Source organism: Pelodiscus sinensis, chromosome 23 (genome assembly GCF_049634645.1).
Source record: "Pelodiscus sinensis isolate JC-2024 chromosome 23, ASM4963464v1, whole genome shotgun sequence".
Lineage (NCBI taxonomy): Eukaryota > Metazoa > Chordata > Testudines > Trionychidae > Pelodiscus > Pelodiscus sinensis.
In genome coordinates this window covers 17665224-17805675 of record NC_134733.1, presented here as the reverse complement: position 1 = coordinate 17805675, position 140452 = coordinate 17665224, and the positions used below count along the sequence as shown (strand labels likewise).

General features: G+C 50.7%; 2 protein-coding genes across 5 annotated transcripts; both read left to right on the top strand.

Annotated features, from left to right (window-relative positions):
* The first annotated feature begins 19510 nt into the window (after positions 1-19510).
* On the top strand, positions 19511-104714 carry LOC102450495 (uncharacterized). Of its 4 annotated transcripts, none has more exons than XM_006124659.4 (14): positions 19515-20079; positions 40022-40096; positions 43853-43902; positions 48914-48967; positions 57223-57373; positions 64032-64114; positions 69963-70118; positions 70284-70583; positions 73802-73959; positions 81639-81847; positions 88443-88510; positions 90980-91147; positions 96844-96928; positions 103873-104714. In XM_006124659.4, exons 1-13 carry the CDS (start codon positions 19893-19895, stop codon positions 96919-96921), a joined length of 1737 nt encoding a protein of 578 aa, XP_006124721.2. In that variant the 5' UTR covers positions 19515-19892; the 3' UTR covers positions 96922-96928; positions 103873-104714. The 4 variants fall into 4 exon arrangements, with proteins under 4 accessions (XP_075762830.1, XP_075762829.1, XP_006124721.2 ...); XM_006124658.2 differs by having other exon boundaries at positions 19517-20079; positions 96844-96915; XM_075906715.1 differs by lacking the exon at positions 90980-91147 and having other exon boundaries at positions 19511-20079.
* Positions 104715-117190: 12476 nt separating this feature from the next.
* FNDC10 (fibronectin type III domain containing 10) lies at positions 117191-120715 on the top strand. The gene has a single exon (XM_075906351.1). It carries the CDS (start codon positions 117679-117681, stop codon positions 118420-118422), a length of 744 nt encoding a protein of 247 aa, XP_075762466.1. The 5' UTR covers positions 117191-117678; the 3' UTR covers positions 118423-120715.
* Positions 120716-140452: the final 19737 nt, after the last annotated feature.

Genomic DNA, 140452 nt, shown 5'->3' with positions numbered 1-140452 from the left:
TGGCACCTCTGCCCCTCCATACTCCAGCTCCCCATCCAAACCCTCTGCACCCCCCTGTCCCCGGTCACACCCCCCTCCCAGACCCTGCACCCCCCTGCCACACCCCTCCCCCAGGTCAGAATCCTCTCCTGTACCCAAAACCCCTCCCAGACCCTGCACCTCAATCCCCTGACCCAGATCACAGCCCCTTTCTTCACCTCAACTCCCTCTCAGACCTCACCCTGTCTCCTGTACCCCAGTCCCTTATCCCATGTGCCCTTCTGTACACAACCTCCATCCTCGACCCCATATCTCCTCCACAGAAAAGTGCAGTCCTTGACCACTTTCCAAAATCTTGGAGTGCCCCCCTTCCCAGAAATTATTGCCCACCCCTGCCTTAGGGATTAGCCCCATTACAAGCAGCCTTACTAACTGGCAGCATCAAATAGGGATGTTAGATGGCGATTAAATTGAATTGTCATGTAACTGCACAAAATAGTATCAGTTACAGGACTATTTGATAGACCCCAGGGAGGGCAACCAGTGCATTCCCAGCCCCGCTCCCGAGGAGCTCCATGCTACCCTGCTCTGCTGCCTTTGTACCAGAGGTCACAGTGTGGCGTGGCAGGCGGGAGCCAGTCCGTGAGGGAAGCTGGTTTAAACACCGGCTCCCTGCGCAGACTGGCTCCCGCATGTGGCCCCCAGCACGGGGCAGCAGTAGCCTCTGTCCATCAGAGGCCCACGTTCCCCATGGACAGAAGTTGCTTTACCATCCCACTAGGCAGCCTCTGTCCATGGCAAGCCAGGGTCTGCTGTGCACAGAGGCTGCTCCGTGGCAGCAGCCCCTATTCGCAGGAGGTCCGAGCTCACCAGACAGGGGCTGCTCCGGCATCACATGGAACCAGCTCCTGTTCCCCTCCTTGCAACCTCTGATAAGAGGCAAAAAGGGGGGAGTGCGTGTAGTCTATAAGATTAAACAATAAGCCTAGACTTCTCAGTAAATCATGTACTTGACTAGATGTTGACATCCCTAGTGTCAAACCAGCCTCACCCATAATATAATATGGATGGAACTATAGGTGTTCAGGGTTATATTTTTTCAAAAGCAGTCAGGCATATAACCCCATGACCATAATTAATTAGCTGCATACAGAAATATTTGCATAGCTTTAGGAGAAAGTTGCTAAATCAATGACATTTGACATTTGTTTTGCATGCTGAGTAGCTATTATGCTCCACTCTTCCTGTCATATTCCCGTCCTGTGCAGCCCTAAAACATGTCTAAATGATGTATTTGGCTGGAGTGCTTTCTTCCAGATGAAATAGCCTGGAAGAATTGGATGATCCAAATCCACACTTCCTCGTTGGACCTCATCAACATATTTGTTTTGTCTACTGCCATGTGTAAAATATCAACTGTACTTGGCAGAAACTGCTCAAGACCATTAAAGAGGGAAAACCGACACAGAGATTTTTTTTTAAAAGTATGTAAACATCAAGTATGTCTGCCCCAATCGCCAATGAATTAGCTTGAATGAGAAGCTAGACATGCCAACATGTCCTACAAGTGGAGAAAAGGCATTGCATGATAAAAAAGGTATAAAATAGAAGCAAGAAAGGTTAATTGCTGGATATTTCATACCATATAAAACACAAGGCTAGACACCACTCTGGCAAGATAGTGCAAGACATACTGGCAGCAGAATTAGCATAGGGGGAATATATACCAGCAGCGTACATACTGTGACAGACCCAGGGCAGCTGGCTACTATACTTTGATGGAGGGCAGACATACCAGGAGCTGGGTGAATGGTTTTCTGTTTCTGAAGTGAACTATCAAAGACTGCTGCCATGTAATCAAGGCAGGCAGGCACCTGAAGCTAATTAAGAGCTTGTCTGAAGCAGCTGCCTAATGAGGCAACTGCAGCCATCTAAGGCCTGTTGCTACTTTAAAGGGGGGGAAGGAGAAGAGTGAAGGACTGAGAGGAGGAAGTGTGTTGCTGGGGACTGCAAAGAGGAGAGTGTTTGTGCTGAAGCAGGAAAGATTCGCTCAGGTACCAGGGAGAAGGTATGAGTGGAGCAGGGAAAAGGCTGCTGTATTGGGGCTAGGGAAAAATCCCTGACAGTTGCTGCTACCTCAATGTTCCTGGGCCAGAACCCAGAGTAGTGGGCGGGGCCAGGTTCCCCCTAGCCCTCCCCACACCACTAAAAAGTCTGTTCCTGGAAAGAGAGGCCTGTGTTATGGAGGGGTTTTGCCCCAACCCTTTGACTTTGCCAATGATGAGCTTGGCTCAATAAGCTGTGACCCTGGCTGTATGGAGGGTCACAGCGAGCCTCTGAGGCATGTAATAACCACCCGGGAGTGTGGGAGTCACGGGGCATGGATGGAGCTTTGCCAAAATACACAGACACACTAGTACCAGAACACTAGCTAATTCTGCCCACTTTAGGATTATTTACTGGATGTTTGCAAGCACCAGGGAGTTCACCAAGTATTTAGGCCATGACAGTGACAACCACAGGAATAATAACAAATGATTCACCCTTCAAAACCCCTAGGCTGCTTTTGCGGAAAAACTTGCCAGTTGTCTACACTGGCTACTTGAATTTCCGCAAGAACACTGACTTCCTACTGTCTGAAATCGGTGCTTCTTGCGGAAATGCTATGCTGCTCCTGTTCGGGCAAAAGCCCTCTGGTGCAAATGCTTTTGCACAAGAGGGCCAGTGTAGACAATGCGGTATTGTTTTGCGCAAAAAAAGCGTCCATTCCAATCTAGACACTCTTTTCCGCAAATGCTTTTAATGGAAAACTTTTCCGTTAAAAGCATTTGCAGAAAATCATGCCAGTCTAGACATAGCTCTACTGTTTCCAAAGCGATGCTCCCTGGAATTAGCGTAACCCTAACACTAAATAACAAGGAACAAGCTGCATGTATGTTATGCATGGAATACCAATCCGCACTGCAAAGCGGTTTAGAGAGGTGGGGGATGTGATCGCCCCTAGCTTACAGATAAGGAAACTCAGCACAGAGTGGTTCGGGTGAATGCTTTCTAACTGGGTGCCCAACGTTAAAGCACCCGTCTCCATATTTCAGCACCGAAATAAGTGGCCTGTTTTGGTTCAGAGCCAGCACACACAGCACCTCTCCTACCATCAGCCCTGCCCTAACTTCCCCCGGCACAGAGGTCAGGTGGCCAACACATGCTGAACTGCAGCTATTCCCAGCTGGCGTACGATCCCTTGGAGGCCGTGGCTCAGGACTAAGGTACCCTGTAAGCTGCACAGTAGCAGGGCCCCGCGGCTGCTTAATGAACCCTGCCCAGCTAGGAGCTCAGGACTCCACATGGTACAGGGTGGGAGACAAAGCCGGTCTTAAAGGCAGGCAAGCCAGGCGGTTGCCCAGGGCTGCCATTTTCAAGGGGCGGCCGACAGAGCCTGAACATGTGGCAATTAAAGGGGCTGCAACTGCATTTTGGCCTTTTTTTTTTTTTTTTTTTGCTCAACAAATTTATCCTGGTGATCGTGGCCCTGCTGGGAGAGACTTGCTGCTCTGCTCTCAGCAGGGAGCTGCTGCTGCTGCTGTTGAGGGAGAAGTGTCCCTCCCCCCAGCCAGGTAGCTTTGTATGCGGAGCCCTGAGCCCTTGGCTGGGCAGGGCTCATTAAGCAGCTGTGGGACTGTGCTTAGAGGGAACCTTACCCAGGAGACATTAAAGAAGCTCCTAGGATGTGCTAGTCTGCACTGAGGTAGGTGCAGATTCACTTTCTCAGCACAACTGCCGAGCAATAGGAGCTGGAATGCTTGGCCAGGGTGTCTTGTTCGTCAGCTTGGAAGGGACTGAAGTTTGCCCAATAAGAACACATTCCTGATGACCAATGAATGGTTAGATCTGATCGCCAGCATTCCACAGAAACGCTGCTGGAATCTGGAAAACGGAAAAGATAAGGAAGAAACATTACGTAATTATGTGAAAGCTTTCTAGTAGCAGAGGTTATGTGTAGGAGGACTTGCGAGAAGTGGCCTCCCAGTCTTTTCCTTTGACATATTTTATCAAGGTAAATGAGTATTGCGCATGAAAATCTGCCAGGGAACTGTGTCCGCACTGGTGTAATTAGTGAGCGGGGCGTACAGCAAGCTGGCTGCTTATTATCGTGGGAGTCTAGTTGCTGTGTAATGCCATGAGGCTGCACTGCTTCCAAATGCTAATGCTTGGGAGACCCTGCAAAATGCAGCACCCGGTTGCACTGCTCTGACCTTTGAAATGCTCGGGACCCAACTCATCCCGGCTGTGACTGCAATGAATTCAGGGGGGTTACACCAGGTGTGATTCTGGCCTTTCTGTCTCTTGATAGGCAAGGGTTCCCACCTTTCTCATGTACGGGAACAGCCAACATGGCCTTGCAGCACCCAAGAGGTCATTTTAATAGGCGCTTCTGGGGACCGATTGAGCTCTGCTGTACACAGGTGCGAGTTGCACCAGCTTACATTGAATTTGACCCTCCCCACCTCTTTGACACCTTTCTCGAAGTGGTTTGATGGATGCACATGCTCCATGGGAAGCAACCCCTGTCCTTTGCTCTCGCTGCACTGGACACCTTTGACACCTTTGATTACAACACGTATAACACCAGGTTAATCCAGGAACCCCCGCTCCTTTGCCCAGTCACACACATGTGACAAGAGCTGCCAACATAGAGCAGGGGTGGTGTCACGGGGTGCACTCCCCGCCATGGTATCAACCCCCCCATTTAGTATCCCTTGCTTAGGGGAGGTACGGCCCACAGGCCTCTTGCAAAGGGTTCAGTGCCCCTGCCTTAGGGGAAATATGGCCCATAGGCCTAGTCCAAGGTTCAATGTCTCTGACTCAGGGGAAATACGGCCCACCAGCCTCATCCAAAAAGGTCTGTGGTCTGAAAGGCTTTCTTACCTGGAGGCCTATGCCTCTGCTAAATCTCCCCTGGAAATCAGGGAAGCGAATTTTGCGGGGCAGGAGGGTAGGAGGACCCGAGCCCTCCTGCTCCTCCGGGTCCCAACCCAGGGCCCTGTTGGCCGCGGACGCTTCCACTGCCTGCTCAGTGGGGCATCCCGCCGAAACATGCTGAGCTCCTGGAGGGACAAACCTCCGCCCTGGGCCGCTTCCTACCGTCCCTAGTGTTGGGGCTGTCTCTGGGGCTGCGGTGGCTGCTGCCAGGGCTGCGGCTCCTGGGGTTGCTCAAGAGCTCTGGCCTGAGCTCCTGCCCTGCTGGCAGTCTGCCCAGACTGAGCTGCTCCCCGGCTTTTATACAGCTCCAGTAGTTGGAGCATGCCCAGTCCGGGAAGAAGGGCGGGACTTCCTCTGCCCACAGATTCTTAGCCCCCTCCCCTTCAGTGACGGCCATATCTGCCATGTCACAGGTGGGCGATAAAAAAATGGCAGCCCACCATGGTTAGTCCCTGGCGGGCCACCGCCGCTAGGTTCTCCTGCACCTCCTCAGGCATCAGACGATCGCAGCTCTCATTGGCCACGGATCGCAGCTCTCATTGGCCGCAGACCAGGATGCTGCTTCCCACCGTTGGCATTGGCCGTGAATCCCAATCCATGGCCAACGAGAGCTGTGATCGACCAACACCTGCAGAGCCTCCAGTAAACATAGTGGTGGGGGCTCACCAGGGACTAACCCTGTGGACCAGATCTGGCCTGTGGGCTTGAAATTGCCCACCCTTGACATAGAGGGTAAAACCCTGGCCCCATTAAAGCCAAGGGGAGTTTTGTTGTTGACTTCTGTGGGTCCAGGATTTCATGTTCCACGGTGGCCCTCCCAAACTCACACAGCTGGGGGTACAACATGCCCTGGCTCTATTGGACCAGTGCAGGGAGGAAGGTCCAAAGCAAATGGGATACCCCTGTCAGCCCCCTTCTCTTTGTGTACCATTCAAGTGCCCTTGCTGATCTCCTGTAGCCTGGGAAGGAGTTCTAGTAAAATTTGAATGGGTAAGGCTCACCAATCTGACCAGAAAATCTAAGTTCATCCTCTATCCCAGGTTACTATGTAGTGGAACCATAAGATCCCCGCTCCTGTGGGTGGCAGGGGAATGACAGCAATCCCACCTTAAGTCAGGAAATGAAATAGAAAACAATTGTATTGCTAAAGGGAAGACAATGATGATCACCACAACAAATACAGAGGCAAGAACACGCATCACTTGGATTTCTTCCTCAGATGTCATTAACACAATCAAATTAAACCTATCTAAGTATACAAAGAGTAATTATACAACAATATTCCCTACCCACAAGATCTTAATACCCCCAAGGCTAGACGGAGAAGGGTGGCCTCCCTTTCCCTGGAAGGTCTTGGAGCAGCTGGGAGTGAAATTCCTGAAAGCAAACTTAAGCAAAATTAAAGAAGCAAGAAGGTAGTGAAGAGATAGAATAGATATAAGTAGTGCTTTAAAAAAAAAGAAAAAAAGGTGCTGGTACCAGGTGCCAGGGGAAAAGTTGCTGAGGAAAAGAAAAAGGAGGGGGGGCAGCATTGCCCTTTTAAGAGATGCAGCCCCTTTAAGACACATGGCCCAGCTGACTGTCGGATATTTGCGTACAGTTCTTTCCAGGTAAGCTCTGACTGAAGGTGCCAGTACTACATTCCGGGCAGTACCATCACAAAAAAAGCACTGGGTATAAGTACAGTACATGGTTTCTGAGCTGAAAAGATAAAAACACTCCAGAGTGGGCTGTGTCAACAACTGAAGCAGCAGCCCCGACTTCCTACATTCTTAAGCCTAAATACCCCTTTTGGTGCCAAAATGTCCTGGATGTTAACCCCTTGTCCACAGTTGGGCCTAGTACCCTAAGATTTCTGAGGGTACTATTTCTAATCAGAGAAAATATTTGGGGAACTCATAAATATTCATTAGACCTGACTGACGCTTTCTTGGATGACCTCCCAGAAACACCAAGAAAAGGCGGAGGCTGGGTTTTGGGCTTGAACATCTGGTGTGGACTGCATAGGAAATTTGACCTGACCGTTATCACCAAATTAGCAGATTTCTTTGCAAATTCCAGGCAGAATAAAAAAAATAGACTATTAGCCAACCACAAATTCTTGATTCACATCTCTTCTGGAAAATTACAAGAAAAATACCAAATGCTAACTCCATATTTCTGCTACAAGAAATCTTGCAGAAAATTAATTCTGCAGGCACCTTGCATTACCAGCCTATTTAAATCTATATAAAAAGAAAGATAAAATATAACAACTATCAATTAGTAGGCGGATAGAGCGGATATCATTTAGTAGGCTACACTCTGTCGTGGCAGCATGTGAACAGGCAGAAGTTGCTTACATGGAAGCTGGTTCTGCTCACATTATTCACCTGTTCTGGCCAGCAGCTGCCACATGCCAGACAAGAAGCCTGCTATGGGGGGTGGGAACATCATAAGAACATAAGAACGGCCGTACTGGGTCAGACCAAAGGTCCATCTAGCCCAGTATCCTGTCTACCGAAAGTGGCCAGCACCAGGTGTCCCAGAGAGGGTGGATCGAAGACAACGATCTGTGACAACGATTTGTTTCCTGCCATCCCTCTCCAGTCTCTGACAGATAGAGGCCAAGGACACCATTTTATCCCCTGGCTAATAGCCTTTTATGGACCTAACCTCCGTGAAATTATCTAGCTTCTCTTTAAACTCTATTATAGTCCTAGCCTTCACAGCCTCCTCTGCCAAGGAGTTCCACAGGTTGACTACATGCTGTATGAAGAAGAACTTTCTTTTATTAGTTTTAAACCTGCTCCCCATTAATTTCATTTGGTGTCCTCTAGTTCTTCTATTTAGGGAACTAATAAATAACTTTTCTTTATCGGCCCTCTCCACACCACTCATGATTTTATAAACCTCTATCATATCCCCCCTCAGTCTCCTCTTTTCTAAACTGAAAAGTCCCAGTCGTTTTAACCTCTCCTCATACGGGACCCGTTCCAAACCCCTAATCATTTTAGTTGCCCTTTTCTGAACCCTTTCCAAGGCCAAAATATCTTTTTTGAGGTGAGGAGACCACATCTGTACACAGTATTCAAGATGTGGGCGTATCATAGTTTTATACAGGGGCAGTAAGATATTCTGGGTCTTATTTTCTATCCCTTTCCTAATAATTCCTAGCATGCTATTTGCCTTTTTGACCGCCGCTGCACACTGTGTGGAAGTTTTCGGAGAACTGTCCACGATAACTCCAAGATCTCTTTCCTGATTTGTCGTAGCCAAATTAGCCCCCATCACACTGTACGTATAGTTGGGGTTATTTTTCCCGATGTGCATTACTTTACATTTATCCACATTAAATTTCATTTGCCATTTTGTTGCCCAATCACTCAGTTTGGTGAGATCTTTCTGGAGTCCCTCACAGTCTGCTTCTGTCTTGACTATCCTAAACAGTTTGGTATCATCCGCAAACTTTACTACCTCACTGCTTACCCCTTTCTCCAGATCATTAATGAATAAGTTGAAAAGGATTGGTCCAAGGACTGACCCTTGGGGTACACCACTAGTTACCCCTCTCCAATCTGAAAATTTACCATTTATTCCTACCCTTTGTTTCCTGTCTTTTAACCAGTTCTCAATCCAAGAAAGGACCTTCCCCCTTATCCCATGGCCAAGTAATTGACATAAGAGCCTTTGGTGAGGGACCTTGTCAAAGGCTTTCTGAAAATCTAAGTATACTATATCTATTGGATCCCCCTTGTCCGCATGTTTGTTAACCCCTTCAAAGAACTCAAAGGGTATGTCTACACTACCACCCTAGTTCGAACTAGGGTGGTAATGTAGGCAACCGGAGTTGCAAATGAAGCCCGGGATTTGAATTTCCCGGGCTTCATTTGCATAAAGCCGGGAGCCGCCATTTTTAAGTAGAAGTAAGAAGTAGGAATAAGAGATCCTCCGGAAAAGGCTTATTTTCCGGAGAATCACGTCTAGACTGGCGCTTTTCTCCGGCTTTTCCGCAAGCCGGAAAAAAGCAGCAGCCATATTAATGCAAATGCCGCGGGGGATATTTAAATCCCCCACGGATTTGCCTATTCCAACGTGCTACATTAGCATCCCTTTTCCGGAAGGGATGCCAGTGTAGACACAGCCTAAGAGCTAGGACCATCAATTTGGTATTCAGGTTCCTCTTACCATAATTTAAAGCAAGGAAATCGTTTGGGTATGTCAGGGCAATGGGATGTGCCTGGAATTTTATTGTTTCTCATGAAATGAAAAGGGAGGGGTCTGCTAGCAGGGACAGTTATACTGTAAACTGACCACAGGAGGCAGCAAGGGGCCAGAGGAGGGGACAGGACAGTTATAACCCCATTGAGGGCAGCAGTGGACAGGGGTGGAGAAAGGGACAGAAAGCTACTATATATTTCAGAGAGATTGTCTGTCTGTGTGTCTGTCCCCCAGACAGGGGCCCAGCTGTGCCTGCTGTAGCTGCAGCAGCCATGGAGAGGCGCTTCTCACCTGGCCCCAAGCTGCTGTGGTGAGAGATGGATGGGGCTATCCTCTCGTCCTGCGGCAGCCTGCAGCCTGAACCCCTCCTCCCCAGCCCCACCCCAGAACAACGATATAACTGAAGAAAAACAAAAAATATTTCAGTTAAGAATGTGAGCAATGCTGGGTAAATCCGTGTGTGTGTGTGTGTGTGTAAATAATCTTGTGGAAATACGTAGTAGCCTCAAGTTTTGCAGCATTTGGAAAAAAAATTCCTCAGCCTGAGATTTCCATTGTTTTCCTGCTAAATGTTTTAATTACTACTGGGAGTTGGAATGTTCCCGGGCTCTAATAAAAATGCATGCTGTCTGCAGCTTGGTAGAGCAGTTCAGACTGTGCATATTTTACAGGGAAGTAAATTACTTCTCCTGCTTTGCAGGCATTGTACAGAAGCAGGCAAGGGAGGTACAGAGCTCTAATTGCACCATGATCCGTTTTCTATGCTCTTTGCCTCTTTCTCTTTGCTGCTTGTTGCTTCAAAGCCAACCCTCATTTCCTTTCATTGAAAAGGTACCGGACTTCCACAAAAGCACCCAACTCACCGGTAATAGCTTCTTGCCATGTATGGCCAGGTTCAGCCATTGCGCTGTATTGCGGACTCAAACAAGCAAAGATAGGATTTAAAAAATCAACCCAGGTTATTTTTTTTAAATAATAAATGTGGAGTTCTCTTTATTGGTATTCTGGTTTCTGAGCTTTAAGGTGAAGTCAGTTCCTGTCTTCAAGCTTTTCAAGGCCACCATGATGGCTAGAAGTTTCCTCGTTTTTAAATGAAAACTGAGATTCTCATGTAATCTGTTGACTCCATGAGCAGAGGCTTTGAGAAAAAACACCACCAGCTCTCACGATAAAATATCCAAACTCCAAATATCATGGGAGAAAGCTGGGAGAGTTGGCAACATAACACAGTGCCTCAGAGTAAGGATAGCTGAGTCTTATTGGAAACTGTGATTCAGAGGACACAGGCTTGGCTCTGGCTGTTTAGTTTGTTCTTTGAGAGGTGGATGGCAGGAATTGGTCTGGGAGTTTCTGCCAGTTATGATGGAGATCTGGTGAGGTTGGATCTCCTTGAGATCTCAGCCACTCACTAACTGAAACAAAAAACAGGACTATGTAGCACTTTAAAGACTAACAAGATGGTTTATTAGGTGATGAGCTTTCGTGGGCCAGACCCACTTCCTCAGATCAAATAGTGGAAGAAAATTGTCACAACCATATATTGACAATTTTCTTCCACTATTTGATCTGAGGAAGTGGGTCTGGCCCATGAAAGCTCATCACCTAATAAACCATCTTGTTAGTCTTTAAAGTGCTACATAGTCCTGTTTTTTGTTTCAGCTACACCAGACTAACACGGCTCCATTTCTATCACTCTCTAACTGGAGTTTCAGAACGAGTCCCTTCCCATTTTGGAACCAACCCAGGATCAAAACCATCGAGGTGGACTTGAATTGGGGGACTCGCGTAATGAGGGCAATCTGAGTTAGGTTCCAACATAAGTCCATCTCTATTTTTTTTTTCTTGTTTGCTACTTTGCCTCCTGTGCCTTCCACTGGCTCCCTGTCTGGCCTTGGAAGTCAGATAACTCCTCTGTGCCTCGGTTTCCCCATAAGTAAAATCGATCTAATCATAATCCCGTTTATTGATGTGGGGTCTGGGAGGGTTAATTTGTAAAGTGCTCTGAGGATGAAAAGTGCTCTGAACCGTTGAGGCTGGGGAAAGCTAAAAATCAGACTGTTTCTATAAATCATAATGGGAGAGGCCCGCATAGTATTTTGTCTCCCTCGACAAGAGTCTACCTCTGCTGCTGCTTAGCTAGGTCATCCATTTGCTCAAGCCCTCCCCTCCTTGCCCAGGGGCCCAGCAAGTCTGTCAGCCCCACCCCTCCCTCTGCTGGGGCTGGCAATGTAATGTGCAGGAGGTGAGACTATGTGATCATGATGGTCCCTTCTTGTTTTGGAGTCTGGGAGCTGAAAGCATTTTGACTTGTGTGAGAAAGAAGGAGGAATCTCTCTACGAAGCCAGCATGCACATGGGTGGCAAATTCTTGTGGTAGACCGTATGCAACATGAAAACTCGCGTGCGGTTGTGTGCACAGATGCACGTATGGAGATGGGATCCCTTCCAAAGATTATGAGCTGATATCCGAAGAGCATTAAATGCAACTAAGAGCAACTGCTGTGAAATTCTTTAACTAAACCGCTCTGGAGTAGAGCCCATTAACTGACTGATCTGGGAGAAAAGTTTTGGGATCCATGCCCAGGAGCCATTACCTTCTCAAAAGTACCCACGAGCAGCTTTAAAAATAAAGGTTGGTGTGAAAAATGCAAAATTACTGCAATCATTACTGCGGAATTCCCAATGAGAACTGGTGAAGACTTTGTTGACTAAATGCTTTTTTTAATTAGAAAGTTCTGATTCATCAAAAACTAAACTTTTTGAGGGAATGAATGGGTTGACTGAGACATTTCCAACACAATACAATTTTTTAACAGTAATCAAGTTTTGATACTGTCATTGTTTTGTTTCGCCATTTTCAAAATGAAACAATCGTGGGATTTTTTTTTCAATCTGAAAGGACTTTTAGTTTTGACCGTTTACTTTTATTTATTACAATGGGCTCCAATTTCAAAACTGAAACAAAACAGTTCAAAATGAAGTGGATCAACTGGCCTGAAATGATTTTCCTTTCTGCATTTTTGCTTCGTGAAAATATTCAAGATTTTGACTTTTCCTCTCAATTCACGGTAGGAAAATTGTCAGTATCTTGGAAACTTTAAATGGGGAAAGCAAATCATTTCCTGCCCAGCTCTGTTTCAGACACTAGTGCAGAATACTGTAAAATGTGCCACTCCTGACCTACTGTGCCCACTTCGCCCTTTGCTCATCTTTTCCCTTGCACCCTAATCCCACCAAGACAAGTGTTAACAAAATGTAAGAAAGAGACAAGCTCCCAGTGGTATCTGTCAGGGGCAGGTATGGCCCATCCAGGGCTATACACTGTTTGGGACATTCAGCAGTGCTCTCTGTTATTATAGTAACAGAAATGTAGCCCTGTTAGTCTGGTGTAGCTGAAGCAAAATACAGGACTATGTAGCACTTTAAAGACTAACAAGATGGTTTATTAGATGATGAGCTTTCGTGGGCCAGACCCACTTCCTCAGATCAGTCTGTAACATTCTTTGAGTTCCTTGATGGCTGTTAAAGAGCAAAAGTGGTACATCCTGGCAAATCATGTCCCTTTGATCTAGGGGCAGGGCAATGTTTCCCTTTAATTCAGGCTTTGAAACCATTCCTGAAACCTGTGCACTCTAGCCTCAGGCCAGGTCGACGTTAGCGGAGAAAGTTGACCTAAGATACGCAACTCCAGCTACATGAATAGAATAGCTGGAATCTATGTACCTGAGGTTGAATTTCTGTGGCATCTCCACGGTGGGAGGTTGACGAGAGAAACTCTCCCCTCAACTTCCCTTACCCCTCATGACCCAGTGGAATACCAGCATTGACAAGGACATGATCAGTGGTTGATTTAGTGGGTCTTTGCTAGACCCACTAAATCGAACCCTGGGAGATTGATCTCCACAGAGTCAATCTCCTAGTAAGTGGAGACCAGCGCCTGAGGAAGGAATTAACAAGTGCAGCAAAGAGAAGGAATGTGCTGCGTAAGATCAAACTGAGGGCTTTAAATCCAGGTCTAATTGCTCCTTCCCTCCTCTCTATCCACCTCACCCCACCCTCAGGATAGAGATATCCCAGCTACTGTACTATGGCTTGGAAAGACACATACCTCAAGGCCTACATTATTCATGAATGGTGCTGTAGGAACAAAAGGGTCTCTTCTATAGGCAGTGCTATTCATCTGTTTCATATGGAATGTCACTGGGAGCTAAGGACTTGACTGCCACCCCTATCTTCAGCTGGGTCCAGGTGTAGATGGTACAAGATGTTCTGTGTTTGTACGGTATCTAGCACAAAGGAGTCATCGTCCATGACTGGATCTCCCAGACACTACCGTCCTATACTGAGAATGTTGCACAGTTAACCTGTGGAACTGCCTGCCAGTGGATCTTGTGGAGGCCAAAACTATAACTGGGCTCGAAAAAGAATTAAATGCATTCATGGAGAATAAATCCTTCTATGGCTATTAGATAAGATGGTCAAGAATGGGACTTGATGCTCTGGGTGGCCCTAGCCTGTACCTACCAGAAGCAGGCAGCAGCTGACAGGAGAGGGATCACTTGATAATTGCTCTGCTCGTTCCCTCTCAGGTATCTGGCCACTGTTGTAAGACAGGATATGCGCCTTGATGTGCCATTGGTCTGAGCCAGTGTGGCCGTTCTGAAGTTCTTACCATGGCCATGTGTGTTGGATCTGAATACACTGGCCCCATTGCAACAAGATGATTGTCATGAAAAGGCAGAGGCGAGTGCATGGAAGAAGCTTTCAGTTTAAAAGGTGATTTGCAGCTGAACATAAAGGATCAGCCACTTAGATCTGAGCCAGTGATGTTTCCAAAGGTGAATTGACTTCTCGGCCACAGCCTGCTGTGGAGCCACACAGAAGGAGCTGAATCCTTGTTGCAAGGACCGCATCTCTGGAAAGCACCTTTAAAATGATCTGCTCAAGGCAGAGATGCTGCTCAGGTTAGAGGGCAGCTTCCCAGGCTTTAGACACTATTGGGCCCAGACGCCTTTCATGAACTGGCATGTTGCTAAAATTAAATTGACAATACAGGCAGTCCCCGACTTACGCGGATCCAACTTATGTCGGATCCGCACTTACGAACGGGGCTTTTCTCGCCCCGGAGCTCACGGGTGGCGGGTCGCCACCCGTGTCCTCCAGGGCGAGAAAAGCTTCTCCCGGTCCCCCTGGTCTGCTGGGGGGGTCCAGTGGCTTTGCTGGACCCCCCCAGCAGACCAGGGAGACAGGAGCAAAGCCACACAGGCGGCATCCCACCGCCTGTGCGGCTTTGCTCGGGGGCAAAGGAGCAAAGCCACACGGGCGGCGGGGTCCCTCCGCCTGTGTGGCTTTGCTTGGGTCTCCCTGGTCTGCTGGGGGGGAGGGGGCGCAGCTAGTGCACCCCCCCCCCAGCAGACCAGGCTTTTGTTGCGGGACGCCTCGGGTAGAGCAGCTGGGGTGCTGCCGTGTTGGTCCTGTGGGAACCTACCGGGCAGCGCCCCAGCTGTTCTGTCCCAGGCTCCAGATTCAGCAGCTGTTGAAACTGATCAGGCTGATTCCAGGAAGCTGGGGGCAGAGCAACTCTGCCTCTGGCTTCCTGTAGTCAGCCCCTGGTCAGTTTCAGTGGCAGCAGCTAAATCTGGAGCCAGTTCCGACTTACATACAAATTCAACTTAAGAACAAACCTATAGTCCCTATCTTGTACGTAACCCGGGGACTGCCTGTACATCATAAACCAGGTATTTCAAAAAGTGATCAAAGAAAGCCAAACACCCAGACAGCACTGACTTTATTGAATTCAGTTTAATACAAATACTCCCACTCCTCATGCGGAAGGCAACCAACCATTTTGATGTACGATCCTAGAGCTCCCCTTTCACTCATTTAGATGATGAGAGCATATAAGATGCAATCTTGACCTTACTGATGTCAATGGAAGTTGTGCCATTAACTTTACGGTGGCCAGTTCATCCCTGGACTCTCTGCTTGTTGTTGGATCTTTTCAGATGTTTCTGACATGCCATCTCTGAAGCTAAGCTAGGCAGCATTAAAAAGAGCCTGACTTCTTTTTGCAAGGTCCATCTGCTCCATCTCTAAATGAGTAGTAACTGGCAAACCTCCAAAGGACTAAGGTTTGGGTCAGCTCCAATCCTAGAAGGTAGTGGGATAAGCATCTAGAAAAGTGCTGCTCAAAATGTGGCTCACAATTGTTTTCCTGGTGGTCTGTAGAATGACCCGCTGCCACGTCACTTGGCAAGGGACTGGGAGAGATGGGTCAATGGAAGATTCTTTCTCTTGCGGCTCTGTGAGCGAAAGAGCTGGACAGCAACAGCAATCTACTCTTTCCAGGCCTCTTAGGTCTACCAACTAGAGAGGGAAACATCAACCCTTACTTCCTTGCAAGCCATCGAGATGTTCCTGAACAAGGTCAATTATTTGCTTTTTAGGTTACAATGACCATAAAGGACTCTCTAGGCTACGTCTGTACTGTGCATTGTTGTGCAAGAAGATATGCAAATGAGGCACGGGGATGAATATCGCCACACCTCCTTTGCATACCTAATGAGCTGCCATTTTTGCGGTAGGGAGTTTTGCGCAAGAAGGAGCTGTCTACACTGCTCCTTCTTGTGCATAAAACCCCTCTTGCGCAGGAGCCATTCTTCCTGAAAATAAGAGGCAGAACGGCTCCTACGCAGGAGGGGTTTTTTGTGCAAGAAGGAGCTGTGTAGACAGCTTGCGCAAAACCCCCTTCTTGCGCAAAACCCTCTTCGCAAAATGGCGTCTCATTAGGTATGCAAATGAGGCACAGCGATATTCATCCCTGCGCCTCATTTGCATATCTTCTTGCGTAACAATGCGCAGTATAGACGTAGCCCTATTGTTTTGGCAGAACCAGAGGTCTAAGAGTGGGTGGCAGGAAAAGAAAGAATAAAATAAGAAAAAAGATATCCATGTGGCTTTGAACAGACGTTTGATTGAAAGGAGCAGGATCATTCAGCTGTGGGGAATTTTTTTAAAGGGGGAGGAAAGGAGGCACAGACAATCAATTCAGTCCTGTTCTGGGCTCCACATTTCAGGAAAGATGTGGAGAAATTGGAAAAGGTCCAAAACAACAAAAACGATTAAAGGTCTAGAAAGTACGATCTCTGAAGGAAGACTGGAAGAATTGGATTTGTTTAGTTTGGAAAAGACTGAGATGGGACTTAACAGCTTTCAAGTACCTAAATGGGTGTTACAAGAAGGGAGAAAAATTATTCTCCTTAACCTCTGATGATAGGACAAGAAGCAATGGACTCAAATTGTAGTATGGGAGGTTTAGGTTGGACATTAGGAAAAACTTCCAGTCACTGTGATTAAGCATTGGAATAAATTGCCTAGGGAAGCTGTGGAATCTCCATCATTGGAAATATTTAAGAGCAGGTTAAATAGGCATCGATCAGGGATGATCTAGGGATGGTGCTTGGTTGTGCCATGAGTGCCATGACTTGATGACCTCTCCATGTTCTTTCTAGTATTTTATGAAAACCAGGATTTAAGAGAAGCACACAATTATGTTTGTACAGCTATGCAGTCCTATTGAATGCTCAGTGCCTGTTTCCCAGTCGCCCTGTATCTTGTGCAGTTATGTACACCCATGCAGGTGGATGTCATATGCTACCAGAATTGTCCTCTGTGACAATCCATGCACCAACTGAGCTCAGAGGAAGCAAGCAGAACGCCCAATAAAACTTCTATTGCTTGTGAGCGAGAAACCCAAATGCTGAAGTTCTTACACAGGCAAAACTCATTAAAAAATTTCCTTTACATGGCTTAGCTCAAGCAATGAAACGGGAAAAGTGGTGGTTTCTTGTCTGCTGCAACATCACGCAATCCTGCACTAGCCCAGCACTGCAAAATTGGGTGAGAGCGGCAGGGCAACACTCCATCAACCAGGTTCCATTGGATTTTAAAAAACAAAACATCTCTAGTGGCCTGAGGTGTCAGGGACACTTGTGTGAGATGGGGAACAAATCACACCCATGTCAGTTTGGAACCAAATGTGGCCTGACAATGACAAATGTTTAATTCTCAGCCAGCTCCACACCAGGCGGAGGCAGCAGAGTGAGAGAGAGGTCCCCCTTGCTTCCTTTATGATACTAATGGGATGCTGAGCATCCTCTGGACAAGTGGTCCCTGCCATGGCGCCCGCTGGGGCATTTATGAGCGCCCGCCGAAACATCTGGGCTGGCCCCGCCCCCAGCGCACAGCACATGCGTGATGCCCGCCCTGCGCTCAGGGCGCGTGGGTGGCCCCTTCCCCTGGTGCGCTGCACATGCGTAGTGCTGGCCCTGAGCGCAGGGCGCATGAGCGGCCCTGCCCCCGGAAGTGTGGCGCATGAGTGGTCCCGCCCCCGGACACCTGGCAGCCACGAAAGGTTGGGGACCACTGCGTCTGGTCCATCACTGGAACTGCAGGCCTTCCTCCACTGCAGACATGGAGCCATTACTTTTGTTTCATGCCAAACCCTCCAGCTGGAGCTTGGGAAAAAACAGCCTGGGTATAAATATGCATCCTCATAACAACAGTGACTTATTGATCCTTCTGCTGGGCCTTGCTTCCCCGCCATGCTGCCTCTAGCACCGCCCCTTTGCCCTATCAACCTCAGCTGGGACCACATGGTTTTCACACAATCTGGGAAGCGGGGAACGGTGCAAGAGGCAGAGCCAGACCCCTACTATTCACAACACCTCTGGCATCTTCCCAGCACCACTTCTCCCCCTCCCCCATCCCAAACACTCCATCCCTCATCCTACTTCCATCACCACACTCTCACCCCAGCTGCCACCCTCCACGATGCATTATCCCCAGCACTGCTTCCAGCCTGTAGACCCAGGCCCCGCAGGTCCCTACTATGTGCGTGGCCATTTCAGACCACTCCCCAAGTGCATCCCCCTCCCTTGTCCACCCCACATTCTCCCCATGCTGCAGCCCTGCTTGCCCCCTCCCCCGCAATACCCACCCCCAGCTGCAGCCCTGCTTGCCCCCTCCCCCGCAATACCCACCCCCAGCTGCAGCCCTGCTTGCCCCCTCCCCCGCAATACCCACCCCCATGCTGCAGCCCTGCTTGTCCCCTCCCCCGCAATACCCACCCCCATGCTGCAGCCCTGCTTGCCCCCTCCTCCGCAATACCCACCCCCATGCTGCAGCCCTGCTTGCCCCCTCCCCCGCAATACCCACCCCCAGCTGCAGCCCTGCTTGCCCCCTCCCCCGCAATACCCACCCCCAGCTGCAGCCCTGCTTGCTCCTTCCCCCGCAATACCCACCCCCATGCTGCAGCCCTGCTTGCTCCTTCCCCCGCAATACCCACCCCCATGCTGCAGCCCTGCTTGCCCCCTCCCCCGCAATACCCACCCCCAGCTGCAGCCCTGCTTGCCCCCTCCCCCGCAATACCCACCCCCAGCTGCAGCCCTGCTTGCCCCCTCCCCCGCAATACCCACCCCCATGCTGCAGCCCTGCTTGCCCCCTCCCCCGCAATACCCACCCCCAAGCTGCAGCCCTGCTTGCCCCCCCCCCGCAATACCCACCCCCATGCTGCAGCCCTGCTTGCCCCCCCCCCGCAATACCCACCCCCATGCTGCAGCCCTGCTTGCCCTCTCCCCCGCAATACCCACCCCCATGCTGCAGCCCTGCTTGCCCTCTCCCCCGCAATACCCACCCCCAAGCTGCAGCCCTGCTTGCCCCCCCCGCAATACCCACCCCCAAGCTGCAGCCCTGCTTGCCCCCCCCCCGCAATACCCACCCCCAGCTGCACCCTGCTTGCCCCCCCCCGCAATACCCACCCCCAAGCTGCAGCCCTGCTTGCCCCCCCCCGCAATACCCACCCCCAGCTGCACCCTGCTTGCCCCCCCCCGCAATACCCACCCCCAAGCTGCAGCCCTGCTTGCCCCCCCGCAATACCCACCCCCAAGCTGCAGCCCTGCTTGCCCCCCCGCAATACCCACCCCCAGCTGCAGCTCGGCCTGCCCCCCGTTCAGATCCCCTCCCGCCCCGCACGCTACCCCATCCCTCCTCTTCCTCCCCAAAACAGCCCCAAGCCCCGCCCCCGGCTCATGCGTGACACCGCCCCCACCCCCTGTCCCTGGCTCCCAGCTCCTCCCCATCCCACACCCCTCCGCCCGCTCCCCGCCCCGCCTCCCAGGGCGGGCTCTGCAGCAGCTGCTCGGGGCCATTGGTCCCTTTCCGTGCCAGTTTCCACCCCCCCGCCCCATCCCCCGGGGGCGGGGCTTTCTCCTTGAAACTGTTGCAAGTTTGCAGGGCGGGGGAGGGGCGAGCCCGGAGAGTCCCGCGGGGGAGGGGCTGGGAGGCGGGGCCAGCCCGCGCCCCTCGGACGGATTTTTTTTTTTTTTTTGGCTGCACATGGGAAGCAAAAGTTGTCCTGGCCCCGCTCCCCCGCAGCGCGTGCGGGTTGCAGCAGCCTCGCGCTGGGGGGGTCGCCTTCCCGCTGCTCCTCCTCGGCTACTGGGGTGTCCCCCCCCGGGCTATGAGGAATAAAAGGCGGTCGGGCCCCTCCCCGCAAGTCTAAGGGCTGCAAGGAAGCAGAGAAACAGGCTCGCCCCGCAAGACTTTTTTTTTTGGGGGGGGGGGTCTAGGGAAGGGCAGAACTTCGGGGATGGGTCGCTGGGGGGGGCTGCGCTGCCGCCTCGGCCGGGGGCTGTAGGGGAAGCCGGGGGGCGCCCGCCTGCTGCCGTCTCATCATGGGGACGGGCATGTGCTCGAGGAGGCAGAAGGGGCTCTTGCAAACCGGCTTCTGCCTTCTGGCGGTGGCGTGTCTGGGCTCCGGAGTTTTCCTCTACAGCCACTTGCAGCAGCAGGCGAAGAACGCCGAAGCCCTGGCTGTGAAATACAAGCAGCAGCAGGAAGCTCTGTCCGCCCAGCTGCAAGGTGAGTGAGTGTGTGTGTGTGTGTCTGTGACTCCCTTGGAGGTGGCCGGTTGTGTCATTCCTCCAGAGACACCCCTCCCCAGCTGCTTTGGGGGAACAGGCTCTGCTGCTTGATTTCAGGGGCCTTAAAAATACCTCGCTCCTGTCTCCTCTTTTTAACCTCCCTGCCTGGCAGTAGACTAACTATGCACCTCTCTCTGCCAACAGTCCTCGGGGTGTGCTTGGTTGTTGAGCTCAATTGCGTCTGATCTGCCCTGGATTATGGCCCTGTAATTTCATCAGCATAGGCTTTATGTAACTTTATTTTTTTAATGATCTCCGCTCTTATTTCGCTAGGCAGAATCAGAACTAGAACCACCACAGCCAATTCCTCTGGGTGCCGAAAGCTAGGGGCTGGGAGAGGGAATGGTGGAAGGGAAGGTGTGTGTAAGTTATCCTAGCATTTAGCACTGCTGTTTTGAGCAAGGAAGCCCTCTCCATTTAGTGAGAAATTTGATCTGCAGTCCCCCTTGCCTTCCTGCCTGTCGATTTTGTTGTTGATGGATGCTAATACAATGCCACAGCACTGAGGTGTGCTTAGAGGGGAATTGACTATGCAGGGACCTTCCCTGGAAGCCAAAGGGAAATAGCTTTTGCGGAGGTGGGTGAGTGTGTGTGATTTTTTTCCAGTAGGACCACCCACTTTGACAGTTTCTGCACAGATACTGCTAGCAGCAAACTTTTAAAAACAATTGTTTCCCCCTTCAAAAAACCTCCAAACTTGGGGGTATTTAATTTTAGCTCCTAGGGAGATTTCCCCCAGGGGCTGGGTGGAAGACCCATGTTGTTCTTTTTTGAACTCTCTTCCTTTTCTAGACTGTGCATTCTAGACTTCTTGTCTCTCTGCTAGAGCTAGAACTCCCACTTTTAACACCAGCATTCTCCCGAGGCTTATGTCTTTGTTGGGGTTAAGTAGAGGGATTTATTCCTTGGAGTCCAATCCATCTGCAGGATGGGCTCTGCTCTGGAATGAATGCCCACAGAACATATTTCATATGGCTACTTGCCAGTCGGCATCTGGTTTCTCAAGGATAAGAGAATCGCTTAAACATATTTCTTGTCATAAATAATAGACTAGATTCTAGCATGTAAAGCCAAGATTGTTCCTCAGGCTAAGAACAATTATGACCTCCATCAGATATAAAATTATATTTTAAGGACGTTAGCCTGCATTGCTAAGAAGGTCTATTGGTTCCAGCCCTGTCATTGCTTCAGCATACTCCTGCACGGTCAGATCTTTGCAGGGTCAGATCTTCCAAAGTGCGTGCATGTCACATTGGATCCACAGCGGTGCCAGCTAGGGTTGTTAAATTGTGTGTAATCAGCTAACCGAGTAGTCGATGGAATTTCAACTTGATTAGTTGATAAGGGGGTAAACTGCCCCCCACCAGCTTCTGTTCTGCCCTGCCCTGCCCTTCTCCCCCTCCCTCCCCCCGCTGCCTTTCTAATAGAGGCAGCAAGGGGGGGGGGGGGCGATGAGTTGAGTCACTACTTGATTACAACCCAATAAGCATATTCTGACTAGTTGCTTACATCCCTAGTGCCAGCGTGAATGTGCTGTGCAGAAGTTTGCATGTGTAAACCGCACACCTACTGGGCTTATGTCTATATTGGCAAGATTTTGCGCAACAGTTTTTGCCTTAGAGTATTTGAGTAAGAGAGCGTCTACACTGGCATGTGCCTTTGCGCAAAAGATGTGCTTTTGCGCAAGAGCATCTGTGCCAGTGTAGACGCTCTCTTGCGCAAGAAAGCTCCGATGTTTAAAATGACCATCGGGCTTCCTTGCGCAAGAAATTGATGTTGCCTGTCGACACTGGCCTCTTGCGCAAGAACAGTTGTGCAAGAGGGCTTATCCCTGAGCGGGAGCATCAGAGTATTTGTGCAAGAAGCACTGATTTTATACATTAGAACGTCAGTGTTCTTGCGCAAGCATTCGTGGCCAGTGTAGACAGGTGGCAAAATCTTGCCAATATAGACATAGCCTGGGTGTGGTGCACTGACCCATGTAGTGGCCCTGAGATCACTTACAGAGAGAGTGAGTTTGCTCTGCAGCCTTAGCTGTGAGCCAGCTGGCTTTTAGCTCAAGCTGCAGAGGCTCCTGCACTAAGCTCCAGAGGTCCCAGGTTTGGTTTTGCCTGCCGGTGTTGTGTGCGCAACCCAGCACATGCTCTTCTTGCAATTGGGACTCTGTGTCCCTCTCTGTAAAATGGGTAGGGTGACTTTTCACCTGCCTCACAGGAGTGTAGCAAAGTGTAACTCTGCAGCATGTTGTGCCACACAGTTTGCTTCCATTTTTTTCTGCTAATCACTTGCGATATTAAGGCAGCAGCTACAATTAGTGCCTTTGTCACCACCCCACAAGGGGCCTCCCACATGGACCTCACATCAGAGGCAGCTGGGTCCAAATCAGAGGATCAGCAGTGCAGATATGCAGCCTCCATTTCTTACTCTCGTGTGACCTGCTGATGCTCACCGTTGGAGTGCGGGGATTGATGTTAAAAGAGTAAGTTGAGGCCACCAGTCTCTGGGACTTGGTTCTGGGAGCAGGACAGAGCGAGTACCGAAGTCAGGTTCATAATGATATTCCACTCAGAGAAAGTTTATATTTCGATGCGTGGTCAGGGAGCAAGTAGTCTGGTCGCTTTCAACCCTATCGCTAGCAATTACAGACATTGCCATGGAAACCCTTCATATTTGGGGAACATTTGTCCAGTTATTTTAAGAAAGATGGAAGTTGGAGTGAAATTTTCCTGGCAGGAGAGGCAGAACAGGCTAGCAGCTGCAAAGCTGTTAGCACGGTTCATAAGTATCTCCAGGTACATTGATAGCAGCACATCTTGCTGTATATCTCACGCCATCTTGCCATGCCTCCTCCAGCAGCAATGGTTTGATGCCTACAGCTGAGGAGCAGGCTCAGGGCTTCTGGGAGTTTGTCACCGAGGTTGTGGGGAGCCACTGGGCCTTGCACCTCCCCCCCATCTGCAGTCAGATATGCCTTCCACCAGCAGGTAGAACAGAAGGTTTATTCATTCGCAGGGATACAGTGTAGAACAGACTTGTCAGCACAGGCACCAGAAGCAGTCAGTACAAACCATCTTGGGTAAAGGGGGCTCAGAGCCAACGGTCCGCCCCCCCCCCCCCCAGCCAGCAAGACTCACTCGCACACTCAGACATGTCTTCCCCTTCAGCCAGCCCTGCTTCTAGCCTTTTTCCAGCTTCCTGGCCAAAGGTGTCACCTGGTCATGCTCCCCCTCCCAGGGTAGGGTTATAGTAAGCGCTAGGCACTGTGTACGTGAGAGTGACTGTCACACTGAATGTCCCAACACCACCTTGTTATTGGTGCAGTGCCCAAGGAAACTGACAGTAGAAATCAGGCGCGACATAATGAAGCAAACAAAGGGCATACAGTCCCCACTTTGTCACAGGGCTCTGCAGCTGCCTTGCTCTAAGACTTCGAGCCTGTCGCTTTACCCGCTCTGTGCCTCAGTTTCCCCAGTCTCTGTGTGTAAACCAAGGACAGCATTTCACAGGGGTAGTACGAAGCTGACTCAGGCACTATTGACTCAGGACTCTTCCTAGTTCTTCACATCTTTCAGGTGCTTCCTGTTCCCTTCACCGCTGGCACAGCAAGTGCCCCTCCCCCCTTCTGGCTGTCCTGTAAATAAAGTTTTCAAGGGGAATGCCTGGCCACAAATTATTGCAAGGGGAAAGGAAAGTGAGGGGCAGCAGTGAGCCTGTTCTCTTTGCGGGGCTACCCTGGAGCCAGTGATGTATCCTCTTGTTGGCATAAGGAAATGTATCTTCCCTGCTCTGCTGTCAAACGAGCCAAGTGGCTGGTCATATCCAAACGGCCAGGCTCCAGACTCAGCTGCTTGTATCAGAAACATGAGAGGCAGAGAGGGAGGGTTCCTAAGTGTGTGGGTGCCTCCTGTATCCCCCATCATGCTTTTTGCCGTGAAGCAGGGGGCCCGGCGGCTGCTGCTGCCCCGGATCCATCCGATACGCCTCTGATGCGTGGGGGTGGGGCACGAGAGGGAAACGGCAAGGCCTTCTGGTCCTTGGCTGGGCTCAGCTTTGTTTTGAGGGATGAGAGTGGGGGACCTGTGGCCGTTCAGTGCGAGGTGGTTGCATGGAAGCGTTCCGTCAGGTTGCAGCCTGGCTAAGATCCCATGGCTGCTGCGGCGCCAGGTTCCCCCACCTTAAACTAAATCAGAGCCCTGAAGTTTTGTGGCAAGTGGCTTTTAAAAAAAAATACCTTCTCGGTGTGTGTGTGGGGGGGGGGGGGGCGCGGTATTTACCACTGCTCTTTGCCACTCACAAACTGATGACTGCTGTGATCTTAGTTCAGCAAATGGTGCTGTCAGAGCATTGGAGCAGAGGGCTGGAAAGGATGCAATTACAGCCCCATCCGGTTCTCCCTGACCTCTGCCCGGTGGCCTGGCACACACTCACCAGACTTCTGTTCCAGAAGCATTTTTCAGCTCTTAAAGAGCCCCGGTCATACATGGGCGACCATAACAGTCTCCCACTCCTACCCCACTGGGCATCTGCCACGTGTTTTGTTTCCTTTATCACCCCCCGCGATTAGAAGGGGCTGCCTGGTAATGCTTGGTTCTCATTCTGATTTGTAGTCTGCTCCCTTCCTCCCCTCCATCATGTGTGATATTTTTTGAAAGCGGCTGCAGTTTGGCGTTTGGGGAGACAGAGGTTTGCTGCCGGAGATGGCACCAGTTTCATGGGCAGCGGGTTGTGATGTGATTGAAGCAATCTGGCGTGATCTCTGTAGAGGGGAAAGCGGCAGAGACACAAGCTGCCTGGGTGGTTAGCATTGGGCGGGGGACTTGGTGTGCTGTGAAATTGCCTGGGGCTTGCATACCTCTTCAGTGTCCTGTGGCTGCAGTTGCTTTGCTTGGAGGAGCGAGTGGGTTTCCAGCATGAGCCCTGCCTGGTCATTCTAGCAAATCCCGGGCTACCTTGGAAATTCATGGATGTCACTGTGCTGCGCTTGGAACATCTCTGCTGACACTCCTGCCCCCAAACCACTGGGCTTCCGACCCATACGTGGGTGGATGGGTAGGTGTGAAAGCACCCCCCACCCCATGATCCCCCAAGTAAGCATGGTCTTGCAGGCCAGGGGAAGGCAGGAGCAGCGCTGCCTGAGCCTCCCCCATGCTCTGAACAGCTGGGGGAAGGTTGGGGCTGATTTCTCCGCTTACATGGGGGACTATGGGGGGTGCTTTTACATCCTTGCATTCCACAGCTACACCCCCCCTGAAATTCCTGCGTATGGGTCAGGGCTTCTTACCCCAAACTCCATTAGCTGTTCATGGTTGGACCGTGATGTCCAACCAGTTTGCTATAGCACTAGCCACTATAGTCCCCTATAGTGGCTACTGCTCCAGAACACCTGTGGCTAGTGGCTAGTGTTTTGGACAGCACGGCTGTAGGACATGGGGGACACAATTGACTTCCTAATCCCTTCTAGTAGAGGTCAGTGGCAGATGAACTTTGCCTGGTCACCCCATAATGCAGGGGTGGGGAAGCTAAGGCTCAGGGGTCAGATGTGGCCCCCAGCTTGCCTGGATCCAGACCCTGGTGTTCAGGCTCCCTCTTCCCCTCCAGCATTGGGGAGCTGGTGGGGCTGGAACTTGTGCCCCCGGCTCTTGTGTGCGAGGGGATTGTGGGGAGTGTCTTTCTTCTTTTCAGTTGGCCACATCAGGTTGTGTGGGGCCCCTGATTTTTCTGTGGGTCAGCAAGCAGCCCCCGACCCAAAAAAGGTGCCCCACCTCCGCCGTAACGTTTTACGTCTTTAAATTGTAGGTTTTTATTAAGGACAAAGCGATTTGTGTCCTCAGCTAGCTGGGGACACGAAACAACTTGTCATGGGAAACGATACACCAGGATTAACAGCAGAGTCAGTCAGGCTGCTAAGGGAGTTCAGAGCTTTCCCCATCCACGCAGTTTCTGTATGTTAGCATTTTTAAGAGGTCCCAGCAAATACTCCAGCTCCAGGGACTGCGTGTATAATGGCAGGAAACGACCGACTGGGAAGATTAGCTTTTTTTTTTTTTTTTTTAAGTCGATTCTTTTCAGCAGTTCAGGGCTTTGCGTTTTAGATTGCTTGGCAGCATGTGATGCTGCTTTAGCCCTGGAATTCTGGCTCACCTCCAGCTCTGTTAATTACACTCTGGCCTCCCTAAATATCCTCCTGTCATTTCAACTGGCTACCGAGTTCTTCTCTCCCTACCCTATGCTGCTAAGTAAAACTACTCCGCTCTGTTAAACAGCTGCTGTATTTATTCCGTCTCAGAGGGGGCACAGTGATCCTTCTGTAGAGCGCTTACTGCCCGTTTGCAAGGTTCCGATAGCTTTGGACGAAAGGTGGCGTGGAAGCAAAAGTGTAACGTTCGCCTTGGATGCAAGGAAAGCTTACCAAGCTTTTAAAGTACCTGGCCCAGAGTTGGGAGATATGGGGTTTGTGTTTGGCTCTGCCACAGTGTTCTTATGTGAACTGGAGCATGTCCCTTACCTAGAGATGGCCCTAACCTGTGAAGTGTGGATTAGAATCTTTGGCTTGGGTTTCAGTTCAAGTTTGTCACTGTGTGTAGCTGCTTGAGGCCTCAGTTTCCCCATGTGCGCCCTGGAGATACTAGCACCTGATACCTTCTGGGGCTGTCAGAGCAGATCTGTGATTTCAGGTTTTAAGCAATTAAACACCAATAAAATACCCTTGATTTAAAAAAACAATCCAATAAACACCAGAAATGGTTACTTGTATCTAAGGGCTTGTCTACATGGAGCAGTAATACGGACTTTGAGGGTGTGATTTTTAAAGTGCACTAACATGTGCATTGATTGGTCCGTGTAGACCTTCCTGGAGAGTATCTTTTGTGTGTTTTAATGCGCTGTTTGAAAGAGTAGTATGTTAAAGTACACAAAGGATCATTATGGGAGATTACTTGTTGTCCTATATATTACTGTAATAAGCAATTAGTATAATAGTCATGACTATGCAACGAGAGAGCCTCAAAACCCCCTAATTTTTGTACATCTACATAAATCTCAAAACTTGCTAAACATAACCCCCAAATGATGAAATGAATAACCCCTAAAAAACAGAAGCTGCCCATATAAACATGCCCATGCGGCAGGGGTCTGTAATGATTGTCCAATATTAACCTCACGGATCAATGCACCTGGATGATTTCTTGCTTATGCCTTGAAACGATCTGTGTTCTTGGAAACTAGCATGGCTGACTGAAATACCCTCATGTGAAGTACAAGGGGGGACGTCCCTTCTAGGGCACAGGAAATGCAGTCAACTTGAATGTGAAATTGTGTCTCGGAGGAGCCGTCAAAACTACCGGTGCCATCGCTTGCCCGTCTTTTAGGCATTTCTGTTGCTAGCCAAGGCAGTCTCACCTTCTTACTGCTGGATCGCCGGGTCTAATCTGCCTTACATCCCAACTTTGCAACTAGTCGCTTCCCGCCTCTTTTCTCTCCCTCCCTCCCCCCGCTGCCTCTTGTTGCTGGTGCTCTAGGGAGCTGGTTTAAAAGCTGGTTCCCCCAAGCAACATCTCCAAAGGGGGTAGGGGAGATGGCGCGAGCAGGGACTGACGCTTCGGCTGCGATTCTGCTTTTGACGTGTGTGTACATTTCAAAAGCAGAAGGCCCCAGGCTCCCTGCTGGGTTTCCTTTTGAAACGTACAAGAGCCCCGGTGGGGTGCAGGCCGTCCCCTGCTGATCCCCGCTCACTGCAGGGCTTCCGCTTTTGAACTGTAGCAAGAGCCTGGCCGAGCTCTTCCGACAGTTCAAAGGCAGAGGTGCCCTTCTAGATTAATTGAATAGTCGATGGAAATCCCATTAGTTCGATTAGTTCCTTCATCTAAATTTAACATCCCTACACCAAAGTGTGTTGCCGTCCCTGGCCGTGTCCTGGCTTTACGTGGACTTGGAAGCTCCTTGTGGCATGTGAGACACTCACAAAGGCGGCCAGTGCAGGGCGACTGAGCTGTTTCAGGTGGCAGAGACTCCCGTGTGTGTCTGTGTGCTGACCTTGGCTTGTAGCGAGCAGGGCAGGGAAAATTCCCCAGGGTGACCACTCCTGGAGCAAACGGCTGGCTAAGTGCTTCTAAAAATACAGTTGTCATTGAAGACTCGCGAGTGCTGTGCCCGTGTTCCTGTTGGCTGAGCCCCTCCAGCAGAGGGGGGGCCCGCGTCAGAGGATGGAAAGGGTGAAAAGTTAAACAGCAGTTTCTGGCCTGAGTTAAGAAGAGCCGGTTAAAAACAGAAAGGATCGCTCCCTTCTTCCCCTTCCCCCTCAAATGGACAGGGTGTCAGGCACCAAACTGAGCAGCAAGCAGTTGGGACTGCACAGAACTTTAATCCTTCCTCACCCCAGTACTGATGACTTCAGGGGTTCAAGCATCATGAGACAGGCCCCCAGAACTCACAGGATTGTCTAGAAAATCAAGACGGGTTTTACACTGATTGTCTTTGGGTTTCCGAGCCTTGAGGGTGCACTCAGGTCAGGCTTGTAAGTTTTCCCCTGTAGCCATGGGAGCTGGACGTCATGGAGGACTGGGGAGCTACCAGGGAGCTGATCCACAGCCACAGGGAGAAGAGAAGGTTTATTGGTTGACTGGGACACAGCGCAGAACAGACTTGTTGTTAGAGGGGCGAGGAGCAGTCAGTACAATCCAACTTGGGGAGAAGGGGTCCTGGGCCTGGTTTCCCCCCTCCTGCCCCCTGTCCCATCCTAAACCATGGAGACTGACCCATCCCCTCAGGCCCTAGTCCCCAACCTGCAATCAGCCCCACCTACTCCTTTGTTCCCCTTCCTGGGCCAAAGGTGTTTCTGCTGTCCTGTGGCCCTCAGAACCTGAGAGATTGACATTCTTCCTCAGTGAGTCATGCTCAGCCTCCCCCTCCAGATAGTGTTGCTGTGCCACAGGAAACTGAGGCACACACACATACACAGAGTTATTACAGAACAGCACAGGGCAGTAGAATCACATACAACACCACAACACAAACACAGAGTGACTACAGTCCCCATTAAGTCACATGAGGAACTTTAAAAAGGCATTTCAGAGGGGCCAGTCATGTTAGTCTATTTCAGCAAAAACAAGAAGTCCTGTATCTCCTTAAAGACTAACACATTTATTAGAGCATAAGCTTTTGTGAGTTGCAACTCACTTCCTCAGATGCATGAAGTGAAAGAATCACATGGCAGGGAAATACACATCCCTAGCCAGATGGGAGTGTTAATGAGGCTAATATCATCAGGGTGGATGTGGATAAGGTGAGAATACCTAAAGGGGAAAATGACTTCTTGTGATGAGAGAGCCAGTTGCAGTCCCTTTGCAGATTCATTCTGACAGTGTCAAACTTGCATGTGAATCCCTGCTGCACAGTTTCACATTGCAGTCTGTTTTTTGAAGCTTTTTTTAGTAACTTTCAAGCTTGTAAGTGAGTTGAGATTCTTACCACACCATCTGACTCCAGGAAGTGGAGCTTTAAAAAACCCCAAAACCCACCAGATAAAGAATCTTAAAAATATCAGGCTGGGAGGGACTTTGAGAAGTTATCAGCTGCAGCTCCCTGCCACCAACGCAGGACAAAAATAATCCTAGACGATCCTGACAAGTATCTGTCCAACCTGTTCTTAAATATCTCCAGTGATGAGGATTCCACAACCTCCCTTATGATTCTGTTTCAGAACTTAACTTAAGAGTTATCTTAGATATTAGGAAAAACTTTCTAAAACTCCTTTGCAGTAGATGAAACCCATTACCGCTTGTCCTACCTTCAGTGGTCTTGGAGAACAATTGATCATTGACAGCGTTGGTGTTCCCTCTAATCTTTTCCATCCATGTGCTGAATAAATTTTATGTGCACCTGAGGTATGTGTGAATATGCACCACCAGTAGAGACCTAGCTGTGGGTCCTCTGCTAATCAGCTGTCCTCAGACTTCCCTGAGGGTGTATAAAATAACATACCCAGGCACGTAGGTAACCCTAGTTTGATGCTTAGCATAACTGAGTGGCTGCACAATACTAGTTTAGATGCAGTCAAAGCAGTCTTTGCCTTTCCTCTGGTTCTGAGTCTGTGCTGCCACGCGTCCTGCATCCGTGGCATCCTGGCACCAAGCTTGCTGTGTACATGGGAGGCTTTTGGAGGAGTGTGTGTGTGTGTGGGGGGGGGGGTGGTAACAGTTTTTGCTTGCTGCTGAGTGATTCAGCAGATGATGTGACAGTCTTTCAAGACTGGTTATAGACATCTGGGGTTATTGGCTGCAGCCTGCGCAGTGTGTGGCAAGGTTTCAGCGAGACAAGGTTGAGCATTTTTAGGCAGCGGGATGGGGAATGCATGCAGAAGGCCCTGGCTGTGAAAGGGTTTTCTTTCTCCCCTCTGTTCCCCAGTAACAGCACAGCCCCATGCCCTAGCCTGGCCAAGTCTTCTCCCTAGAAGCAAGGGATATTAGCGAACCAGGGAGAGCTCTTGGGTCACTTTCAGATTTCAAAGTGGATTAAAATCCTCATCCATCAGGAGGTTTCTTTGGCACTTTATCTGTCATGTGGCTGATGCACAAAACAATCCATCGCTTTTCCCCCGGGTTGCCTCTGTGCCCAGCATAGTTGTTCTTTTGTGCATGTAATGGGAGAGCTGGCTGGCTGGCCTGTTGAATTTCAATGGCTTGTGTCCACTTTAGGGCCAATTAATGGGTCGGGGAGGGGGTTGGAGGGGAGGAAGCATTTGTCTGGCTGTCTCCTGCCTGCTGCTGACACAGTTTCGGAGCTACTGACTTGAGAGGCAGCTTGAATCGCAAAGTGGAATTAAGCCAAAGAAAAACAAACTCACCAGGCTTCCCCGCTCAGACACCAAAGCAGGCCTCCCTTGGGATAGAGGAGAGTCCCTTTGCAAACCTCCAAGCCAAGCAGCGAGTCTGCTGATGCTACAGCACAGGGCCTGGCATAAGAACCTGGTGGGAGAGTTTGGGAGCCCAAAATTGGACAAGCTATTCCAGATGTGGCCTCACCAGTGCGGAATAGAGGGGAATAATCACTCCCCTCAATCTGCTGGAAACGCTCCTACCGGTGCAGCCTGATATGCCCTTAGACAAATGCTCTTGTTGCCGATTGGCTGATTGTATCTGGCTCTTGTCCACTGTGATCCCCAGGTCCTTTTCTGCAGAGCTCCTGCGTAGCCAGTCGGCCCGTAGCTTGGGAGTCTGTGATCCCATTCGGTTACCGTGGGATACAGTGGGCCCACAGTAGCTTGACTGAGCGGCGTGACTTGTCTGCTGGACCAGAGATATTTCCCTCCATCCTGTTCCCCTGTATCTGGATGCACTTACACCTGTTCCCCCTGTATCTGGAGAGCACTTGCGGGCTCTCTCTCCCGCGTTAGTCATGCTACGCCTTCCTCTCTAGGAATGGCTTTTCCCGCTCGTATTTTTGTCAAAATCAACACTTTTAAAAAATGGTTGAGGACAGACTGTGGTGCAAACAGCCTCTTCTGTTGCAAAAGGGTTTTGGCAATCCCTGTCTGACTAGCTCTAGTCATACCTCTGGCCATGGGGCTGGTGGTCCAGCTGGTGGGGGAGCATTTTAACCTGCCTGAGCACCTTGTTTTGGACTTGCAAGTTGTCATTCTCAGACAGAAAAAACAGACTGCAGAAAGAAACTGCTGAGCTGGATTCATATGCAAATTTGACACCATGAACCAAGGTCTAAACCAGGGCTGGGGAACCTTTTTTGGGTCGCACAGGAAAATCAGTCGTGGGAAGGGCGCACAAGTGAAAAGCCAACCCCCCGCCCCCAAACCCACACAACTCTGACTGACGTGGCACTCCCTACATTCCCCTCCTATGCCAGAGCCTAGAGGGGCCTAGTAGATCTAGTAGATTTTGTGTGCTCCAGCCCTGTAGTGGGGCAGCGAGGGCGGGGGGGGGGGGGAAGTGCGGGCAGCTGGAGCATGAGAGCAGGGTCCCTAATGCTGAGGGAGGGGGGCTTGAGCCTCAGGGGTTAGATCCAGGGCCGCATCCATCCCCTGGTCTAAACAAACCCATGGCGTGGCTGTTGCCTTACAACAGGCACTCCCCTTCTCACCACGGCTGGAGGTGAGCCACGTCCGTTCTGGTTTGGTTAGCACTGATGTCACACTCCCATCTCTGCGACTTCCTCATCTGAGGAAGTGAGCTATAGCTCACGACAGCTTATGCTCTAATAACCTAATAGGTCAGTCATTAAAGTGCAACCGGACTCCTTGTGTTTGCTGCAACAGACTAATGTAGCTCCCGCTCTGAAACCCGCCCCACCCTGGATTCTCCTCCAGTCTCGCTCGGGGCCACTTTCAGAAGTGTTCAGCAGTGGCCTACGTCGCTCCCTTTGCAGTGCAAAGCTCCCGTTCACTCCTGCCGGAGCAGGATTAGGCCAGCGCAGAGTGCTTCTGAAAAGTCCAGCTGGGATTTGCCTTGGCTCTTATGGACGTGCCACTACTGCTAACAGCCACGGTTTGTTCTCCCCAGCCTGTCGTGGCTGCGTGGGCTTTCACCAGCGTCCTTGCTGTGCTGGGGGGTGAAAGGAGTCTTGCTCCCTCTAGCTTGTGGCCGGATGCCCTGATTCAGTCCCAGGAGGCCAGAGTGCAGTAGGTTGCCGCTTTTCTATTTGTTTGGTCACTGGACGCTGAAGTCCTGCCCTGCCCCACCTCTTCCCACAGGGACCTATTCTCCACCTCTTCTTGGAAGGCTCCACCCCCACCTGGTGCAGGTGGAAGGCAGCCCAGCTGAGCGGCGGCTGGTGTGGGTTCATGACCTGTCACCTCCCCCCTGCCCTGCAATAACCAGACATTTGGTTTGGGTGACATTTAGGATCTCTACTTACCAGATCCTGTTTTCGAAAGCTGGACACCCCAAAATGGTATCTGGACATGAGCCAAAAACTGGAGACTCTAGGGTTACCCTCCTTCTGAGTTTCACCTAGAGTGCAGGGAAGTTTTGCTTCTGAAGTACCAGCGACTGTGATTCGGATTGTGACAGGCTCCTTAGTACCAGAGTTCCCCAAATACATGTGCGGAAGCCCAGAGGGTGCTTCAGGGTCTCGGGGAACCATTGACTGGCTGACAAACAGCATGTGACTTACGTACTCAATCCATGGTGTCCTTAGTTCAGAGAGTGATGGCTGTATGGGCGGGGCTGTCAAACCAGCCAGTCCTCATACATCCCTTGTGGGCACTGGCTAGCAGGCGTTTCACTCATTGGCAGGGTGGGGCCCTGCTTGCACAGGTTGAACCTCTCTAGTCTGGCACTCTTTGGTCCAGCAACCTCTGTGGTCCGGCATGATTTTAGTTTGCCGGATGTCCACTTATCGTGGGTGTGGCCAAATTTCCTGTGGTCCCATAAAGTTTGTTTACAGCCCACCAGTCCTGGCTCTGTGTCCTGTGCTGTTGTTTAGCTGTAATTTACCCCTAAATGTCTTTAAGGTTATGTCTACACTAGCCCCCTAGTTCAAACTGGGGGGGGGGGGCTAATGAGGGCGACTGAAATTGCTTGTAAATTGAAGTAAAGTCTTTAATTCGAATTAGCTGTTAAACCTCATTCCAGGAGGAATAACAGCTAATTCGAGTTAGGGCTTTACTTTGAACTCCCGTTTCACGGCCGCGTGTAGACGTGGGCAGTTATTCCAGGCTAGTCAATTTCCAAAATGGCGACTGCCCAGGAACATGCTAATGAAGTGCGGGATATTTAAATCCCACGCTTCATTTGCAATTTCGGTTGCCCTCATTAGCCTCCCTAGTTCGAACTAGGGGGCTAGTGTAGACATACCCTAAGATCCCAGGAAGCAGTGGAGGTGTTGGCCGTGCTGCTGGACAATATTGACTTCCCATGGTCTGGCAAATTCTCAGGTTCGGCACCGGTCAGGTCCTGAGGGTGCTGGATTTGAAAGGTCCAACCTGTGCCAAGGGCTGCTCTTGCCCGTATGCTCAGACTCTTGTTTTAGTACTGACGCCCACGCGCTGGTTGCCTGTAGGTGAGTGTCTCTGACTTTGAAACCTCGCTTGGCTAATGGGACACCCTCCAGCCTGTCTTAGAACAGAAAGGGCTAAGTGGAGAGAAATCTTCTCTGCGTCCTAAAATGCCCATGGGGCTCTTTCTGCTCTACTGGCTAATGGGTTAGCCAGCTGGGAGCCTTAATGAAGGGCGAGGTCTTTATTCCTTCAGTTCCAGGGGGATTTTAACAGGCATTTTTGTAAATGCTAGTGCAGCATTGGTCAGCTGGGCTCTTCGCACACCAGTTCATGTGGCTGTCCTGCAGGGCCCCTTGTCCCTACCTCTTAGAATCCAGCGGTAAAACTAATTCTCCTCCTGCTTTTGCCTCCACTTCTAAATAATTATAGAACTAACTGGCCCAGTTTCTTTTTAACAAGGTAAGTTGTATCCAGCTTTCCCCAGTACCTTCAATTCCCCATCTATACCTAGGGTTGATGTCTCTTCAGGTTTTCCCAGGATCGTCTTTTTTTGTTTGTTTTGTTTTTTGGTTTGCCCAAGATTGTGATTTCAAATCTGTCAGGGTGCTTAGCACATACTGCCAGCTGTCCGGTTTTATGGGCTCAGTTTCGTCCTTTTTTTTTTTTTTTTTTAATGTACATCAGAGATGGCAACCCCGTTGACATCCTAGGGAGAATACTGTTATGATTTGCTTTTGTGGGTGTGCACCACTGCCCTGTAGCCACAGCATATGGAACAGGAGCTGCTTACATGTGGCATACACCCTATACTGCCCAAGAAGATTTTCCATTCGCTGAGGCAGTAGGCTTCGAGAGCAGGATGATTGTTCTAACCACACACCGGGGCTATGACTTTCTCAATGGTCGCGATAACAATCAAGATGTTTCTAAGTGACCATGATTTGTTATACCACTAACTGCATCACAAGGGTGGTGTTTGGTGAATTAGCTAAGGGGCCACCATGAACTTATTTTTTTCTTCTGAGTGAATACAGATTTTTCTAAGCTGGAAGTTGTTGGAAATTTTCTTGAAAATAATCAGTGAAAATTTTAAAACCCACGCGGAAAAGTTCATTAGTGTTTAACTAGGGGGTGGTACCCCCTACTCACTCTGCTCGCCAACCCCCCCTCTGTGGGGATAGGCAGGCCCAGCTCTCCCCCTGGCTGTAGTTGCGCCAACCCCAGCCTCTTCCTCCCCCCAGCTGCTGGGGCTGCACCACCCCGGATCTCTCCCCCTGGCCTCCAGGGGAGCCTGCTCCAAGGCCTCACCAACCCCCACACTCTTCTTCTCCCTCCCGCCCCCTGCCGCCAGCAGAGATGGCTGGGCTGCAACCGCGCCAGCCTAGGCCCCCTCCATCTCCCCCTCTCCCCATAGCCACATCACCCCGGACCCTTTTTCTCCTCCCCCTCCCCCCTCCTGCAGCCTAACCTTAATCCTCCGTCTCTCAGCCAAGGCTGCGTCAGGCCCTGCTCTCCTGACCATCGGCAGGTGGGGTGCCCCGAGGCCTCCCATGCCCTGCACTCTCCTCCCGGCTGCCAAGCACACAGGAGGAGGGAGGTGTGGCATGGCAGCCAACATGGGGAAAGGGAAGGGAGTGACTGCGGGACGCCAGAGTGACGTGGTGACGTTACTCTGTCATCCTGCAGGAAAAGCTTTTTTCTCGGTATAGTAAGATAAGGATGGAACCAATAAGGTTTTATAGAACTTTGGCTAAAAATCCCCTATGGAGTTAAGACCCTTTATAGAGAACTTCTTAAACCATCTAACAGAATTACATGGAAAATTCGACTCCTGCTTCAGAACTTGATCAATCAGTCTGAAAAGTCTATAGGAAGATGATCCTCCTTGCTTGAATTCTCAAGAAGTTCTCCATAATTCACGGACTGGCTATGATTTGGAAGGATCCTTCACAAGTTGAAACAGATGGAGATGGGTCCTGAGTTGCGTCTTAGGTCCAGGTCTAAGTGAGATGAGTTGCACCCATGAAGTAGCGAACTGTGGGAGGAGGAGGGAGCCTTTGTGGTGTGACGAGCCCCCCTTGTGTTTGTGGTATGTTAAAATTCACACACCAGGTTTGCCTCCTAACAGCTGAACAAGAGACTCTACGTGTGCCCATGCGGCATCAGCCAGGTATAAAGAAGAATCTGTTGGTACCTTAAAGACCAACAGATTGATTTGGGCATCAGCTTTTGTGGGCGAAGACCCATTTCCTCCGATGCAGGGAGTGAAAGGACAGAGGCAGCGTAACTGTAGTAACTCCCTTCTTTTCATGTGCTATCTTAGCAAGTGGAGGGCCGGTACTAAGGGGACCAATTCAGACAGGGTGGATATGGCCCACTCCCAACAGCTGATGTGAGTCCCAAGAGAGGGAAAGTTGCTTCTGTAGTGAGCCAGCCATTCCCAGGCCCTGACCAGCCCCAAATTAATAGTGTCAGGTTTGCGAGCGGATTGCAGCTCCGCAGTTCCCCTTTGAAGTCTGTTTTGAAGTGGTTGTGTTGAAGGGTGGCCACTGTCAAATCTCTTCTGAGTGACCAGGGAGACGGAAGTGCTCTCCTACTGGTTCTTGTACGTCACCGTTCTTGATGTCTGATCTGTGTCCCATTTATTCTTGTGTAGAGACCGTCCAGTCTGGCCAACGTACATGGCAAAGGGGCAGTGCCGGCACATGAGGGCATAGATCACATGAGCAGATGTGCAGGTGAACGAGCCCTTGACGGTGTGGCTGATGTGGTTCGGTCCTATGAAGTGCCCTACAAATGGGCAAAACGAGGTAGGGTTGAGTCAAGAGACTGGCTCGGCCTCGGACAACACGACTTTGATGAAGCTGGGAATAGTATCCCAGAGTTGTGACTGTTACTGTTGGGTCTTTACTCCTTCCCTTTCGCCATGTCAGAAAAGCGACTGAAATTGGTTTCAAGTAGCAGTGAGTGTCGGAGTGAAATTAACGTGAGTCAGTCCAGTAAGTGAATGCTCTTACTTTGCAGAGTAAAGCATTTTTCTGACCCTTTTTCTGACCCTTCCCACGCTTGGCGTGCGTCTTGTCCCACTTGAAGTCCGTTCAAATTGCCCCAGTTTTTGGAGGGTTCCCTGGTTTGCTGCAGAGCTGGCTTTGCTGCAGTGCTGGGGGACGTGACCACCGCCTCCCGTGTTTGAAAGGCTCCTTGGGACGGTCCAGATGGGCGGACTGAAGATGTGCACATTAAGATGTGGAGCGGAGCATTCTTGGCTTCCTGAAGAGTGGCCTTGGTAACTAGTTACAAAGCGGAACTTTATTCCGGCCCCCTCGGTGGGACAGAAGGGTCGTAGAGCGCCTCGAAATCGAATCCTGCTTTAAGGGATAAAGGAATCCCTTTTTAAACCTAATTAAAAGCCGCTGCGAGCTTTGCAGCATTCTTGTTAATACAAGGGGTGAGCAATGGAGTGTGGATAATGGTGTTTCTGGTGCATTTCAATCAGAGCCACGCAAATTTGATTTTTTTTCCCCCAGGGCCAGATTCTCGGCTGGCTTTCTGACTTCAGAGGAGCCGCTCTGATCTACGCCAGCGAGGGATCTGGCTCCTCGACCTAGGGGTAGCCTAGAGTTTGCACCACTCTGGCCTCCACAGTGCGATTCATTTCCAAGCCTCCAATTCTCCATGCAGCAAAGGAGTAGCAGTGGGCTCGGCCGTGGGGTGCTGTCAGCCTGTACAAGGAGAGCCTGGAGAAGGGGGAAGCATTGCCTGGCTGACAGCCCATATTAGGGATATGAAGGTTTAACTGGTTAACCAGTGGGGGATGGAGCAGCCCCTGCCTGCGGCAAGGGGGGCCGCTCCAGCCCGGCGGGGGCAGAGTGGCCTCCCCGCTACCCCCCCTTTTAATCAGTTAGCAGGTCTAACCAGTTCGCTAATTAAACGGGATTTTACATCCCTAGCCCATCCCTCCTGTAGGGGCCCTCAGCAGCGGATGTGGTGCTCCCAGGAGATGAGGTTGCCTTCTGTGGAGCGGGTTGGGAATGTGATGAAACATTAGAGTTGGAAAATGCCCATTTGTCCCACCAGAAATGTTCAGTGGAAATGTATCCATTTAGCTGTCACTGCCCCAAGTCTGGGGCGGAATTTCAGGGGGAGAGGAGAAAAGTGCAGCATTCCCTGCAAGCTGAGCACTTAGGCAGCCACCCAGGAGAGATTCAAATGCACCCCAGCTGATTAGCAGAGCGCCCACAGCTGGCAGCGTGTGTTTCGACTGGTGGTGCACATGCATACGTACCTTGGTGCACAAAATTAATTTTATTCCACACACAAGTAAACAAGTTAGAGGGGCCATTGTCCAGAAGCCAATAGGGTAGGCTCAAATCACTGCTCTCCTGGTTTCTGAGCAGAGTCTGGGGCTTCCACACCCCAGGTACACCATGTAACCACTGGAGAATTGACCTCTCAGGTGGGCCGGGGTCTCTGTCTTTTTTCTGTGTTGATGGCAAACTTCAAAGGTCTCCTTTGCCTTGTGAAGGGAGACGACACAAATGCCGAGACCTCGGCCCTTCTCGTGAGATGGGGAACAGTCTGGCTGGCTGCCTGCTTTGCTGCTCGCTCTGGGCTTTTCTCAAGGGAGCTTTGTATGCTTCCTGCGTGAGCTGCTTCCCAGCTCAATCCTCTTGGGAAGGATTTTCTGTCTCCCTGGCATTCCCCCAGCAGAATCCTCTCCGGGGCCGTACCGCAAGGCTCCCTCGTGGGTAGAGCATCTCAGAAGGGCTCCTCGGTGTGCCTCTCTCTCCCTGTCTGTCAGTAACCTTCCCCACCAGCTTCACCTCCACAGAGTGGCCCATGCCTGGTGCCGACATCCAGGGGTTCGTGCTTTAAGGGCTTTCTCAGCTGGTGAGTTTGTCCTCTCCAGGCCCTTATTTTTAGGACTGTGTCAATGAGCGTTTGAGTCAGGCAGGGTTGAGTCTCGCGCTGTCCCAAACATGGAAGCATGGCTTTCCCCGGTGGTGAGGGCAGGAACCCACAATCCTTCTCGTCCCTTATTCATCCACTGACTTGCCCTGCGGCCTTAGGTCTGGTTGCTTCCACTCTCTGTGCCTCCACCTTCCCTTCTGTAAAATGGGGCTAGCAATGCTTCGCCAACTCCATAAGATGCTCTGAAATCCTGGATTTGCAGGGCTACTCGAGGGCAAAGACCTTCTATAGCCTCCAGGACGTCCTAGCTGTTAGTGCAACATCGACTCCCTCTGCCACTGAACCCTTGGCTAATGCTCATCTTGGGGCAGTTTGAGAGCGGGTCATGTGTATGAGAGAGTGCATCGGTATTGTACGGAGTCTCTCTTTCAGGCTTCAGGCTGAATTTCTGCTCCATCCCTCCCCTCCTGTGAAGTACAGTGGAAAATACCGGTGGCAAAGACCCAATCGGAGGAGTTAGCTGCCGGAAGGCATCTTCCAGTTCTGTGCCTTGCTTTTCTGCCTTTCCTGCTCTTGGAAAAGTGCCCAAGCCTGTCTCCATAAATCCTTTTCCCTGCCCGCCGGAGTGCAGCCATGCTGAGCAGCCCCATTAGTAAGAATTGGCCCTGGCCAGACATGCGGCTCAGCAATCTGTACTGAGCTGGTTAGCTAAGGGCTGCTGCATAACCAGCTTTGACTTCCCTTCGGATTCATCTTTCACCAGGACGTTGGCGTCCCAGCCCTTAATGGAGCATCGAGCCTGGTTTTTGCTCCCGGGGGCCTTTCTTCTTGGTTCTGAAATGTTGACTCAAGTCTGCTCCCCCGGGATCCTCTCTGTGTGATGCTCTGTCTCCTTGGGGAGGAACTTGGGATGGGCCCCCTCCACACGTGTCGTCCACGGCTGTGGGGAGCAAAGGCAGGGGAGCGTGAAGTTGTTCGGCTGGTTTATTTCATGCTTCCCCTTTTCTCTTCCCGTCCTTAGTTGTGTACGAGCACAGAGCGCGGCTCGAACGATCCCTGCAGAAAGAGCGAGGGGAGCACAAGAAGACCAAGGAAGGTGAGTCTCTTGCGCAGCTCACCGGGTATCTGTAGGGAGTGATGCACCTGGAGGTGTTTCCACTCTGCAAGTGAATCCTCCCAAAGTCCTCGTGAGGCGGTCGGTGGGAATGATCCTGGCTTGACACCTGGAGAAACTGAGGCAGGGTGGCTAGTGACTCACCTGAGGCCACTGAGGGAGCGGGTGGTGTGAGAGCTGGGACTGGAATTCTGGAGTTAATGGCTCCAACTTGTGTAGTTCGTCCTTGTCAAATCAACTGTCTGTCCAGGGCAGGGATGGGCAACCTGCAGCCGGTGGGCCTCGTGGTCCCCTGTGGTTCCACCAGCAGCCTGTGCACCCCAGTCTGTCCCCCTCCCCCACACGCCTCTCGCACACTGTGGCACAGGAAGTCCCGGGATCCAATGCCTCCCTGTCCCTCCCAGCACGTTCAGAGCACTGCGGGAAAACCATTCAGGGCTGTGCCTGCTCTGGGAGGGAGAAGGAGGAGCACCAATCAGTGGAGCTGATGCCCTCCGAAAATGCTGGGAGGGGGGAGTAGGAGGCGTGGGGACCCCAGTGTGCGAGAGGTGGGTGGGGGAGAGGGCAGAGAGGGGGTGCAGGTGGAACTCCAATAGGCTGCATGTTGCCCACTGCTGGTCAGGCCTGGCCCACTGAGACAAAGGAGGGCCACTTGTGCGGCCCACTTGCTAGTTTTGGTTGCCCATCACTGGTCCAGGCTCTTGCTTTAACCCCTGTGACATATCCACGTTTTTCAGACCCATTAATAAACCCTGCGCTAGACCTTGCCTTTTCCTTTTAAACGGGTCAACTTTTAATTGCGAGGTGACTCAGCTAGTTCACCAAAATCAGGGCTGCTCTTCCAGGTGCGCTGCTCTGACGAGGTGCCGCCCATCGATTCTGCTTCGTAATAATCGCATTCTTGCCAGCTCTTTGTTGGTGACATGGGCTACAGTTGTACAATCTCCCATTGGCTGGAATCCAGAGGGGTTTTTTAAGACGGTGAAATTGAATAGGCCTTAAGAAGCAAAAGAGCTGGGGCCTGTGTCTCATAGTAGCCCTGCCTGCTGGATGGCGGCTCGCTTTAGCCCTGCATGTGGCAATTTAACAGCTTGGGTTGTATCTTCAAAGCTGCTCGGTGGAGCAACGCATCTCCCCCACTTGGCCTCCTTCCTAAGCTCCCTGCGCTTCTGGAAAGGTTGACGTGCAGCATCTGAGCGTGTTACGAGTCTGTGGATAAATAGTTGACGCAGCCGTTGGATGTCTGTCTTCTGAGATGTAGATTTTTCATAGTTTGTCAGTGGCGCTCTAGGAACGGAGGTGGTGCCTGCCAGATGGATGGCTGCAGGGCGTGCGTGGACTCTGAGCGGCTCAGGGCTGCGTGCGTGGCGGCTCTAAGAATGCTGACGGGCATTTCTCCGTGGCTGGATCCTGAGAGCTATTTATTGCAAGCAAGCTTAGCATCTGATGTGCATAAAAGAGAGGCTGAGAAGTGCTGTCTTCAGTTAGCTTTCACCGCACGCTCCCCATTGTCCTGACCAGCTGTGTGCACTGCAATTACTCGTGTAGCTTCCTCTCGAAGAGCCGTAAATAGAAAACTATGTTGTGGTTTTAAGACCAAGGCACAAAGAAGCTGGCATAGTTACTCCACCGACCCAGGCTCTGAGAGGCCGCTGCATTAACTCTCTCCACATGGACCCATCTCTGCCCAAGGGGGTTTTGTTTCCCATTAGCTATTTCTCATTATTTGGGTTTTGGTAGCACCTGGGAGTTCTGTTCTTGGGCCAGAACCCTCTTGTGCCAGGCGCTGTACAGACATAGATAAAACAGACAGTCCTTGGCTCAGAGTGTGGACAAAGCATTGGCGCTTGTAACAGTTTGAGCAATCACCAGTCTAGCGCCTCCTGCTGGTTGATCCAGGATTAGCTCCTCCAGCCCTGAAGTATTGACCGGTGTCTCATCCTCAGTTACTTGTCTTCTGGGCTATTTCAGGCCCCATGTCCCTCCCGGCTCATGGTGCCGTTTCCTGCTCTACACTCTGGGGGGGGGTCTCTTCTCCCAGGGAACCCTGATCCATTGCCTGTCGTCATCTAGCCCTTGTCTCCGGGGCCAACTGCTGTCTGCAATGGCCATTCAGCATTGGCAAAGGGGGATGGACCTGCTACCTCCCTGCAACCCTAGTATCCTCAGGCCCCTGTATCAGGCCTGCAGCCTGGGAACTGGATCAGGCCAGAGCTCCTCAGCTCTGCCTGCCCTTTCCTCAGCACAGCTCAGTGTCACGAACCCTCTACAGCTTCAGGCAGCCAAGACCTTCATGCTCCACAGCTGGAACAAGAATGTGTGAGTTCCTCCTCTCCAGCAGCCCTTCTTATAGGCCCCAGCCAGGCCCTGATTGGCTGTTTCTAGCCCTTTTCTGATTGGCCCATGGTCCAAGCCCTCTCCTAGGCCTGGGTTTGACCCTTCTTTCACTGAAGCAGAGTGACTGCCCTGATCTAGAACAATTGGTGCTGTGCTGGTTTGTGCAAACCCATGACTGTTATGGGATCCAAAGTCTGTATCAGCGCTGGCTGCACTGGCATGGTTCCTTCCGGAATGAGGGCTGGATCCTGATTGGTTAGGGGAGTTATCTCTTCCCCGAGTGACTATCCCTGGGAGAATACAGGGGAGCCCTGGTAGGAATTGGGGAGATGCTCGAGAGCACTAATGCCGCATTCTTCATAGAAAGGCCCTTATTTGTGTGTTTGATTCAGTGGGAGGAGCATACAGGCAGACCTAAACAATTAACCCTCCTTCCCAATTCTAATGGCAGACGCCACGGTGCTGCGATGGGATCCTGTCCGTACCATTTTCCCATGGGGTGGGAAATTCGCCTCGCCTGCCGTTGTAAGAAGAGGACACAGTGTAGCAGACAAACGATGCACCTCCCTGAGCCTCGCAGAGCAGTGCTCCCCTGAGTGCAGTGCTGTTTGTGCTGCCTGCTGGAGTTGGGTGGCACGTGGAAATGTGTCCATGTAACTTGGCTGGATGCTTTTTATGTCAAAGTATCAACCGGGTGGCTCAGAGGCCCGAGCACTGGACTGTCAGGAGGTGCTGCAAAGCAGGACAGTGGGGAGGTGCACTGGCTACCAGCAGCAGGTGGGGATCTGCTCCAGCACCACTGGTTAACCTTAACCGGTAACCTCACTCGTGAAGATGAGGTTTACTGGCTAAACTTCACATCCCTAGTTTGGACTCCTGGAGCCAGCTGTGGCTAGTGCTTACCAGCCAGCTCTTGAGTACATCTGTGTGGTGATAAATCGGTTTGCTACAAAATGCACTGCCTCTCCCCCATGTGTATCATGCAGCTGGGCTGCTGCTCATCTCCTTCTAGCCCACTGCCCTGCTGGGAGAGATGGCACTGTCACCTTAAAATAGGGTTTCTCACTAGCTTCTGTCATCTCAGAGGACCTCCAAGAAAGGCTCCGACTTTGCACTGCTGAAATGCAGCCATCCCTGGGGTGCAGAGTGGCAGCCATGTAGAACACTGTACTGTAGCGGGAAAGAGGGAAATTTTGGCCAGGACACCAGACAGGTGTAATGGGAATTGCTACCGGATCTCCGATGGCACAGAGCAGGCAGGACCTTTAAGTCTCTTAAAAGCCATAGCCCATCTGGCTGGATTGCAGCCTTTTGCCCAGTTAGGAGTTTTTCTCCTTCTGAAAATAGAAAACAGATCTTTGGAAATTCCATCGAACTAAACTCTTCTTTCTTCCTTTCTAGATTTTTTGGTGTATAAACTAGAAGCTCAAGAGGCGCTCAACAAAGAGAAGGTAGTTAAGTATGTTCCCGCGTGTGCGTGAGAGAAAGGGAGAGAAGTCCCGTCAGTATTTCCACAGCTCCACGTCAATACGCGAAGGAAGTGAGACACACGTTGGGGATGATGCTGGCATTAGTGTGTTAGGCCAGGATGTATCCCCAAAGAAAGCCTCCGGGGTCACGTCATCATTCATGGCTTGAGAGCTTCTCCGTGTGACTGTTTAGTTTCTGGTTGGGGTATGAATCTGTCCCGCACTAGGCTACTTTGGACTGTGTCCGTGCGGATCCTGCTGCAGCATGTTAACAGTTTGGGTTTGTCTACATGGGGACATCCAGAAAAATTCATCCAAATAAATTACAGGTGTGAGTTTGAACCTCATGAACTCCTCTGTGAACACCCTCATTCAGAAATTAATGTGGCCTTAACTCAGTTTATCTGAATTCCTTTCCAAAGTGAATTACACTAAGAACATAAGGTAAGAACATAACGGCCACACTGGGTCAGACCAAACAAAGGTCCATCTAGCCCAGTATCCTGTCTGCCGACAGTGGCCAATGCCAGGTGCCCCAGAGGGAGTGAACACAACAGGTAATGGGTGAACTAGAGCTTTGTGAACAGGAGCAGCTAACAGGGAGTTTCGTGAGGGAGTTCTCCAGGTGAAGGAGGAGGGATTACGGGGCCCTTGGGGTATGTGGCTATCTGTAGTGTGTGTGTTTGTGTTTGGAGGCTACTTGCTGGTTGCCTGAAAGATACTGTATACCGAGCTTGCGTTTGTTTGTTTGGAGATTCATGTGCTGAGCTGAACTAAACTGAACCAAGGCCGCTTTAATTCAGAATAAAGGCGTTCACACTGGGATTCAATGTGGTTTAACTAATTCACTTCACATTCACGTTTAGTTCTTTCAGATTTAGCTTTCTGGATGTCGCTGTGCAGACGAGCCCAAACTGTTAACGCGCATCAGCAGGGTCCATGTGGACAGTTAGTCTGCAGAGGGCCAGTGCGTGGTAGATGTCCACCCCAGCTTGCCATGAACTTATCTACACAAACAATTAGCCCTTATGTGTGAGGGTCTATTTTAGGGATGTTAAATTTAGTTTAATCAACTAATCACCTAGTCGATGGAATTTCCATTGACTAGTCGATAAGCAGGGGAGCTGCAGTGGGGTTAGCTCCCAGCCCCAGCACTAACCCTGCTGCAGCTCTACCTTGTAAATCTATACATTTAAAAGGCTGATGTGTGGTGGTGGGGACCCAATGCGAGCTGGGACAGCTGATTCCCAGCTTGCGCCAGGTCCCCCCAGCTGCGCACCAGCCTTTTAAACGTATTAAGAGCCAGCAGGTTCTTAATACATTTAGAAAGCAGAGGCGCAACATGTGGAACTGGGTGCCAGCTGGGAATCAGCTGATCCCCAGCTCATGCCTGGTCCCTGTTACCCCCTGCAGAGATGGTTCTGTGGGGAACCATCTTTTAAGCTGGTTCCCCCCAGCACTGGCTCCTGCTCCCCTCCTCCTCCTCGCTGTCTCTCTAGTCGAGGGACTAGCTGACAGTCTGATAAGCTTTTGCTTATTGGATAGTTGACATTTCAATTAATTTGGGAATTGTCTCTCTCTCTCGCTCTCTCTCAATCTGGGGATGTTGCTAGCCCAAGTCCTTATTGTTTGTCCAGATCTGTAAATAGCAAACTGGATGCCCGGACTTCTCGCCTTCATAGCGCCATGGAGGCCTGTGCGGTTTCCTGTTGCCAAACTTAGGCCAGTTGTCTTTGGAATGGACAGAATTCCACGCACCTGAGCACCAAGGAGCTGGGACGGCACAGAAGAGAGTGGTGCCTTCCTGCAGGGAAGCTGTAAACACTGTCACCCGGTTTTCCTGGTCCTTTGGGGTGCATGGCAACAGAGCTGAGATGGGAGGAGATCAGGAGGAGCATCCTCCCCTCCCCGCATAGCCCTGTCCCAAGGGGAGCTGGGTATGTGTCACTAACAAGCTGCATGTTAAATCACCCATTCCCTGGTGCTCAGAGCCAGAGCAAAACCGCCATTGTTCTAAACGCTGCGTGTCTGGCAGGCAGTTGGCTCTGCTCGTTATTCAGTCCATGGCAGTGGAGCTGATAGGTTTCACTGCCAACCCCCGTCTGCCTGAAAAGAGGAGCGGGCAGTTTAGGGGCATCTTTCAGTGGAGGTGGGAGTCCTTTGTCCTCTTCTTCAGTAGCCCCGGCCCTTTGCAAAACAGGGAGCATGGAGTAACAGACACCGGTGCACATGCTGCTGTGTGACCAGCAGCAGCGAAAACTTCCATGCTGCTGAATTCAGGCAGAACTTTATTACCAGAGCCCCTAGGAGCACAGATAGCTCAGGGTTTGTATCTGATTTTCACAGGCTTCCTTGGTCTCTGTGTATGGGGCTGAAATAATGCAAAAGTGGTCCCGTCCCAGGATTTTCAGCCCCATAGCTGCTGTTTGTGGTGTTAAAGCCCCTGGCAGCTGGACATGCAAATGTCAGAGCCTCCCCCCCCCACACACGCGCGCGCACCCTTCCCCATTTATATCCTCACTGCAGTTTGCAAAGTGCCATGAATACAGCAGCACAGAAAGCAAGGGGGAACTTTTATGGTCAAACAGTATATTTCCTTTTGATGCAGACATTAATAGGGTGTACTGGTGAGACACTCCTGTGGATGTGGAGAGCAGCTGCAGTTGTACTAACTCGGAAAGAATAACAAGTGCTCTTGATCCTTATGCTTCAGAGCTGGGGTCAGGAAGAAATGTATCTCTAGGGTAACCCCCACACTTTAGATTATAGAACTTCTTGTTCCTTCCCTGGAGCATCTGAGCTGAGTCGCTGCTGGAGACGGGGCGAGGTAGACTAGCTTGAACGTTTAGTAAGTTGCACTGTGACTGCTCAATACCACGCAGTTACAGCATTAGCCTAGTGGACACGCTGGCTAAACAGACTGATGGCTCTGCAGCTCCATGGCAATTGCGTGTCCCTGAAACCCATTGGGTGGTAATATTTTATGCCCTGTTGAATATACAGCTGAGCTGTGGGTTAGAGGATGGAAATAACAGTGCACTATGCAATTCCGTGTGATCTGTGCCAAGCTGCCCAAATATAGATCTGAGCAGAGACCTTGGTGAGAAGAGCACAATTCTGTACTCGCTAGCACCACCTGCGCCCGGCAAGCTCTGAATTTCCACAGGACAACACCGAATCTGGACCCTGCATTCTACCCTGGCAACAAGAAGACTAGTAGAGAAGAGTCTAAGAGCTAGGGGGTGGTAGGTGTGGGGGGGCCAATGGAAGGCAGCAGGAGGAAAGAGAAGTGCATGAAAAGAGGGAGAAGGGATCATGCTTGAGGGAACAGATCGGAGTTTGGATCAATGGCATGAAATCCTGTCTGGTAACTTGAGAGCCAGATGGTGCCACTGGACTGTACATATTGGAGAGACCATGTTGCCTTCTGCTGCTACCCCAGCAACAAAAGTGGTGGAGCTGCAGGCAGATGAAAACCTAAATTGGTCTTGGGCCTTGACTGCCCTGGTTTGATTAAAACGGAGTTGATTTAAAGTAGTGCAAACCGTTCTCTGGGCATGTAGTTTATATCTGGTACCTGGGACCATATCCAGGGATTTTAAACGGAGGCGGTAAAGTCAGTTCAAATATTGGCTTTTAGTTAAATTGGTGTAACTTTCATATGTAGGCAAGGGCTTAGGGTTTGTGTTGTCTGCCTCTTGCTACACCATCCCAGTTCCCAGGGAATTCTGTCCGTTACAAAGTTCATCCGGCTGATTGTGCGTGAGACTCACAGGCTGCGAGACTTACTCTACATTGACACCCTGCCCCTTAATTGTAATTAACTTCCTTGTGTGCATCTCGGTACATGTGCCAGATTCTGATCTCACTTACGTTGCTGTAATTCCACTGGGGAAAAAAAATCCTCCACATAAAAAAACCCCTTGGAGTAGGCTGGAATGTGCAGGTTTGATGAAACATCTGCAGTGAAAAACTTTTGGTTGAAAAAAAGTTTCAAGGTTGTTGAAATGTCTCATTTCAACAGTGTCAAACCAGAAAGTTTTGAGGATTTTTCTGTCTCGAAACAACTTTTTACTTAGAAATGTTAATACATTTTACACTAAAAAAATTAGTCAAAATCAAAATGACATGTTTCAAAATTATCAGATTTTGATTAACCCAAACCAAAGGGCGTATTTGGTGGTTTTGTTTTTTTTTTCTTAATTTTTGGCTCACCAAATTTTCAAGTTTTCAAGTTGTTGTCCAATTTTTTATTTTGATTGGCTACGTCTAGACTGGCCCCTTCTCCGGAAGAGGCATGCAAAGCAGGCAAGTCAGAATAGGGAAATCCGCGGGGGATTTAAATATCCCCCGCGGGATTTAAATAAACATGGCCGCCGCTTTTTTTCCGGCTTGGGGAAAAGCCGGAAAAGAGCGTCTAGACTGGCGCGATCCTCCGGAATAAAGCCCTTTTCCGGAGGATCTCCTATTCCTACTTGCAAGTAGGAATAAGAGATCCTCCGGAAAAGGGCTTTATTCCGGAGGATCGCGCCAGTCTAGACGCTCTTTTCTGGCTTTTCCCCAAGCCGGAAAAAAAGCGGCGGCCATGTTTATTTAAATCCCGCGGGGGATATTTAAATCCCCCGCGGATTTCCCTATTCTGACTTGCCTGCTTTGCATGCCTCTTCCGGAGAAGGGGCCAGTCTAGATGTAGCCATTTTGTTTTTAGAAATGTCAAACAGCAGGATGGGTCAAGAAAACTGTTTTCTGCCCAGACTAAATTAGTAATTCGATCATTTTAAACTAATCCATTCTAGCCGCGCTCACTGAGAAGTGACCCTTCTGACATTAAATGGCTATAACTCTTGATCTTATCCAGGAGACCAAACATCCCATGCTCTGACTTGCACTTGCTTTTAAGGGTGTGATTATGTAGCCACGCTGATGTCTGTGTGTGGTTTTTGTCTGCCTCTGTAGCTTCTGCATTCTAATGCTTTTATGGTATTTGTTACAGCAAGACTCTATGAACAGATACGGGGCCCTCAGTTCACAGCATAAGATACTGAAGGTGAGTGCATGTGATTGCCCCTCTTTGGTGAAAACACACCCCTCTCTGCAGTGAAGACATGGCCAAATAGATTCATGCCAAGCCCTTTTAAACCTCCCTAATTGTGCTCTCCTGTCGGGGAGCTGACAGGATTGCTGGGCCCCTGAGCAATGTGTGTATGGGGCAGGGCCTTGAGCGGAAGGGGCAGGGATCAGGCTCCTAGTGCTTCCCGGATGGCGCAGCACCCTCATACCCTCCCCAGCCCTTGGAGTAGGCCGGAGTGAGCGGAGCGGGGCTCTGGCATATACCACCTGGCGCTCCAGCGGTGATTCTAAAGGGCCCAGGGCTCTGGCAGTGGCGGCCGGAAACACTTGGCCCTTTAGAATCTCTGGGCCCTGGGGCAATTGTCCCCTTTGTGCCCTCCGCCCTCTCCATCAGTGGGCCTGCCCCCTGCTGTGATCCAGGTGGGGATGGTGTAAACGGTCTTTTACCGTCCTCCCCCCTCCCACTTGGAATCCCTTCCCCAAAACTCAGCACGCAGGTGCTGGGAAGACTGTGCAGTCCAGTGGTTAGAGCAGCAGAGCTGGGGTTGGGGTCCAGTGACTTGCTATGTGATCTTGGGAAGCCATTCACGCCTGTCGCGCTGCGTGACGGACCGAGTGTGAGGAGGTGTCACGGCTGTGCGAAAAGGTGTGTTGGAGGGAGGGCGCCGTGTGACTGGTGCCAAGGCTGGGGGCTGTACTAGATCCCCTGTTTTACAGGATGCTAACGGCCTGAGGCTCAGGCAGGGAGGCGGACCCAGCACCCCGGAGACCTGGCAGTGAAGCCATGGGTGCAAAGGCTCTGCCTTAGCTTGCTCATTAGTGGCAACAAGACTTTATTGTCCATGAGCCTGCCATAAGGATAGATGCTGATTGGGCCTGACGTGACATTGTACCCCTGGGGGAGAGCTGAATACCCCAGTGATTGTGGGATTAAATTGAGCCTTGATGTGGGTGAAGGAGAGGCTTCCCTGTCACACTGTCAGGAGGGTGCTGCATGTGTACAGTCAGATAGGGCTGAAAACAGAGCACGGTCAGCAGGGCCTACCCTGTCTGGAGTTTGCTCGCTGCCTGCAGACCTGGTGTTAGCTTTCTGTGTTCGAGCCGGATTGGGCTGCGCTTGTCTGTCGTACTGAGGGAGGGGGGCGTGGGCTGTGGGGGGAGAGGAGGGACGTGACCCCATAATGTCTAGAAACGTCTTCATGGGAAGTGCCCAGTCAGGTTCTCACTGAACTGGACCCCTGTTACTTAGGAAGAGTTCCTCCCTCACGCCTGTGTGCGACCTGCCCAGGAGCTCACCCAACCTGTGTGGGAAGTTCAGCAGAAGGAGTCCTGCTGAGCCAGGGCCTGAGCAGAAGCACAAGGCAGGCTTCGCTCGTAAGGGCTGGTCAGAGCGGAACGCCCCGCTACCTGGGAACAGGGCTGTGTGTGACCAGGGCTCTCCCGGGGGGGGGAGGGGGAGAGTTCTGTTTCCCCTTCCCGTCCTCTAAATCCAGCACTTGCCTGCACCCCAAGCTCCTCATCCCTGGGCCCAGCCTAGAGCCCACACCCCCATCTGGAGCCCTCACCCTCTGATGCACCCTATCCCCTTAATTTCATGCGTGCTCATGGCCTGCCATACTGTTTCCAAGCAAAAATGTGCCCTGGCCAACCAGTTTGCCCACCTCTGTTTCAAAAGATATACACTTGCTCAGTTTTATGTTTTATGATCCATAACACTGTCTTCGGTACTGTATGGTTTCCATTTCCACCATATCTGAACACCTCACCACACCTCTCTGAGGCAGGGAAAGATTAGCGGCTTTTTTTTTTTTTTACAGGTAGGGAAACTGAGGCACGGAGCTTAAGTGACTTGTCCCAAGTCACACAGGAAGTCTGAGACAGAGCTGAGAATTGAATCCTGGCTTTCAGCTAGTGCTCTGACCTATGGGAAGGATGGTCCCAGGGGTTAGAACTTTAAAATCAGTCTCCGGTTTGCCACCGTTACGTTTAAAATAAATAAATAAGAAAAATTGATCCCAGGCTAATGAAACCTCGGTGTAATTTAATCCAAGATGCATCATTTCATAAATTCCTTTTTAAATTCAACAAAAATGAATCATAAAATGTTTTGTTTTAAGTCAATGAATTATTGTATGCTCAAAATAATCTAGGACTATATTTGGCTGAAATCACATTAAACAGGGCATGTGTCATGTTACAGAAGTCCGCTGGGGAATGTATTGGGAAAGAATGGCAGCTAACGGTGCTAATTAATGATCGTTCGTCGCTTTCTCTGCTCGGTGCATTGCACCATGCAGCGTGCCGTCTCCCGGCATGTGACCATTGCACGGAAGAGAGGAGTCTGTTTACAGTTCTCAGTTTCTGGACTTAGGCTCAAACTGGAGAGCAGGGCTAGGGAACCTGTTTTGGGTTGGGGGCCACTGACACACAGAAAAATCAGTCGGGGGCCGCACACAAGTGAGGAGCCCTGCCTGAGAAGGAAAAAGACGCTCCTCATAGTCCCCTCGCACACCAGAGCCTTGCGGTATCCAGGCTAGTAGATTCTGTGTGCTCCAGCCCTGCAAATGGGGGCCGGGGGGCTAAAGGGCCAGCGCTGACTCCCTAATGCAGGGAGATCCCTGAGCCTTGGGAGCCGGATCTAGGCAAGCCGGGGGCCGCATCCGTCCCCTGGGCCTGAGGTTCCTGATCCCTGATGTGGAGGGTTATGGCTCGCTCCCTGCTCGCTACCAGGACAGGAGTGATCCTGCTTCTGCAGCATGTGGGTCTTGGGTCATTGTCCAGATTTAAATGTGTTCCTCTTTTTGGTCGATGGGAGTTGGGGGAGCATGAAGCCGAAAGCAGCAGACGTACCTTCTGGCTCCAGATCTGCCGCTGGCCCCCCCTCTCTCTCTCTCGCTCTTCCTGCATCTGTGCTTGACGCCTTTGCCACAGGCTGCAGCACGCCTCGCTCGCTCATGCAGTGTGGGTACCTGGGCACTGCACCCTGCTTGGAGCCGGGGAGGGACCCACTGCCAGCCAGCTCCTGTGGCTTGAGCAGTCCTCCTGTGGATAATCTGCCTTTAGAAACTGGAGATGCCAGGCAAGCCAGACTTCTGGCTTGGTACCTTGTGGTGGGTGACTCCTCCATGTGCTGTGAAGGGTAGAGTGATGACCAAGGCTCATGGCTTCTCCCCTCAACGTTGACGGAGGTCTCGGGCAAGGTATTTAAACCCACTGCCTGGCTTTCCCTCTTTGTTCCTGGTATTTTCCACTTCTGAGTTACAAGCCTTTGCAAGCTATGGCATTTGCACTAAGCAGAATTTTTCCTGAGGCAGATTTGTAGCTGACCACTCCCCCGGAGAAGGTAAATTTAAATGATTTCAGGCCCCTCGTAAGGGCTTTTCACAAGCCGTTAAAGGCAGGCAGGGAAAGATGCGCTGGGGGGAGGGGGGAAGGAGCTGGCCAGTGGGTCTGTCTACACTGCAGAAAACAGAGTGTTGTGCAGGCAGGTGAGCTACCTTGAATTAAACCAGCAGTGAGGACACAACAACTCTGCTAGCAGCTCGGGTTGAAGCCAGTAGAGCAGCCCAGGGTTCAATATGAGCAGCAAACGCCAGTTAAATGCCAAGTTGCCATCTCTTCACTGCTGTTTTATCTTCAGTCACTAACCCAAGTGAGGGTGTGTCTAGACTAGACTACAGGGTTTTGTCGACAAAACAATACCTGCGTCTACACTGCTGCTGCATTCTGTCGACATAACGTCGACAGAACTCGGCAGATTTGTCGATGGCTGTAAACCTCATTCTACGAGGAATAACGCCTTCTGTCAACAGAACTCTGTCAGCAGAAGGCGTTATTGCATCTACGCTGTCCTTTGCGTCTACACTGTCGTGTCAACAAAGTGTCTTGCTTTGTCGACAGAACTGGATGTAGTCTAGACGCTCTTTGTCGACAGTATCTGTCGATAAAACTTCTGTCGACAAAAGCCTGTAGTCTAGATGTACCCTGAAGGTCCCGCTTCTTTGGCAGTGTAGAGAAACCCTTAGAAATCTGGATTCATTTCCTGACTCTGCCACAGTCCACCTGGGTGACCTGGGCAAGTCAGCTAGGGAACAGCAAAGAGAGATCTCCTCTGTTCAGTACAGGAGCAGTCTCTTCTCTATGCCGTGTCTACATTTCAACTGGTGCCTCCCAATGCTACTGCCATACACTTGAACCTCTTTAATCCAGCAATTTTGGGAAATATATATTTCTGGACCATGACTATTCACCATAATGAAGGGTGCTGGGGGTGGGGGTGCAGGGTCTGGAAGGGAGGGAGGGTTCAGGAGCGTGCTAGGGATGGAGGTGCGGGGTCTGGGCGGGCCTCCAGAGGGGAGGGGGGGCTGCCCGCCCCCAGAGCCGCTTCCTCCTCTGCCATGGTCCAAACCACGGATGTTCCCAAATCCTGGGAACCCACATTATGGAGGTTCAAGTCAAATCCTAAATTAGCATTGGGGTGACTCTGTGGAAAGTGGGACGCTATTTTCATGAGCTGATTTATTACACTGGGGCCCTCTTCTGACTTATTCCAAAAGTTGATTTCTATGGACCAAATGTTTCATGTCAAACCGTTCTCCGGGGTCTTTATCTCTCAGAGGTGCCGGCTGCCTGCGACCTTTTCCTCTGTACTGAACGTCTGTGAGGGCCTCCGTGACTTCTCTCTCTTTACCGCATTGCTCTGCGGATGATTGCTTTCTGCTATGGTACGTCCCATTGTTTTCTCCAGCCGGCAGGACGACCCTAGGCACTGATGGCATTTTTAGAAAGTTATTGAAGGGAAACAGATTGGAATGACTGCTCTAGGCCTGCAGAGTAATTGTCTTGATGGGCCTGGAGTTCCCCCTGCGAGCTGGTTGATTTGTGTGTGTAATTGGTGCTGGCAAACTAAGTGTGGAAGGACTCCGTGGGTTACTATGGGAACCCCAAAGGAGGTGAATTCTGGTTCACTGGGTTTGAGCAAAAGGATGTCACAACTTGTGGTGTTCTCTTGTGTGTGTGCGTGGGGGGGGGGGGGGGAGACGGTGTTCAAATTATTTCACCCTGCGGCTTTGAAACCCTACCCCCTCCGAACCCAGCCCACGAGTCTCCTCAGGGCCCCCTTGTCCCAGTGCCCTCCCCTTTGGCTGGAGCAGACCTGTTGTGTGGCCCGAAGGCCACATATGTCACTGAGGCAGACAATATGGGGGGGGGGGTGTAGCCAGACGTGAACCCCCATTTTAACATCCATCTTTGTCTGCTTGAAACCATGCAGGGCACATAAGAGCAGGAAAACAGCATATTCTTTGAAAACCTTGGAGCAGGGGGTTTACATATGCTGGCTCAGTGACCGTGACCAACTGTAAGCAGAGATAGGAGGGTGGTCAAACTAATTGTTGACCAAGAGGCTGTACATCGTGCCCTTGACTTAACCCGTATTGATACGCACACATAACTGTCCGCGGGGGGAGGAATCTCTCGCCCAACAAGAACATCCGGCAGTCCTAATTTAGCTATCTTCCTCTCTTACAAGTGTAAATTAACTTGAAACTTGCTTGTAAGAACTGGCGCCACAAAACGGACCAGTAAAATTTGGCCTCTTAAGATAAGAAAGAGAATACGGGCCCCCAGGGGTATAAAGATGGGTACAGCAGCACACTTGCTTTGTGTGTCAATCTACCACCTATCCGCTGGTTGGGTTTGGTGTTTGACCTCCCGAGGTTCCAGAGGGGACGCCCACCTCGTATTCGTCTTTCCGAGGAATTGAGAGACCGGCCCTGGCCTGACACGCTGGAGTCGAGAGGCACAGAAGGGGGTAAAAATTGTATCTGGATGTGGTCCTTTGTTTAAGTATATATACATAGTGTTAGAGCTCTTTAAAGATTAAGCTGTCATTTGGTACCATTATTTCTATTTTCTATCTTTACCTTTTTCCTGTAACCATTTTAAGATCTATCTTTTGCTAATAATTATGAAATAGAGCAATAGCCATTGTAACCATATGATTTATAAGTTCCTTTAATAAACCTGTAACTGTTTAAGCTTTAACCTGATTCCTTCAGTTGCTGTAATAGAACCAAGCACAATTTAAAAGAACTTCAGCCGGTCATAAAGGGACAGACATACGGAGAGCTTGGGCGTTTGGATCTGTGTCACTCCCAGGTGACAAGATCCGTTGGGGCACCTTTCCAGCCTTTCCCAGGCTGCCCGCTGCGAAGGAACTTTGTGTTCTAGCAGTTAAAATCTAAGGTGTAATAAGCTCTTCCTACACACTGGGGCGTCTGTTAGCCTGTTTGGCTACCCTCTGCGAAGGGACTGTGGTCCTAGCAGTAAAGTCACGGACGTTAAAAACTTTCGGGGCTCCTTTCAGCCTTCTGGGCTGCCCGCTGCGACGAGACTTCGTGTCTTAGCAGTCAAAGACTTAGGAGACATACCCACACACACTGCCCTGACCGTCGGCTGACAGGGGGACTCGCCAACTCCAAGCTGACGGAACTAGGGGAGAGGGGAGCCCCTCTAGCAGTTCAGTGCAGTGGAGGAAAGAGCAGCTAGCAGATCTGGGGGTAAACCCAAAGGAGACAACCAAAGTCAATTCCCCACGCAAGAGCTGTGTGCGTGCTGGGCAGGCAGCATCAGGCAGGGGGACTTTGTCCCTGTTTCAAGGCACGGGACTTGGGAAACGTGGCTTTGTAGATCAAACACCCACCATGGAAACCTAGAATGTCCCGTAAGAGCTCTGGAAAGGACGTCTGGGTTGGTGCAGGGTGCTGCATGTGTCTGGCCCAAAGTGAGGGAAGGCCGTGATCTGTGCTGCTCATTTCCCTGGGATGGAGCATTGCGTAGGGTTGCCAGGTATCTGGTATTGACCCGGACAGTCCGCTATTTTCTCCTGTCCGTTATTTTTGGTTAAACCATTTGGCAACCCTAACATCGGGTGAAATCCATAAAACAGACCTTAGTGCAGCAGGCGGTTGGACGGGGGGCAGGAGTATCTCCAAGAAAACACTTGTTAAATCCATCGGCTGGTGGGAGACTAGGGACAAGAACTGGTCCCCCTCCCTCTGACCAGAGTGCACCATGCGCTGCGCTAAACTTGATGGCCTCCATGGCCAGTTCTGCAGTTAGTTCTTCCCTCTACTTTTACTTGGAATGAGGAAGTTATGTGCCTTGGCTTCTCCTGCTCTTCCTCCATCAAGTCCCTCCCTCAGCAGGGGCTAGCAGCTCTCTCCTTGATGTGTCTGGCATTACTGGCACCTCACTGCAGGAGCCAGCTTCATGAGAAACCCTCCCTTCTCCACCCCTGGGGGAAAAGAAAGCAGAGAAGGCCTGAAAGCACATCTCCCTCTTCCCCTCTTTCAGCCTCCAGCAAGTCAGCAGGAGGTGTCTGCCAACCAAAGCAGGCCCTGTGGAGATTTCTGGGCTTAAAGGGCCAGGCGATTTTGGGGCTTGCTGCTGGTATTTATAATGGGTGTGAGCCAAGAGCCTGGATGCAAATCCACTCATGAGTTCCTAGTCCCATATGGGAGCTTTGTGGCCCCAGATTATGCCCTGGGGCGGTGCTGTTTAGCGGTTGGAACACATTGGAGGTCCGAGTGAAACAAGCCGGCGTGTCAGCCCTGAATCCTGTGGGACAAGCTTCGACCGCCCAGAAGCCATCATTGAAAGCGGCCTTCACAGCCTCAGCCTGGAAGCTGGGATTGCGTGGAGACTGAACCCTCTCACCTGGGCAGCTGTCTCTCCAGCTCTAGGGCACGTAGACTGTGTGGATGGTCCTTGTGTCCCTGGGCAGAACAGATGCCCCCAGCCTCCTGGGTTCCGGTCCAGTGCCATGCAGCACTGTGAGATCTGCCCTACAATCGTAACTGGGCCTGGAGGGTCCACAGTGGAAACTGGTCACGACGTGCCACTGCTGTGGTGAGGGCGTTTCAGCATCCAGTGTAGCTACAGCGGAGCAGGGGCTGTTACTCTGTAGGGGGGTATAGCATGTGCTGAATGGGGGAGCAGGCCAGGAAAAATACCAGCGCTGGATGGACTTTTGACTTTAACTCTGTTCCTGGGTGTCTGGGGGCTTCGGAGCTGGGCTGCAGGGAGGGTCCTGTACTGGGTAGATGCTCCAGAGCGGGAACTGCAAATGCCAGCCCCACCAGTGCTTTGGAAAAGCCCCAGCGGAGGGGATCCGTCCCGGTGGCGGTTCACTTGCACCGAGCCTGAGTGTTGCTTTTCTTTCCCCTTCAGAACCAGCACGAAGACATGAAGAAACAGCTGCTCGACCTGCAGCTGCTGCACAACGGCTTGAAACTGGAGCATCGCAAGGCGCTGGAGACCCACAGCCAGAAATACTCGCAGCTGCAGCAGGAGAAGGAGAGCGAAGTCACGGGCTTGCAGGGTGAGCAGGGAGGGAGCTGGGCTCCAAAGGCACGGTGAGGAGGGGGTGCTGCTGATGGCCTGCCTTGGAGGAGCGGGGGGCTATTCCTCCTCCAGCTCCCTTCCACGAATGCTCAAAGGATTCTGAACACAGTACAGGCTAGTTGGGGGTGGCTGGAGGGAGGGAGGCCGGGTCAGTGGAGATGGAAAGCTGTTTGATGGCTTGTACCAGTGATGGATCACATGTGCCCCATCGGGGGGGGGGGCAGTATGTGCGGCATGGGAGACATCTGTGTTTACGGCTACTCGTGCAGGGTTGCCAGATTCTGCTGGTTTCCATCAGTGTCGCTTTTTTTTTTTTTTTTTTTTTTTTTTTTTTTTTTTTTTTTACCATTGTTACTAAAGGGACACTGAAGTGAGGTGGATGCTGATTACACACAACACTGACTGAGAGCGCCGGGCTCTCCCTCTGCAGCCAATCAGAGTGCTGCTATGATTCATTTGGCACAGTCCGCCAATTCTAGGTACACAAGCAGAGTCAGCAAAACTACCCTGTTGTGGGAGACAGTCTTGGATACGATGATCTTGCAGGCCACGGAGACGAAGGAGGCCCCTCATGCGGCCCGCTCGTTAGCCTAGATTGCCCGTCACTGGTGTATACTGAGTGTATTTGGGTCTGCCTGGTTCCCAGTGCATGCACCCTCCCGCGCTACAGCTGGTTGGCTGTCTCTGCCAGGAGGCCAAGGAGAAAAGGGTTCAGGCTCTGCGAATGGCATCTCCCCCCCAGGAGGATCGGGTTGACCCTGTTGGCATGGGACAATAGGGAAGCTTGCTTGCGTGTCACCCATGTAGAAATTGCACTGTGGATAAACTGAAGCTGTTGGGCCGAGCGGTCTCGCCTGCAGAGCTGGGTGAATAATGGTGGGTTTGGGTCACCGGCAATTCCAAAAAACACAAGAACATTGTTTTGGGGTTGAACACAATGTCTCTCGTGACCCAAAACGAAACACCAGGGCTTGATGGGTTTTTTTGAGTGGTTTTATACACTTTTGGATTTTTAAAACGAATGGAATTGGGAGTGTCACACTTAAAGCGAGTTTAGGCTTTTTCTTCGTTTGGGGTGTAGTCTGGCCTGATGTGAACCCGCTGGCAAAACTCACAATCAAAAAGGGTTTTGATGTTGCCGCTCTGCATTTTTCACTACGCAGGGGAAAGGGTTTAGCTACAAAATTTCACCCAGCATTACCCAGGAGCACTAACTAAGCTTCAAGTGTGTCACAGGGGAGCTCAGTGAGGAGCCTGATAGGTAAAATTTGTCCCTGCTAATTAAATGATGGACATTTTAAGTTGGCTCTAGTTGCATGGGAGGCGCGTGGCCCCTGCGGCAGCCAAGTCTACAGATAGCCTGGAACAGGCAGGACGGTACTGAAATTATAAATTAATGGAGATTGCCTAATTCCTAGAGCTGGAAGGGACCTTGAAAGGTCATTGAGTCCAGTCCCCTGCCTTCACAGCAGGACCAAGTACCATCCCTGACAAATTTTTGCCCCAAATCCCTAAATGGCCTCCGCAAGGATTGAACTCACAACCCTGGGTTTAGCAGGCCACTGCTCAAACCACTGAGCTAGCCCTCCCCTCTTCTATCCCTTCCTCATTGTGGCTTGGTATTGCTACTATGCCCCTCACCATGATATTAGCCAGAGTCCCCCTGATGCTGCGTGGTGTGATGCGGACACAGTGGAGGGGAATGGCTTGCTCCGAAGAATTGGCTGAATCCAAACTCAGAGGCATTGCAGTGCTGTGGTGCTAGTCAGTGTGTTGCCTTTGCGGTGTGAAAAGAGGAGGGCTGGCAATGCTGTGAGAGTGGTCTGGCTGGGAGTCGCTGCCTGTGTCCCCCTTTCTCTGTGTATTAGCATCTGAATTCTCACTTCACTGTTGTTCTCTGAAGAGCTGAAGGCCCCCCCACTCCTCCCGTTCTCTCTTCTGTCTCCTGTTTCCCATCTCTTGCTTCACAAGTGGGGGTTTGATTAACTGCAGGTGCTGAGTTGGGTTTTGGGATGTTGAACACAGAGCGACGCTCCTCGCCTTGGGAAGGGGCGCCCTTGGTCCTCGGCGTTCTTTCACTCTCTAAAGAGTCTGTGAGATCTTTTTGTGGGGGGTGCTGCCGCTGCAGCTTTCATCACCTTTGTCTTACTAGCATTCACTCCGTGTCACTGGGTTGCTGCAGTTCGGAGATGGTTTGCAGGGTTGCCGTGCATATCACGCAGCCACCAGTGACCGGTTGACTCCAAAGTGGTTCCCTTCACATATTCACACGTACCACATCTGACACAAGTACAAACAAGCACTCAACCGGGTCCCCCATGCAGGCCAAATTCTCTGCGGTAGCCCTGTGTGGTTTTGTGTGGGGTAGTCACCCCATCGTGTATCTCGTGGATAAGGAGGATGGATCCTGCTGGCACACTTCTCTATCACAAACTCCACCAAACCGATTCTCTCGGTACACAGCGTCTACACAGACCTGTGTTGCCATCTCTTTTCTCCATAAGGGTTTGTAGAACAAATACGGCTTCCATTGTACCCCTTCCCAGCGTGAATCCGCCCTGATCCTTCCAAGTGTCCACTCTTCCATGCAAATATTTTTCATTCATCAACTCCCATACTTTCATGCCATGTGGTATCCCCTTCACTTGGAGATAATTTGCACACAGTGTCGTATCTCCTTAAAGTTTTAAAAATGCGCATCAGCAGCTTTTATACCATTCACTCGCGTTTTCTCTTCCTTAGAGTATCATTGAATTGGGGATACCAGTGGTTAACCGGTTATCCAGTAAGTGTCACCCTTACCAGGTGATGCTTACTAATTAACTGGTGGTCGGGCTTGACCTGAGCCGGGCGGGAGGTTGCCCTAGCCTGGTGGGGCTGCCGTTTAACCGGAAACCAGTGAGTTTCACCTGGTAAGGTTAACTGCTGACATCCCTAGTTCAGGGACACGCTCCAGCTCAGTTGGAGCTGCCTGTGGCGTGGCCAGCCAGTTCGGGCTGGAGCAGCCCTCCTTCCCACAAGGTCCCATTTAAATGGTTAACCAGTTAAATGATTAAATAGGATTTTACATCCCTACATTGAAGTAACTTGTAAATTGCTTAATATCGTCTCTTCCCACTGACTTTAGTGCATCCACATCAGCTCTGACCCAGGGACTTTCTCCTCTTTCCTTCTCCTACATTCCTCTGTGTCTTCCTCCTCCTGCGTGCAGTCTGTTTGGTTCCAGTGTTCTTAGATCTTCCCTTGGGTTCTCCTCATTCTTCCCTCTCTTTTTTTTTTTTTTTTTAAATAATCATTGCAGGTGTTATTGATTTGAGTCACCATTTCTTTGCAATGTGCCATGGTCGTTTCTAATACATTTTCATCCTGTCACTTTCTCTCTGGCCCAAGCGCCTTTGTATCTTACTGCATCTGACTTTAATAAAACCCCGGGGAGTGTCGCCAAAGGGTCGTCAAGTCAGGAGCATTCCCCGTGCATGGGTACAGTGTAGTGACAACACCCAATGGGACTCTGAGGCCATGTTGATTCTTCACCATTCCACGTGCAGTTGGCATGTAACAGGGTAGAGAAAGGATGGCCTAGTGGTTAGGCCCTATTGTAGTTCTTGGAGGACCTGGGTTGAATTCTCTGATCTGCCACTGGCTTCCTGGTGTGACCTTGGTCAAATCACTTGGCCTCAGTTCTCTTTCTATAAAATAGGCCTGCTAGGACAGTGCTATCTCACAGGCATGCAAAGGATAAATATGGAAGGAGCGTGATGTGCTTAGGTTGTATGATGGGGAAACAGTGAAAGACCCTTGTGTAGAGTGGACCATCACGAAATTACCTGATCTGAATGGACTGAGCAAAGAGACCTGGGCCTCAGGCTCTGAACTGCATCAGGGGTTTCTCCCACTTCTAGAACGTTTCTCCATTTAGCATTTGCGGGTGGTCCAGGCAGTGGCCCAAAAGCTGGTTCTGCCCAGCCCCGAATGACTGGAGAGCAGAGGAGGAGCCGTACCGTGCACCCCACACACTGAAGGAAAGCCCCTTCAATTTGCATTTGAGCCCCCGTCAAGATAAGCATGGTGGATGAGTGAAGGGGTTTAACTAACCAGTTGCTCCCATCTGTGGATTTTGGGTGTTCCTGGGATTTGAGCTTAAGCGGCGGAGCCCCCTAAGTAACGCAGCGGTGGAGCCACAGGGCAACAGAGTTGCATTTACTACAGTCCTGGGGGTATCAATTAACCTCTGGTTAAGCTGGAGCTCAGAAAATCCAGACCATGCTGTTTTAATATTTTTAAACATTCTTGGCCTAAATCACTAAAAGCTGCGATGATTTGGAAAATGTAACTAACTTACGCTCGCTGTTTCTTGTATTCCCTCAGAGCCCAGAGGTCCCCAGTCAAGATCTGGGCCTCATTGTGTTCACTCTTTACCCTGAAGAGCTTACAGTCTGAATAGACAAAGAGTAGGAGGGGAAACTGAGGCACAGAGCTAGGAAGTGACTTGCCTAAGATTGCACAGCAGGTGGGTGACAGAGCTGGGAATAGCATCAGCTATTTCTAAATCCTAGGCCTCTGCTTTACCCACTGAACCACACTGCCTCTCCCTTTCATTTCATTCAGCAAGGAGAGTGAAGCTAAATTAGCCAGAGTCACTTCCAGTTGTACTAGTCTAGCATTGCAGCATCTGGGTGTCCTGTGTTATAGGAGAATATTTAAATGGAATCTTCTCACCCCTCTGTAAACTACTTTTTCATTAACCTGTTTTTGTTTGGATATTAGGCCTCATAAATTCTAACACCAAAATTTTGGAGTAAATTAAACCTTCCCTTTTTAATTAGTGGTGCGTGTATCTAAACTGCTTCTCATGGTAAAATTGCTGCGGGGAATGCTGATGCCTTTAATTCCTGCCAAGTGTTTCTATTTAGTTCAGTTTTTAATTAGGCATGAGGTTTTTGAGGTTCATTTCTTGCCCCTGAATTGGATCAGAGAAAGCAAAAACTGCTGATGTTTTTTTTTTTCCCAGGGTGGAAAGAGAAACCCTACATGCAAGCTAAATAGATAACCCAAATGTTTAATTCCATATCCCTCTTAGAAAAACTAAGCGAGGAAAACGATCCTCTATCAAAGCAAAGGGGGAATAAAGATCAGGAAAAAACACTTAGGGGTGGGGAAAAAAACCTACTCAAGGAGTCTGACTTCAGCCTGTGATATTGATATTCAATGCCCATCTTCCAGGCAGCTCGTTCATTTGGTACAATATCATTCCTGTATTAACTCTAAGCTCGCTGGTAAATCTTTCCTTTGTGGGAGGCTGGTGTTGGAAACCCTGGTCTCTGAAAAAGCAATGGGCTACGTCTAGACTGGCATGATTTTCCGCAAATGCTTTTAACGGAAAAGTTTTCCATTAAAAGCATTTGCAGAAAAGAGCATCTAGATTGGCACGGACACTTTTCTGCAAAAGCACTTTTTGCGGAAAAGCATCCGTGCCAATCTAGACGCGCTTTTGCGCAAAAAAGTCCCAGTCGCCATTTTCGCTATCGGGGCTTTTTTGCGTAAAACAAATCTGAGCTGTCTCCACTGGCCCTTTTGCGCAAAAGGGACTTTTGCCCGAACGGGAGCAGCATAGTATTTCCGCAAGAAGCACTGATTTCTTACATGAGATGGTCAGTGTTCTTGCAGAAATTTAAGCGGCCAAGTTTTTTGCAGCTGCTTTTGCGGAAAAACTTGCCAGTCTAGACAAAGCCATGCAGTTTAATGGGGGGAAGCAGGGGAAGAGGCTGAAGGCTAATGGCACAACAACCATCTTACTTCCTTCACACTGCACCAAGGTGCGTGTGTGTGTGTGTGTGTGTGTGTGTGTGTAGAATGTTTCCCACAGCCAGGTTAATACAGAACTGACTCCTCCTGGCTTTCTTGCACCCTCCTTTGAAGCAGCTGGTTGGCAGAGAGATTGGAGGCAGGCAGATGTACTGGATTGGCCCCCTGGTTGGATGCGCTCTGCAGTTGCTTACATTCTTGACAAGCGGTGGATGAGCAATAAAACGGCCGTGGTTCACCAGGGTTAGCACCTGATAGGCTGCGGCTGCTATTTTTACCTGCACTTTCTGTAATCACAGCTCCCAATAACTGGGAACAGCCAGCAGGAGCTGTGATGCCCCCATACCTGCAGGCACACAAGTAAATACGGTGGCGTCGGGGCCTCCCAGGGGCTAATCAAGCAGACTGGATCCAGCCCACAAGCCGGTATTTGCCCACCCTGGTGCTTGAGAGTTGACTGTACTCTGTCACAGATACCTGGCCTGAGGTGTCTTCCTTCCAGAGAAGAGACTCTGGTGTTGCTACCAGCCTGTCAATAAATGGCAGAACAGCTGAGCTGCTAGTGAAGGGAATCCTCCTATTCTGACCTAGCAAAGGGCGTAAAAGGGCTGTTGTGTGGTGCTTCATCTGTGTCCAGAGGAGGGAGTTACTTGGGGCGACAGGAGGGGCTGGTGGCTTGTATCGCACAGGACATTCCGGTGGTGCCACTTGCTCTTCTTCCTCATGCTTGGAGAGCCCCGGCGTTTCCATCTGGGAGAGCGGGATGTGAGCGAGAAGCGGCGCTTAGCCGAGCTGTCGTGTTCACCCGCGTCCTCTCTCTCCCCTTGCAGATACCGTCTCCAAACTCCGAGAGGAGAGCAAGCTCCTCCGGCAGGCCCACCAGGATGTCCACTCTCAGCTCCTTGATGCTCAGGTAATGGAGGCTGGGCTGTCGCTGGGGTCGTGGGACGGTAGTCGGAATGCACAGGCCTGATCCTGAAGTCAGGTGTCTCTAACCTGCCAACTGGAGAAGGCTTCCCAGCGGGATTGCTGGCCACAGGATTGTGCTTGGGAAGCTGGTTTGGTCTAGTGACTCAGCGGGCAAACACCCTCACTCGGACACTGTGCTTTGCTGCCAGCTGAGAGGCGCTAAGGGCTGGAATCTCCTGAGCTTTGGGTTTCCCTGAGCTCTTGACCGGCACTAGTGGCCTTTTAAAGTGATGCGCTTGCAGCGTGCTTTGCGATGGTGCCATCTTGGCAGCTGCTCTCCAGTGGTCTGCAGTCTCCAGGGCTAATCCTCGCTCATGTGGCAAGCGGCTCTTCAGGGATTGGCTTTCATTGGGCGTTCGTGTGAAGGGCCCAGCTCCCTAACTGAGATGCGGCGTCAGGGCCGCAATGCAAACACCAAATGGAAAATGCAGGCGGTGGCGGCTGAGGGGGAAATCTCGCTCCCCTGGGGTACAGAGCCCCCAGAAGGGTCCGAGGCCGGAGGTCAAATCAGTGAGGCAGGAGAGAAACCTAGAAGAGAAAACTTTATGATGCATGCATGCAGGCTGTCACTTCCAAGAGTGAAGCAGCAGCCCTGACAGACAGATTCAGGTATCCTATATACAGAATGCTTAGACAGTTCAGTTGTGGATTGTTCTTCTTTAACATATCAAAGTCTCAGCAGAAGTACTCTGAGACTTCTGTTCACCCCAGGAGCGCTAGAAGTAAGTTTTACAAAACAAAGGCACATGAGAATGTGGAGTGAGTGGTCTTACAAGGCAAACTGCGACAAAGATAAGAGTTTACATGATAATTTGTGACAGACTAGGAGTATCCATGAATTTGAGAGAGTCATTCGTAAGGGTCTTTGATTAGAGTTAATTTGATTTCACTCTGATACAGGGAGAGATCTGGAAAACTTTTTAACCCTTACAGCAGTTTTCTTTCAGAGAGTTTTGATTTCTGCACAGTCCCCCCTTTAGACACAATTGGAGTTATTGGATTTTCCCCACACGGCAAAGGTGATTTGGTTGGTGGAGCAGGACAGCGGCTTTCAGGACCAGGAAACCTCTCTGTGCACTGGGCCTGGCCAAGCCGTTGGAGTCACAAGGATCCCTGCTGTGTGGCTGAGTCAGAAGAAAGCATTAACTCATCTCTGTGTGGGCAGACGTCCTCCCGCCATAACCAGCGCGGGTCATTAAACCCAGATCTCAGGAACGTTTCCATCCCGCGTGGCGTTCGGTCACCTTCTGCCAGCGGCTACTGAATTAACTGCAGGGAGCAATAGCAGGGCAGGGCAGTCCTGCCCAGGGGGACTTTCTAGGAAATACAAATAGGAATTCAGCTATGGTAGAAATGGCTCTCTCGCTGCTTCGTGCGCTGGCACCTTTGCAAAGGGGGAGGCCTTGTACACACCAGTTGCCATTGCCCACTGTCAAGGGAGGGTGGAAGTTTTGAGGCCAGCGGGGCCGCGAGGGAAGCCTGAGCAGCAAGGAGGATAGAACGCAGGCAGTTTTCCTGGAGAGGTGCGTGCTGTCACGCTCCGGCCTCCACGCGGCTCCCGCCGCTCCACAAGGGAGGCGGGGGAGGATGCCGACCCCTTTCGGGCAGGTAACCAAAGGAAAGAAGGGACCCAGGGGGAGATCAGTGTCTTTCTGAGGCCCTCAAAATGGGCCAGGCTCTCCAGCGGCTTTGTCGATATTTCTGAAGTCCTGTCACTGGCTGAATTAGCATTTTCTGTTGCTAATTAACAGCCTGTTGTCAACCGCTCTCCTGGGCCGGGGGCTAAGCTCAGAAGCACAGGGCTGGCTGTGCTTGCATGCGGCTGACAGCGGATCCTTCCCCTGTGCCAAGTGCTGTGCATGCGAAGGCCTGGAGGGCAGGGGATTTTTCTTCCCTGAGTTTTCAGGATTGTTCTTGTTTCCTGGCCTGCTCTGCTCTGGATGGCTCCAGGAAGCACCATCTTTGAGAAGAGGTTCATCACATCAGGCTCATTACCTGAACCCAGCCCCGGTTGTTGGCTCTTATCCAGGTCGCTGGGATCTGAAAGCAGCCACTTTTGGAGCAGCTGTTTGCTGGCCCAGTTGGCAATTTAATTGGATGGCTGAGGAGCACCTCAGTAGGTTTTCCCTGTGGGCAGGTGCCCATGTTCCCACCACCACTAACATGCTCCGGCACTAGCCCGGTAGCTGAACTGCCTCCTCCACATGACTGAGGCAGCTTGCGCAGGCCTGGTCTGTGATGTGTCCAGTCTGAGGAGGAATGAAGGACGCCAGTCAATCCAACGCCCTCCTCTGAGGCCTGTTTCTGTCCCTCATGAATCCGGGCAGAGTTCCAGCAGCATCTGCTCCTTCCACCAGGGAGCGGTGGGCATTGTCCGGAGTCCTCCACTTGGTGTCTCCACCCGGCACCTTTGTTTTGCGCCTTTGCCCCTCACTCCTGTGTCTGTTGTCCCGAGAAATCAGCCGGGTGCTGGTGCCTCTCCCTCATTTGTGGGGGCAGGTCTTTTGTTTGGGGTAGGCCTGCCACCTGCCTCCTAGGATTCAGATAGGCCAGCACTGTTAACCAGCCCCACAAACGGCAGGTAATGCCAGCTTCTCCAGACGTGTTGACCACCCAACAGCCTCTGGCTGCTGCTCAACCTTTGCATGCGTTCGTCATTCTGGCTTCTTTACCAAAGCTCTCAGAAATAGCTTCCAATGTGGATTGGGCGATGGAATTTCCATCGATTAGTCGATAAGCAGGGGAGCTGCACCGGGGTTAGCTCCTGGCTCCGGGAACTAACCCCTCTGCAACTCCGCCTTTTAAAAATATAAATAGCCAGTAGGCTCTTAATACATTTAAAAGGCTGGTGTATAGCGTGAGGGACCCGTCATGAGCTGGGAATTGGCTGTCCTGGTTTGTGCCAGGTCTTCCCTGCTACGCGTCTGCTTTTTAAATGTATTAATAGCTAGCAGGCTCTTTAATATATTTACAAAGCAGAGGTGCAGCACCCAGTCCCCGCTACCCCCCTGCCCTCTGTGGAGACGGTGCTGGGTGGAACCAGCTTTTAAGCTGGCTCCCCCCAGCACCGGCACCAGCAACCCCCCTGATAGAGGCAGCAAGGGTGGGAGGGGGAGCGACTAGTTGAGGGACTAGTCACTTATATCCCTATGATGTGGGCACCTGTCCCCTACAAAATAGGTTGAGACAAGCCACCTCATGTAGACCATTGAAGAGCAGTTTGGAGGGTGACAGCTTTTCAGGAGCTGCCTGGGTCAAAAGCTGAGGCGCTACAGGTGAGAGTCACCTTTGTGGCTAACATATTCTTGTCTGGGTCACTCAGGGCTGAGAGCGTTTGCACCGTGGCAGAGAATGCAGGATCAAGGGTGAATTATTCTTCAGCTAAGCAGCTCTCAAATGCTCTTTCATGGGTTCTGTTGTGGGTACATAACAGCAAAACAGTCAGACAATGTAGTGTATTTTGTGTGTGTGTGTGTGTGTGTACAGAACATACATGCACGCATACACAGATGTTTTAAAAAATAGGTTAAGACTGTTAAGGGTTCAAAGTCAAGTAGTCAGAAATTAGGAAATGCCAAAGCTGAGTTTTGCCGGTGTTACCTTATTTCACTGCCTGATGCTGTGCCCTGTGGAAAACAAGTGTGTGATCATGTGGTTAGACCAGCAATGGGCAACTTGGGTTAGTGGGTGGGCCGCATGAGTCGCCTCCTTTGTCTCAATGGGCTGCAAGATTCTCATAACCAAGACAGTCTCCCAGGATAGGGGAGTTTTGCTCACGGTACTTGTGTATGTAGAATTTGTGGGGGGTGCAGATTGAACAGTCGCAGCACTTTGGCTGTGGAGCGGCTCTGAGACAGTGCTGTGTGCAATCAGCTTTACGTATATGTCCCGTTAGTAATACCAGGAGAGGAAAAAGCAACACAGATGGAAACCAGCAGAATCTGGCAACCTTGCATGTGGGCACCGGTAAACACAACGTCTCATGGGCAGAGGTGAAAGTAAGCGGGTGCGCCCAGTGCTCAGCTCCGGCAAGAGCCTGCGGTGGGCTATTTAAAGAGCTGGCAAAGACCCGGTTTGCAATAGGACAGTTCCTGTAAGAGATGTTAAGTTACTGTCACTGCTGCTCCTCACGGGCCACGCACAGAGCCCTGTGGGTTGTCCACCACAGGGTTAGACTATCATCAGATCTTTATGCACAGAGGGGTTGAAGTTAGATGCCATTGACTTTGTTGGTCCCAGGATTTCACTCTTGGTAGCTAAGCAAGTGGGTGACGTACCAGGTTCCTGGCAGCAGCCAGCAGTTCTTTCTATTGCTGCAGTGTTGGTTTGTACCAGCCCTGCCTTCGTGCTGCAGGCGACGGGAACGTGTCTACAAAGGGAACGTGCATAGCATGTTGGTTACCCAGGGCTGCAGAGCACTTGGCATGCCGTTGTGACTCAATAGGGGCATTGAGTAGCTGGTGTTCTGATAATATAGGCAGGTGAAATGAAGCAGAAGGGCTAGTTGACTTGCCCAAGGCCTTGCAGAGTGAGTCAGTGGTGGAGCTGGAGAAGAACCCAGGAGTTCATATGTGCAGTCTTCTGGGCTAGACTCGAAATACACTGTGCTCTACGAGAAGCTATTTAAAACCACCTCCCTGCATGCCGGGTTTGCTAAGATGCCATCTCTCTGCTTTATCAGTTAGCCAATCTTCCCCACCCTGCTGGGTTGATCATGTACCTCACAAGCCCTTCTCCACTTCCTTTCCTGTGCTGTCTGGTGGGCTGTTCTTTTAAAACACACACACACACACACACACACACACACACACACACACACACACACACACACACACACACACACACACACACACACACACACACACACACACACACACACACACACACACACACACACCACTACCCGTGAGGTGAAAGCAAAATACAGTTGCAAAGGTGAGACTTGAAATCCGCGGCTGCTCAGGGAAGTTTCCTCCCAAACTTTCCTCTCTGCTTGGAAGACTCCTCCCAGTTGGGCAACCAGATGAATTCCCTTCCCCCCCCCCCCCCCCCCCACACACTTCCCCATCAATAAAACGGGCAGGAGTGTCAAGCCCTTTCTGAAAGCCTTTTTCAAACCCTTTCACCTTCCAGGGTGGGGAGGAAGGAAGTGAGCTGATGAGCCGCAGCAAAGAGGAAAGTGTGTTATGTTGCCTGTGGAGTCCAGGGGAATCCATTTTCATTCCTGTGATGAAGTGAATTGAACTGTCAAGTAGAGTTAAGCCAATTACACTGTGTCAACCCCTTTGCAATGAACACGTCCCCTGAGGAATGGCTCCATGGAAAAGAGCATTGACCCGAACGGATGCATGTATGTGTGTCCCAGAACGAAAGGGACCAGAAAACCAGGGAGGAGTAAAGGCAGGAAGACGCCACTCTGCGAGGTGGGCAGTGAAGAGCCCTGTCTGTAAAGGCGTTTTCGCGGGTCGGCATTTCCGATGTAAAACATGGATGAGAGAAGCAGGGCACCATCAGGTTTGAAACGAAGGCCAGATGTGTGGTCAGGGGACAGCTGGGAGAAGGACTGTGGCAGAGACCAGATGGCTGCGTTCCTCGGCGAGGTGGTGCGGGACAATAGATGAATGGTCTCTCCAGCCCCTTGCACGCTCCTACAACTGCACGTCCAGCCCCAGCGGGGGGGGGGGCGGGGCAGGGGGGAAGAGGAGCAGGCCTCTGTAGTAATGTTTTTTCCCAGCAGGGAAATATTAACCCTGTGTCACCTGAGTGTTGGTTTGTCCTTCTCATTGCCCCAGACCCAGATGGAGGAGTTCAGGCAGCTCAAGGAAGCTTTGCAGAAGATGCCAAGTTTCAAGGACGTGGGCCCTGTGAAGGGACAGCAGCAGCTCCAGGCATTGAAGGAACAGCCCCCAGCTCCCGGCGGCAACCGTTTATCGTTTTCTAGGCAGAAGGTAAAGTACCCCGGCATTGGGCCTTTCTGGGTTCAAACCAGGGGCATTCTGGGCAAAGGAATGCTGCTTGGCGGGGTGGGCGAGTCCCTGGGGTTAATTCTCGCCCCCCTGCCCCTGTTCCACTCTCCACAAGGAATACAGCACTGTCCTCTCTCCTCCTGCCAGGCGTCTGCAGCCAAAATGCCTCTGAGCCCTTTGGCTCAGGAGAAGCCCCCTGGTGGGAGCCTAATGAGGCCACAGATCTCTGGGGTCAGGAGCCAGGGAGAAGAGACTTTGCCTCACGGCCAGACCTCACATAACAGCGATGGCCCCAGATCCCAGGGCGATGTCCTGTTTGTCCATCCGGCCCCGCTGCAAGAAGGTAACCCACCTCCAGTAGCCCTGCCTGCCTGGCCGCAGGGGCACGGGAACGGCGCTGTGATCCGATTCGCACGGACAGTGAACAGCGTGCAGAATGGGAACACGGTAAGTGGAGTGCAGTCAGCTGTGTAATCCAGGCTGGGACGAAGGGGGAGCTAGTGACACTAGACAGCCCAGGCTGTCAGGCCGGGAGCCAGGGACTCCGAGAGACCCACAGCATCTGTCTGAGTCCAGCAGCCTTTTTTAACATTTGGAAGTGAAACCAGTGTGCCTGGAAACCAGCTCCCTGTCCTGGAAAGTAGGCGTTTTTATTTAGTGCTAGCTGGTATACGTGGCGGCATTACTCGGGTCCTTAGCTCCATTCGTTTTTGTTTTTGGAAAATAAAATGAAAATGTCCAGGCTTCACTGAAATCATTGTGCTGGGGAGGAGGGGTTCAGCATGCAGGCTTCACTGGGGAGAGAAGGCAACCCCAGCTCTCTCTGCCTGTGGCAACTTGGGGCCAGGTGAGAAGCACCTCTCCATGGCCACAGCAGCTCCAGCAAGAACAGCCAGGGGAGGGGTGCATGTCCCTCAGCTGCCCCCTGCGCTCCCAAGCCAGAGTGAGGAATGTATAAAACTGCACTTTCCCTTCGCTCCCTGACTGAGGGGAGCAGCCAGCAATGTCCCTGTATGAATTGGGGGGGGGATTGTCCCCCCCCGCCCTCCCTAGAGAGAGCCTGAGCAGTTGGAGGCTCTAGATAGGAGAGGGCGACCCCAGCCAGCCCCTTCCACCTGCCTGGTGATTCGGTCTCTTTTCTGTAGGGTCTTCTGAGAAGCAATCCCATTCCAGGCACATCCCACTGTCCTGGCCCAACCAAACCCTGCCCTTGCTTTAAGTTGTGGTAAAAGGAAGCTGCAAACCGAATTTGGTGGCCTAGCCCTTGCCGTTTAGGAGGAGTTTTTGAACACACAGACAGACCAACAGACTCTCTCAAATATATAGCCGATAAAAATTAGTCGGTTCCCTGCAGGCTGCAATGACGCAGCGGTGCCTGCAGCCATAGGCGCGTTCCGCACCCTGCACACCCTCGGCGGGGGCGTGGACGCCCGGGGAGGAGGAGTTTGTCCCAGGCTCTCGTTTGAGGGGCCCCCTAAACTGAGTGGCACTGTGACCCGTCCTGCAGTGCCTCAGCCCTGCCGTGCCCTCGTTATGACACGTCGGGTCAAATTGTGGTGAGTGAAATCGGTGGCACTGTGATCTTGCGTACTGGGTCATGGCAACGAGTGTGGGGAGCCAGGCCCAGCCCTACTGCGGGGACGAGTGCGCTCCCATTGACAAACGTCCGGGGGTGTCCCTGCCATGGAGCGTGGCAGATCTTGAATTCTGAGCAGGGTTGCATTAGAATCTGACCATTTCCATCAGTATTAACGTGCATCTCCTCTTCCTCCCCCTCCCCGTTCAGTCCCTGGAATGCTGGGGCAGGATTGAGCGTGCCAGCCTGCAGCGAGAGCTGCCCCTAGGTTTGTTGCGAGCCAGCAGGGTGTTTTTATTGTGGCTGGTGAGGAGTGAGGACTCTCTTCCTCCCCCCGGCGTCTGCCAGCTTTTGGTTTCCAGCTTTCATTTTCATTTGGCGATTTCTTCCCTCTGAGCGAAGGGAAAGGGTGACTCTCTGGCTGGTCTGCAGGGAACAATCCTTGGGAGACGTTTGCGTTTCCTCATCCCTGGACGTCCTCTGGGAGGAGAGTGCTGACTGCTGGCCTGAGGCGCAGCCAGGCACTTTGTAACGAAGTGTTCGGATGGTTTCCGCTGCTCCTTTCCCCAGTTCTCGCTAGACTTTGGTTTGCTCCCTTTGTAAACTGCTAGACTGTGGTTCAGAGAGGGCTGGAGCCTGCACTCCCATAGCTGCAGGGATTCCTGCTCCTTGGAGGATGCTTGTTTGGCAAATAACTCACCCCGGGTGTCTTCATCGACCCTCGTCCCTTCTACCCTCTTTACCATCTAGCTACAGCCCAGAGCTGGACCTGGGGTCTCCTCCGCAGAGCAGGGGGAGCCTGTTCATTTGCTCCAATGGCTTTTGGATCAGGGCCATAAAATTAACTACAGGCTGAGTAGAACTGACTCCACTGTCAGCCAAGGAACAGAGAATAAGGGGATGACCAGCCCGGTCCTCTGCTTCCTTTATAGTGCTGCTCATCCATATTTATTCTAGTTATTTACGGCTTTTTCTGTGGTGCTCTTCAGCATGCCATTGGCGCTCTTTGGGGCTGTCACGAATTTATCTGCCCAAGGGGGGGGTCCTCCCCTAAGGTGGGGGGCGTGTTGTCATCCCTGTGTTCCAGCTGCTGCAGACATTTCAAGGACCTTTGTTCCAGAGGTCTGAGCACTCACCGCTCCCGCTGACTCCCGCTGGATAGTGACTTGCCTAGGTCCACACAGCGAGTCTGCAGCACAGCCAGGAACCCCCAGCTGAAGGGTCTCTGTGTCTGGCAGATAAACCGAACATGTTTCCTTGGCCAGGTGTAGGGATACGAGAAATGGAGCTGGGCATCGGTGAATGCGGGAAGATCGGAGAGCGGGAGAATTAATTCTAGAGCGCGGGTGGGGGAAAGACACCCGAAACCTCAGATGTTTGCCATGCTGGTCCCTGATCGGTCAGTGCCTATTTCTCTGCATCACTATAGTCGTCTTTTATGCAGTCTTTGGTTTGGGGACCACCCCCCCAACTATATTATCTTCCAAATCCCATGTGGATTTACATGCTGGCCTGGTCCAGAAACACTCTTGTCCTCAGCCTTTGAGTAAGGACATTTTGTACGTACTCAGCAGGATAGTTCAGTGACTGGGGTACCCGGGATGCAGAAGAAAGGTTCAACTCCCTACTCTGCCACAGACTTCCTGTGTGACCGTGGACAAGCCACCTGATGCCTCGGTTCTTCCATTGTAAAATGGGGTTGTTAATATCACAGGCATGTCTCTACAGATGTTGTGAAGATGAGTACGTGTTAATTGCGCCCTGGCAAACCAAACAACACTATAACCACTCTAACTGCATTGTAGTTACATGGTAATTACTATGCCCTTATGTTAAGGACCCTTTTGTTCCATGGACACTGGCTTGCTGAGGACAGGCAATCACAGATCACTTAGCCCACCCAACAGAAGTTTTTTTTTCTTTTTTTTTTTTTTAACTCAGAAAATGGTAGCATGGCTGGCAGCGAATGCATTCCCCCCGCAGAGCAATTCCTATCCGAATGTTCCCTGCTGAAAGATGTGATCCAAACGTGAGGGGCAGTGAGTCCAAGAGGCCGGGTAGATTGTACCGTTCTTCACTCTCTCTGCAGGCTGACAAAGTGGTGGGGAGCATTCCGGGGAGAACCAGTGAGGAAAACCACGCTCCCAGAGGGGAAGTGCCACATCCGAAACACCCATCTACGTCGGAGAAGGAGGCAGCTCTGGCCAACCATCCCTCAGCAGGCAACAAACAGGCCCAACTGCAAAGGTTTGTACAGCTGGGCTCTCCTCTACTTGCGCATTCAGGGGGAAGAAGGCTAAAGAAAGTCATGAAAGCCCACTGAACCTTTCTCTTTGCTGGGGGAGAGGGGACTGTTCCATGTCCTCTTCCATATGTAGAGGCACAAATGGAGACTCCAGGTCCCAGCAAGCTCTGCTCCTTCTTGATTTGCCCATGCAATGCTCCAGCATGCTTCCGGCTGCAGGCCACTCATGTCACGATGCAGCATTGCATGCTGGGATGCATGGCCTGGTGGGTTCTATTTCCATGTGGAAGATGAGGGCAACATGGTGCCATGGTGCAGAACTCTGCACGGGCTGCATTTAGCCAGTGAGGTGGGCTGTGGCTGCCACTCCTGTAGGCATTGTGCAGTAGGAAGAGACTGCGGGGAAGCGGGGGCTTCTGTTGGGGAAGGTGCAGGGCATGGATTGAGCCATAGCTGGCAGAAATGGCAGTGCACGATTTCGAGTTGATTCTGCCAACCTCTCTGCAGCGGGGAAGTTAGAAATGAAAATGGTGTTTAGCAGGCTGACAAAATACAGCACAGCGGAGCCCGTGCGTCTTCAGCAGCAGGGCCGTTAAGCAATCCCATCAGCTCCTCTAATTAAGAGGCATTAAGCAGAAGTTCCGTCGTGTTTTCCACTAATTAATCAGTAACCCATCAAGCTCTGTGGGAACGACCAGAGCAAGAGCTGAAGGCTTGTCATCTTCGAGGTTCTATGGTAATTGAGAGGTGGCAGGCAACTGGGATGCGCCTGTCTCTTGGCCTTGCATCTGGGTTTGAGGGGAAGCTTCTGCACTTTTCTCTCTTGTGGATTTCTTTCCATCTCGTGGGTGGAGCTGCTGCTTGGATCCATGTCTCTGTCATACCAGCGGGGGAAGCTGCTTGGAAGAGCCTTGTGTGATTGTAAGGTGGACACCTAGGCCTTGTCTACATACATAGGTTGCACTGATTTAAGAGGTTTGTTAACTCTCCAGTAAAACTCAGGTGCGCCGTCCTGAGTAGATGCACTTGAATTATTTTACAATTGGCTTATCTTGACTTTAGCTTAATGCGGTAAATGTAAACCCATTTCATTGTGGCCAGACAGCGGCTTGCACAGGTTTAACTGAAGAGATTGAAAACAGGCACAATTTTTCTTTTAGGTGAAGCCTTACTATGGAAATTTCCCAGCTTCTTTGGGGCTGTAGTTTTTATTAGACAAATGCAGAAGGCCTCTTTGTACAGCAACCTGTATTACTCGGCCTTCGTTCCATGGTATATGGGAGAAGAGACGAATGCTCTTTGGGTAATCTACGATACATTTGAGAGCGTTTGTGTCTCTGTCCGTCTGTCTGTCGGTTTGTTCAAGAGCTTCTCCTAAACAGTAAGAGCAAGGAGCACCAAATTCGGTTTGCAGCCGCCTCTTATCACAACTTAAAGCAAGTGCAGGGTTTGGTTGTGCCAGGACAATGGGATGTGCCTGGAATGGGGTTGCTACTCATAAAACCCTACAGAAAAGAGACCGAATCACCAGTCGGGTAAAAGGGGCTGTCTGGGAGTATGCCCCCAAGCCTCCCGCACTTCAGGCAACCATTAGGGAGGACAAGGGAGGGGGGGCTGAAGTCCCCCCTCCTCCTCCAATTTATACAGGAACATTGCTGGCTGTTCCCCTTCATCAGGGAGTGAGAGGAAAGCGCATAGTTCTCTGCATTCCTCACTCTGGTTGGGCAGTGCAGAGGGCAGGCTAACCTGGACCTTCCCCAGTCAGGGGACATGCACCTCTCCCCCATCTGTGCTCGCTGCAGCAGCCATGGAGAGGCGCTTCTCACCTGGCCCCAAGCTGCTGCGGTGAGAGAGGGCTGGAGTTGTCCTCTCTCCCCAGAGCACCCTGCAAAGTGAACCCCTCCTCCCCAGCCTCACCCCACAGCAATGATTTAAATGAAACAGTTTACAAATAAAGGTGGATTCAGAAGTAGGGGGTGACTGTTACACTCAGATCAGGAAATGTAGACTCATTGTTTGTATTGCATTCATGCTTAGCAGCCCCAGTCATAGCCCACGACCCATTCTGCCAGGTGCTGTATAAACACAACAAAAATACTCCCCAAAACCCCCCAAAGACCTGACAATCTAAGAGAAGGTCTCTGCTGTCCAGCTGGCAGAATGAGCAGTCTGCGTGTGAAAACACTTTGACACTGCAGTTGTTCCAAGTGTGGCTCCAATCCAACATTCTCAGGTGATCTGTTCCCTCCGTGTCTCCAGGTTGCATCCACTTATTTTACTGAAACAAACAGGATGATGCTCCTATTAGATCTGCAGATCCAGTCACGCTGGGGGAGAGACAACTTCGGAATGGTCGACTGAGTTGTGATGGGGACAATCACCCTTCATTTCCTTCCCCCTCTCCGTCGTGTTCTCTCAGCTTGCCAGCTCCTCAGGACAGGCGCTGCCTCATGTTGTTAGGGATCTAAAATCCTGTTTAATCACTTAATTGATTAAAAGGGGGCAGGTGGGCTGGAGCTGTGTGTCCCCCCCCCCTCCCCATATGGCAGGCAGGGAGCTGCTCCAAACCCTACTGATTAACTGCAACCGGCAAGTCTCACCTGTTAAGAGCAAGGTCTACCAGTTAACCATTCACATCCCTAATTGTTTTGTATCTGTACAGTCCCTAGAACCATAAGTAGCTTCCCAGTGGCTTTAAGGAAACATACTAGATGGATGAGGTTAGCTTGATGAGCCATGGAAATTGGACATGGGTGTCATTAAATGCAGCCTTTGGCCTCGACTGACTATTTCATTGCTGTGAGTTGTTGCATATAACACAGAGGGGAGCTCGTCACCAGTAAATAAGTCAGAGCATTCAAGCAATGAGCCATTTGGCATGAGGAGACAGAGTCCTGCAAATCCACGGATATCCGCTATGTATCGATGGGTATCCGCATCCACGGATGTCAGTGCAGGTATCCTCGGCTCAGTTTTGCAGATATGGATACAATTTGTGTATCTGCACAGGGCTCTAGAGATGGAGGCTGCAGCAGGGCACTGACAGGGCATTCTCCCTGAATGGATCAAACTGCAAGAAGTCGTCAGAGCGGCTAGGGACTGTCATGTTACTGGATAGTGTGTGTGGAGGGGCGGGGGCATCAAAGTGACATTCTCTTGGAGAGGTCAATGCCAAAAATACACTCAGAGGCAAAGAAGCCATTTGTCCCATGTGAGGCATTATTGCCGGGTGGATTAGATCAGCAGCAGATTCCAAAGGAGCTCTTGAGGGTTGATTTACATTTTGATTGTTTCTCCGATGGGGTGATCCGGGGTGACATTCCAGCTACAAGTTCCTTTCTAACAGCTTGCGCGGGGGCAGCATGCTGGCTTTAAATGCAAGATACGCAGCAAGAAAAGCAAATATGGTAGGTGACCAGATTGGCTTACCGGGGACATCCGTGGTGAGCTTAAACACACAAAGGAAGCTTACAAGAAGTGGACAGATGACTAGGGAGGAGTATAAATATATTGCTCAAGAATGCAGAGGACTTATCAGGAAGACAAAAGCGCAACTGGAATTGCAGCTGGCAAGGGATGTGAAGGGTAACAAGAAAGGTTTCTACAGGCATGTTAGCAATAAGAGGGTGATCGGAGAGGGTGTGGGGCCCTTACTGGATGAGGGAGGTAACCTAGCGACAGATAATGTGGGAAAAGCTGATGGACTCAATGCTTTCTTTGCCTCTGTCTTCACGGACAAGGTCAGCTCCCAGACAAATGCACTAGGCAACGCAGTGTGGGAAGTAGCTGGACAGCCCTTGGTGGGGAAAGAACAGGTTAGGAACTATTTAGAAAAACTAAACACACACAAATCCATGGGCCCTGATTTAATGCATCCGCGGGTACTGAGGGAGTTGGCAAATGTCATTGCGGAGCCTTTGGCCATTATCTTTGAAAACTCGTGGAGATTGGGAGAGATCCCGGATGACTGGAAAAAGGCAAATATAGTGCCCATCTTTAAAAAAGGGAAGAAGGACAATCCAGGGAACTACAGATGTGTCAGCCTTACCTCGGTCCCTGGAAAAATCATGGAGGGGATCCTCAAGGAATCCATTTTGAAGCACTTGGAAGAGGGGAAAGTGATCAGGAATAGTCAACATGGATTCACAAAGGGATAGTCGTGCCTGACCAATCTGATTAGCTTCTATGATGTGGTAACTGGCTCTGTGGATATGGGAAAGTCAGTGAATGTGATATACCTTGACTTTAGCAAAGCTTTTGATACAGTCTCCCACGATATTCTTGCCAGCAAGTTAAGGGAGTATGAATTGGATAAATGGACTGTAAGATGGATAGAAAGCTGGCTAGACTGTTGGGCCCAACGGGTAGTGATCAACGGCTCGATGTCAGGTTGGCAGTCGGTTTCTAGCAGAGTGCCCCAAGGATCAGTTCTTGGACCAGTTTTTTCAACATCTTTATTAATGACCTGGGTGAGGGGATGGATTTCACCCTCAGCAAGTTTGCAGATGACACTAAGCTAGGGGGAGAGGTAGATACGCTGGAGGGCAGGGACAGGGTCCAGAGTGACCTGGACAGATTAGAGGACTGGACCAAAAGAAATGTGATGAGGTTCAACAAGGACAAGTGCAGCGACCTGCACTTGGGATGGAAGAATCCCAACACTGTTACAGGCTGGGAACTGAATGGCTAAGTAGTAGTTCTGCAGAAAAGGACCTGGGGGTTACAGTGGATGAGAAGCTGGATATGAGTCAACAGTGTGCCCTTGTAGCCAAGAAGGCTAATGGCGTATTAGGGTGCATTAGGAGCAGCATTGCCAGCAGATCCAAAGAAATGATTATTCCCCTTTATTCGGCTCTGATGAGGCCACATCTTGAATATTGTGTCCAGTTCTGCCGCACCTCCCCCTTTCCCCCCGCCACACACACACACATTATAGAAAGGATGTGGACGCATTGGAGAGGATCCAGCGGAGGGCGACCAAAATGATTAGGAGGCTGGAGAGCATGACCTATGAGGAGAGGCTGAGGGATTTTGGTTTGTTTAGTCTGCAGAAGAGAAGAGTGAGGGGGGATTGGATAGCAGCCTGCAACTTCCTGAAGGGAGGTTCCAAAGAGGATGGAAAGAGGCTATTCTCAGTAGTGACGGATGGCAGAACAAGGAGCAATGGTCTCAGGTTACAGTTAGGGAGGTCTAGGTTGGATATTAGGAAAAGCTATTTCTCTAGGAGGGTGGTAAAGCACTGGGATGGGTTACCTAGGGAAGTAGTGGAGTCTCCATCCCTAAAGGTGTTAAAGTCTCAGCTTCACAAAGCCCTGTCTGGATTGATTTAGTTGGGGTTGGTCCTGCCTTGGTTAGGGGGCTGGACTGGACTGTACCTCCTGAGGTCTCTTCCAGCTCTAGGATTCTGTGATGCTCTATGAGCTGAGCCTGGCTGGAACAGGCAGAGCGGAGGAGTGTACTGAGCTGAAGCCTCTTCCACACACTGGTCTGGAGAAGACAGACCAGTTCTGTCAAGAGCCCAATCCTTGAGAGGCTCCCATTGGCTTGGTACCAAGAACTCGGGGATACGCTCCCAGAAATCTTTGTGCCTGATGCAGGTAGCTGCAGCTCTGAATCTGACACAGATATACAGAGTATAGGGAACGAATGCCGGAGCAATGGGGACTCTCCGAGGAAGGCTTAAACTAACACGTGTTTGTGTGTATGAGCCTAGGATAAGCCTACAAAGTAAATATGTGCCCTAAGGGAGTTGGAAGCACCAGTCCCACTAATGTTAATGGCACCTGAGTGTCCAAATCTCTTAGGCAGGTTTGAAAATCTTGACTGGCATGTGCCTCTGAATCGGGGATTTCAGGCTGCATAAAGCAGAAGTCTGAACTTAAACGGAGCCATTTTTCGAGGCTTTACGTTCTGGTACTTCCGCCTCGTTTGCCACTCCTGAAAGTCTCTGCCTCCAGCATTGGTGGAATGTTGCTGTTCTGGAGAAGCAAACTGGTCTTTGGGAGGCTGTACCCAGATGTTGAACCTTCAAGGTTCAGCCACCAAAAACGTGAAGGCGTTCCTCAGAAATCAAGGCTGAGTTCAGGCTTGGTGCAGGCAGGTGCCACTCGAGTGAATCTCAAGGTCTGGGTTTGGCTCTGGTGGTGGTAGAGATCTTCAGAAGTGCTCGGGGGATTGAATTTTGCCCCTCCTAGTGCGTTTTTGCAGGAGCGGGGTGGAGAGCAGTTCCCTTGTTGGAGAAGGCTGGGCCATCTTTGTACCTGGCATAAAAGATGCTTCCTTTCTGGCACTTGTGGAAAATGTCTTCATGGATGTTCTACGTTCTGCACTCCTGTATGCCCCGCTCCATTCCTGTGCACGTTTATAGGCAGGCCTCTGGATGGCCACGCAGAGATGGGCTTCTGAGCCCTGTGACAAGTAGAACTCCTGCACAGAATTGGCAGCATTGAGGCGAAGGATGGCTGTCTTGCCACCAACCGTCATTAAAAAACCTTTGTCGTGCAAAGAGGGAAGTGGGCAGACAGAGCAGGTCCAGGGAGCAACAGGAGCAGGTTGGCATATCATTCATGGGGAAGGATCAAACTCCCCGCCTACCTGGCCAGGTGCTGCCCATCATTCCACAGAGCTCGGAGGCAGGCAGGTCACAGAGGTCAAGTTCTAAAAGAGAGAGCCCCACTGCCCAAAGTAGACAAAGGGACCTTCACCACAACATTGGTCACAATTACTACAGGTTGAACCTCTCGAATCTAGCACTCTCTGGTCCGGCAACATCTGTGGTCCAGTATGTATTTAGTTTGCTGGATGTCCACTGGTGTGGCATAATTTCCTTCGGTCCCATAAAGTTTGTTTACAGCCACCAGTCCTGTCTCTCGCTGTTCTGTGCTGCTATTTAGCTCTAATTTACCCCTAAATGTCTCAATAAGAGCCCAGTAAGCAGTGGAAGTGTGGGTAACGCTGCTAGACCATACTGACCTCCTGTAGTCTGGCAAATTTTCTAGTTTGGCACCGGTCAGGTTGGGCTAGAGAGGTTCAACCTGTACAACCAATTTATATGAAAGATTTTATTGAAGTAGATCTGTAGGAGGCTATCTGAAGGGTTGCTTTGCAACAAGTTCCTTAAAGCCTTATTTATCTTAAGAAGGCATTCTACACTTCACGGTTCTCCATAATGGTTCTTCAAAGTTTGGCCCAATTATTTTAGAAGTCTGTGGTACAAGCAGCATTATTACTTACTGAGACATAAAAAGGATGTTTGGTCTGGTATTTTTCCAGGAAGGCAAATTTATGCCTTCTAATATGTGGGAAGCATGAGAATGTATTCATTTGGAGTGAGAGGAAATATCACCACTGCAGTATAGATAATTTATCACCGTGCATGAATAAGAGATTAAAGCTTTCTAATAATAATACATTCAATTTATAAAGTATTTTATCTTGCACTTATGTAGCATATTAATTCTTCTGTGGTTTTTCCATGTAGCTTGCAGGGCTAACTAATGCAATCTGCTCCTTTCCCAAGATGTATAATTAGGCAGTTTTGCATGTGTTGGATGTGAGTTTGGTTTTGGGTGGGTTTTTTTTTTCCTGTTTGCATTTAGAATATGAAACCTCACTTTGAAATGTCTCTTGCGCTTACTGCTGTGTGGCTTGTTCTGAGTTTTGTTTTTTATTTTTGTTGCAGCTGGCAAGACATTGTAAACAAAGTGAATGCTCAAATGGATGAGGAACACGTGCACAGTTCCGCAAAGCGCCTTCACCTAGACACCAGACCTGAGCAGGAGATACAGAATGGCAATCTATTGGTGGCCAATCAACAGAGAGAGGCAGAGCCTCAGATAGCCAATCAGGAAGGAGACAAGGAAGGGACAGATGATGAGGAGCTCGAGATGGGTATGGTTCCCTGATGCAGTGAAGTACAATAATGACTGATGCTTTCCAAGGGGGAAGGTTACTAATATAAGAAGTCTCTCCAAAACTGCAAGAGAAATTTTAATTTGAAATTTTTGTCAAGATAACTTTTTTTTTTTTTTTTTAGAAAAAATCCAAACTGGGCCATTTTTGCCCACATCTCTAATCCCTTTCATTTCCTCTGTCTCATGCCCTAGCTCAGTCCTGTTTGGATTCTCAGCACTGCAGGAGACTGCTTCTTGCAGCTGCTACTGTCTCCAGTATGAATTCATGCACTCCACTGGTGTGCTGGAAGGGCTCCCATTCAAGTACTGGCCAAGCCTGGTTTAGGGTTAGTGCCAATAGGCCCAGAACGCAGGTACAACCAAGGCGTGTTTTGCTGTGAACAAAGTCCAGTTGCGAGGAGCTTTAAAAACTCGTCTCTTTCCTGCCTTGCCACGTGCAGAAATGGAGACTGGTTCTGGGAATCCCCTGACACCCATGCCGCTGCGCCCAGGAAGAAGCATGCTTAACATCTGGCATCCGGCAGGGAACCTCAGGCAAGGGGCTGGATGTGGCCCTTGGTTTGCCTGGATCCGGCCCCCAAGACTCGGGGCCACCCCCAGGATTGGGGCGCCTGTGCCAGTGTTCCAGCCCTCCTGCTGCTCCCCCAGGGCTTGGCGCGTACCCCCAGGCTCTGGAGTGCAAGGGGACTGTGAGGACTGTCTTTCGCCTTCTCAGTCAGCCAGTGACGATTTTTTTCTGCTTCTCACTTGTGTGTGGGCCCCGACTGATTTTTCTGTGGGTCAGTGGCCCCTGACCCAAAAAAGGTTCCCCACCTCCTGCCCTTATAAATGACTAAGGAGTCTGTTTCCCTAGGGATGGAAGGTGAAAGGGGCTGCGTCTAGTAATTTACAGGGGAGGCTGTTGCCCTTATTCTCCTCTGTCATCTGGGAAGTCCATTTCATCACCTGGATATTGGGGGTGGGGCAGCCCTTTCGTCCAGCCTTGACCTGTCCCCTTTCTCCAGGGCACATGCTTATAAACAGAAGCAGTGTGCCGGGAATTCACGCAGGCTGAGGCAGTTTGTCTCCTGTCTATAAGAGAGAAATGGAGACTCCCGTTCCACTGTTTCTGGCAAGAGACTTGAGTTCAGTCTCCCACGTCATTTTTCTTTTCGGAAGAGGGATTCCAAGCTCCAACCTGGCAGTGAATTTCCCAGCATCCTTTGAGGGCAAAGAGTAAGCCAATACAAAGGCCAATGAATTGCATTAGTCCATCAGACAACTGCAACGGCCTTGGAAGGTTCAGTCTGGGCAGCTGGAGGAAACCGGTCCTGGTACATGCTAGGTGTGGACCCTCTGCTGTTCCAGCTGCATTGAGACTGCCCAGATAGGTTCAGCCACCTAATCCTGCATTTGCAAGGAGAAGCCATTCAAAGGTGGAGAGGGAGGGAGGACCATTTGATCGGATGCTACAGTTCATCATCAGGCAAGGAAATGGTTCATGAGTAATTCACAAGGGGTATGTCTACACTACCACCCTAGTTCGAACTAGGGTGGTTAATGTAGGCAACCGGAGTTGCAAATGAAGCCTGTGGAAGGAGTCGTACCGGTAGTTCGGAATAGGAAGCCTAATCCGAACTACCTAGTTTGTGCCGCGTATAGCCGCGGGCACGGAGTCCGAACTAGCGGACATTTAAAAATGGCGGCGCCCGGCAAGATGCAAATGAAGCCCGGGAAATTCAAATCCCGGGCTTCATTTGCAACTTCGGTTGCCTACATTAACCACCCTAGTTCAAACTAGGGTGGTAGTGTAGACATACCCTAGCTGAGGCTTGAGAGGGGGAAGAGCCTTTATCTTTGCGTCACTTCACAGGGTTTGACCAGAGGGAGGCCCAAACCACCTCAGGTCAGGGTGTAAATCAGGCCTGCACAACATATAGCCCGAGGGCCGCATGCGACCCACAGGGGCTCACTGTGCGGCCCGTGACAACTACGGGTGGCGCGGCCCCATCCGATCTGCCGGCTAGGCGGAGGAGTGGAGTGCCTCCAAGGAGGGGGAAGTGCAGCGATTCTCGCCGCTGGGCTGCCTGCGTGCAGCTCCGGCGCGAGGAGACGGGGCGTGAGCCAGAGGGTGGGACATTGGTAGACGCCAGGAAGGGGAAGACACCAAGACACCAGGCAGGGTGAAGGAGAGATAAATGCAAGGGGGCCAAGTGGAGACATGCGGTGTGGTGTTTTTTTCATTTTTGTTTGTTTTGCTCAACAAAAATTTTTAGCTGGGTGTTCGGTATTTTTGGGGAGAGCATCCCTACTTGCGGCCCGCAGCTGTTTTCTTTGGAGTAATATGGCCCTCGCCACTTTCCGAGTTGTGCAGGCATGGTGTTAATATTGTCAAACTGAGGGTGGGACAATCACACCATCTCATTGTTGTCATGCTGGACAGGGGAACTGAGGGAACCATGCCCCTTTGTTTAGTGATAGCTGAAACAATTGAAGGCCGCTGCCCAAGGACTAGACTGTTTTCAAGCCTGGGTTGTCGATGGGTCATGCGGCCCAAGGGGTTTCTTAGGGATCTGATAAATAATGCAAAGATGAGGGATTGTAGCAGTGCATCTGTGTGCAGGGGAGAAGCAGCAGAAACATCTCAAATAGTGAAGACAGCAAGGAAGCCACCGAGAGCCAGAGAAAGGTGTGACTTTGAGCAGGGAGAGCTTTTGGGCTGAGTGCTGGTTGGAAAAGGGCTTAGAACTGTGAAGAGAAAAACTATCTCCCTGCTGTTTGTTTCTTAGGGCGTTCAGGGAAACAGGACTTTATGTACATTCTTTGTAAATAAACAGGATTGCATCAAAGTAAAACCTGACTCCATCATCAATTTCTGTCCCTTACCGAAACAATCCACAAGATTCCAAATATTGATTAACTGCTCAGATCTAAAGGGCTAACACACTTAAATACAGTAAGAATGCAGATTTGATCAGTGCAACCGCATGGGATTACTAACTGGAGCTGAGTGAACAAAGTCTCTGTTGCCTTTGGTCAGTGACCTATATCTGAGTGTCACCCTGATTCTGAATGCAATACTGTTTGAGACCGTAGGCAAATTTGCTAGTAAGTGGGGTAACAAGTTTAGGAGCCAGGACTCCTGGGTTCTCTACTCAGCCTCTGGGGACCTGGGTTCAAATCCTGGCTTAGGTCACCGGTGAAAATGAGTTGGCTGGTCTCAGCCTGATCTCTTGCCAGTGGATTTGGATGCAGTTGTCATTCTCTTCTCAGGAGAAGGCTGGGAATAGGAATAGTGGCGGTGAGAGGCAGAGATGCAGGCTGTTATGACTTTAAGGGTATGTCTACACTAGCTCGTTAATTCCTCCTTCCACGAGTAGTAACAGTTCATTCGAACTAAGGGCTTAGTACGAATTAACGTTTTGTGGCCGCGTGTAGCTGCGCGGCAGTGAGTTTGGGCTAGTGAAATTTCAAAATGGCGACCGGACGGGAACATGCAAATAAAGCCTGGGATATTTAAATCCCAGGCTTCATTTGCAACTCCGGTCGCCTCATTTGCCTACCTAGCTCGAATTAACAATCTAGTGTAGACATACCCTAACGGAGTGTTGCCGTATTAGAGAGAGGGAGCTCTGGATTGCTGGGTCATTGTCCTTCCCAGGCAAGAGACCCGCCCCCTCCCAAATATTTGACATGTCCGATATCAAACCAATCCTGTGCTCACCCGGTCCAGTCAACTGGGCACGGAGAAGGGTGGAGACTGAGTAAGAGAGAGAGAGAGTCTGGAGGAGCCATGTTCTTGTTTCAAAGCCCAGATGCTTTGTCTTTTCCCATAGAGGAACCCAGCTGGTATTTCATCTTTAAATACCCTGCTTTCCACAAGTTCCCTCAGCAGAATCAAACTAATTGCCTCACATCAAAGTGAACTCCGCTTTGAAGGAAACTAACTTGCACTGGGGGGTGTTGGGACCAGCAGGACTTGACCTCCGGGCCTTAATTGGGATTAACGCCCTAGGGAGCAACTCCCCTGCCCTGGCTATGAAACTATCTAATTGGGAGTCCTGTTGTCTCTTGGACTCTTACTTAATGGTGCAAGAAGGAAAACTTGGCTAATTCAGATGACAGCACAGAAGCGCCACCCCCCACTCCCAGCCGCTGGCCTTCGTTAAGGCTGCTCTTGTCAAGGATTGTTAGGAGAGGGATAAACAATGATGCCCTCTCAAAATGGCCGATGGGCCCTCCGTGCTCTTTTTTCCCTGCCTCTCAGGAATCCCAGGATGGTAGAGAAGCATCTCAGGCAGGAATATTTCTTTTCTGTTGCCTGTTTTTGCACTTAAAAATGCATCCAGGCCTCAAAGACGCTGGGCCCAATGCAGCCAGATTTAGACCATGAGCTGGGGGAGGCACAATCTCCACACCCTGGGATTAGGGACTACAGAGAATGACGCTCTTTAGTGGGGGGGAGGAGTAATTTCTGAATGGGGGAACCACCCTATAAATTTATCTCATTCTGCCAGCGGGCTGGGCTTCCCTCCAGCACACCATGCTTTACACGCCCACGTCTGCCATCTTGCAGTCGCCATTTTCTCATTGGAATGTTCTTCACCGCTCATACACCCTGTTGCCGACGGGTCAGAGAATCGTTGTTGAGCCCTATGGGTTGCCCATCCTTGTCTTTGTGTCCCCTCAAGGGATCCGTGTGCTGCCTCCCCGGTTCTCCCTGCTCCTGCCGGTCTGAGGGGAGGAGCGGGCGTGGGGCTTCGTGTTCTCTCAGCGTGCCACCGATGGCTGCAGCGTCCTTCTCTTGGGACGCACTTGCCCTGTCGATTGCACACCAGGTTTAGCAGCCTGATGTGGGCGATGCAAAGCAGCCTCCAACATCAACCTGCTCTGCTTGCTGCGGCGTGGTCAGCCATGCCCGTTGGAGCCAGCTGGATCCAGACCCTGACCTGAGGTGGTTTGGGCCTCCCTCTGGTCAAACTCAAGGGCCGTGCAGGGTCCAAACCATACAACAGAAGAAATAACCATAACGAGCAGCCTTGCATCCCGCTCACTGATGCTCCCTGTGGTTCCCCTTTCTCTCCCCCTTTCCACGCAGGGCACCTGCCTTTAATTTCCAAGCATCACGTGCCAAGGCAGGGAGACGTGGTGCCGACCTGTAACCCACCGTGGCGCAGTTGGGCCTGGAGCCATGCTCTGACTGGCTGCACAACTGGGTTGTTTCCATGGATACCACCCAGCCTCTGCAGTCGCCCAGGGTGGGGAGCGAGAGAGACGTTTTCCTGAACGTGCAGATTAGTGGCTGAGCAGCCCGATGGCTCCGTGAGCCAAACGCCCCGTGGTCTGACTCCGGGAAGCAGATGGATGTTATGGGCGCCTCAAGGATAATTAAGCCTCCAAAAAGGCGGCCTTACAAATCCCTTGCCCCTGAAAGCTGTGGCCTGGCGATTCAAAAGGAGCCAGGGGCTCCCAGCCAACACTTCCGCGGCAGTAGCGGCTGGAGCCCTGGGCCCTTTAAATTGCCGCTGGAGCCCTGCACGGCATCTGCTGGATGGTGCTGAGGGCTGCCTTGGAGAGGTAAGCCCCAGCCCCACCCCTTCCAGGGCGTGGAGCAGGCCCTCCTCCGCTCCAGCGTGCCCAGGGGCCCAGCGGGTCTGTCGTCCCCACGGTTAGACCCAGAGATTTTTGTGCTGCCCGCACGTAATTTCGCCACCGATGTCTCCAGGGGAGATTTTGGCCGGTGGGGCAGAGGGGTTGCTGCTGCTCACGGCGATATGGGAAGTGGCTTTGGGTTTTGGCTGCGGAAGCGCCTCTGTGAGGCCAGGGAAAAGGCGATGTCCAATCTCAGAGGCCGGGCACCGAGTTGCTCGTTGCCCCGCCGCCCTTGACAGCAGCTAGCTAGCACATTGGCTTGGTGCATACAAAAGTAATCATTGATTGGGGGGGGAACCCAATAACACCTTAAAACAAGTAATCCCATAGCATCTTAGAGACCAACAAAAATACATAGATAGATAGTATCATGAGTTTTCGTGGGCACAATCCACTTCAGAGGAGCCCACGAAAACCCATGATACTACCTATGTATTTTTGTTAGTCTCCAAAGTGCTACAGGGCTGCTCTTTAAGTTTTTGGTTTTTTTTTAAGTTTCAGACTAACACAGCTACCCCTCTGAGACCACTGATGATGGTCAGTGTTGACAATTTAACATAATGTCATTAGGCACCAGGAGCCAACCCGTCTGTTCTCATCAGACAAGTCATTTCTCTGCCTCCATTTCTCCCCACCCCTCCAAGCTATTGTGTCAGGCGGTCTGCAGATTCAACGCTGCAGCCGCTTCTGCTCTACGTCTGTGTTGTGGCCTGGTAGCCACCCTGCTTCTCTTCTTCCAGTGATGTTTTGTCACAGGCCAGTGCACTTTCTTTCCCACATAGGCACGAGTGATGCGTGAGTTCTCTTCCTTTGGGAGAGCGAGAACTTTCCAGGGTGCACAGGGCCAAACAGTCACAATACCGAGTGCCCCAGTGGTTCTGCTGCTCCCTGGAAGAGGCTTTTGGCCAGACAGATTGACTGGAATTTCACTTTTCTTCCAGATGCCGGGATGATTGAAAGAGAAGAGATCGGGCATGCCCGAAAAGAGGCGGTGGTCCAGGAGCCAGTGGTAAGAGGAGTTGCCATGTTGTCAGCACTCGAAGCCAAAGTCTGCCAGTAAAGCAGAAACTTTCCGGGGAGCGTGTATGACCCGGCATTCCCGGGGGGTTCTCACCTCTGCCCACAAGAAGGTGGTGTTTGAATGAAGAACAGTTGAGGTGTTCCCAGCCTCCATGCAAGTGCTGGTGGGGAGATATGGGCAGCACAGACTGAGAGGTGGGTGTTCGCATCCCAATCCCAGCCATGAGTTCTCAGACAAGTCACTTCCATGAAAACAGGCCCAGTTACTGTGCTTTGATGGGCGCTAGGCAGAGCGGAGCTGGTCAGAGCAAGTGTGCACAGGCAGCGAGGGGCAGGGGTAAATTATTTGCTGTTTGTTGACATCTTGTATCTAATCAGTTACTGAATCTCTTACTCCTGGGGGAGGGGGGTCATAAACCTGTTGTTTCAGAGGGTCCTGAGCATGTTACCCTTCCCTGGTGGCTAAATAGGTCCTGGATAGATCTCATTTTTTTGGATCGGGGAGAGATCCTGAGGAGCAGGTTAGGGAGGTAAGTGACTTAGCTGAGTCATTACTCGACTACTCACTCCCCCCTTCCCCTTGCTGCTTCTGTATCAGAGGCAGCAGAGGGGGAGTTGGCTTAAAAGCAGGGCGGGGGCAGGGGAGGCAGAGGCGCAGCAAGCCAGGACTCAGCAATCCTGGCTCACGCTGGGTCCTGTACCGACCCCTGCTGCAACTCTGCCTTTTAATGTAGTAAGAGCCGCCCAGCTTTTACTACATTTAAACTACAGAGCCGCAGTGGGGCCCCTTATTGACTAATCGTGTACTTAATGCAGATTGTCTCCACTACACAATTAGTCAGTTACCTGCTTCTTCACATCCTGGTGCCAGTTGTAGAAAAGGGATGGGAAGGGACCGAGAACCACTGGCCTAGCAGAAGGAGGTTGTTTCAACCATCTGTAAATCTATTCAGATTGCAGGGGAAAACGTGGGCACGTAATTTTATCTGTGGGGCTGTGGGGGAAGCAATGCGCGGACCAGCATTTATGATGGTGGTAGGGCTAGCTCGATGGTTTGCAAAGTGCTTTGAAGGTGAGACGCGCCATGTAAATAATCCATGTCCATCTGGAGCGCTGCAGCTCCATTATCGGCCTTCTCTTGGCTCAGAGAGACTAGAGGAGAGAGCCCACGGTCCCCTAAGTGAAGAAGGAGGTGTAGTGACTTCAGAGAGATGTGATCTTTCCCTTCCCATTCCTCCCTCTCCCTAACCTCCATAACACTGGCAGGGCCTTGGACCTCCAGCTTGCTTGACTTCCTTTTGCCCAGCGTGGTGCCTGCAAGTTCTTGGGGAAGGTGGGGGGGGACATCATAAGTTTATCTGTAAGCTTGTCTTGCGCACAGACTTTCTCCTTTCTCTGTCTTCCCTAGATGAGAGGACCTAGCTGGTTAGTTACATTCCTCTGCTCCCCCCCCACTAATCTAGCTCCACCTGTGAAGAGTTTGTTTCCTCTAGTGACCTACAGAGGAGAACACCAAAGCAAAACGATGGCCGATATTAAGCAGAAGAGATGACCCTGTGTCTCTTCCCTCCCCATTCATTCTTTTATTTCAGCAACAGGGTGTGTTTCTAACCAATCTGCTATAAGGCAGGAGTCCTGCATCTCCCCCAGCCTTGGAGCTGTGTCTGCCCCTCTCTACTGGAGCTTAGGTCAATGTGACTCCTTTCTCTCTGAGGCTGGTTTGATTAAACACAGGGCAGTTTCCTCCTTTCCGGGGACTGATTTAAGGTCATTGTGCCTATTGCCAGTTGCTTCTGGGCAAACCAACTTTCTGATGTGAGGTGGTTTCCTTCCTTGGGTTGCTGAGTGTCCGGGCAATGACTCCCTAAGCACTTCGTTAAGGCTTCACTTCCGCTGGGTGCTTCTTCATTTGCCAATGTAGCTGGACCGATGGGGAGACTCACAGGATGCACATACACAGTGCCTTGGGATTTAGCAGGGTGGAAAGTGGGGTGAGGGGCAGTGTTCTCTGTAAGCAGAGCGCTTGGGCGGCCACCCAGAAAAGATTGAAATGCTGCTCACAGCTGGCAGCATGTGTATCTATTGGTGGTGCACATCCACACATTGTTCTGTGCACCATGGCATTTTTATTCTGCACATGGATGGGGAAAAAATGAGGGAACCCTGGTGAAGGGGGCAATAAAGAAGGAAGGGGTAAGCAAAGAAGATTTGGCGTGGTCTTTTTAGGCCCCATCACCACCATTAGCCAGAATTTCTTAGTCTCACTTGAGGAGACCCTGATCTGGGGGAACGCCTAAGGACTGCTGCAGAGAGGTGGGAAGGCCTCTTTCCTCCATCCTCAAGTGTAGCTTCTCCTCATTGGCCTGGGTTTAATCACTGGAGAAAGCCGGCTTGTCCTGGCTGCCGTGTGTTGCGTATGTCACTGCTTGGGTGCTCACAAGAGGCTTCCTTCACCCAGATGCCTGATGCTGCAGGAGACCCTGCTCAGGATCCCAATAACCAAGGGGAAGATGAGTTTGAGGAAGCTGAGCTGGAGAGGCCGGAGTTTGAGGAGAAGGCAGTGAGAACAGAGAAATACAAGGAACCCAGCATGCTAGTGAAAGAGGAGATGAAGAAGCCACTGAAGGTAACTAATGTGATGGGGGAAGCCAATTCTGCAGGGAGGAGTGTGGGGGAGAGATGAACAGGGTTCCTGGCCCTACACTTGGGAGGAGGGAGAGGATGCATGCCCCCAGGAAAACTTTCACACACGCACTCTTCCAGCTCCTGTGCTACATTGGGATGGGCTGACAGTGAGAGAACCCAGCAGTCAAAAAAGCAGACAGAATGTTGAGAATCCTTAAGGAAGGGGTGGAAAATAAGACAGAGTATATCTTATTGCCTCGGTATAAATGCCACACCTTGAATACTGCGTGCAGATGTGGTCGCCTCATCTCAAAAAAGATACTTTACAACTGGAAAAAGTTAAGAAAGGAGCAACAAAAACGAGGGGTTTGGAACAACGAGAGATTAAGGAGACTGAACTTTTCAGCTTAGAAAAGAGGAGACTAAGGGGGGAATATGATAGAGGTCTAAAAAATCATGATTGGTGTGGAGAAAGTGAATGAGGAAAAGTTATTTACTTATTCCCATAACATAAGAACTACGGGCTACCAAATGAAATGAATAGGTAGCAGATTAAAACAAAGGGAAGCATTTCTTCACATAGTGCACAGTCAACCTCTGGAACTCCTTGCCAGAGGATGTTGTGAAGACCAGGACTTTAACAGGGTCCAAAAAATAGCTACATAAATTCCTGGAGGTTAAGTCCATCAGTGGCTATTAGCCAGGATGGGCAGAGATGGTGTCCCTAGCCTCTGTTTGTCAGAAGCTAGGAACGGATGATGGGAGGGATCGCTTGATGATTCCCTCTTCTGTTAATTCCCTCTGGGAGTATCTGGCATTGGCCCCTGTTGGAAGACAGAATACTGGGCTGGCCGGCCTTCGGTCTGACCCAGTGTGGCCATTCTAAACCCTTCCTCATCATCATGTCTCTGATTCTGGGCAGTTTATGCACTGGAGACCCAGCTGGATCATGAACAATTTTGACTTGAGTTTCCAGGAGCCACTAGCAAACTGCCCTCATTTCTCCCTCTCCCAGGGTATGTCTACACTGCCACCCTAGTTCAAACTAGGGTGGCTAATGTAGGCATTCGAACTTGCAAATGAAGCCCGGGATTTAAATATCCTTGCAGGAGGAATAACAGTAGTTCGAATTAGGAGCTTTAATTCGAACTACCTAGTCCGTGCCGCGTGTAGCCGCGGGCAGGTCGTTCGAACTACAGGCATTTAAAAATGGCGCCTGCCCGGGAACATGCAAATGAAGCCCGGGATATTTAAATCCCGGGCTTCACTTGCAAGTTCGAATGCCTACATTAGCCACCCTAGTTCGAACTAGGGTTGCAGTGTAGACATACCCCTACTGGCTCTGAGGCTGGCATGGCAGCACCTTTCTGTCAAGCTATTATGGAATGTACCCCGCTTGCTCCTCTACCCATTCTGGTGCCACTTGGGGAGCTGGGCCTCCCAAACCCTTTATTCTTCAAGGGGAGAAGAGAAATCTGGTTGTAAGGTGGATTTTATTATTCCTCTTGCAGTCACTGGTAATAGGTGTAACCCCAAGAAGGCTGAAACCTGGGAATCCTGGCACATCGCATGGCATCTCTGTGTTAGAGAGCCTCAGGTCATAGTTGGCACAGCTGGGAGGGCCCTTGGCTCTCGATACGCCCCCTTCTGAGTCCATGCAGGGTCTAGAAACGGTAACGTCTCTCCATCTCTCAGCACAAGAGCCAGGAGTCGCTCAGTGCAATTAAAAGGTGAAACATTTGAAAGGAAATCCTTTCTCACTAGCCCTGTGGCCATGAGTTCCACAGGTTAGTCCCATGAAGTTAAGGCCAGGAACGTAACCAGGCTCATATAGGGGAATTTCCTGGCTTGTCACAATTAAGGACAACCAATGAATTGAAGAGATTAGATCTTTCACTCTGGGGCTTACGCCAGCTTTGAGCAGTTAGAATCCAGGATCCCCCTCACTGTCTACCTCATGCTGCTCTGAAGCAGCCGGTTGCAGCTATTGTCAGAGACACCAAACGAGAGGGACTTTGCATGGTCTAGCCTGGTGGTTCCTGTGATGCGGCCGCGGCCATGGTGGACTGATGGAGGTTACGCTGTGCGAGGGAGATGTTGGTCTCCTCCACGGAGATGCCCCTCTGCAGAAGGAAGCTGTTTCTTTTGTAAAGCGCTTCTTGCTGCCTGGAGCGGGCTCTGCGGCAGGGAAATATTAGCTTGTTTTGACAGGCTGCCAAGTATTCTCTATCTCACTTGTTTTTCAAAGTAGCATTTTATCTGTCAGGCTCTAAACCGAGAATCGGCAGCGAGTCTAAAACCCCTCCAGACTCATAGAATAGACATTGATGCAAAGACTTGCATCTGCTGAATAAAACCCTCCAGCCCCATAGTGGGAAAAGAGTTCGTACATTCACTACGTGTCTTTGCCTGGGTTTGGCTGAGCTGCTCATGCTGTAGGTTCAGAGCACGGGTACCTTATGAGGAAAGGCCTGAGAGCTCAGGTGGTGAGACTGTGCGCAAACTTATCACGCCTCTGGGAAGAAAACTTAAACTCCTTAGTCAGCTTGGTCAGTTTCTTATGAATGAACTACTAGATGGAATCAAGAATGGCATGACTGTGTGTCATAAGGCCTATAGTGCTCATAGGAAACAGATTCTCCTGTAGGTGAAGTGGGAGGGGCCTGAGCTTTGGAGGAAGTTGTAGCTTTGCTGTCGCCGTTATGTTCCAAATGGCCCTTGTCACGGGTTTCTTACTATCTCTTGTGCGGTGTTAAGATGCAGCAGCAGCCAGAGCTGCATAAATAGGGCATTGACAAGGACAGAACTAACCAGAGGACAGAACACTCCCCTTGTCTGTTGGTTTTCCCTTTTCCTTCCTTGTTCTCTTGCTGGATCTCCCTGCTCCTTCCCACCATGGGAATGCCACAAACCTTAGTCCAGTGCCTGGCTTTGTTTCTGACCTGGGTGATCAGGTGGGTTTGGTGTTGGAGCAGCTGTGAATAGCTCCCCAGGGGGCCCAGTGGAGGGGGAGGGTATTTGGAAGGGTAGCCAGGTGTGAGTCTGGCGGGCAGCATGCATCCTTGCAGTTCTGGGCAGGAGCAGACCGCTTGCTCACAGCTCTGTTCACTTGCTGGCTGAGGGGTGGTGCTGAATGGTGAGGGAGGGCCAGAGTGAAGGCCTGTCAATCAGAAGCTGTATCAGCCTGTCTGAGCCCTTCCCAAGGGAGATCAAAAGCGTTACTATTTCCTGCTCGCCAGCAAGAGGCTCCAAGAAAATCCGCCTCCCGACCAGCTCTGATCATCTGCAACTCTGGGGCTGCCATGGGTAGGGTCAGGCTCAGGTAGGGCAGATGCCATGCAGCCTGCCCCTGCCCGATACCAGTCCTGGTGCTCTCCTGAGCTGGTGCCACTAAGGCCAGCCTTTGACTCAATGGATGAGCTGGGCATAAAACCTGGGTACCATCGCTCCCAGCTGTGCCATGGCTGTTTGATTATGCTGCCTCCTAGCCAGTGTTCCCTGTAAGCTCTGTGCTTAGGCTAGGGCTGTAAAGGGTTAACTGGTTAACTGGTAAGCCTCAGCCTCAACAGGTGAGGTGTACTGGTTAAGGTTAACCGGTGGAGGGAGAGGGCCACCATGGACAGGGGCTGCTTTCACCAGACTGGAGCAGCCCCTGCCTTTAGTGTGGAGGGATCCTCCATCCAGGCAGCACGTGTGTGTGGGGGGGGGGGGGGGTGCGGGAGGAGGAGGTGCTCCAGTTGGAGCAGCCCCCTTGCTCAGGCCCCTTTAATCAGTTAACTGGTTAAACAATATGTTTAATCAATTAGCCAATGAAATGGGATTTTGCATCCCTAGCTTGGGCGGCCACCCTGGAGAGATTCTAAGGCTGTCCAGCTCATTAGCAGAGCGCCCACAGGCAGCAGCATGTGTTTCTATGGGTGGTGCACATCCACACATGCCTCAGTGCACAGAGCAAAATGTATCCTGCACACGAATGGAAAAAATTAGAGGTAACACTGCTCCCAGCCGCTCTGAATGGTGAACGGCTGAGTTGATCGCACTGGGATTCAAACCCGTGACTCCAGGGAAGATGAATATTCCCAAGTGGGCAGAGAGCCATCAGCCATTGTTATGGGGAGGAGAATGATCCAGTGACTTCTCCCTCCAGGGACCCTTTCTCACCATGCCCATGCCCTGTTTTAGTGGGAAAGGCCAGGGTGCCCTGCACCAGCCCATGGCTCCTTCACTGCTAGCCTGCTAACAGGCAGCAGCCATGGGCTGGATCCTGAGCTGGTGTGAATCACTGGCGCTTACCTGGAGTCAGAGAAGCTGCATTGATTGAGCCCAGCTGAGCTATGGTGGGTGTAGAGAGTAGGGATGTAATTGACTAATTGAATAGTCCATGCATTTTGCGTTGACATTAGTCGATAGGGCGCCTCTGCCTTTGAAGTGTAGCACCAGCTCTAGGGCCATTGCTATACTTCAAAGGCCAAAGCACCACTTGGAGCCAGGATCAGTTGAGGACTCCCCCGCTGACCCCAGGCTCCATGTGGCGCTGCCGCTTCGAAAGGCTGCGGGGAGCCTGGCGTCAGGCTCCACACGGCATTTCAAAGCAGCAGCGGTGTTTCAAAGTGGCAGCGCTGCACGGAGCCCGGGGTCAGCAGGGGAGTCCCCAGCTGATCCTGGGCTGCACGCGGTGCTGCTGCTTTGAAATGCCGCATGCAGCCTGGGGACACGTGGCATTTCAAAACAGCAGCGCCGTGTGAAGCCAGGGGGCTGGGCCCAGGCTGCATACGGTACTGCCGCTTTGAAGTACCTCCTCCTGTTCCCCCAGCCTTGCTGCCTCTTTCTGATAGAGGCAGCAAGGGACAGGGGTAGGCGACTAGGCATTCACATCCCTAGCAGAGTGCTCCCCCCTTCACGCCCCCTTGCCCTCCTCTCTCCTGTTCGGAGACTTTCTCGGTGCGAGCTGCTCAACCCCTGGCTTCCTCGGGCGCGTGGGTGCCCCGCAGCCCTCCGTGCACCAGGAAGGCTGGGTTGCTGTTCCTTTTCTCAGCCTGTCTCCCAAGCAGCTGCCATCTCATTTCAATGGGAAGCAACTTGAACGAACGGTTTCTGCTGCGGGCAGGAGGACGGATTTGCTTCGCGGTGGGCTCCTGGCTGGAAGGGGACTGGGCTTTGCCAGTGTGATTGGGGCATGGGGGCTGGTGACGCTGCTCTTCCTGCAGTCCCCTAGAGCCCAGAACGCTTTGGGGTTGGTCCCTCCCCTGGCTCTTGGGCTGGTGGCTCAGCCGAAGCAGCGCGGCCCACTCTCCCACTGTCTGTAGGGATTGTCCGACCCGGAGTGACCTCTGCACACCCGTGCAGAGCTCTGACACGGTGCTGGTCCTGCCGTGAGCGCGCTCCCATGCACAGCCCCCGCCAGGCAGACGGGAAGGGAGGGGGCTGCTGGGAAACAACTGGGCTGCTTCCATCTGCTCCCCTGGCTGCCTGCAGGATAAAGGGGACAGGCGTCGAGTGGGGGCAAGTGCCCACAGACATGCGGTCCCCTCTGGTGTTCCAGGGTCTCCAGACATGGGGCTCCAATGCATGAAAGTCCGGTTCTCCAAAGCTGCTTTGCCGCTCTGGGAGGGTTGAATTTGGGCTGGGGGGGGGAGGGTGATTCTGAGAGTATTTAACCAGGCTGACCTAGCAACCTCTGCTCTCCTGTGTTCCCAGGGTGTCGCTGGGCCAGACAAAGCCAGGGAAGAGCCCATGGACGACTACCAAGAAGATCAGGAGCAAGAAATAGTATGAGATTGAGGTTCCTCTTCACTTCCTTTCTGGCGTGGGGTTGGGGAGTAGGGTGGCCAGACGGGACAGTCCCATATTTAAGCCCTCCTGCAGGGGTCCCTGCTTCCCTTCCTTCTCCCCCCACAAAAGTGTCCTGCTCACCAGCTGCTCACCCACCAGTGGTGAGTGTGTGAGGGGATGCCCATGGCTGACAATGGGGCTGGGAGTGATGAGCTCAGCCGGATCATCTCTCCCCTGCCCCACCCTGCCCCACCCCTCCCTTGTAGCTCCTGTCCTTCCCTTCCCACATATGCCAAAAGGCTGCTGCTGGCCACCGCTTGGTGTGAACCCTGGCAGAAATCTGGGGACCCTGCATGTCCCACCCCAGGAAGACGCTATGCCAAATACTAGGAGAGGCAGGTCCGTTCTGGGGGGCAGAATGTGCAGGCAGGAAGGGCTGGGACAGTCAGACATGCCCCTGTGTGAGAGAGGTGTATGTGGGGGTCCCCCCTCCTCGTTTGAACCCTAAAATCTTAAGGGAAAGAAAAACAACCTGACTACATGGTATTTCTTTGTAACTTGACATTTATTTCAATGTTTGTATAATTGATTGATTCCTGTTGAACTTGCTTGACTAGGAGGAATTTTACCAGCTGTCCTGTGTTCACCACAGGGAAATAGGGTCCCCCAAGCGGCTGTGGTTGAGATCAGGAGCTGAGCCTGGTGCAGCGGTTGGGCAGACCTGTGCATTGGGGCAGCTGTTCAGGGAAATCCCAAAACCTGCTAAGGGTAGGAGTGAGGCTGCCTGTCCCTGTTAGCGCTTCGGGGTGGGGGGACCGTGCCATTCCATGATCTAGTGGCCACAGCACTGGCCTGAGATTCAGCAAAGGTTCCATTCCTGGCCCTGCCACTGGACTATAGGGGGACCTTGGGCAAGTCACGGTCCCGCTTGGTGCCTCAGTTTCCCCATATATAAAATGAGCCTAATCTTGAAATATTTGCGGCGGCTTACAAAATGGAAAGCGCTGCAGAGGAGTGAAGCGGCACTGTCATCCCATGTGGTTGTGCAACACCTAACGGAATGGGCCCTGATCCCAGGGGGGGCCCCTCAGATAGTAGCATGGTGGGGGCACAAGACCTTCTTTTCAGTGGCGCTCGGCACGCCCCCCGTGCGCCTTCTCTTCAGTTAGAGCAGCTGGTGCACCAGCCCTGAACAATAAATACCATGGACAAGGCTTTGGCTAAGCCTCCTCTTGCCCCTCTCCGCCCCATCCGTAATGACGTACGCAAGCTGTTCCAAGGCACTGAGGTCATGCAGATGCCCCCATGCTGTTCGGACACCCTCCTCCCTTCCCCCACCCTGAGTTAGCCTGGCTTTCCCACCCTGATCACACCTAGTAGTTTAATCTCCAGAAGGATCATAGAGCTGGAAGGGACCTCAGGAGGCATCGAGTCCAGCCCCCTGCCCAAAGCAGGACCAGCCCCAACTAAATCATCCCAGCCAGGGCTTTGTCAAGCCGGGACCTTAAAACCCTCTAGGGATGGAGATTCCACCTCCCTCGGGAACCCATCCCAGGGCTTCCCCACCCGCCTAGGGAAATAGTTTTTCTTGATATCCAACCTAGACCTCCTCCATTGGAACTTGAGCCCATTGCTCCTCGTTCTGCCATCCGTCACTACTGAGAGCAGCCTCTCTCCATCCTCTTTGGAACCTCCCTTCAGGAAGTTGCAGGCTGCTCTCAAATCCCCCCCCTCACTTTGCTCTTCTGCAGACTAAGCAAACCCAAATCCCTCAGTCTCTCCTTATAGGTCATGTGCTCCAGCCTCCTAATCACGTTGGAGCCTAATCGTGCCTCCTAAAATGGCTGAGACTCCTGCTTTGGTTTCAGTTGTCTGATTTTAGAAGCTGAGATGATTCCCTTCCTCCTCAGTGTGTCTCTGCCTTTTGCAGAAGGGCAGCTCTGTCTGTTCTGGGTTATTAATAATAGACGAGAGTTAAGTGCCTCCAACAGAAACCATCCCCTGTGGGCTTCTGCCTGCTTTCCAGCTGGCGAGATTACCTGTCTTCAGCTGCTGCTTGTTAACTCTTCTGCAGGCAGAACTGGGGGTCCCAGGGCTCCTTCCGGGAATGCTGGCGTAGCGAGGAAAGCTTTTACCTTGCTCTTAGCAATGCTTGATCATGGGTTAACAATGGCTTGTTGCTATGCAGGCTGAGATCCTTGGGTGATTGGATTTCACGCCTCGGGCCAGGAAGGTCCTGATTCAGCAAAACGCTCAAGCACGTACATAAGTCAACGGGGCGTAAGCACACTGTTAACGTGTGTGAACAACACAATGCTGCGGGGTCTGAGTGAGCCACTGCACAGTCAGAACAGCCGCTCTTCCTGATGTGCCTGCGGTTTCACAAGTGACTTGTGATCTTGGGGGCCCAATTTGAGAGAGCTGTAAAAGGGGCCTGATTTCCAGTTCGTGTGGAGCACCCAGGGTTGGCCCATGAGCCTAGGCAAACTCGGCAGTTGCCTAGGGCGCCGCTGGCCCGGGTGCCCGATGATGACGTCATGACCATTGACGGCCGTGCAGGCGGGGGTGCCGATCACGCCTTCCGCCTGGGGTGCCAGTTGCCGCAGCTGGCCTCTGACCACTCCTGGGAGCACCTGCCCTCTGGAAAATCAGGACCCTCGTTCTCAGTCTTCACTCACTTCGGGACAGGTTAGGCCAACGGGGTTGTGGTGCATTTTCAGGGCTTACCGTGGTCTGGCAAATGAGGTGATGTCTGTCATAACCTGGGAGAAGCAGGTTTGGTAAAATCTGACGTTCACCCCTCAGCATCCCAACTTGAGTCAATGTTTTTTTGGAGTTTTAAGGCCAGATCTGTGACCCTTAGTTCTGCTTCTCTCCCCTCCCCTGCCACTTAAACACTGGCTGATCTCCCAGATACGTTTCTATCACTGGGCTATGTCATCTCTCTTGCGCATGGCCCCGCCATGGAGAGTTTGTTTGTATTTGTTTCATTTAGCTCATTCCTTCCCTTCTCTTCCCATGGATACACTGGGATATTCAGACTAAAGGAATCGGAAGAATCGCATTGACATTCCTCCATTTGTGCCATTAGCTGCCATGTGGCCAATCTCAACCATTCAGGAAAATCAGGAGTTGAGCCTCCGCAAATAACAGCAGCACCATCCCTTTGCTTTTATAGCTCTCAAAGAGCCTTGCAAGGGGGTCAATATCGTTAGCTTCATTTTACAGAAGGGGAAACTGAGGCACTTGGAGGAGAAGTGACTTGCTTGCCCTTTAGCCCAGCGGCAGAGCCAGGAATGGAAAAGTGAGAGGTTATTTTTATTTGAGACTTTTAGAAATAAGTGTTTGGTGGTTCTTTCTGCGGTAATGCATATAATGATCTACTATATATTTTAGAAAGTTTGTCTGTCTGATAAGAACTTCTCCTAAACTAAGAGCTAGGGCCACCAAATTCAGTACGCAGCTTCCTCTTATAACATAAAGCAATGTAAGGGTTTGGTTGTGCCAGGACAATGGGATGTGCCTGGAATGGGATTGCTTCTCATAAACCAAACAGAAAACAGACAATCACCAAATCAAGTACAGGCCTCAAAATTGACATAACTGAGCAAATGCTGAAAGACTGAACCAAAATGAGTGGTTGGGCACCAGTTGAATAGCACTGAGCAGGGCCCCATAAATCCAAAGGACGGCACTAGGTCCTGGCCTCCTTTCTACGCCTGCCCGTTGTAATGGACCGCACGGCTTTAGGAAGCTTTTCCTGTGGGCTTGTGTGGTGTGAAGCCTGCCTCTCTCTCGGGGTCCTTGGGCTCTTAGGAGAACTCCCCTCCGTCCTCTAAAAACCTGGCTGTTCGTTCGCCGGGAACTTACTCCCTTTGTGGTTAGTGTTTGCCGTCGCAATCTCTAGCCCCATGGGCGGGTCTGCAATGACACTAGGTCAGGCTACGTCACATTGCGCTCTCTTGCACAAAAAATATGCAAATGAGGCAAAGCCTGGAATATCACGGTGCCTCATTTGCATAATTGATGAGGCTCTGTTTTTGCACAAGAGGCTTTTACGCAAAAACCTCCTCTTGTGCAAGAGCTCTTCTTCCACTTTTTTCACAAAGAACGGCTCTTGCACAAAAGCCTCTTGCGCAAAAAACAGAGCCTCATAAGAACATAAGAACATCCGTACTGGGTCAGACCAAAGGTCCTTCTAGCCCAGTATCCTGTCTACCGACAGTGGCCAGCACCAGGTGCCCCAGAGAGGGTGGACCAAAGACAATGATCAAGCGATTTGTCTCCTGCCATCCCTCTCCAGCCTCTGACAGACCGAGGCCAAGGACACCATTTTATCCCCTGGCTAATAGCCTTTTATGGACCTCATTAATTATGCAAATGAGGCGTGGCTATATTCCACGCTCTGCCTCATTTGCATGTCTTTTTGCGCAAGAAAAGGCAGTGTAGACGTAGCCTCAGTGTTTGGTGAGGATGGAGCTTTGGAACTCAGAAATGGTGCTTCCCACACCACATGGTCCATGGAGCTGCTAGTCATGGGAGTCCTCCCAATGCCGATTCCTTGTCTTTGATTCCAGCCACTGACTTGCATTACAGCGGGTTATTTTTCCACGTAAGCGGGTGCTGTCGTTGCCACGGGGATGTTCTGTGATGGTGAATGGGGGGCAGGAAATGGCAGGGGAAGAGTCCCCAACAGGATCTCTGTGAAGGTGTTGGCCCCACAGAGAGCTTTGAAAGTCCCTGAGCTCGCGTGTTTCCTGGAAGTCCGTCCCAGTCGCCTCTAGGCAGCAGATCTGGAGTGGAACCTTTCCACAGCCCGTGAGCCTGAGCTGGGCTTTGTACCCGATTTGAGCGGCCTCCTGCCGTCTGGCCTGCGCGGGCAGGGATCTGAGACTTGGGAGAGGCCTGGAAGCACATTTGGCTAGTTTAACGGCTGAATTTGCTTGCTGGGAACTGGGCCCGAGAGTAAACTGGGCCGGCTGAGTCAGTGAAGCTGGAGGGGGTGGGGAGCAGGTGACAGCAGAGCCCGCAGGTGGCCTGTCTCCTAGAAACTGGCAAGGAGAGAGAGAGAACAGGTGAAGCAAGACCAGGCTGCTGGTGAGCCTTGTTGGCAATAAAAATCCACCTTGGCCCACCCTTGGTTCCCAGGGGAGGAAGCCAGTCTTGCTTGTTCCCTGTGTGGGCTGCTGGCAGGGGCTGTCCCAGGGCCTCGCAAAGAAGCAAGGCACCTCAGGCCTCAGCAAAAGGCTTTTAACTGCATGTCGGGGCCAGCTTTGGTGTCTTACTGAGACAGTGTCAAGCTGTGCCTGTCTCTCCCCAACCTGCCTCCTGTTCAGTACCGATCTGAGCCCACAGGCTGGTGCGCTCTGCAGGGCAGAACACGGTGCTCCCGCAGGCCAATAGCTCCAACACAGCTGGCTCCGGGAACCCTGGGCTTCCGGGGCCTCAGGGGCCAGCCCAAAGGTTGCTGAGCTCAAGAGGCCCTGGGAACATCTCTGTAATTTTAAATGCCGATCTCGGAGTAGTTCAGGTGCCCCTGAGTCAGTTACCCCTGTTTGCTTGTAGGCTGCAGTGGTGGCTGCGCATCCATGCCATAGTTGGCTGTGAACCAACCAGCGGGTGTCTGGCATCTCAGGAAGACCCACCAGCAAATTCAAATGCTTGTGCCTACCTGAGAGGGAGGACCTTGTGGTGGCAGGCGTTGCAAATTGTTTTATGTGGCTTGCACCCTTAAAGGGGGATACATTTCCTCTACGCCTGGAGGGGTGTGCCTTTGAATTATAGATGGCACTTAAAGATGCCACGTAAAGGCATTGAAAGGCAGGGTGTTCATTGGCCAATTAACTGTACATCACAGTCAATCAACACCCTGGGAGTATGCCTGGCTCGCACCCTTTCCCCGACTCCCAGAATATACCATCTTGTATACACCACCTGTGTGAACTGAAATCATCCAAAGTAGTCCTTGAAAAATAGGAGAACTTGAGTCAGTTCGCATCTGCTCTGATACACACGGTTAAGGGAGGATGTTAACTGGCTGTGAATTACAGCTAAACGGCTAATTAACGTCCCTGGCATTCCCCAGAGTCCAAAGTATTGATTCATGTTGACATGCCCTGAGATCAGGGCCCCAGGGAGCTAGACCCTGCACAAAAGCCATGTCTGTATTTACCAGGAAGTTCGAATTAAGATATGCAACTCCAGCTATGTTAATTGGTCCTTAATTTGATATTTTGCACCAGCTTCCCAGCGGGAAGTCTCCCATCAACTTCCCTTACTCCTCGCAAATCGAGGAGTACTGGTGTCGACGGGGATATCCTCTGCATTCGATATAGCGGGTCTTTACTAGACCCACTAAATCGAATGCCAGATTGACTGCCGCAACATCGATCTTCTCGTTCATCTAGACATGGCCAAACACACACTAAGGGCTTGCCTCCACTTAAAATGCTGCCTGCAGCTGCACCACAATCGTGCTTTAGCATGGACACTACCTATGCTGGCAGGAGTGGAGGGGTTCTTCCATCGGGATAGGAAATCCACCTCACCACCAAGAGGTAGCGCTGTCTACATGGGAACTTAGTTTGGCTTACCACCACCAGTCATGGAGGTGGATATTTCACATCCCTGACCAATGTCATTAAACCAACCTAGTTTTCTAGCGTAACCCAGGCCTAAGGCATGGTCCTTGCCCCAGGGAGCTGACATGCAAGCTGACTTGCCAAGACACCAGGTGAGAAGGAGGAAGGATGGTCATCCCCATTTAACGGCTGGAGAATGGAGGGGCAGAGCCTTTCAGTGACTTGCCCAAGGTCACCACGGAAGGCTGTGGCAGGGTTAGGAATCTCCTGGCTCCCAGCCCACATTAACTGGAGATCCCTTGCTTGTGCGTGCTTGGCTCTTGCTTCCTGTTCAGTGTTGATTTCCCTGTCTCTCCTTTCTCCCTGCAAACAGGAGGATCATGGAGGGGAGGTGGACGATAATGATGACCTGGAGCTAGTGCAGGAGCACAAGGACATCCCGGGCAAGAAGGATGATTACTACTGAGGATGCCAGCTGTGCAGGGCGCCTGGGAGGAGAGCGGAGCGTTACGGCGGGTGGGGGGAGGAGTTGCAGGAAATTCCTCGAGATGTGGATCCAGTCTGAACTTGCGAAGGCGGAGAGCCTGGCAGCGCAGAGGAGCAAGTAGCCAGCCCCCACGCAGGCCGCTTCCAAATGTGCATCGTGTTTGTGTCCTCGGTGCAGTGATCCTGGTGTAGAAAGCAGAAGTGCTCTCTGACCCCCCGACAGGGCCACATCCTGCTGCTTCTCTCGAGGGGGAAGAGGGAGCTTATTGATTTCCCCCCCCCCCCCTTTTATTATTTCCCACTTCCCTGTTCGAGATGGATTTTTTTATTTTTATTTTTATTTTTATTTTTTACTTCTTGGGGCAGGGGAGGGGCAGGTGTTTGCAGAACTATGAAACACCAGTAGTTACACTGGCCCGGGCTGTTGCCCTGGACTGTTTTGACTGGTCTCTAATACAAAGGAATCTCTTTATAAGTCCTTTTGCTAATGGTGCTTCTTTGAAACGGCGTCTGTCTGTTCTCTTGGATCGTGCCACCTGCTGCAAATCCCCAGCCGGAGCCGGCATTATTAGCCCCAAAAAAGCGTTCTGGTCCTTGAGACACTTGGGGTCCATCAGCAACCGACCAGCCAGAGCCCCAAGTGGAAACTGAAACAGAACTTTACAGGTGAGAGGCAAAGAGCTTGGTAGATTTCTGGGAGCCTGACCAACCTGGGGACCGTGGGTGGGTGGCTAGGAGTGGGGGAGAGTTTATAGTAAAATAGACACTCGGAGCAGATTCATCTGTCCCCTGACCACAGTGTGCAGTTGTGTTGAATGCAGCATTGATAAATCTCTGGCAAAGGGAAGAGGCAGCAGCTATTTTACACTGAGCAGCTGCCAAACGTTACCAGCAGCTGGGTTCTTCCCATGGATCCGTCCAACCTGGCATCCCCCAGCTCCCGATGAAATGCTTGTGGGAGGCAGCAGCTAGGGCGAAGGAACAGCAGTGAGTCGTACTGAGCAGAGAGACTCATGGGGTCCGAGTAGGACGTACTTCTGCAGCAAGTGCGTAGCTGTCACTCTTGGCTGGTGTGAGCACTCTGGTATCTTGTTTGGAAGGAAGCATGGAGGGGAGATGGGAAAAGTCAGCAGTTGGACTACAGCACACAGTGCTAACCCTGGCGCTTGTAAACCATCTTTCCCTCTCTTCTGGGCCATCCCCATGGAAGTATCCCCTTAACAGTGCTACTGGCCCTCAGCAATAATACAGCAAGGTGTGTTCCAAAACACCCTGCTAGGGAGCAGCTGAACATAAGCACAGCCCAAAGGTCCATCTAGCCCAGTGTCTTGTCTTCCCACAGTGACCAGAGGAAACGAACAGAAGAGGGAATCAAGTGATCCAGCCCGTCCCCCATTCCCAGTTTAATGCAAACAGAGGCTCGGGACGTTTCAGGGCCCGGTTTGTATCCCTGCCCAGCCTGGCTAATAGCAATTGATAGATAAATTCATGGCAGAGGGGTCCCTTTGAATCCTGTTAGTCTTGACCTTCACAACCAGTCCCTGGGAGTGTGTTCTCGGGGAGTTACGGGCCAGTCACTCCCCAGGTGCCTGCTTTGGAATTGGTCAGCGGGCACTTGCTTGCTGTGAAGCCCTGGCATTGCTCTTGGATTGATTGATTTTTAGAGCAGGCTGTACCAGGACATGCCCCTTGGGACCAGCACAGTTCTGCCAGTGCTATTCAGAACTTCTGGAGCCAGCAGCGATGGCACTGGGGTCTTCCCATTCCCAAAGCACAAGCACATCTGCATCCTGCCCAGAGCCCCCTTTCTGCCAACCCCCAGAGGATGTGAGTGGTTACAGCCACCAGCTAAAACGCCCTGAGTCTTTCGCACACGTGGTCGTGGCGGCTCAGGCTTTGAGCTCTGGAAATGCCCAGTTCTGTCTCCGGTGTGTCAGCCGAGGGCGGCCATTATACCCTCTGCAGCCAGGTTCTATACCCCTGGGGCAGCTACATTCTGTTCTGTTAAGCTCACGTAGCCCCACTCATTGCCAAGTCGTTGCATAAATGTGAGTAGAATTTGACCTTTATAGTGACATAATGGGGTGGCACTCCCCTCTCGTGAGCGCCTTGTGGCCGAACGCATGCACCTGCATTGTCTCTACTGAAACCTCTTTGGCAACTCAGCCCTCCAGACAAGGTACACCGTGTGAGTCACAAACCCCTTCTGGGTACACCTCTAACAGGCCCATCCTGATGCCCTCTGCTAGTGTCCCTCAGTCGGTTCCCTCACCCTGAAGAGTAGTACCCCCAGGGCTTCCCTTCCTGGAGGTAGCGTACTCACCCTTGCCTCAGGACTTTCCCTCACAGTCCCAACATAGTTCATTAATCCCCAGTGAGCTGGTAGTGGTGGTAGTGGTGGTGCTGCTGCGTCTATCTGCCAGTCTCCTGGTCTGTGTACCTTGAAGGCACCAAAGACACTGCCTGGTGCTATGTTCCTTAGTGTCTTTTATAGACCTTCCTGGCCCCTGATTGGCCTATTCCCCTGCAGCCATTCTAGCCTCCTAGGAGGACTTCTCTGTAGTCTTTCTGGGCAGGGTGTGGCAGGACCACAAGGCCTCCAGCAGTGGAGTCTCAGGCCTGGTCCACCCCATCACAAATGGCTTTAGAAATCCTATTTCCTGTGTGTGTTTGTTTGCTCTGTCAAAATAGCTGCTATTCCTCTTAGTCAAATGACAAACAGCCAGAAGTTCCTGGAAAGATGACGTGGTTTTAATACTTCCCTTTTTCCTGCCTTGGGTCAGAGACCTACCGCCAGGAGCTGTTCAGTTGCCCACTAAGGTGTATCTACACTGCAAGGTTATTTCGGAATAACAGCTGTTAATCTGAAATAATGTGAATGTCTACACAACAATTCTGTTATTTCAAAATAATTTCAAAATAATGGACGGCTTATTCCAACTTCTATAAACCTCATTCTACGAAGAATAACGTCTGTTCCAAAATAGTTTTTGAAATAAGGCAGGTATAGATGCTTCACTTCTATTTCGAAATAGCCCCTCACTAGGGCCAATCTAAGTTACTCCTCCTGGGGCTCTAAATAGAGATAGAACATCTGCGTTAGGGAAGCCTGCCTCAGACTAATTTTGAGCCTTCCCTGCAGTGTAGACGTGCTATTTTGGAATAACTGTTACGGAATATCTTATTCCGAAATAACTGTGCAGTGTTGACATAGCCTAAGTGACACTTTAACTGGCCTCTGGGTTATTGGGATTTTCCCCCTTGATTTACATGCCTAATCAGAGCAATTCTTTAAAAAAAAAAAAAAAAAAAGTAAGTATTGTTCCCAAATCTGCTTGTAGAACTCAAACTCATTGATCTATGCAGCTGTTTTAAAGAGAGAGGGGAGTTGAGCATTCAGAACTCAGGCCACCCGTATTAATAGTTTGGAATGACAAAAACGCCGTATAAAGGTTTTCAGCTGGGGCCTAGTGGCCAGTTATCCATATTGCAATAGGCACTCACTGGTACCTTAGTTGCCAACTTCGGCAAAGAGGCAAGGGACAGTACGGCAAATTTCTTGCCGCTCGTCAGACAGACTCTTACCCCAGTTTGTCCCTTTAGCCAGGCTCCATGGCTGCCTCCGGTGTGTTCTCGCTCTGGAAGCCACGTCATGCTCTGTAAACTGCAGAGGAGCAGGCATGCTGTGGAGGGACTTAGCTGAAACAGTTAATAGTGTGCCTACGCGCTGCGTTCTCCGAGCCCTGCCGTACGAAGCAAGACAATTCTGTCTCTGCTGCCTGCTATAAATAGATGAATCAGAGGAGAATGTGTCTGCCCAGCTACATCCTAGTCAGAAACATCCCTGATTCTCAGCTGGGCCCTGGAGCCATCATTGCTCCACAAACAACAATAGGATCAGAGTGACTCGGCGGGTCCCTGGTGCGACAGTTTAATTCCCGCGTGGGCCTCGTGAGATGAGTAATGCAGCCAGCGTCTTACTGAACTGCATTTCTCCCCTCATTCACCCCCAGTGCTGTCCATGTTCTCCTTCTGACGTCCAGATGGCGGGAGTAGGTACAGGCTGGACTAAGCACTGGAAACAAACTCTTAGTAGTGATAAGACCGGTTTGCTGTTCAGAGAGATGCTGCAGGGGGAATCTAAATGTGGAGGCTAATTCCCTGCTCCTGTATGTCAATGATGAGTAATCTTTGACATTATGACTCGGAGGGACTATAGCAACTCAGCCCTAAATGCAAGGCTCTGTGCCAAGAGAATGCATTTAACACCCAGCCACTGTGTGTTTGGCCTCGGCTGGAACGTAAGTATCCCCTCCCTATGGCCTGTCTATCAAACCCAGGTGTGAGTCTAAAATCTACACAGCATTGTGCTGATGTTGTGATCCTTGGGAGACCTGGAACCAAAATGTCTGAATGACTGCCAACTAGGGCCGGCTCGAGCCATTCCTGCGCCCCGGGCGCACAGTGCATGCGTGGCCCCGACTCCGGCGTGCTGCGCACCTTACAGCTGCGATCGTCTAGACGTAGCCAGTATGTCTTGTGAGCAGGGCTCTTCAGGATGGAGAACTTAGGAGAAACCATGGGCCTGGTTCTTCCAGGCAAGTGTTTAGCAAGACATGAATTTATTATGCCTCCTGACTGGAAAGCCAGGTGAGAGCCTCTGCTGTTGCTCTGCAGCCTATGGGCAGGTGACTCAGCTTTAACCACGTCAGATAAGTGCATCCGTACTAGGACAAGAGATGCAAATGGATGCCAGAGGTAGGATAAGATCTCTGCAAGAACGTGAAGTGCTAGTAAATAAACACAAGTACAACATTTTAGATCTCCTGGATAAGCCAAGGTGGTCTTGGCCACATTTTCTATCTTTCCTTTGCAGAGGAATAGTTTGCTCTTGGGCCCTTAATAATGCCCCTTTGGAAAAACTGCAACTGTCTTCAATTATTTTTCCTCTTAGTCTTGCTTCCTGTGAGAACCTTACCTACCAGCTCTCTGAGTTTACTAAAGTCTGCCTTCCTGAAATCCATTGTCTTTATTTTGCTGTCCGCTCTCCTACCATTCCTTAAAATTGTGAACTCTGTGATTTCATGGTCACTTTCAGCCAAGCTGCCTTCCACTTTCAAATTCCCCACCACTCCCTCCCTATTTGTTAAAAATCAAATCTAGAACAGCTTCTCTCCAGTAGCTTTCTCAACCCTTCTGGAATAAAAAATTGTCTCTAATGCAGTCCAAGGACTTGTTGGATAATCGGTGCCCTGCTGTTATTTTCCCAACAGGTGTCTGGATAGTGGAAGTCCCCTAACACAACCAAATCCTGTGCTTTGGATGATTTTGGTAGTTTAAAAAAAAAAGCCTCATCCACTTCTGCCTGGTGAGGTGGGCTGCAGTTGACCTTTGCCCCTACCATGACATCACCCTTGGGTTTTGCCCCTTTCAACCTAACCCAGAGACTCAACAAGTCTGTTTCCTATGTCCTCCTCAGCCTCAATTCCAATTTTTAATATATAAGGCAACACACCTCCTCCCTTTTCCCCTGCCTATCCTTCCTGAGCAGCTGTACCCTCCTATACCAGTATTCCAATCACGTGCATTATTCCACCAAGTCCCCTTCTAACCCTTCCAAAGCTTGATCAAAAGGGAGCTTGTAAACAAGCCCGTATCAGGGTTGATGGGAGGTCACAGTCTTAAGTGCAGCTTCTGTCTTTACTTTTGACTTTCACTTGCAACCTCACTGGTGGAGAAAAACAGGCACAGTACATGGTCTCATTAGCTTTGTTGCAAATTTCTCCTGTGATGGGTCTGTTTAGGACATTGCTTTTAGCTGCCTCTTTCTGGTCACAGATCCACAGCAAGATTGCAAAATATACAGTCAACATAGAAAATAAATAAGGTAGGAAGTAATCTGGACTCCTCTTTCTGGCCAGGACATCTGAGTCAACACACGCCCACTGATGTCTCGGTGGAAGCCTGGGTCTCAGGAGACGGCTCGGGCAGCAGCCATGATAGAACAGGAAGGAGGGAGCTTTACTATCTTTCAGTCCACCAGCATCTAGGCCCTTTTCTCCTAGTGGATGGATGCCAAAATGGGGCAAAAGGTGGAATAGTCCATCCTCTCATTGCTTTGTCCACCTATTTTCTTACACACCAATCTTGGATCACTGATTTCCAGCCTTATGCTTTTCTTATTTAGCAGGCACGATCATGACACAGTCCTTGAGTTATAGTAGGCAGCCCTTCTTTCGTTGACTCGTTTCAGCTGTTTACCTTTTGCACCTTTCCCCATCATTTGTTGTTACAGGTTATTGTGATACTTGGTGAACTTTCCCTCATTTTTCCCAGCTGAGCTCACAAGAAGTGTCCCCTCTAAACTGTACACTTGGACAGCCACCCAGGAGAGATTCCAGTGTCACCCAGCTGATTAGCAGAACACCCACAGTAAGCAGCATGTGTTTCTATGGGTGGTGCACATCCACACATGCCTTAGTGCATAGAACAAAATTTATTCTGTACAGAGATGGGGGAAAATTAGCACGAACATTGCTCACAGATGGAGTCAGTTCAGAGGCCCTATTACCTACTGCAGCACAGCATGTTCTCCCCTTGAAACGGATATGAACTCACAGCAACATGTGCAACTGAAAGTTTAGCTAGAGGAGCTGCATACCTAAGGTCAGTGAAAATGTTCTGAAAGGAAATTTATCCCAGCTGGAAGACCCCCCCCCCCCCCAAATATCTATGATGCTCTGAGTTTCAGAACTGGCTACCACAGTAACCATGAATAGACTGCTCTAGGATTCAGAGAGGAAACAACTGTGTCGTCATGCCTCGGTATACAGAAATTGTAAATAACTGGAGACCATTTCCTGGTACTCTTTCCAAATTCACCATCATCTGATTCTGCATTCAGGGGTCTCCAAAGGCTCTTGCTGACTCACATTTCTAACAACCCTGCAGCCAAATATTGTCCTTCTAAAGCCTTAGTGAGCAGCCTCCGTGCTTTGAAAGGGATTCTTTGTGCAGCCTAAGTACCTGTACCATTCACTATGGCTACGTCTAGACTGGCATGATTTTCCGCAAATGCTTTTAACGGAGGAGTTTTCCGTTAAAAGCATTTGCAGAAAAGAGCGTCTAGATTGGCACGGATGCTTTTCCGCAAAAGCACTTTTTGCGAAAAAGCGTCTGTGCCAATCTAGACGCGCTTTTGCGCAAAAAAGCCCCAATTGCCATTTTCGCGATCGGGGCTTTTTTGTGCAAAACAAATCTGAGCTGTCTACATTAACCCTCTTGCGCAAAAGCTTTGCGCAAAAGGACTTTTGTCTGAACGGGAGCAGCACAGTATTTCCGCAAGAAGCACTGATTTCAGACAGTAGGAAGTCAATGTTCTTGCGGAAATTCAAGCGGCCAGTGTAGACAGCTGGCAAGGTTTTCTGCAAAAGCAGCTGCTTTTGCAGAAAAATTTGCTAGTCTAGACGCAGCCTATGGGTACGTCTAAACGACATCCCTCTTTCGAAAGACTGATGTAAATTAGACATATCGAAATTGCAAATGAAGCCAGGATTTGAATTTCCCGTGCTTCATTTGCATAATTGCGTCATGGTGGTTTTTTTTTAAAAAACACTATTTCGAAAGTGAAACCGCAGTCTAGAAGTGGTTCTTTCAAAAAGAAAAGCCTTTTTTCAAAAGATCCTGTACTCAACAAATGAGGTTAACAAAATTTCAAAAAAGACTTTACTGTTTGAAAGAACTGTTTCTAGACCACGGTTTCACTTTTGAAATAGTATTTTTCAAAAAGGTTGTGATGTGATTATGCAAAAGAAGCACGGGAAATTCAAATCCTGGCTTCATTTGCAGTTTCGATATGTCTAATTTACATCTCTGTTTCGAAAGAGGGATGTAGTCTAGACATACTCTACCTCACAGACTAGCTGAATGGGATTCCAAAGAAGCACTATTACAATATTGGTCATAGTGTGATAAATAAAAATCCTTAGCAAATCCAGACATGTGCTCTGAAGTTAATCCAATAAAATATTACCTCATCCACCCCATCTGTCTCATATCCTGGGACCAACAGGGGTTACAACACTGCAAATATCAATTAAAAAAGTAAGTCGCTTTGAGAAGTTGGCTCAAGAGGAGAGACAATTTGGTCATATAAATGCTCAACACATCAAAGCGAGGCTGAATTTTAATAAATCTCAGAGTGGAGTTAATTATGCTTTGAACACATTCAAGTAACTGCTTGAAATCAGGCCAATTCATTTTCCGAGGCAGTAAAACAAATTCAATCAAACTTCAGGGCTTCAACCTTTGTGATGCATCAAACTATCACAAGCCAAAAAATGTTCCTCTTGGAAAAGCATAAAAGCTCATCTTACCAGATTTCTCACTCTCTGATATAAATAACACCTGGCAAGAGAACACACCAATGTTAGGACACATTGCTTGCATTCACTATATTACATTATTCCCATGTACGTACCTGCTGGCTTAGCCATGCACGTTCTGCTCTTAGAACAAAAGTAACCACTTAGCTCAGTCATTCTGCTCAGCACAGCTAAGGGGAGCCCTTTTTACATCTCATTCCAAAGGACACTTCCTTACGAGTGGCTTTTAATTCTCATTTTGGGCTCTCCTCTTTGCATTCAGGTCTCATCAGCTTAAAGCAGTGCTGATTTTTCCCTGCATTTGCCAAACATTGATTTTTTTTCCCCTTCTGCATTTGACAAACATTGATTTTTTCCCCTCCCATCTGTGTTCTTAATTAATCAGAAGCCAATACTTCACCTTTGTTTCCTCTTGTGTGTAGGTGCGTGTGCAGCATTACAGATGATGATGTAATTGATGCTGACCGTAATGTGTGCATACCAGCAGGGGCAGCACGCACATTATCTGTGACACCAAACAGCTATTTTTAAAACCTAATCCTTGGCATCAAAAATAGCAGATATAAGAGACAAAGAGATCATATAAATCTCTCTCTAAGGACCATATCATTATTCGCTAATGGTCTAGGAGGGGGAGCGGAAGAAACAAATTCTTGGCAGCATGCTATGCATCTTACACCGTACTTTAAAGTTCAGAGACTGATCACTGTGATAAGGAATATGGGCTAAATGATTTAATGTCTCTAAAGAAAACATTCAACTCTTAATGAGGAAACATTAACCACATACTTAATAATAATAATAAAGTTCTTCTACAAGCTGAAATTTGAAAACTCTTCCTTTCGAGGTTTTGCAATGCTCAAGTCAGTGTTGGACCAGGAAGCATTTCACAGTAAAAAATAGTAATAAAGTGAAGCATTTTGTCCTTCCTCAATGTTATAGTCTCGGCTGTAGGAGGGGAAAGTAGTGCAGTGACTTCCAGATTCTCTGCTGCTTCAGACTGCTTAGACTTTTCTTCACAAAGTCAATTCTAAAACAATTAGTGCAAATTGCAGTGTTGGGTGGAGTCTGGGAGTTATTAGGTAACACTTAGAGCCGTGATTTTCAAACCAGGGGGATGTCAGGCACTGGGTCTCTGCTGTAGAGTGACCAGTGGGGATGCTAGGGCAGTTTCCTGCCCATCCTGGCACCGCAGACTTCACTAGAGCCCTAAAGCCACCAGCAGCTGGTCCAGCTCCTGGGGGGAGCGCATAGGGCTCCAGGAGGCACACTGCCCCTGCTCTGAGCACTCCCAGTGGCTGAGAACCTGCTTCTGGGGCAAGGTGTGGTCTGTGGTGCCAGGGGAGGCAGGACACTGCCTTAGCACCCCTGCTGCGCCGACTGGGAGCTACTCAAGGTAACCCCCTCCAAAGCCTGAGCTCCCCCTTCACTCCAAAGCTCCCAATCCCACCCAGGAGTCCCCATGCTAGTCAAATTACGTTGTGTTGCGGCATCCACAATTTTCTTCAACTGGATCATGAGAAAAAGAGTTTGAAAACCGCTGACGTAGAGCAGCTTCCATCAAGCAAAGGATCCTCAGAGAATTGACATTACCTGTGCATTTTTATCATCCTTTAGTTGTTTAGGAATCGCCTGCTGCCCCGTTTTGCCAATGGCAAGAGCAGCAGGAGCACACTCCTAGGCTATGTCTACACTCGTGGCTTCTTCTGCCAGTAATATGCAAATGAGGCTAAGCATGGAATATTGCTGAGCCTCATTTGCATACCTAATGAGCCACCATTTTTTTCAGAAGAGGCTCTTGCGCAAGAAGGAGCATCTACACCAGTGGTCTCCAATCTTTTTACATCCAAGATCACTTTTTAAGTCTCAGAACAGGTGAAGATCTACCACCCCGCCCCTTCCTTGAAGCCCTGCCCTCTCTATTCGCCTGTCCATCACTTGCTATCCAGCCCTTATACACTCTGTTAAACAGTTTTTTTAAATTACGCAATATATAAAATTAAAATCACATGTTTATAGTTATGAAATAAATGGTCTGTTTTTAATTCATGCTATTTAAATGTCAAATGAAGCATTTACAATTCTACATTTTGTTCTCTATTTTGTAAATCTAAAATCAAGTATTGATAATTATATATTTTTTCTTCCAATAACAAAGTCTCAGTGTGACACCTGTGACTGAACAGTATCTGCCAGTGTCTTGAAGTCTGGGTTGTAGTCTGAGATTGCTAGTCGTATACAGTCCATCAGATTGGCATCTGTGATCCTGCGCTCAGCCTAGGCAGCTTGCTCCAGCACAGCTGGAGCTAGACGCAGCCTCCCTGGGCTGAGCGCAGGGCAGCCGGGCTGGAGGGAAGAGAAGTGGCTGCCCGGCCAGCTGGCCATGGTGCTCAGCCAGGGTGCACCAAGCTCCATGTGGGCAGGCGCAGAGGAGAAGCCGCCAATCAGCTGGAGCGCGGGGCAGCCTCTTTCAGCTGAAAGCCACAGTGAGCTGCCTGGGGTGTTTCAGCCTTCCCGACCTCCCAGCTTCCACCATTCCTCGCAGCTACTCACCTGTGTTGTTGCTTGGTGAGTAGCTGCTCCTCAAATGAGGAAATCTAATGTAAATGTACTGAGCAGGCGCGCAGTTCAGAGAGGGCTCAAGAGCTACTCTTAGAGCCCCTGAGATCTACCAGTAGATCGCGATCTACTGGTTGGTGACCACGGATCTACACTGCCCCTTCTTGTGCAAGAAAAACCCTCTTGCGCAAGGCCGTTACACCTATTACTTGAGAGGAAGAACGGCATTGCGCAAGAGGGTTTTTCTTGCACAAGAAGGGGCAGTGTGGACGTTCCTTCTTGCGCAAGAGCCTCTTCTGAAAAAAAATGGTGGCTCATTAGGTATGCAAATGAGGCTCAGTGATATTCCACGCTTAGCCTCATTTGCATATTACTGGCCCAAGAAGCTGCGAGTGTAGACATAGCCCCAGTGTGAATCTTTCAAGAGCTTTCTGAAAGCATTACGCTGTCAGGCAATTGCTGCTGGTGTAATGTCCCCACCCATGGTCGTCTTCACTTTGCAGGACATGGCTGACGCTGGGAGAGTGAGCGGATGGATTCTAGGTCTTGCTGGAGACTGGACATAGCTTCTGATGTCAAGTCTCTCGGGGGGACGGGGTGCACACTAGTAAAGCATCCACCACCCCAAGTCATAGAGCCTAGGTCAGCTCCGCTCCTGCGTTCAGGTTGCAGGACTATACATTTCCATTGCAGGCTCAGGCTGGAGCCTGGGAACTGAGACCCCAGTAGAGGGGAGCGTAACCAAGCCACTAACCACCACTTTGTGTCATTTTATCTTTCTCCCAGTCTGGGTCTGACCCAGTGTGTTGTGTCCGAGTCTCCCCCTCTCCTCCCCCGGCTTCTTTCCTCCAGGGAAAGGCCAGTAAATCCTGCTGAATAAGACTGAAATTCAAACCCTGACTGCATAACCCTGAGCTTATAAGGGAAGCACCAAAACACTCCAATGACCAAGATACTGAGGTTGGCTGGTCCGGGGGGCGGGACACGTGGGGGGGGGGTCTATTCCTGTAATCCACTTCCTGTGACCCCCCCACCCCTGCCATCGGCACTTCTGTTTTAACACTACACTGGTTTTGTGCAATAAATATGCAAATGAGGCTAAGCAGGGAATATCACCAAGCCTCATTTGCATAATTAATGAGCAGCCGCTTTTCGCGCAAGAGGTTTTTGCAAAAAAAGAAGCAGTCTACGCAGCTCCTTGCGCAAGAGCCGTTCTTCTGAATTTTTTCAGAAAGAACAGCTCTTGCACAAGAGGGGGAGTTTGCGCAAGAAGGAGCCGCGAAGATGGCTCCTTTTTGTGCAAAAGCCTCTTGCGCAAAAAGTGGCTGCTCATTAATTATGCAAATGAGGCTCGGTGATATTCCACGCGTAGCCTCATTTGCATATTTATTGCACAAAACCAGCACAGTGTAGACAGCCTGGGTCGCTATGGGTCCGGTCCAAACAGGTGATGGGGTGTTAGAAACACCTGCGGCAGCTTTGCAAGCTGGTGCCCTCAGGGCTCTCAAAGTTGCTAACCCCAGGGGAGCTGCCATGAGGGTAAGCAGAGCTGGGAACCCCTGACCCATTTTCCCTGGCACAGACAAGGCCCTCTAGCTAACATGTCCTCTCCAGTCCAGTGCTGTCAATCATCTGGTCCCCAGGCCTGAGCTTCCCCACCCCAATGTACAACCTGCAGCAAAGGGTTGAAGGCAGGGACGGGCCTAAACCCCAAAGCTATTGTGATATTTTGTTCCAAAGGGAAAGGAATTTTCTGCTCTTCCCCATTTTGTTCACAGCGCTAGATTTTAAGGGCCAGATGGGACCATCTATTCTAGCCTCATTCCTACCCAAGGCCAGACACTTTCACCCAGTTACTCTCTCTGAGGCCAGATAAAGTGTCTGACTAAAGTAGGCTGTTTAGAAAGGCCTTCAGCCTTGATCTGAATCCACAAGAAGGAAACTGGCCTTGCTACCCTTGGCAGAACTGTCTAGGTGCAGATGTAGTTTTAAAGTTCCAGCTGTGCTTGACTTTTAGGTAGAGACCCCTGGACTTCATCCCTCTCCATAAAGCACAGCGAGCATGGGGGTGATCCAAATCCCAGGCACCAACCCACCAGGATGTCCTGATGTCTCCAGGAATTAAAGATAAATCCTGAAACCTCCAGGAAGAGATGGGACCAGCAACCCTGATCCCAACGCAGGTGGGGCTGAGCTCTAAGGGGATGGGGGTGGGCAGGCAGGACACTTCTCCCAGTGACTCCCTGCAAGCCTGGTTAGTGCCTGCCTGCCAGAGGAGGGAGGGTCGGAGCTATGCGTTGCCTGGGCTCTAGCTGAACCACGCGCTCTCCCTTCGGATTCTGGCGCCATCCTCTTCCCATTTGCTCTCTGCCAGAGCGCAGGCCAGGCGGGTTTGTCCGCCGCAGCCCAGCGAGAGTTAACGCCGGAGCGTCCCTCCGTTTGCAGCCGCTGGAGCTACCCGGGGAAGAGCGGGGCGGGCGCCCTTTCGCTGGAAGTTTGCGGGTCTGCAAGGCGCCCGGGGCTCTGCTCCGGGAGGGGGCTGCGCCGGGGACTCCCGGTGCAAACTTGGCCGGCGCTGGCGGAGGCCGGGTGCCCGAGGAGGCGGCTCCTTTCCGGGCTCGGCGCATGACGCTCCGGGCCGCCTGGCTTGGCCGCGATGCCGGCTCCCCGCGGCTCCGGAGGGAGTGAGCTGGCTCGGGAAGCGCTGCCCCTGCCCGCCTGCTAAGGCTGCGGGGCCCGGCCCGGCCAGCATGCTCAGCCTGGGCGCACTGCTCCAGTCGCTCGCCCTGCTCTGCCTCTGCCAGCGCCGCCCCATGCCCGCCTCGGGCCGGCTGCCGGGCTCCGGGGCGCTGGCCTGGGGCGCCGCCGCCGCTCTGGACCCGCTCCCGGCCCTTCCCCGGCGGGGCGCCCCGCCGCCGGCCAACCACAGCTCCGGCGCGGCGCCCTGGTGCCCCTACAAGGTGTTCAGCGAGGGCCAGCCCAGCGGCCGCCTCTGCTTCCGCAGCCCGGCCCGCGACTTCCACTGCCCGCCGCCCAGCTGCCGGGCGCACCGCTCGCCGGGCCGCGCCCTGGTGGCCAACGTGCTGCGCAACGGCAGCGTCCTGCTGCAGTGGGGCGCGCCCGGCGGGGCGGCCGGGGCCCTGCGGGGCTTCGCCCTCAACTGCTCCTGGGACGGCACCTACACCCGCTTCCCGTGCGACCGCGTGGAGCTGGGGGCCGGCTGCCGCGACTACCTGCTGCCCGACGCGCACGGCAGCGTGCGCTACCGCCTGTGCCTGCAGCCCCTCTACCGGGCCGCCGGCCGGGGCGCGCCCCGCGCCGACTGCGTGGAGTTCCGCGTGGAGCCGGCCGGCATGCAGGACATCGTCATCGCCATGACGGCCGTGGGGGGCTCCATCTGCGTCATGCTGGTCATCATCTGCCTCCTGGTGGCCTACATCACCGAGAACCTCATGCCGCCCGCCTTCGCCCGCGCCCCCAAGAGGGGCACGTAGGGCGGGGACCGGCCCCCAGAGCCCCGGGCCTGGAGCCGCCCTCTGCGACCGGGGTGTGTGTGGAACTGGCCCCCAGAACCCAGGGCTGGAGCTTCCAATGCGGCTGGGGGCTGGGAACCTGCCCTGGCGCTCCCCCGGCACAGCAAGGAGCCTGGAACTGGTTTCTGGAGCTGGAGCTCCCTCTGCAACTTCAGGGCATGCGGACTGGTCCTTAAGCCTGGGGCTTGATGCTCCCTCTGCTGTATGGCGGAGAGGGAGGTTGGAATAGGCCCTTATAATAACCCAGGTGTGGAGCTTCTCTCCAGCCAGGGGTTTGAAACTCGCCCCTAGAGCAGGTGCTGGAGCTACCTCTGCAGCTTGGGGGAGTCTGGAACTGCTATAACCCAGGCCTGAAGCTCCCCCTCCAATCCCTGGGGATGGAACCCTCCAACCAGCTGGGGCATGATGGACACTTCTAGGGTTGACTTCCGAGCTGATGCCAAATTGTATACTGATCACAGTGCTGGAGGGGGTAGATTTTGACTAAAGCATCATGGGGGTTACCAAAGGCTATAACCTTTCTATTCTTGTTAAATCCAGTGCCAGCACCCAGAGCAGATCTGCAGCAGCCTGAGGGACTCAGTACCATTGTATGACTCAAAGATCTCTAGAGTTGTATGCAATATTATTTTCCATAGAAGATTTTCTACAAATCAGGCTTTACTAGACCAAGGAAGAGTTTTAAATGGCTAAAGAAAACTTTGTGTAGAGAGTGGGGGGAGAAAAGAGAAATAGTCCCACATTCAGGTGTCTGAACATCAGTGTTCTGTGATAAAGAACTTGACGCTGTGAAATACTTGTGAGGTGTGAATTGACATTGGGCATGGTCATGAAAACATTAGTAATATAAAAGTAAGTGTTATTATGGAACCCTGAAAGATTGGGTTATAAGCTGTCTTCGAGACTATAGATGTGTGCATTTTAGTGTGATTTTTAGAACTAAACATTCCACTTGACTAGAGGATAAAGAAGATGGAGCAAAGAAAGCCTCAACTCCTCACGCTATGTGCCATAACTTAGACTGTTGCATTGTTTTCAGTGATGTTACCTAGAAAAATTCACAGTAAAATAGTGCAATTTAGTAATGGGATCAAAATCGGGCATGTTAATTAGTGCTTACTTTAAAGCACTGAGAAATATAAGCCTGTTTTTCAGCACGGGTTTTTTAGTTACCATCTTTTTTTCAGGAGCCATTTTCCTTCATTTTACTTGCAGATTAGTTGTTTTAATCTTTGTTAAACAGAGATTACCAAGATCGTTCCAGTTTCTAATAACGAATTTGCCAAGTGTATCACTTAAAGTTTGGGATTTTATTTTCCATGTTTGGTACTTTTTTTAAGCAGCTATTCTGTCTGAGCCAGACCCAGTTTTCAAACTTAAAATAGCTCAGTGAGTTAAAAATAAAAATCAGGAATCTGCATGAAGTGCCAGCAAAACTGCAGTTTTGAAAAGTAAACAGCAATTTATTTTTAGAGGCTTAAAATCAAAAAAGCACTTAAACACATTCAAGCAAGCATTGATTTAGATGTGTGCTTAATTGCTTTCCTGAATTGGAATGCTCTCCTGAAACTTGGCCAAAGAGAATAAATAGATCAATACAGCTTAAGAAATTCTGGGGCTGATGCAAAGCCCACCAAATGGAGTAGCTCCATTGACAGCAGTGGGTTTTAGATCAAGCCCGGTGCTAAGCAGCTCAGCAACTGAGGAGCTCAGGCTTGCCCCAGTCAAAATCAAGAGGAATTTTGTGATTGGCTTCAACAGAATTGGGCCCTTTCAAATGTAACAACTTTTGGGTTTTGAATGGATTCTCAGGTTTCTGCCTGCTGCAGTTTAAAAAAAAAAGGCCTATTTCAGAGTATGAAAACTGGGATTCATAGTGGAAATATGAACTGAGCTTTAATTATAATAATGTAAAAAGTTCACTGTAATAACTACGATGACTCGTCTTTGCTACCCCATCTTTCATAAATGCAATACACCTTAGCTCTGCTAAGGTAATACCTCCTGAACTCTGAATTGTGTCATGTAGTAGTTGAGCGTTTTTAATGTAGGAACGCTAGCTGTAATCCAGTCACTCGATATCATAAACTAGGATTTTAGCTAAACTCTAGTATTCATTATGTTGTGCCTTAGTGTTGAAAGTTTGACCCATTTATATTGGCTTTTCTGTTCTTGTTATAAATGTTATAGGAACATATGTACCTCCCACTGTGTTTTGTCTGTTTAATAAGAAAATAAACCTAGGCTAGCTGAATATTACTTGAATTTTAATATATATTTAAAATATTTCCCTTCCTAGAGCACCTGTGTTAGTTTATGTTTAGTATTGTCTCCGCATAGGTTAGATTTTTGTTACAGCAGTCAGCGATCACACTAAAAATAACGGGAGGGAGGAAATAGGGTTTATGTAACACAAGTATTATTGATAGCTCACATATGAAACTCAAGTACTTGTCTGAATAAACACACACATTTATAATCAGTAAATGCCAAGTAGGAATTCCTTAGGTAACATGGAAGACATAAAACTTGTAAGTAGATGGCATATGTAGAAACAGTCTAGGATCCTTTGTTAAAATACAGTATTTGTACTAATCAGATGACCATAGCCATACTATAGACGACATTTCTCCTTTCTTCCTCAGTGTCCGTTTTTAATCCAGCAAGCTAACTTATTTCTCTTAGAAGTAAAATAATTTAAGGATGGTTAGGAAGCTGAAGGTCTGTGTTTTGTCAGACAAAAATACCTCTCATTTTTTCTGCATGTTTTTCTTCTCACATGCAACTTGCTGTACATTACACTTCTTCCCTTCATGAGTTTCTTGCCTATGAACCTTGGTTTAAACCCTCCTAACAATATTTAAAATCTAACTGCAGTCAGGCGATCAGTCCTGACAGAGAATTTCATTCACTTTTCTCCCCAGAGAGCAATTGTGTAAAATAATCTGAAATTAGTTCAAGAATATTAAGACACATTGTCCTTGTGGAGTCACGTCATCCTTTGTGTAAATCCATTGAATTGGGTGGATTTAAACCCACGGAGAATTTGTCCCACTTTCCTTTGAAGGCTTCTCATGCATCTACCCTATGGCCAATTCTAGTCAGGATTAGTAGAGTAGAACTAATATTGTACATTTCTATCAATTCCTGTCACTTGCTGTTGCTGTTTTGTCCTTCATCTTGCCATGCATTGCCAGACTTGAAAGTTAAATGTATAACTAATGAGCCTTGTACCGCCTTGGAGTTGACCTTAATTAATTAAAGGAACATTTAAAAAGTTATAGCTTCTGACTGATACCTTCATAGATCAGGTGAGTCAGAACTTCTTTCTGATTCATATAGTGGATAAACCTACCTAAGGCTTATCCTAGTTATATTGCTGTAAAATTATTGCAACATTGTTTGTTACACAGGTAGAAACACGTGGAATTTTGGAGCACTTGACTTATGGAAAATACTGCCAACATGACATCTGCCCAAAGATTTTTTTCTCTGGCAGACATATTCTGTGCAGCTTTTCTTTTTCTTTGCTCTCATTCAATGTTCCACATGTGTGAACCTGAAACAAAATGCTGTGAGGTCAATAGAAAGTCACCCAGGGATTTCACTGGTCTTTAGATCAGGTCTCATAATGTTGCAATTAGTGCCAGCCTTTCTCTGCAAATTACAGTAAAATTCCGATAACACGGCACCTTTAGGACCCAGGGGGTGCTGGATTATCAAATATGCCAGACTATCGGAAGGGGGGGGCTATGAGGAGTCTGGGGTGGAGTGGGGGGGATGCGCCCTTGGCGCTGCTGGACCAACCCGGCAGCACCCCAGCTTCTCTGCCCCAGACTTCCCCAAGTCAGCCGCTACTGAAACTGACCAGCAGCTGACTCTGGGAAGCCTGGGGCAGAGCTGCTCTGCCCCCAGCTGACCCCGAGTCAGCCGCTCGTCAGTTTCAGCAGCGGCTGAATCGGGGAAGCCAGGGACAGAGCAGCTCCAATTGTCCGGCTGCCCGGAGCACTTCCGGGTTCCAGATGGTGCCGGACCATTGGATGCTGGACCACTGAAGTTTTACTGCAGTTGTAAAAATATGTCCATAATACAAATATCTGTGGTTCAGCTACAGAGCAAGTGTCAGATCTGTTGGCATTTTCAGCTGCGGTCAGGTGGTTAAATGTTCACACCCGTGTGTTTGGTTCACCATTCCGGCTGATATAGTAGAATTGCAGTGGTACGTCATTTGAGGAGCTCAAGAGATTTGCAAGCAAGTGTAAGTTTTTATTTCCATTTTAAAGATGAGGATACTTAGGTACAGAAAGGTTATGAAGTGACTTGTCCAAGGTGACACAGAACTATTGTGGCCCAGTCAGGATTAGCATCTAGGCCACCTGACTTCTGATCTGCTTTTAGTAAATAGAAACAGCTTTAACACCTGTTTTATTTCCCAAATAACAGGCCAGATCCTCAGCTGATGCAAACTGGCATCACTCCATTGAGGTCAAGGGAGTTTTGCTGACGTGGCCCAATCCAGTTGGGTCTTACTCCTGTTGAAATTCAATGTTCCTTTCCGATTTATGTGCCATTTGAGTTACGAGTATTAAAAATGAACTGGCTTCATTTCTCATCATTAACCATTGATGAGCCACAATGGTTGGGACAAATGTTATGCAATTTCTTTTTCAAATACCTGCTCTGTGTGTTTCACTGAAAAGAAGCTGTCACAATATTGACCACATTTTAATATCAGCGCTAACTGCAGGTGCTAAAGTTTCGGAACATGCTGCACAGCCCACTGAATCATTTTCCCCACTACATGGTTGAAACAACTCGGTGGGTTAGTTCTTCTAGTGGAGAGTTTCCACCCCAGGGGTGGCTGAATTTCTGCTGTGGGTGAAATAAACATGTATTTAGAGTGTGGTAGTTACCCTACTTACTCCAAAACCCCTAAGCATTTTTCAAACATTGAGGAGGAGGAACAAATCTCTTTCTCTCAAAAACTTATCTATATAGGTAATGCAGGGAGGGACTGAGCTGTAGCCTACAGGTAATGGCCCCAGCCTTCAATCAGATCTGTTTCATTGTGCTGATCTCTGAGAAGCCCCACTGAGCCTGAATGATAGAATAGACAGTCTTTCATTTTTTAAGTAGAAAAGATCCTAATCTAACCTTTTAATGAGCTGTTCTTAGCTCCAGCCCCAAGCCTCTTCTACAACCCCAATTTACTTGAATTGCTGTACTTGCAGAACTAGGCCCTGATCTGCAAATTCAATACTATCAATTCAGGATTGAATAAGGATCTTAACTGGTTAACACACTACAAAGGCAATTTCCCCTCTTGATATCTATATCTCCACACCAACTGCTGTGAATGAGCCACTTCCATCCTGACTTGATTAGCCTCGTTTACACAAGTACCCTCTTTCTTTTGTTCTCTCTCTCTCTATCTCTATCTATCTATATATATATGACACCCCCATGCTTCTATAAACTCCACTCCAATTCATCTGATGAAGTGGGTTTTAGGCACGAAAGCTTATGCTCTAGAACAGGGGTCTCCAAACTACGGCCCGCGGGCCGGATGCGGCCCGCGAGGCCCTCTCATCCGGCCCGTGGAGACTGTGATGGGGAAGAAACTCCCCGCACTAACAGCCCCTCCTCTGGAGAAGCGCCGAGCGGCGCAGCGCCGCGGAGCTGGGGCGGGGAAGAAACTCCCCACACTGACAGCCCCTCCCCCGGAGAAGCGCCGAGCGGCGCAGCGCAGCGGAGCCCAGGGGAAAGCCCACGGGGAGGGGAGCGAGGGCGCACAGCCGCAGGCGCGGCAGGCGAGGAAGGCGGCAGGACCCAGGAGGAGAAGGGGCAGGGACGCCAGGGTGAGCGGCACGCCCCGTGCGTGCCGGCTCAAAAGGGGGAGGGGCCGGAAGGACAGGGGCGGCCGGCACTCACTTTCTTTTGGGCAGGCAGCCAGGAGAGGGAAGCCGGAGGAGCCAGCGGGACGGAGGAGGGACTCTGGACCCGCGCAGCCCTTGCCCTGGGCAGCGAGACTCGCCCTGCAGACCAACGGCCGAGCCCGGGCTCTGCGCGTCCCTCACAGCAAGAGGGGTTGGGACTTGGCGTGGACAATTGCTCCCTATTGGCCAGTGCGTTCTTATCCTATTGGCTAGCTCTCTCATGAGGTCACTAGTGGGCTGGGCTCTATTTTGGCATCCAGGAAACAATTTCACCATTCACACTAATACAGGTGTTCATGTGTAGTGTATCAATGTGTTATTAAATAATAACTGAATAAAATAATATTAAATAAATAATTAAAAACAACATCCATGGTTTTTATTTGGACCTCAAGTGTGTAGTCGGCCCCCGAACTGCTGTTTGATAGTTAATGCGGCCCTCGGGCTGAAAAGTTTGGAGACCCCTGCTCTAGAAGATCTGTAAGTCTTAAGCTGCCAGACGCCTCGTTTTTGCAGATACAGACTAACACGGTTACCCCGGGAGACTTCTGATCTCAGTTATGCTAGCAGAAACAGTCTCAAAGTTAATTTCTAGATTTATGTGTGGATCTTTCAAATATGCTGCATCAATAGATACTGGAAGGGTAAATCTCGCTACATCTTTGCCATTATATCCTCTGCAGAGACCCTGCATAACAATGTCATCTGCCTTTGTGGATTGCGGTTCGGCAGCATGTGGGGCTGGAGGGGTACGAAACAAGAGCTACAAGATGTACTACAAAGGATTAATCCTGTAGGGGTAATTGCTGCAACTCTCAGAAGGGTTATTTTATCAGAATTACATTCAGTTCTATGCATTATGGATTGGACGTGTAAAACAATATCGGCCTTTCATTGGCTTTCAGCGGATTAAATCTTGACAATACCTCGCAGTGCTGGGGCAGAAAAAATGAGAGAAATTCTCTTTCCTTTTGTATCTCATTAAGCAAAACAAGAAAGCGTGTTCAGTGACCCATTTGCAACTGGTTATTTTGATTTTTTTTTGAGGATACGAATAAGGCAGTTCCTAGAATCATAGAGACCTCAGGAGGTCATCAAGTCCAACCCCCTGCCCAAGGCAGGACAAATCCTAGGTAGCAACAACAGGGAATGTTACATGCATCTGCCCTAATACTAACTGAATCCAGACAAACTGTACTAAACTCAGTGGTTGTATAAAATGGGGCAATTAAATTAAGGAATGTGAGCCAGTCTCTCCACAATACACGGCTTATGCTGGGGGTGTGTGAGTGATCCTGTTCCATTTCGCACGGCTGTGAAGACCTGGGGCTAGATAAATGATGGGCAAGCTAAGCTAGAGAGTGGGTCTCCTTCATGTCAGTGGCCCGCAAGCTTGTCGGAACCAAGACAGTCTCCTGGAATAGGGCAGCTTTTCTAACTGCACTTGCACCCCTAGAATCTGCGGGGGGTGCCGATGGAATCGTCGCAGCTCTTTGATTGGCTGCAGAGGGAGCGCACAGCTCTCGTAATGTCGTGTGCAGTCAGCACCCACCTCCCTTCACGTGCCTTTGCTTTAGATGCGTGTCCCTTTAGTAACACTCGCAGGAAAAAAACCCAATGTGGACAGAAACCAGCAAAATCTGGCAACCCTGCGCGTGGGCAACAGTAAACGAAATATCTCGTGGGCCACACAGAGGACCCTGATAGGCCACATGTTGCCCACCACCAGGCTAGATCCTCCGCTGGTGTATCTCTGCACAGTGCCATTGACTTCAGTGGCGCAATGCTGATGGGCAGCTTCGATGGTGATGGTTGTACATTGATATAATTGGGAGGATGGAGAGGGGGAGGGGAATAGCTTCTGCTGTGTTGTCTCCAGCTTAGCAACTGGGATGTAAAAAATCCAAATGCTACAGCCGAAGGGGTGGCTGGATTCAGGGCTTACCTGCTAATGTTCAACTAAAGTACCCTGCTGCCTGCAGGCCACTTGTGTGGCTGTTAAGAGAGGCTGCTGCTGAGTTCTGCTTGCAAAGGAGTGTTCTCCGTGCCCTTGTGCTAACTGGGAGAACCCTGGAGCTTTCGGGAGAGGCAAGCAAACAGAGCACTGAGTGACCTCGCCTTTGAATCATCTCCATGCCCAGGCAGAGGTGGCCTCACCTGCAGGCGGAGGTGGTTTTTTTAATTGCACTGGGTATTGTGTTCCATCCACGCGAAAGTTCAATGTGCTTTGCTTCCCTGGGAGGCGAAGGGAAAGCTGGCGCCTTGCTTCCATGGAGACCTAGAGCAGTAATCTTGTGGGGCTGCAGAGCACGAGGCTGCTTTGCTCCAAACTGCTGGAGAAAGAAGAGGGTTGGGGGGCAGATCACAGCTACCTTGTCCTGTTCTTGTGTGAAAGCCCTGCAGGTATCGTAAGGATGCTCGGCGTGGTCTGTTGTAGGCCGACGGTGAGCAGATGCAGCATCTCTCCTTTCCCTGAGTGTTATTTGCACCGGCAGCATCTCTTGGAGGGCCACCCCGGAGAAGACCGGGAGGGCGTTGGTATGATTCTGAGTGGCAGAGGCGGGAGGTGGAACATGGCTGGGCCAGGTCTGTGTTCCCTGGTGAATTCCCATAAATCTGCTAGGGATGTAAACAGGTGACCAGTTAACTGCTCCAGGCTGGCTGGGTCCACCGTGCCGGGGAGGGGGACTGCTCCAGCAGCCCCCTGCTCGCAACGCGATACAGTGGCCGGTTAAATGGTTAAACAACCAATTCATGTTTTAAATGGGATTTTACATCCCTGAAATCCACAGGTCGTGCTGGGTCCTCCCGCCTGGGCTTCGGCTCTGATAACCCATCGGCAGGGCTGCCAGTCTACAAGCTCTTCGACTTCCCTGATCAGCCCACTAAGCACTCTCATGCAGACTGGCCCCCTCCGGCCCACTGCTGCTCTTGCGCTGATTTCAGGGTGGGTGAGTTTATTTCAGATTCCCTTGCAATGTCGGATCCTGTCTCAACTCAGCCCTGGAGAGAGGATCAGCAGGGATGAAGAGGGGCCCACCTCATTGGTTCATTCAGCCCTTGAGAAGAAAGGACGAGGCTTGACTGACCAGGCCTCAGAGCAGGCAGCTCTGGGGAAACAAAGACACTGGAGTAGGCCTTTGACTTGTTGATTTGTTTCCTGATTGTAAACCAGGATGGAAGGAAAGGCAGCTGGAGGCTGTGAGATCAGTTAAGGGGTTAAGGCCCTCAGCTCAGACTCCATGTGATGGGCGGGTACCAGGCTCTTCCTGGCCCTATGCTGAAGCCCCCATCAACCCTGGAAGCAATCTCTGGGTCTGGCACAGTTTCCTACCATGTGCATGTCTCTGCATCCCTCAGTGGCCCAGTTCCCCATCTGTGAAATGGGGATAATGTTACTTCCTTTGTCTGCTGTGTCTCATTACAGTACAAACTATCCAGGGCAGGGATCAGGCCTTACAATGTGTGTGTATGCAGCACTGAGCACAAGGGGGCCCGGATCTCAGTCAGGGTCGCTAGGCATTATCACGCTGATGGTTGTAATAAATGGATGTCAGTTTGGATTAAACCTGGACACCCCAAACCTGAGCTGCCTGAGAACTTTTTCTGCCCTACCCTATGACAATAGGTACAGTCACTGCAGGGACAATGTTCACACATGCACAGGGCTCTGGTTCTCCAGGGCCAGGCACCCGAACCCCCTGGCACTCCATGGAGTGCATGTCTGTGTGGAACCTGGCTGGAGATGCTTTAGTGGCTAAGTAAGAGCAGCCAGTTAGGACTTGATGCACATGGAAAGGTTTGATCCTTCTATTGTAACTGCTTCTGTATCCCCTCCCACATCACCTCAGTTCCTGAGAGCCTCATAATCTTTACTGTGTTTATCCATGTGACCCCCTGTGAGGTCAGGAGGTGCTATCATGCTATTTAACAAGACTGGGAAGTGAGGCCCCGAGCGGCCTTTAAAAGGGATTTAGGTGCCAGACTCCCATTGAAATCAATAGAAGTTAGGTGCCTAAATACCTAAAAAAATCTTATTTTAAGTGACTTGCCCAAGGTCATCTGGGAAGTGCAGGGCCTTGAACACAGGTCTCAAGTCCCCAAATGATGCTCTAACCACTGGGTTCTACTCTCTCCCTGCTGACAGGAGGAGGAGCTGCCCTAGTGCCCCTCCTGGCATCCTTCACAAAGCAGCACAATGCCTGGCAATCCAACCCCTGAGTGCGCAGTTTATCTAGGCGCTAATAGTGCTTGTGCTGAATGGCATTTCGCTACCTACACGGTAACGAGCCATTATTACATCTCTTATCTCTCGCCTCAGCAGAGATGCCTGTATCATTTATTTGCTTGGCAGGCTCTTGTGTTTGCATACGATGGGGCTGGTGTTCCCTCCCGATAGCACGAAGATGGATGTGCTCATTTTTCAGCATGCAGATGCAGGCAGGTTTGTAGAGCTCAGTGACCAGAATGGAAATGTCTGCTAGGATAGGCCAGACTGTGTTTACTGCAGCCTAGCAGAGCTGGGAGGTTCCCCTCCCTCCTTCTCCTCCCAAAGCATCTTTACAGACACAGGGAGCCGAATGAGCTCATCAGTCATTCCAGTCCAAGGCTTTTTCCTCCGCTGGCCCATGCCCCTGAGTACCGTGGCCTGCCATCTAGTCGGGGGCAGTCTCTCGGGCTGACACGCATGGTCACATTTGCACTCATTTAGTTGTTATCCTGTGCTCTGTTTCTCTTTGGCGGGGTTCCCACCGTCATGGTCTTTTCAGCTGCAGCCAGTCCCTCCCATTCTGCTCTCCTGGTAACTTCTTCATTTGTCTGACCGGCATTCCACTGCACCCCTGGGATCTTGGGGAGAACGCTCTTCTCTGCTCCCTCCAGCATCCTGAGGACTGCTTCATTTGATGCAGTTGCTTCCAGGCAATAGAGGGGGGTGGGCAAAATCCAGCCCAGGGGCTGGATGCGGCCCAACAAGCGTCTCTCTCCAGCCCATGCGGCTGATTAGCAGAGGTGCAGACTTACAGCTGGCTCCCTCCCCACACCCTGCTCTGTCCTGCAGCCCAGCTGCTCCCAGCATTCTCCTGCTAGCTGGGCAGAGCAGGGTGGGGGTGGAGGGGAGTTCTAAAGTCAGGGTGTCCCCCTGCCCCTGCACCCCATCTCTGCACAGCAGGGTTTGGGGAGAGGGGGACACACAGCGGAGCTGCTCCAATCTGAAGCGTGGCTGGTGAGTGACTCAGAGGAGGGCCTGTGGTAAGAGGCAGTGCCCTGTTAAGTTTCAGTGCTTGTGCGCTCTGTCTCTCTCTCTCTCTCACACACACACACACCCCTGCATACCCCATCTCTTTGGAGCAGGGAAGGGGGCAGACCACAGAGGAGGACAGCACGAGGCTTCTCTCAGAAATATACCCAGCAGCAGCCAGCGAACGTACTCTGAGTCACTGTCACACACACCCAGTCTGTGCCACACACACTCAATCGGTGTCACAAAGTCTGCCTGTCACGCACAGAGTCTCTCTCTCTCTCTCTCTCTCTCTCTCTAGCTCCCAGACCCCCTACCTTCCTGCCCAAGGCCCTGCCCCTTCCAGGGGGGAGGGGACCTGGAGCCGGGCCTGACCACACACCAAAATTTATGAAGTGGGCTTAGGGTTGCCTGCAAGTTTGACCAAAAATACCGCCCCCGCCTCCCCCCCCCCGCAAAAAAAAAAAAAACACAGAGGAAAAAATTCTATTTAGAAAAAAAAGGGGAAGACCAAAGTTGATGAGGAAAAAAACCCAACAAGAACCCCGAGTTTTAAGTTAAAAAAAAAAAAAAAAGCATGGCCCCTTTAAGAAATGCTTTTGAAGCTTGTTGGCCCCAACAGGCTGCCGGCCGCCACCCACCATCTTGCCTCCCTGCGCCGTCCCAGACAGCTCCCCTGCGGAACCCGGTAAACACCCGGGATTTTCACCTCCTGGCTGGGAAAAAATCAGAAAATATCGGACATTTTAGGTGTCCAGTATTTTCTGAATTTTTTTACTGGACAGGAGGCAAAAATACTGGACTCTCTGGGTCAATACCGGACACCTGGGAACCCTAAGTGGCCTTCCTATAAAAATTATTGCCCACCCCTGCTGTAGAGTAATACCATTAGCCCGCTGATTTGATATATTCTCACTTTGGTACCAAACAAATATGTTTACCAGTCCATAATTTCATCAACTTCTATGCATCCCTTGTGCCTAAAGCACCTCTCCTGTTAATCTCACCCTTGGAACTATCGGCACTGATCAGCCTACCTAGGTACACGTCAGATTTGACTCGTTCCAGAATTTCACTGCCGCTGCATTTCAACACATCATCTATGGTCCCCTTTTCTAAAATGCATCTGCTTCTTCTCCTGCACATTTATTGTAGGTGCAAGTTCACTGTGCCGATATTCCAAGGGAGCAAAGAGGATCTTCAGTGCTGCAGCCGTGTCTGTCGGTGGTCAGCTGCATAAAGCTAACTCCAGATCACACATGGTCACACCCTTCAGCTCTTGTGCCATTCCTAACATCCAATTTAAGGACATGGGGTATGTCTACACTACCCCCCTAGTTCGAACTAGGGGGGGTAATGTAGTCATACGGAGTTGCAAATGAAGCCCGGGATTTGAATTTCCTGGGCTTCATTTGCATAAAGCCGACCGACGCCATTTTTAAATGCCAGCTAGGTCAGACCCCGTGCCGCGCGGCTACACGCGGCATGGACTAGCTAGTTCAGATTAGGTTTCCTAATCCGAACTAGCTAGTCCGTGCCGCGTGTAGCCGCGCAGCACGGGGTCCGAACTAGCCGGCATTTAAAAATGGCGCCGGCCGGCTTTATGCAAATGAAGCCCGGGAAATTCAAATCCCGGGCTTCATTTGCAACTCCGTATGACTACATTACCCCCCCTAGTTCGAACTAGGGGGGTAGTGTAGACATACCCATGGTGACATGCGATGGTGAGTCTGTGCCACCGTGGCTTACGCCAAACTTTGGCATGAACCAGTTGCTTTATTTTCCTCCATTTCTTATAGCACCACAGGAGTCTTTATGTAACCCACACACCTCGGCTATGTCTACACTGCCCTTGTTTTGCGCAAAAAATATGCAAATGAGGTGATGCATGGAATATCACTGTGCCTCATTTGCATAATTACTGAGGCTCCATTTTTGTGCAAGAGCTATTCTCCCTGAAAAAAATGCAGAAGAATCACTCTTGCGCAAAAGCCTCTTGCGCAAAAACGGAGCCTAATTAATTATGCAAATGAGGTGTGGCGATATTGCACACTTTGCCTCATTTGCATACTTTTGCACAAACTGGGGGCAGTGTAGACATAGCCCTAGTGCAGGTGAGTCACTGTCTCATGGAGAGGCACTTAGACCATTTACAGCAAGAGAGAAGAATGAGGGAGCTCCACAGCCCAAGCTGTGAAACAGCTGGCTTTATAGCTCAAGCTGTAGGGGCCCCTACAATGAGGTTCTAGGTTCAAATCTATCAGCTGGTGGTTACATTTGCACATCACTCATAACTGGAATGCTATGTGATCCTTTGGCTTTCCGCAGTGCTTCTCTGCAAACTGGCTCACCCTCCATTTGAAGATCTCAAAGCACTTCATACATGTGGGCAATTTAAGCTTTGCCGTGAGTTGGTCTCGCTGACTGACCCCAGGAGGGGGAAATGAGACACGGTGTCCAGTCCAAAGGCACAACCAACTCCCTGGCAAAGGCAAGGATAGGGCCCAGCAGCATCGCCTATAAAGAGCTTGATTTTGCTACTCCGGCTGAGCAGTCCCTTTGTTCTCAAGGGCTACGTCTAGACTGGCATGATTTTCCGCAAATGCTTTTAACGGAAAAGTTTTCAGTTAAAAGCATTTGCAGAAAAGAGCGTCTAGATTGGCGCAGGCGCTTTTCCGCAAAAGCACTTTTTGCGGAAAAGCATCTGTGCCAATCTAGACGCGCTTTTCCGCAAAAAAGCCCCAATGGCCATTTTCGCGATCGGGCCTTTTTTGCGCAAAACAAATCTGAGCTGTCTACACTGGCACTTTTGCGCAAAAGGACTTTTGCCTGAACGGGAGCAGAATAGTATTTCCGCAAGAAGCACTGATTTCAGACAGTAGGAAGTCAGTGCTCTTGCAGAAATTCAAGCGGCCAGTGTAGACGGCTGGCAAGTTTTTCCGGAAAAGTAGCTGCTTTTGCAGAAAAACTTGCCAGTCTAGACACATCCAAGCTGTCCCCCCAACAGGCAGCGTTGTATAGTGAGAAGAGCACTAGCCAAGGAGAGCTGGGTCCCAGTTCTGGACAGGGCAGGTTGCCTCCCCCTCCCCCCACCATGATTTTGCTTCCAGTCTGTAAGCTCATCAGGGCAGGATTTGATTCTTAGGATGGGTTTGTCTATGCTGCAGCTGGCACCGTGCTTCCCAGTGCGGGTACACAGACAGGTGCTGCCATGCTCAAAGTAGCAGCCTGGCTCCAGTCACACAGGTGGTGGCTTAGGCTAACGTCCTGAGCGTGCACCAAGGTGGGTTTGTACGTGGGTGGCTGGACTGAGCCGCTGCCCATGCTTTTGTGGCTATGCTTTTTTTTCTTTTTTTTTAAAGTTTGCTAGCTTGAGCAGAGTTCACATGGCTACTCTGGGCGGTGGGTAATGTAGGCAAGGGAAGGCATGGCCCTCCCAAAACTGCTTACATGCTCCGGCCGCTGAGGAAGGCTGGGCCACAGCACAACAGCCCAGCTCCCTGGCTGCTGGGCAGGGCTGGAACCGCGGCACAGCAGCCCCAGCCTTCCAGGTGGCCAGGAAGGGGCCGTGGGTTGGGCGGGACTTGGCTTCAGGGGGGCAGGGGAAGGTTGCCGAAGGGGCGGGGCAGAAGGGCAGAAGGGCCAAGACTGGGGCTTGCCTTCCCCCGCTGGGCTTTCACCCACCACCCGTGGCTGCTACCTATTGATGCCAGGAAGTACCCTCCCAACTACAGTGTGGCCATAGCCCTAGTGTCTGTACCGCTCCGTGCTCGAGTGCAGTCTCTAGGCACTACAGAGCCCACTACTAAAATGATTCAGTGGAGCTACTTGGGTCATGAGCTGTTATCCAAGAGCAATAAGGGGGGTGTTGATGTTTTCAGTGATTAGGGATATAGGAGCGAGAGCTTCAGAATGCCCCATGTCTTGGAGAGCTTGCTACCTACAAAAGGAAACGTGTAAATCAAGATAGATGCCAATTAGATACATTTAGCAAAGACAGGCAACTTTCACTGAGAGGCTATTTGTCTTTCGTGCAATTAAAGCCTGCAAGAAACAATCTCTGTTGCCCATTGAAATACGACCTCTCGATGTTATTTCATTAAATGCATCACCCGAGAGGCTCTGGCGTGGTAAATCAGCAACACATGCCCATAACAGAGGGGCTTGGCGGCCCGCTGATTTGTTCCTGCCTCCTTGACTCCTCCAGCTACTTTGAGCTCATTCCAATTTGATTGCAGAGCCACAGGCTGAAGGGTGAAAAGCTGGACAGAGCAGGCTGCTGGGAAACTTCTCTGCATCTTCTCCGTTACCAAGCAATGGCAAACTCAACATCATGCGTGACACCCACCCAGCCACCCCGCATGGGAAGCAATGTAGTACAGTGAGGACTATCACTCGAGAAGGGACAAGTGTGCTTGCTGCATTGGGTAATATATGCAAAGCCTGTTCGGAAAGGAACAAGACGGAAGGGACTTGTCCACTTGAGGGTCGTTCATGCTATGTTGAGCTCACACCTTATTGTGTCTGGGCAGCAGGACAAAAAGAATCAGTGTGCCAAGATAAACCTGCCAGTGGCCCACTAGTACATGTTTATAACAGATTTTGGGACCTAGAATTGCCATGATCCAACTAGTCTGATAGCTTATTTCTCTGACTGAGCCAGTGCCAGATCCTTCAAAAGATGGAATATTATAGAGTAATCTACCAACAGAGGAAATTTCTTTCCTGACCCTCGCCACTTAGGGGTTGGTTTATACGCTGAAACGTGGGAGTTTAGAGTCCATATAACCTTTTGTACCATTTAATATAATGGAGGATGTTCTCATTACCCATAAAATGCCTAATTTTTTGAATGCTGCTAAATTCTTGCTCTTGATAATATCTTGTGATTATGAGTTCCACAGATTAATTATGCAGTGTCTAAAATATCTTAATGGATGTTCAGTGATATAACAAATGGGGGGAGGAAATCAACATACAGCTGTTGATTGCTGAAATTCATCTTGTCTTCTCCGTTCCTGCACAATGGGACTTTTCGCTGCTTTTTGAAGCATAGGGAAACAAATATGTTTGCTGAGACCAAAACCCAGATGAAAGGATTCTCTGCGCCCCTGTAGCATGGAGTAGAGCCAGCCAAAGTACAGCCCAAATTTAGCCCATAGAGCCCTTCAGTGCAGTCCCCATCATAGAACCATAGGGCTGGCAGAGACCTCAGCAGGTCAGGGAGTCCAACCCCCTGCTAAAATCAGGGCCAATCCCAACTAAACCGTCCCAGCCAGGGCTGGGTCAAGGTGGGACTTAAGAACCTCTTAAAAATCATCAAACGCCTTCCTTTGTCCCCTAGGCTGCTCTGTCCGGTTCCGCTCCGGTCAAGCTGGAGCACTGCATGCCAGGATCTATAGTCTCTTGGATATTAAAGATAGAGGGTGCAATACTGGCACCACTGAAATCAATGGGAATTTTGCTATTTACTTCATTGGAGCCAGGTTCCCTGATGGGCAATGTTTGGCCTCCTCTGCTAGAGAGGCCGAGCCCTCTGGGTTTTTCACCAAGCGGCTCGTGGATTACTTGTGCTTTAGACTGTGGTAAGTACACAGCGAGAGCTTGAAAGGGACGCAAATGTGTCTGAGCAGAAGCTGCTTTCCACAGACAACACGATTAAATCTGCTAATACACTTACTCTCACCAGCCCTGGAGTCCGGCGAAATGCAGGGCCGCCACACGCAGCTCAAATGCTATTGCACGGATTAGCGCAACTTCCTAGCCTATGTCAGCTGGTTCTGTTCTGTGTCATGGCACCACCTATGCAAATGAATGCAGCAGCGGTGGGGCTTGGTTGGCTCCTGGATAGAGAAGGAGAGAGGACGGGGATGGACAGTTACTGAGGATGCTTAAGGAGATTGGTTTCTGGTGGGATGGGGTCGGCTCAGGCCCTCAAAGACAGCGCGGTGTCCCTCTCCCATTGATTTCAGAGGGAGCTTGGTACCACGGCTCCTTCTCTGCCCGGGCAGGTCCTGCGTGTTCTGGACAGCTGCTCACCTCAGAGGCTCCTGGCTGCCCTCAGCTTAGACACTTTGCCCCGGGGCACAAACTTGCCATTTACTGAGCCATCCTCTTACTGGCCAACGTGGGGGAAAGGGAAGAGAACAATCCCCCCAGCCTCTGAGATAGGCCAGACCCCTTTCCAGAGTAGCCCTTCCTCTCTAATGTCTCTCGGGCGATGTCTAGACTACGAGGGGGTTGCCGGAGGTATCCCAGAAAAACTCCGCCACATCCAGGGAATGCATCTGTTCTGCTTCTTTTGGCAGAAGAGCAGACGTGCTCTTTTGGAAGTCCTGTCTTCCCCCTCCCACGAGGAAGAAGGGCTCTTCTGAAAGAGGTTTTTCCGAAATTTGGCCAAGTGTAGATGGGCCAAACTTTGGAAAAGCCTCTTCCGAAAAAACTATCGGAAAAAGCTGCGCAATTTGGCTACGTCTAGACTGGCATGATTTTCCGGAAATGCTTTTAACGGAAAAGTTTTCCATTAAAAGCATTTTCGGAACAGAGCGTCTAGATTGGCACAGACGCTTTTCTGCAAAAACACTTTTTGCGGAAAAGTGTCCATGGCCAATCTAGACGCGCTTTTGCACAAAAAAGCCCCAATCGCCATTTTCACAATCGGGGCTTTTTTGCGCAAAACAAATCTGAGCTGTCTACACTGGCCCTTTTGCGCAAAAGGGACTTTTGCCCGAACGGGAGCAGCATAGTATTTCCGCAAGAAGCACTGATTTCTTACAGTAGGAAGTCAGTGCTTTTGCGGAAATTCAAGCGGCCAGTGTAGACAGCTGGCAAGTTTTTCCCGGAAAAGCAGCTGATTTTCCAGAAAAACTGGCCAGTCTAGACACAGCCTTTGTGTACTTTTTGTAATAAAGCCCCTAGACGTGTAGACATAGCCTCACTGTCCAGATCAGCCCTCCTGTGGCAAATAGGGAGCTGGGCCCACCCTCTACTCCGCGTTCCAGCCCAAGGACTCTGTGAACAGCAGCTGCCGGCAACATCTCCTAAGCCCACTGCATGACAGCTACAGTGTCCACTTTCCAGCACCTTCCTCCTGGTGCCACCAGCATTTGTACCTGCCCATCCTCCAGCTGGCTTCCTATGCCAGCTCCTTGCATGCTTTGAACAAACCAAGGGAAATCTCTGAAACCAGTACTAGCCAGTTCTTAATTGGCTCCAGATGTCCTGATTAGCCTGCCTTAATTGATTCTACCAAGTTCCTGATTGATTCCAGGTGTCTTAATTGGCCTGCTGCCTTAATTAGTTCTAGCAAGTTCCTGATTGACTCCAGGTGATTTGATTGCCCTGGCAGGTACAAACCTTATTTTACCAAGATAAAAGGGACCTGATTAATCTGGGACTAATTTACCTGTTTTCTGTCACTCTGCTGTGTGGGGCTCTCTGCTTAGTGGCCCCTTCTGGTCCTCTTGTTTTAGCCTTTTGATCTTCACACCTGCCCGTTTGTCTCTTAATTTGTCTCACATAATCTTTTGAATTCCTGGGCTCAATGGATCCTCCCGAAGGCTGGAACCCAGTTGGATCCCTCTCCTGTAGCCATTTGGCCTGACCAGGTCACAGTAGCTAAAACCTTTTGAGGATCTAGGCATTAGAGCCTCTAGCTTTTCATATCTAATAACACAGGCTCAGTTCCTGACTTGGTGGCAGGTGACAATATGAGATTGTCTGATTTGTAGTCTCTAACACACAGCGGGGCTGTGTCTAGACTGGCCAGTTTTTCCGGAAAATCAGCCGCTTTTCCGGAAAAATTTGCCAGCTGTCTACACTGGCCGCTTGAATTTCCGCAAAAGCACTGACTTCCTACTGTAAGAAATCAGTGCTTTTTGCGGAAATACTATGCTGCTCCCGTTCGGGCAAAAGTCCCTTTTGCGCAAAAGGGCCAGTGTAGACAGCTCAGATTTGTTTTGCGCAAAAAAGCCCCAATCGCGAAAATGGCGATCGGGGCTTTTTTGTGCAAAAGTGCGTCTAGATTGGCCATGGACGCTTTTCCGCAAAAAGTTCTTTTGGGGAAAAGCGTCCTGCCAATCTAGACGCTCTTTTCCGAAAATGCTTTTAACGGAAAACTTTTCTGTTAAAAGCATTTCCGGAAAATCATGCCAGTCTAGACGTAGCCCGGGTGTTTTTCCTTCTCACTGAACCACCCTCTAATTCCATATCAGAGGTCAGGCGAGGTCACAAGCCAGGTGAAAGATGCACTGATCCAGAAAGGGAGCATGGCCAGCATTTGCCTGCACAAGGCCTGGGCTTAGCTCCTTAGTTTCATGAACATCAAATTAACCCCCCTCCCGCCCCAAACCAATGTGACGTTCCCTGATTCCTTCATTTAACACAGTAGTTTCCAGACTTTTTTTCTCATGACCCAGTTGACAAAAATTGTTGATGCTGCGACCCAACCTAATTTGACTGGAGTGTGGGCTCGGGGGGGGGGGCTGATGATGAGAGCTTTGGCGGGGGGGAGCAGAGCTGGGGCAGGAGGGGCTGACCTTGAGCGGCTCCCAGTCAGCAGTGCAGTGGGGGGGCTGAGGCAGCTTCCTGCCTCTCTTGCATTGCAGACGATGCTGCACCCCAGAAGCAGCCTGCAACAGGTTCCCAGCCCATGGCCATGTGGAGCTAGTGCTCAGGGCAGGGGCAGTGTGTGGAGCCCTGTGTGCACTTCCCCCCCCCCCACCAGGGGCTGGACCTGTTGCCGGCTGCTTCTAGGGTGCAGCGCAGTCTGTGGTGCCAGGACAGGTACGTCACTGCCTTAGCATCCCCACTGGTGACCCAGACATTTCACCACCCAGCACTGGGTCATAATTTAAAGGGATAATTTTAGTGCTCGCTAGACCCTTTGAGTATGGGACAATGACAGTACCAAACGTCAAGGAGGAGCTGGCCCAGGGAACCATGCAAACAGGAACTGATTGCCAGATAGGGCTGCCTAACAAAGATATTGAGGATTCCTCACTGCAAACTCAACTGACTGGAAAACACATTTTGTGCTGTAATTGTTGATCATATGGTTGGAAATTCCAAAGTCATCTACTTCTGAATAGGCCTCCTCTTTGTAAACCGGTATGCGCCTAATAGAACACAGGATCAAGGCGGTCTTGCATTCCCCCAATCTCCCCCAGCTGCCATCCCGGGGGTTTCTCCTGGGGCTTGAATGTTACAAAGGAATGTGCACAGGGCACATGGCAGCCGCAAGCAGCGTGAGAGGTTTGGGCTTGCGGCTCATTGGGTTTCTACCCAGTGAGCCCCAGTTACAAGGCTGCGTAACTGTCATTGTCCTGGCTTCATGGACGGTGGAAAAGTGAGGCAGAAAAGTGTTGACTTGGCCAGTATCACAGTGAATCAGTGATGTAGCTGGGAGGGTCCCCCAATGTCCAGTCCTTTGGGCACTGGACCACCCTGCCTCTTGCCCCATTGCAAATGCTCACATTCCTTCTAGGGCTTTAGGGGTACGTCTAGACTACATGCCTCTGTCGCCAGAGGCATGTAAATTAGACTACCTGACATAGTCAATGAAGCCGGGATTTAAATATCCCTGACTTCATTAAAATAAAAATGGCCGCCGCGCTTTGCCGGCTCAGCTGATCATCAGCACAGCACGCGAGTCAAGACGCAGATCGGTCGACAAGGGGAACCTTTGTCGACCGCTCCTGTAAACCTCGTTTCACGCGGCATAAGGGAGCAGTCGACAAAGGTTCCCCTTGTTGACTGATCCGCGTCTTGACTCATGCGCTGCGCCGAAGATTAGCTGAGCCAGCATAGCGCGGCGGCCATTTTTATTTTAATGAAGCCGGGGGTATTTAAATCCCGGCTTCATTGACTATGTCGGGTAGTCTAATTTACATGCCTCTGGCGGCAGAGGCATGTAGTCTAGACGTACCCTAGACTAGAGGAGCAATTCAGGCTGGCAAGTGGCCGGGAGCTGTCTCTTTAAGAGGAGGAAAGCTGGCTACGGTCAAGTGCTGCTGGGATGAGACCTTTCGGAGAGCTCTTGGAGAGCACCTTTGCTTGGAGAACCTGACGCATGCAGAGAGCCCGGGGAGCCCTCTCCTGAAGGAGGAGCTATGTAAGGGAGAGAGCTCTGGGCTTTATTTCTCAGGGCCAGCAGCACGGCCACAGAGCAGTCAGGAGAAAGACACTGCGCGGGGAGAGCTTAGGGTATGTCTACACTACCCCACTAGTTCGAACTAGCGGGGTAATGTAGGCATACCGCACTTGCAAATGAAGCCCGGGATTTGAATTTCCTGGGCTTCATTTGCATAAGCCGGGCGCCGCCATTTTTAAATCCCGGCTCGTTCGAACCCCGTGCAGCGCGGCTACACGGGGCACAAACTAGGTAGTTCGAACTAGGCTTTCTAGTCCGAACTACCGTTACTCCTCATTCCACGCTACACGCGGCACGGGGTTCGAACAAGATGTCTCCAGCCCTGAGCCCCGAGGTGGGGTGGAGAGACGGGGGTTAATAGTTTGGTCCCGTGAGCGCCCCATTTCCTTCTGATCTGCTAATGCCTGGACTGTGGCCTCCTCCAATGGATGCAGACGGTTCCTTTTAGGGACTATTTGCGTAGTCTTGGCAACAGCGCTAGCTCAGAGATGCTAGCAGGGCTGATTTGAAGGCTGCTGCTTTAAGAGGAGTGAGGGGAGCAGGTCTGGCCAGGAGGACTGAGGGGAAAAGGTGACTTGCTGGGCAGCCCCAGGAATTGGTCACCATGGCCATTGCTCAGCTAGTCTGCCAGAGTCATATGGAGACTTCAGCCAGAGTTCAGGGTCA

Coding starts and splice junctions, on each gene's coding strand:
- LOC102450495 (XM_006124658.2), top strand. CDS start 19,893: ATGGGGACGGGCATGTGCTCGAGGAGGCAGAAGGGGCTCTTGCAAACC. Junction 57,374..64,031: donor CGAAGTCACGGGCTTGCAGG/GTGAGCAGGGAG, acceptor CTCCCCTTGCAG/ATACCGTCTCCAAACTCCGA. Junction 81,848..88,442: donor TGATGAGGAGCTCGAGATGG/GTATGGTTCCCT, acceptor CTTTTCTTCCAG/ATGCCGGGATGATTGAAAGA.
- FNDC10 (XM_075906351.1), top strand. CDS start 117,679: ATGCTCAGCCTGGGCGCACTGCTCCAGTCGCTCGCCCTGCTCTGCCTC.